At 43.3% G+C, this 144,179-nt stretch overlaps 2 protein-coding genes across 5 annotated transcripts in view; one reads left to right on the top strand and one right to left on the bottom strand.

Annotated features, from left to right (window-relative positions):
- The window catches only part of GNE (glucosamine (UDP-N-acetyl)-2-epimerase/N-acetylmannosamine kinase), a 92,121-nt gene extending 39,954 nt beyond the window's left edge, over positions 1 to 52,167 (top strand). Inside the window, exons 1-12 of one of the 2 annotated variants that reach the window (XM_073591851.1) lie at positions 9,082 to 9,289; positions 25,133 to 25,335; positions 27,726 to 28,177; positions 28,718 to 28,867; positions 29,023 to 29,235; positions 29,423 to 29,510; positions 32,769 to 32,979; positions 38,286 to 38,415; positions 39,396 to 39,617; positions 42,141 to 42,323; positions 45,807 to 45,923; positions 49,133 to 52,167. In XM_073591851.1, coding sequence (XP_073447952.1) covers positions 25,172 to 25,335; positions 27,726 to 28,177; positions 28,718 to 28,867; positions 29,023 to 29,235; positions 29,423 to 29,510; positions 32,769 to 32,979; positions 38,286 to 38,415; positions 39,396 to 39,617; positions 42,141 to 42,323; positions 45,807 to 45,923; positions 49,133 to 49,368 — 2,166 coding nt within the window. In that variant the 5' untranslated portion in view covers positions 9,082 to 9,289; positions 25,133 to 25,171 and the 3' untranslated portion in view covers positions 49,369 to 52,167. Of the gene's footprint in view, positions 1 to 9,081; positions 9,290 to 25,132; positions 25,336 to 27,725; positions 28,178 to 28,717; positions 28,868 to 29,022; positions 29,236 to 29,422; positions 29,511 to 32,768; positions 32,980 to 38,285; positions 38,416 to 39,395; positions 39,618 to 42,140; positions 42,324 to 45,806; positions 45,924 to 49,132 lie in introns of those variants that run through there. The other variant, XM_073591857.1, reaches the window with a different exon arrangement.
- Positions 52,168 to 79,428: 27,261 nt separating this feature from the next.
- Positions 79,429 to 139,723, bottom strand: CLTA (clathrin light chain A). Of its 3 annotated transcripts, XM_073591827.1 has the most exons (7): positions 139,379 to 139,723; positions 114,399 to 114,427; positions 102,656 to 102,773; positions 99,589 to 99,700; positions 97,612 to 97,665; positions 84,070 to 84,105; positions 79,429 to 79,887 (listed from the first exon to the last, which is right to left on the bottom strand). In XM_073591827.1, exons 1-7 carry the CDS (start codon positions 139,542 to 139,544, stop codon positions 79,716 to 79,718), a joined length of 687 nt encoding a protein of 228 aa, XP_073447928.1. In that variant the 5' UTR covers positions 139,545 to 139,723; the 3' UTR covers positions 79,429 to 79,715. The 3 variants fall into 3 exon arrangements, with proteins under 3 accessions (XP_073447928.1, XP_073447936.1, XP_073447942.1); XM_073591835.1 differs by lacking the exon at positions 84,070 to 84,105 and having other exon boundaries at positions 139,379 to 139,722; XM_073591841.1 differs by lacking the exons at positions 84,070 to 84,105; positions 97,612 to 97,665 and having other exon boundaries at positions 139,379 to 139,718.
- Between the last annotated feature and the right edge of the window lie 4,456 nt (positions 139,724 to 144,179).

The following is a 144,179-nucleotide window of genomic DNA, read 5'->3' as shown; positions in this document are numbered from 1 at the left end:
ATTGCAAGGGCACATAAGGATATAAATCACATATGATGACTGACATGTGTAGAAGCCATTTACTGTTATCTTGTTGTTTGTTCTAGGGTGGAGGAAATGATTACCCTTAATCATTAGGTTACATTGGATACAGTTAAGACAAGGGTAACAACCCTTCCTTTTACTACCGAGAAAAGTCGTTCTTTTCTCCTCCTGAATACCAGGTTTGAATTCAGATCGCACCAAAAGATCGCGCAAGGTTTTATTGCGCCGGTATGCTTTCATAGGAGTTTGTTGAAACTCCTATCTGGGGGTATGATCGTTTCAGTATTGTCCAATGTTTCCTTAATATATTGAAGATCTTATCACTGTAGCTGTTAAATTGAAAGACAAATGTAATCCTAGGTCTATCAGGTAAATATTTTTTCTTCTCACAACTACCAATGGGCTTCAAAATTTTATTTAGTTCCTGTCTAATCAAACCTTCCGGATAGCCCCTCTCCTTAAATTTACAGCACATTTCATCCAATCTTTGATCCCTTATTGCAGTGTCACTCACAATCCGCATCACTCTGAGAAGTTGGCTTCTAATAATAGAACTAAAAACGTGGGGGGGATGGTAACTGTCATACCTTAACAACTGATTCCTATCTGTGGGCTTGGTGTATATATCAGTTTCAATCCGTCCTGGTGTATAAACCTCTACAATCAGACCCTACATGGAGTATTAGAAAGACTTTAGAGAGTATTGTAAAACCAGCGTTTAAGGAAGGGTCAATTTCACATGACCTATATGATTTTTTGTTACCAACGCACACCCGTATCCCGGTCTTGTACATACTCCCTAAAATCCATAAGGATAAACATTCTCCACCAGGACGCCCGATTGTATCGGGGAGAGACTCGATTTTTGTACCCACGGCCAAACTATTGGACAGAGTGTTATCACCTTTGGTGAGAAATACCCCGTCCTATATTAAGGACTCCGGTGACTTTTTGTCTAAAATTAGGGACCTACCACAAATTCATGACGAATTCATCCTTGTCACTTGGGATGTAACAAGCCTATACACATCAATTCCACATAGAGCCGGAGTTGAAGCAGCGATGAGCCTAATCAAGGACTGTCATGAGTACTCGGAAGCTCAGATCTCCTTTTTTGAAAAGTTATTTAATTTGGTTTTACATAATAACTATTTTCTTTTCAGGGATCAGTACTATGTACAATTGACGGGGGTTGCTATGGGCTCCAATGTTGCCCCGCCATATGCATGTTCATTTATGCACGATTTTGAACAGAAATATATTTTTGTCAATGAAATTTTTCGGGAACATTGCGCCACCTGGTGGCGCTATATAGATGACATTTTTGCCATATGGTGGGGCAACATTGAATCACTTAAAGCCTTTGACGAGATGATCAATAGTTTTTCACCGAATATCCAGTTTAAAATACACATTGGTGGGGTTCCCTTTTTGGATATACGGGCATACACAAAACAAGGACGGATTGAAACTGATATATACACCAAGCCCACAGATAGGAATCAGTTGTTAAGGTATGACAGTTACCATCCCCCCCCACGTTTTTAGTTCTATTATTAGAAGCCAACTTCTCAGAGTGATGCAGATTGTGAGTGACACTGCAATAAGGGATCAAAGATTGGATGAAATGTGCTGTAAATTTAAGGAGAGGGGCTATCCGGAAGGTTTGATTAGACAGGAACTAAATAAAATTTTGAAGCCCATTGGTAGTTGTGAGAAGAAAAAATATTTACCTGATAGACCTAGGATTCCATTTGTCTTTCAACTTAACAGCTACAGTGATAAGATCTTCAATATATTAAGGAAACATTGGACAATACTGAAACGATCATACCCCCAGATAGGAGTTTCAACAAACTCCTATGAAAGCATACCGGCGCAATAAAACCTTGCGCGATCTTTTGGTGCGATCTGAATTCAAACCTGGTATTCAGGAGGAGAAAAGAACGACTTTTCTCGGTAGTAAAAGGAAGGGTTGTTACCCTTGTCTTAACTGTATCCAATGTAACCTAATGATTAAGAGTAATCATTTCCTCCACCCTAGAACAAACAACAAGATAACAGTAAATGGCTTCTACACATGTCAGTCATCATATGTGATTTATATCCTTATGTGCCCTTGCAATCTCCTTTACGTGGGTGAGACGACACAAAACATCAAAGATCGCATTCACAGCATCGCAGTACGATGCGACATCCCCAGTCAGGTCTCCCTGTATCGCGTCACTTTTCTGAGATGGGACATAGAGACACCGACCTACGATTTATGGTATTAGAAGAAATCCCTCGTGATAAAAGAGGGGGGGATAGGATTTTGAAACTGAAAAAACGTGAGGTTTGGTGGATCAACAAATTACAGTCCTTGCATCCTGATGGTATGAACAAGGATTATGACTTATACTTATTTGTATAGAAATTGGATACTAGGTACAGAGTGACTATAATCATGGTTTGCGTGCATTGTATTCTTTTTAGATCCTTGGGAATATTAAATAGAATATCAGCTGGAATCTGTGATGAGATCTGAGACACGATCAAGAATGTCATTATATTTATGATATCTATTGAATAAGATCGATATTTAAATATGTGAGAGAGTTTATTTACTCCATAATAACATGTTGATGGAAGATGATATACAATAGGATGAAATTGATGTAAATAATTTCTATATTAGGGAATATAAGATAGTTCACCATGTTGGGTTTATTTAATAGGGGTTAACTATTTGAATGTATACAAGTAGTTTGTCTATAGTAATTAGTTAAGTGAACACATGTGTGAACTAGGCTGGGTGCTGATAAGAGAACATGATGTGGTTTGGCTTTTCACACACAGCCAGAAAAGCCTGACGAAGAGCGACTTGCGCTCGGAACTGTGGCTTGCATTTAAGACTATGTAATGAAAGATTTCCAGTAAAAGGACACTTTTTGCATCAAAGCATCGATCCACGTCTTTTATATATATATATATATATTATATATATATATTCTGCATTCAGTGTAGCCCATATATACACTTCAGGCGGTGGTGTATAGTTTCTAATACACTTCAGGCGGTGTACACAGTATATAATACAGTGTAGTGTGGTGTTGCAAAACAAAAACTACATCATGTCCGGAAGGCCACCAAGGAGAGGCAGACGCTCACAGGACACTAAAAGAGGGCAAGCAGCCTGTGTCTACAGTCAACAGTTGTGGTTGTGGACATGGTGCATCCTCTGCAGGTGGCTGCGGGGCACGCTTGTCCTTTTTTTTCTGCTGCTCGCCATGTTATTGAGCTGCAACATGCAGAAGAGTTGGTGGAGTGGATAACGAAGCCCTCCTCATCCTCCTCTGTCACCCAGGGTCAGAATAGTTTGCCTTCCAACGCAGCTGCCAAAGTGGCCTATTCCACAGTCACTACTTCCTTAGCCCCACCATCATGCACGGAGGAGTCCCCGGAATTATTCGACCACAGTGTCGGGTACATGCTGTTGGAGGATGCACAGTGATTTGAAGGTTTCGATGTTGGTTCCCAGGTTCATGAAGGGAGTAACGTGAGCCCAGAGAGGGAGTGCCACAGAAGGACAAGAAACTGGCAGTCATGTTCCCCCAGCTGCAGCATACTGCCAAGTTTTCTCCAGTGACGAGGAGGGAGGGGATGATGAGGTCACTGACTGTACTTGGGTGCCTGAGAGGAGGAAAGTGAGGAGGAGGCACAACTCCAACGAGGCAGGATGTCCTCTAGGGGGCAGCTTAAGGGAAACCACCCTATTGTATCACACCACAGAGCTCCACAGGTCCAGGGCGCTGTTGACTCCCCGCTGATTTTTAAAAGTTCCTTGGTGTGGACCTTTTTCAATATGTATGCAGCAGATCGTACCATTGCTGTTTGCAACCTATGTCTGAAGCAGATCAAGCGTGGCCAGAACAGCATCCGCTTGGGCACTACATGGTTGACCAGAGATATGACGACCTGCCATGCAGTCCGTTGGCAACAGCACTTGAAAGACCCACATCAAAGAAGTCCTTTCAAAAACCTGCACTGAGAGGAATGAAGGTATAACAATAGGTGTCCTAAGTACTTGCAGCCAATCTGCTAGCAGTACACCACCAATTGATTTTAGCAGGCAAATTTCCCTACCCCAGTTGCTGAACCATAAAAAGAAATTCGGTCCCAGCCATCCACATACTCAGCGTCCAAATGCTAGCTTGGTCAAATTGCTAGCACTACAACTGCTGCCTTTTCAGCTGGTAGACTCTGCCCCCTTTCGTGAATTTGTGGATTGTGCTGTACCTCAGTGGCAGGTTCCAAAACGCCATTTCTTTTCACGAAAGGCCATTCCGGCTCTCTACCGGCATGTGGAAGGCAATGTTTTGGCCTTGTTGGACAGGACGGTCAGCAGTAAGGTTCATATTACTGCTGACTCATGGTCCAGCAGGCATGGGCAGGGATGTTACCTTTCCTTCATGGTGCACTGGGTAACTCTGATGGCAGCTGGGAAGGATACAGGCCAGGGTTCAGTGTTGTTGGAGTTTGTTCTGCCACCACGCCTCCAGAATGCTAGTGGTGATTCTGCCACGGCTCTTTCCTCCATCCCCTCTTCTTCTTCCTCTATCCTCTTCTGCAGATTTGTCCTTTGAACCAGCGGTGCTCCGTAAGCGTTCAAGGGGCTACGCAAGCAGTGAAGCTAAAAGATGCCTTGTGGTGCTTGAGTTGGTCTGCCTAGGGGACAGGAGCCACACTGGGGCAGAGATTCTGTCAGCTCTGCAGGGGCAGGCTCAGAGGTGGTTGACGCCACGCCAGCTTCAGCCAGGAATGGTTGTATGCGACAATGGCACCAACCTTCTCTCCCCTCCGACAGGGACACTTGACCCATGTTCCATGTTTGGCACACATCTTGAATTTGGTGGTGCAGCGGTTCTTGAGCAGGTACCCAGGCTTACAAGATCTCTTGAGGCAGGCCAGAAAAGTCACGGTCATTTCTGCCGGTCATACAATGCCAGTGCTCGGCTGGCTGACATATAACGGGAATTCAACCTGCCCACCAACCGCCTCATTTGTGACATGCCCACCAGGTGGAACTCAACGTTGGCAATGCTGCAGCGGCTGCACACACAGCAGAAAGCCAGAGTACCTGTGCGAGTATGGCACCAGGACAAGGTCAGGGGAGCCTGGCTTCTTTTCGCCATGCCAGTGGCTAGTGATCAAGGATGCATGCATTGTCCTGTCACAATTTGATGAGGCCACAAGGATGGTGAGCAGCAACAATGCATGCATCAGTGACACTGTCCCTCTAATCTTCCTGCTGGAGCACACGCTTCGTGGAATCATGGACAGGGCACTTGAGGCAGATCAGCGGGAGGAAGAGGACTTCCTTTCTTCTTCAAGGCCCCCTTTATCCAGATAGTATTCCTGCGAGCCCACCAAACACACAGGATAAAGAGGAGGAGAATTGTGTCAGCATGGATGTAGAGGATAACACTCAGCAGCAGTCTTCAAAGGATGGTTTTCATTCCCCAGAAACCCAAGGAGTTGTAAGTGGCTGGGAGGAGTTAGCTACGGATAATGTAATCCTTAGTGACTGAGGATTCATAAACGAATGCCTCTGCAAACTAATGCTGCATGGCCTCCCTGATTCTGCAAAGCCTGCAAAAGGACCCTAGGATTTGAGGGATCGTTTCTGGCTGGCAACCCTTCTTGAACCACGTTACAAGGGTAAGGTTGCAGAACTCATCCTACCTTTGCAGAGGGAGCAGAGGATGAAACATCTTCAGGAGGACTTGAAGAAAGATTTGTGCAACGCATTTCCAGACCCTGGGAGGAGGTTACCATTTCCTGGTGCTGGACTGTGTTTTGCTGAGGCTTCATTCAGCCAGAGGAAGAGCGGTGGAGAAGGTTGCCAGCTGACCGTTGCCTTTAATCAATTTTTCAGTCCTCAGTGCCAAGGTCTGATCAGTTCAAGCAACCATCGCCAGCGTCTGCATTATATTGTGCAGAAATATCTAGGGGCAAGAGCAGACTTGGAGACCTTTCCAACAGAGCATCCACTGGGTTACTGGATCTTGAGGATGGACCACTGGCCAGAACTTGCTTAATATGCAATCGAGCAATTGGCCTGTCCTGCATCCAGCGTGCTTTCTGAACACACATTCAGTGCTGCTGGAGGATTTGTAACGGAGGAAAGAGTGCGTCTGTCCACAGACTTCGTTAATAGGCTCACATTCATAAAAACTAATCCGTCTTGGATCAGCAGCTGTCAAGCACCTGATGCTGATGTAACTGGTTGAACTTGCTATGGATGTGGGATCCCTTGAAGACTGCCTATGCTGACTATCCTATTCCTCCTCAATCTTGATAAAGCTAGCTTCCAACAATATTTTTGGTTTTGGAAACCACCACCCAAGGTAATTACAATTTTTTGATATAATATTTCACAACAGGGCCCATTCCTGCACCCAAAAAGAGTATCTGTGAGGGGTTACAGACAGTTTTGTGGCACCACCACCCAAGGCCCAATTTTTCTGCCCCTGTTTAACAGGGGCATGTAATTACAATCTTTGATAACAATATTTCACAGTAGGGCCCGTTCCTGCGCCCAACAAGACTAACTGTAACGGCTTACAGTGTTCTGGCACCACCAAAACCAAAGGCCCAATTTTTCTGCTACTGTTTAACAGGGGTATGTAATTACTATTTTTGAAATAATAGTTAAGCAGGGCCCGTTCCTGCACCCAACAAGAGTAACTGTGAGGGGTTACAGTGTTCTGGTACCACCAACACCTAAGGCCCAGTTTTTCTGCAGAGTATATAGGGCAGGCCATATAGTATATATATTACTGTTCAAAGTATATAGTGCCTGGGGGACCCCCATGCCATTTTTTTTTTTACATTTTGGTGCGGGGTTCCCCTTAATAACCATACCAGTCCTGAAGGGCCTGGTATGGATTTTGGGAGGGACATCCACACCAATTTTTTTTTTTTTTTTGGTGCGGGGTTCCCCTTAATATTCATACCAGACCCAAAGGGCCTGGTAATGGACTGGGGGGCCACCCTAATTTTTTTCAGTGCATTACAGCCGTGAACAGTTTTAGAAGACATTTTTTCCTTTTATAACAGTACCACAGCAAAATTACATTTCTAAACATAGGAAAGATGCACTGCTTTGACATACTCAGGACACCCCCCCCCCCCCCCAGGCACGATATATAAAGGAATATTTCATTTTTATTGTTTCACTTTAGGCATTATTAAAATCACTGCTCCCGAAAAAACTGACATTTTGAAAAACTTTTTTTTGCATTGATACATGTCCCTTGGGACAGGACTCGGGTCCCCAAACACTTTTTATGGCAATAACTTGCATATAAGCCTTAAAAATTAGCACTTTTCGCACAAATTTTTTGCCTGTTAGCATGTTCTGCTGTGAATCGAACCAAGGGGTGTTCGGCTCATCCCTAGTTCTAAGTAATTTTCTAGTAAAAAATACTGATTGTTACATGTAAACAAAAAGTGCCAGAAAAGGCCTAGTCTGGAGGTGGATACAGACAGTCCATGGTTTAGTCATCACATGCAGAAAGCAACTGCTGTCTTACTTGTAAGAAAATATACAAAGAAAAAAAGAAAGTAATTTGATCGACATAAAAATGTAATTTTATTTTCATGGTTGATTACAAACCACTGAAAAGGACATTGTAATTTCTGGCGCTTGAGGCAAAACTTATTTAGGCACATGATCCCAAGTAGCTGATACTTCAAAGGCAATGTTAAATCCTTCCTAAGTAAACGGGTTCAGAAAGGTCCTGTGACCATTTTCAGACAAGCTCACTTAAATGGTGGATTTTCTGAGAGACTTTCTTGATAACATCATTATGAATTGGGTCTGTGACTTTAAAATGTATTGATAGAAAGTCCATTTCATAGCTGTGTCATAATCTGATGACCAACAGCACTTACAAGCTTTGAACAAAGACTCCAAAGAAAAGTAAAAGTTACACCAAAAATGAGCCCCCCCATGCTCCAAAGCACCCCCTCTATGTTGAAGGCATGTGGCTTGGTATGGTTCTGATGGGGGGAGTGGATCACTCGTTCCTCCCCCTTTCCTGACCTGCCAAGCTGCATGCTCTGATAAGAGTCTGGTATGGATTTTGGGGGGAACCCCATGGCGTTTAAAGAAAAAAACTTTGTGGGGTTCCCCTTAAAATCCATACCAGACCCGAAGGGCCTAATATATGGATTGGAGGGGGACTCCACGCTGTTTTTGTTTTGTTTTTCTCTGTTTTTTTATTGGCATCAATGGCGCTCGCTCCCCCACCTTTTCTGACCTGCCGGGCTGCATTCTTGGATAAGGGTCTGGTATGTGACCACTCCCACCCCCCCCCTTTTACTTACCTGAGCCTTGGAACTTCACCCGGCGGGGACGCACTGTCTCTCTGCCCGGGGTTCTCTGCTCTTGATTGGATAGATTGATAGCAGTGCAGCCATTGGCTCCTGCTGCTGTCAATCAAATCCAATGACGCGGGCGCCGGGAAGCAGGGCCATGTCCGGCATCCGTGTCTATGGACGCCGAATGCTGAACTCGGGAGCGTGCCTGCGAGGAAACCCCCCGGGAGAGCGCTTCTCCTAGGGGGTTATCTGATGTGGGGAGGAGCCGCAAGAGGGACCCCAGAAGAGCAGGTTCGGGGCCACTCTGCAAAACGAGCTGCACAGTTGAGGTAAGTATGACATGTTTGTTATTTATTTTATTTTTTTAATAATCGAAGCTTTACAATCACTTTAAGAAAGGTGAGCTTTTTTTTAATGTTGGCACCAGGGAGTCTCGGTGCAGAAGCCTGTACGCAGGTTATTTAGACACACAAAAGAGGGGGAGTGGTGGCAGAGATAAGCGTTTGTTCTGTGCAGGGTTCATTGCACTGAGAGCTGACATCAAATATTTGACTACACATCCATCTATCAGCCGCACGCAGTTCTTATAAACACATCTCTTCACAAGCCAGCTATTCCCGGCAGCAACGCCCACACGAAGCCCCGCCTAAGTGCGATGCTATTGGGGGACGAAGCCCCACTCTGCTCGTGCTCGTTGCATTGGGTATGTGGGTTGTGGCCACGCCCCGTTTCTCTGGCCCAACACTGCAGAAGCGCGAGCTTGCCGCAACCCTCCCTCGTGCCCGCGCTTAGCCTGGCATCTCCAGCGTGGCAAAGGCCCCGAGCTCTCCCTCCCTGCGCTGTGTGTGTGAAGCGGCCAGGAACCCGGAAGAGGGGACGGCGCCGTGTGTGTTATAAGGTGACCGTATGTTTCTTCTTACTGGGCCCCCTCCTCGCCTGCTCCTCTCCGCCGCCTCTTTCCAGTGCTCCTCTCTGCTCGCTCATTCTGTACTCTAGGTTTGCAGTGACCTAGATATGAATTAATACTAGGTATCCTGCAGTGTGAGATCATACAGCCATAGCTCCCAACTGTCCCTGATTTGGAGCAATGTCCCACTTTCCTCCTCATTTTAGTCTGATCTATATAGTTGTATATAAAATGCACTTTTTATCTTTCAAAAAGTGTTTCCCAGTGCTAAACCTTTCATCCAATTTATAAAATGCTGCATTTGTACATTTTAAAAGCCAATATAAAGGAATAGTAGTGATTAAAAAAAAAAGCCTTTGTGGATTTAATTAACCTTCCCTTTTTTTTTTTTTTTTTTGTTAATTCTCCTTTAACCACCTCATGCCCACCGGCCGTCAAATGACGGTTGGGTGGCGCAGCTCTCGTTCTGGGAGGCTGTCCTCCCAGGACAACCGCTCTCACGCTCATCGCGGCCATCGTTGTACACATCCTTGTAAAGAGTCTCTGACGGAGGCTCTTTACCACGTGATCAGCCGTGTCCAATCACGGCTGATCACGATGTCAATAGGAAGAGCTGTTGATCGGCTTTTCCTCACTCGCGTCCGACAGACGCAAGTAGAGGAGAGCTGATCGGCGGCTCTCCTGACGGGGGGGGGGGGGGGGTGCTGTTTATCAGCGCAGCCCCCCCTTGGATGCCTGCACTAGATCACCAGGGATTGGCAGCACCCTGGACCACCAGGGAATTACCAATCAGTGCCCATCCCCAATGCCTGCCAGTGCCATCAGTGATGCCTATCAGTGCCACCAATAAGTACCCATCAGTGCCACCCATGAATGCCCATAAGTGAAGCAGAAAACATACTTATTTACAAAATTTTATAACGGAAACAAAAGAAAACCATTTTTTTTTTTTTTTGAAAATTTTTAGGTCTTTTTATTTGTTTAGCAAGAAATAAAATCCGCAGAGGTGATCAAATACCACCAAAAGAAAGCTCTTTGTGAGAACAAAATGATAAAAATTCTGTTTGAGTACAGTGTAGCATGACCGCACGATTGTGATTTAAACTGCGACAGCACTGAAAATTGGCTTGGGCAGGAAGGGGATGTAAGTGTCCGGTATTGAGAGGCATGTCCTATGCTTACATACGTTTGCTAGTAGGTGTCCCTTATTCCCATCTCAAAATTTTGGGAGGTATGCTCACAGCTGTGGTATGGGATCCAATAAAATGCCCTCTGTGTTTGTGTGGGATAGGGTTGCCACATCATCCCTTTAATCCAGAACACACAATAATTACACAGGTTCTGTGTCGGTTTAAGGTGGTAATTTAAGTCAGTGCCTCATCTGCATTAAATCAGCCACAGAACTAAGGATGAGCTCCGGCTTGTTCGCACAGCCCACGTGAAGAGCTGCCAGGAAGTCGGCACTGCGGAGCGCTAATCACAAGCAGTGAGACATTGTCCCAATGTGCGGCTACAAAGGTCGGGAAATGTCTCACTGCTTGCGATTAGCGCTGTGCAGTGCCGACTTCCTGGCGGGCTCTGCACACGCTGTTTGCGTACACGCCTGAGCTCATCCTTACTCAGAACCTGTGTAATTAATGTGTCCTGGATTAAAGGGGTGATGTGGCAACCCTATTGTGGGAGCATTTGATAAATTAAACTTGTATGGAGCCGCACTTTCCCTGGGAGAAAACTTGTGACAGGGCTGGCTTCACACATTTTTCCTCTGCGCTCATTTTGAATGGTACCGCAGTGCATTTAGGCAGCATCCGCACATACAGTGCAACGCACCACAATCAGCACTGGTGTTTCCCAGCTCTGTAAAAGGTTTCAGATGCCGGGAGGCGGGCATTCGAGTCATGTGACCACTGTGATTGGCATTGGGAGATTACCGATCCCTAGGAATGGCGCTCGGGGGTGTTAAGGATCCCACATGCCCGATCCTGCCAGGAAGCCCACACTGCTAATCATAGGCAATGAGGCATTTCCTGATCCGCGGCTGCACAGATCGGGAAATGTCCCGCTTCCTGTGATTAGCCGTGTGCAGTGTCGGCTTCCTAGCGGGATCCCGAACACACCCGAGCCCATGTCTACTGCCTGCTAAGGATGGGCTCAGGCGTGTTCGCAACTTCACGCGCCCACCAGGTAGCTGACACTGCGCAGCGCTAATCACAGGTAGTGAGACATTTCCCGATCTGTGCAGGCATCATCCCGGTATAACCACTGTAAATCAAGGACAACCTACGGTCGGCAAGTGGTTAAAGCGTGACATGTTAGGTAAGTATTTACTTGGCGTAACATCATATTTTATATTTTGCCCAAAAATTGGGTTTTATATTGTGCTTGTGTGCCCTAGAATTCATCAAAGTGCATGTTTACCTTAAAATTTACATTTCATAAACCACCGCACAAATATCATGTGACAAAATTGCAGCAACAACCATTTTATTCTCTATAGGGTCTCTGCCAATGTTTGGGAGTTCTAAGTAATTTTGTAACAAAATCCTGATGTTTACATTGCGTTGCACGCATGTTTAAATCACTTTCATTTATCCTGACGTCCAAGGCATACTGATTTTGTACACTGGCAAAAAAGCTTTTTTTGGACAAGATACATTGCTCTTTGCAGTAATGCCCCGTTTATACAGGGGCAGTAAAAACAGGCGGTTGAGCCATGGCTTTACCATCTTCTAGGGATGGGCTCAGGCATGTTTGGATCGTAGTCCCAACCCACCTGAGCAATCCCACCAGGAAGCCATCAATGCACACCGCCAATCATAGGCAGTGTGTGTATGTGCAGCTGCAGGCCGGGAAATGCCTCACTGCCGATGATGAGGGCTTCCTGGTGGGATTGCTATAAAAGCCCCTTATAGGTCATCAGTTTAGCGTTACAAAGAAAGTATGGTGCTAGAATTATTGCTCTCATTCTGGCGTGTGCCGTGATATGTAACATGTATCACAATCAACTTTTTCACTTTCAGTGGGGATATCTGAATGATGCCTGTAGCTGCAGGCATCATTCAGATATCCCCACTGAAAGTCAAGGACGTCATATGACGTCCTTGGGCTTGAAGTGGTTAAGCATTAAGATCCCCCTTACATATACCTTAGCCCTTATTTGATCCAGCACTGTGCCCGTCTGCAGCCTTTCTCTCCTCTCACTTCCTGGTCTCTTGGGATTTGGTGAGGCAGCAGGATGGCTGTCAATCAAAGCCAGTTACGGGGACAGGGCAGAGTCCCACTGTCTGTATTTATAGACTCAGACAGCTCAGGTAGTGAGCCTGCATGAGTGCCTCCATAGAAAGTGGCTTCCTATGGGGACACTCTGCGGAGGGGAGGAACCAGAAGTGCTGGCGGCGGACCTGAGGAGAGGAGGTTTGTGGCTGCTCTGTGCAATTCCATTTTGCAGTAAACTTATTTGTTGTGTTATTTATTTTCTTTTAAAAAAGGAGTATTTACAACCACTTTAATGCGCATGCGCTGTAATACAACACAACATTGTGAACCCAGCCTTACTTGTAGCCTGTTGCTTTACTCTGCTTAACCAAAGGATGGGTTGACTTTAAAGCCTAACTCCAGGCAATTTTTTTTTTTTTTCTCATGCAGTGGGGCTGTACCCGCACTGCATGGGTTAACTGCTCATTTTGTCTACGGGTGAACACAGTCTATACCAGGGGTCTTAAACTGGTGGCCCTCCAGCTGTTGTGAAACTACAAGTCCCATCATGCCTCTGTCTGTGGGAGTCAAGTTTGTAACTGTCAGCCTTGCAATGCCTCATGGGACTTGTAGTTTGGCAACAGCTGGAGGGCCGCCAGTTTGAGACCCCTGGTCTATACCCACCCGATCCTTCGATCCTCTGGAAAACAGTACTCCCCCACATCCAGTGGACTGTTCCTGACATTTTCATGTCCAGAGTCGGTCTATGGGCGTGATGATGTCAGGAATAGTCCACCACTGCAGGGTGTTTGCTGTGCAGCCCTCTTCACTTGAATGGGTCTTTTTCAGCTGGCAGTACTACCCACAGCAGGTATTTTTTTGGCATCCATGGCATGTGCATAGCAGCTTATGACACTCTTTGCAGCTGGGGGGGGGACCGGGACCAATAAAAACACCCGTTTTTACCACCCCCCCAACCGCAAGTGTAAACTGGGCCTAACAGTGAGCACAGTGTGAGACTTGTATGGTATAAACTGTGACTCTGCTGTTCAATTCACAGATTGTGCAGCTGCATGTCAGAAGGGAGAGGAGAAGCTTGACTAGGGGGAGGATGAGACTGGAAGAGGAACTGCTGTCGGATGGCCAAAAGAGGGGCATCAGTTTAATTGCAAATATGGAATAACTTACTGTAGCATTATATTTAGCTTTACTTTATTTACTTCAATCGAAACTTTAGTCAGAAAATTATAGATCACATCAGGCTGGCCCCTTTTGCAGGTATAGATCGCTATGTAAAAATAAGTGCCTGCCTATACTGTTTAAAATCCAGTAATACACCCTGCTCTGCATGCCCTTTTGCTCTTCGTTCTCAGCACTGTGCTGAAAATCAGAGCCACTATAGGCTGATCAGCTGACAGCTTTAAGATTTACTGTTACTGAAGGAAAAAGAAAGCAACAGGAATGGCAGACTGTGTCAAGGGAACACAGATTTGAGAGGGAGAAAATAAAAGCAGCAGAGGTGACCAGACAGACTCTGCTGCCAGGAAGACACAAAAGAGTTAAACTTGAAAGAATAGTATCTTATCTTTTCTCCCTGATTCTCTCTTATCAGCAGCCAGTGAACTTCAGCACTGTGAGGCTCAGTTCACACTGCCAAGACCTGAAAGTGTGGGACTTTGCCAGGCAACTTTAAAGCAACTTCAAGGAATGCCTGTGTAATCTTCCTGTAATGTTGGATCCAAATCACATCAATTGGGTTGAGGATCCGACTTGGAGGCAACTCCCATTAAAGTCTATGGGCACAAGTTGGATAGAAGTCGCCTTGAAGTAGTACAGAAACCTTTTCTAAAGTCGGAGCGACTTCAGTAGTGCTAATTACATTTCTCATGGACTAAAATGGGATTTCACATATCGCATGTCTTGGGGTCTCACAAGTCAGATCCCAAGTTACGGCAGTGTGAACCAAGCCTGAGGCAGGCCATAGATAATTCAATTTTCTTTCCTTCCGCCAAGGGTGGAAGGAAAGAAAATTGCTCAATTCCTCCATCAACTTAGTCCGTGTTGATGGGTGAATACCTCCTGCAGTGCTTCAGCTGTCCTTGCTGAACTGGCCGAGTTTCGATCTGTGTATGGCCAGCCTAAAGTATCTGTCAGCCTACCCCTCTACCAAATCAAGACATATAATCAAATGTACATATGTGATTAAAGAAAGTGATCTGTAATTTTTAAGACAGAGGAGAGGAGAATTTCCAATAAGGAAGTGACTGCAGTAGGTGTCAACAAAATGGCAGCCTCCAGCAAGAAGAGACAGGAGCAGTACTGGAGGCAGTTATTAATGTAAAATGCATGTTCTTTTGTTAAAGAACAATAATTATCAAACTGTTATGGGTAAAGCTCTGCTTTAATTGTTCACCTTTATAATTAATTTGCACTACATTAGGAAGTGCACAACAGCACTACTAACATTTGCGACTGAATAGCTAATATTTCAGTTACACAGAAGAGCTCTACGACTGCAGTTATTATGCTAATTTAATGCTCTGTTCACAATTCCATCGCATATGTCACACACTGAGAGAAAGATGCATCGCAGGAGAAAATGGAGCAACACAAGTGAGATTTGTCCATTCAGCAGAGCTGCGCAAAGTTTGGAAATGCAACATCTTTTGAGCAGTTTACATATGCATTCATAAATTCCCTGCAATGCTGCCTTCCCTTGTGTAATGTGATGCTTTCATGTAACTGCTGCCACTGGAAACAAATGACAGTATTTCTGTATATTTTCACAGTAGGTTAATGGTAAAGTTATACCGTGACAAGTTATTGTTTGCCCACTGCTTCAAAGTAAACACAATCCGTCATTCTCTTTTAGAGCTATTATGTTTGTCACTTATTGCTAAAATTCATATAATTTGTGCTTTAAGGCATAGCAATGTTATATACTCTGTGGTTGGTAGGTATACTGCTGTAGGAGTTAAAGGAGATGTAGGGCCAAAGCTCTTTGGCCCTACTTCTGGGGATCACAGGAGTGCACTTTGTTCTATCCCTCCTGTGACCCACCGATGGGGTGCTATACAAGTCCAGAGTAGTGATACCCAGTTAGGGAGTCTAGTCCTTGAAGACCCTTGTGGCAATGTCTGCTTTAAAGGGTGAAGGCTGGACCCCCAGGAAGGTCCTGCAGTATGGAATGGTGAAACACAAAAGAGAGTGCAAACCTAGTGTAACTCGGCTTTAATATGGTAAAGTTTTTAAAAACACTACAATGGTCAAACTCCCATTGTGTGAAGATAGATACAGCATAAGAATTCCACTGTGGCTGCACTCTTATAATCTCAAGATCTCGACAGGGAAGGGGGAGCCGTGGACGTTCAACCTAGCTGCCCAGATCCTGGCAGCACATCTGAGGCTATCCATCACCACACTCGACATGCACGTCCTATTGCGCTTGCATCCGGTCCAGCCGGTGCTGCTCTTCGAGGACATACGAACCCACACGAGCAGGTTACAGGGAGAAAGAGAGTGAGGACGTTGCACAGTTGCCATGACAACGCATTTCAGAGACATGGCCTCCTTCATTAGGTCATCCGAGTGCCCTAGTTTGGTCTCTGCTGGTACCCTTATCTCTCTATATTGAGCGACTGCCTATATGGGACTACAAACAATAACAAAGTAATATGCTGTTGTGGGCCTGCAGGTCACAGTCGTACGATTCCTCATAGGACTCCAGGTTGTAGCAAGTATTAAAATAGCCACACAACTAGAGAAGAGAGTTTTTTTCCCCCACTCGGTCGGACTTTAGAGGCAGATTGGAACAGCAGTATCATATAAAATATTTTGTTGAATATAAACATGCAAAAATATAAAATCATATAAAAAGGTATGTGTCCACTAACAGCCAGTAGAATGGCCAGAGAGGACATTACATATACCCAAGTAGAACAATGACGTTCAACAGAATGGCATTAAAGAATGCGTGAGCCCCTGTGCATCTACGCATTTTGCTTGATCGATTCTTCAGGACACAATTTGGGGGGGGGGGGATAGAAAAGGTCTCGCTGATCCGGACAAGCACTGACACCTGCACAGAGATCTTAAGTGGATAAAACAATGCTGTTCTCTTCTCTAAATGATTTATACGGATGCGGCATATGAGTGACTTAACCTTAAGAATATTCAGTAACCACACAACGTTTTCCTGTGGGGACAGGGGGAAAGGCGGGATTAGAAGAGGTCAAATATCCTGGGGTATGCAGCACGCTGGTGCTTGGTGGCACAGTGCCCTCTTGGCTGACTCGAACCACTGTTCCCAGCAAGGGTCCTCGTGTATTTGTCAGCAGGCCATGTCTCATTAACAGCAGAGAGGAGGGGTTGCAGGGGATGAGGGGTCCCAAATACCTTCTTTAGGTAGGGAGGAACCTGCCCCCTGTGCAGTGTATTCCTTGGGGTTGTGTGTGTGCTCCTGGCAGCGCCGATTCCTTCTACCGATATGGTATTTCGGGGCATCTTCATCCAGTTCATTTTGTGTCTGGTTCACAGTACCAGCTTTCTGGAATACTTGCCAGCTTGGACCGCTTGGTCATAAGCAGAAGCTTTCTCCCTCTTCTCCCCCCCACCCTATTAACAGAGGAGGAACCAATGGAGGATGAGGTTGAGAAAAAACAGAATGTTCCAGGAAAAGACACAAAAGCATCCTTTAAAGGGGTTGTAAACCCTCGTGTTCTTTTCACCTTAATGCATCCTATGCATTAGGATGAAAAAACACCTGGCAGTCATCAGCCCCCCCGTTTTACTTACCTGAGCCCTTTCATCTCCTCGGCGAGGACACGCTGTCCCTCTCTCCACGAGGTCCCGGCTCTTGATTGGATAGATTGATAGCAGCGCAGCCATTGGCTCTTGCTCCTGTCAATCAAATCCAATGACGGGGCGGGGCCAAGTCCGGCATTCATGTCTGTGGACAAAAAAAATTTTAAAAACGATCCTTTAGGGCACTTTCACACTGCCAGCACCTGGGCATCAGTGGTAAAGCGCCGCTATGTTTACCATCGTTTTAGCGCCACTTTGCCAGCGGTTCAGCTGCGCTGCCCATTGATTTCAATGGGCAGCGGCGCTTTAGGAGCGGTGTATTCACCACTCCTACAGCACTGCAAAGAAGCTGCTTGCAGGACTTTTTGTGACACCCTGCCAGCTCAGCGCCCCAGTGTGAAAGCACTCGGGCTTTCACACTGGAATTACAGCTGAGGCTATTTTCAGGCACTTTACAGGCACAAGCATCTGAAAAACACCTCCCAGTGTGAAAGGGGTCTTAAAATCACTTCAACTGAGGACTATATTATATTCCTGAAGAACCTTAGGGACAGGATTTATTGCATACACAAAAAGCCTTTGTGGGGTCTCTTATGGTGCATACTCTGGAGCAGTTTGGATGGGTTCTGAACTTGCGGAAGTTGAACTTAGTCCCACCCCAAAGGTTGGAATATTTAGGTCAAACCCCAGGCAAGACTGACCCTCCCTCCACGAAAATGTATTTATCTGGGGACTCAGTTGAACCTGCTCAAGACTCTGACAAACCCATTATTTTGCATTTGCATGAGGGTTCTTGGGTTGATGGTAGTTCCCATTGCCCAGTTTCATTCCAGGCCTCTCTCTTGGAGACATAGGACAAGAAGACGATTGCTGGATTCCCCAATGTGGTTACAAATGACACCCTGAAACTACATGATTTGGTGGGGAGGGGCTGCATAAAGATCATGCAAAATAAAAACGAAAATTACATACCTGTGTATTTTAGCTTCGGTATTCCCCACCAAAATCTTAAGGAAAAAAAAAAAAATGGCAAACAGAAGGGTTTTTTAGTGCAAAATAAACGTACTGAGGGGAATTTACTAAGACTGAAACAGACAGAATCTGAAGCACTCGTGTATGGCAATCCATTAGCTTCCAGATTTCAATTTCAAAGATTACTTGACCAAGCTGAGGTTGCAAGCTCATTGGGTTGCACAGCTGCTCCAGAACTGATACATCAGTGTGACAAGTATAGTTAAATGCTGTGCCTATTTAGACTTGCTTTGTGTACATGATGGGCCTGCACTTTGATGTTTACTTTTTACTCTTTGATCAGTTAGACAGCCTTTTATGTGGGAAGTGGACATTCCGCTTTTAGTTATGTTAAATATTTAACTGGAAATTATTGTAAACTGCTGCTTTTAGTATTGTAACCTGATCATGCAAGGTGTTTAATAGGCTGGATAGTTTTTCCATGACAGGCAATGGAATGTCAGAATACCAATGATTACTCATCTGTCAATAATGGGTGTATGCATCGGAAACATGCAAGGTTAATCAGTAAGCAGTGCAAAAAGTAATTGTAATGGGCAAAGTGCAGTTATTTGGAAATTCATATGTTATGTCTTATTTTAGTAGCTTAAATCTAGTTGCAGTGGGTTAGTACAGTTTGCTCATTGTTACTGCTTTACTTATTGTCTTTATTAATTTATGGCAGGATGTTTGAGGAGTGCCTTCTTTTTGTGGTCTGTATTGCCAGTCCCATCAGCAGCCAGTGGCAGTGCATTTGTTTGAAAAAAAAATTAGCATAAAATAATTTTTGTAAGGATTTAGTTCTACAATACATCCATGCTTTCTGCTGGAATGCAGTTACCATTTAATCATGAATCTCACCTAAAGTAGAGTACATGATCTTTCTAATTACAGTATATTGTCATAATTCCATTTTTTTAAGTGTACAGTTGTAATAAGCTTGTAAACCCTAGGGCTTCTTTTACATGTGCAATTTTTTAATGGCTACTGAATCACTCAAATAATTTTTGTTGCTAGGATCACTAGTGTCAGTCAGTCAGTCTGTCTGTCTTGTTGCTCAGGGGTTTGTTTGTTTTTTGGCATTTTACAGCCTTTTAGCTAGCTTTTAGTAATTATGCCTGTTATCATGTGCCATTGCTAGTGATCGTGGCACAGAAGTGATTTTTAGCTACAGAGTCAAGCATTTTAGCCAGCTACAAATCTTCTGAGAAATTGAGCAGAGAGATTTGTGACAACTGCTAATCTTCTCTTCTACAGAGTTGTTAGTTTGATATAGCCCTTTATGAAGTGTATGGTCCCTAAATAAATGACTGCTAACAGGTTATCCTGTATTTTTATTTTTCATCAGGCCAAGTTGTATGGCCTGATTTTAGTCATCCTATCTAATAGGCCATCCTTCTAGAGTAGGTGTCCTCTGACTTTCTAAACAAAAGGCCAGTTCCTTCAGAATTTAGAGGGGGCCAAACTGTGGCCATTAAAAGTAGAAAATGTCTTGGCAACTGTGGTCAGTGGGAGTAAAAAAATGCCCCAGACTTGGTGGTCACAGGGACTAGTGTCTGGCCAGCGGGAGGAGTAATAATGCCCATTGTTGGTAAAAATAATAATGACCCATCATTGGTGTCAGTGGAAGTAATGGTGCCACAACAGTGGTGTCAGAGAAAGGAATTGTGCCCAATTTTTGGTGTCGGTAAGAAAAGCGCCCCATTGTTGGTGTCAGTGGGGGAAATGGCGTCCCCATAATTGAATTTGGTGAAAGGGATGGTGCCCCATCATTGATGTCCGTGAAAGGAACAGTGCCACCGGAAGGCCAAGAACCCCTTCGCTGGTGTCCAGAAGGGAGGATTTGTGCTTTATCAGTGGTGTCAATGAGAGAATACAAAGCTTTTTACTTATCAATGAACACAAAGCTTCCTCTGGCTGAGTTGGAGATTGTGACATCATCAGCCAATCAGAGGAAGCTTTGTATTCTATATTGTAAGCTCTAACGAGCAGGGCCCTCTGATCCCTCCTGTATTGATTTGTATTGTAAGTGTATTGTCTGCCCTCATGTTGTAAAGTGCTGCGCAAACTGTTGGCGCTATATAAATCCTGTATAATAATAATATTCAGTAATAGAATACAAAGCTTTCTATGAATGGCTGAGCACTGCTCAGGCCAATGCTATTTTGTTCTAGGTATGAGACAGGAAGGTCTCCTCTCGAACCTGAAACACAGTGCTGTATTTTGTATGGTGCCTCAGCTACATACAGTACAGTTTATACAGGACATCCAGCAGCCATGTGTTATTGAGAGAAATAGTTTATTTGGGCCATCTTGGCCTGAACGATTTATTTAAAGTGAAACTAAAGCTGGAGATCAGCTTTTAGTGCATGCAAATAAATTACGTGTGACCCCTAACCTTTCTTTGCCTTTTTGAAGTGGACGTCTGCCCACCGCTGCAAAAATTAAAAGCCAGCAGCTACACATACTGCAGCTGCTTTTTTTTAATAGGACACTTACCTGTACTGCAGTGTTTCCATCAGCTGTCGGGAGCTGCCGCCGCCATAGCCAGTAAGGGAACCCGGTAGTGAAGCTTCATGCCGGGTCCCTACTGCGCATGCGCAAAGCACTCGCTGCACTCTCCTACTGGCCCAGCGGCGGGGGGAAGGAGGAGGGTGCTGAGCAGTGATGTCAGCGGCCGAGACTCCTGGAAGTGGGGACAGGATACCTGTCAAAGTCAGGCATCCTCCCCTCCCCCCGAAAGGTGCCAAATGTGGCACCGGAGGGGGGAAGGAGACAAATTAGCGGAAATTCCACTTTTGGCTAGAACTCCGCTTTAACATTTGCTGAAATCCCTTTATCCCTGGTTTTAGGCCTCTTTCACGCTAAAGTTTAGTTTACGTGCGGGTTATCGATGCTTCACCATAGACTTTCTAATAAATGGCACATTTTTTTGTGCATTATCTGAAAACGCACCAAAAATGCAGCATTCAGGATTTTGGTGCGCTTTCAGAAAAGTGCCATCTGATAGAAGCCCAAAACCACGGGTACACTAGACTGCAACAAAACCGCTGCAAGGAAGTGTGAAAGGGGCCTTAGACTGTCTCTCCTAAATGTTTTCTTTTTTTCTAACCCTTAAAGTGGATGTAAACCCAAAAAAAAAAAAAATTATATCATACTGTAGAGTATAAGATTTCCTATCATTTGAGCCCAGTCTTGCCACAAAGAGTTAATCCATCTCTGAGCAATCCTCTTTTATTGTTCAGTGAGATAATTCTTGACAAACTGAGAAAAACTTTGTCAAATCCTCCTCCTTGCTGTGAGTGACAGGTGATTTACATCTCGTGCACTAGCCTAAGACATATGCAGTGTTTTTTAATTCCCTCCCCCACTCCTTTCTTCAGCAGCTCTGCAAGGATTGGCTGTTCCACACCTCAGCATGATTTGGCATGCTGAAGTCATGTGGTTACTTTCCTGTCTTTTCACTGGATGTTAGAGATCATAGCAGAAGATCAGTGTTAGAAATAAACAGGGGAGTGTAGAGGTGGGTGGGGAGACTACTGACATCACGACTCCAGACAACAGACCCACCCACAGAATATGCAGTTTTTCGGGTCTAATAACAGACAGAGGGGAGACATTTGACAGGTAAAGATACATGCAGGAGGCATGTATATCCTTATAGATAACCCCTATGGCAGTAGTTTAGAAAGGATGACATTGGGTTTACATCCACTTTAACATAGAAGCAATAACTACAAACAATCTGGCTCCTAATGACTGCTGTATTCAATTAAAAAGCTGTGTTTAAACGTTATATTCCTCCTACGTATATAGCCAAACGTAATCCTTTATAAACATATAATCTTGGGTGTGGACCTTGCCTGTGTGTAATTCTTGGCTGTCGCTAATTTTTTTCACATGAGTCAGAGTTCCATTACGGAATAGTTATATGTGGACGTATTTTTTTATGTAAACTTCCTTATGAAGAAGACAGATGTCAACATTTTGATTTGGATTATTTTGGTCACAAATCTGGTGGTTCTAATTAAAAGCGCTGCACATTAACCACTTAAGGACTGAGCTGCTTTCTGAGATGTGTTGTTTACAAGTTAAAAACAGTTTTTTTTTTTGCTAGAAAATTACTTAGAACCCCCAAACATTATACTTTTTTTTTTTTTTCTTCCTAACACCCTAGAGAATAAAATTGGTGGTCGTTGCAATACTTTGTCACACCGTATTTGTGCAACAGTCTTACAAGCGCACTTTTTTTTTGGAAAAAATACACTTTTTTGAATTAAAAAATAAGACAGTAAAGTTAGCCCATTTTTTTTTTTATATTGTGAAAGATAATGTTGTGCCAAGTAAATTGATACCCAACATGTCACGCTTCAAAATTGCTCCCCCTTGTGGAATGGTGACAAACTTTTACCCTTAAAAATCTCCATAGGTGACGTTTAAAAAAATTCTACAGGTGGCATAGAATTATTGCGCTCGCGGCGCTACCTCACATGCATGGTTTGAACACGGTTTTCATATGTGGGTGTTACTCACGTATGCATTCACTTCTACACACTAGCTCGGTGGGATGGGGCGTGTTAAAAAAAATTTTTTTTTTCTTATTTTACCTTTTTTATTTTTACACTGTTTTAAAAAAAAAAAAAAAATGCGAACATCCCTTGTAATAGAAAAAAGAGCATGACAGGACCTCTTAAATATGAGATCTGGGGTCAAAAAGACCTCAGATCTCATATTTACACTTAAATGCAATAATAATAAAAAACAAAAAAAATTGCCATTTAAAAAAATAATTTAAAAAAAAATGGCCCTTTAAGGGTTGTGGGCGGAAGTGAAGTTTTGACGTCACTTCCGCCCTGCTTTGTTATGGAGACGAGTGGGGGGCATCTTCCCCTCACTCGTCTCCATGCCCAGCCAGGGTAAAGATCCGATCGCCTCCGCCGCTGCCGACGGCTCGGGTAAGTGGCAGAGGGGGGGCCCTCTCCCACTGCCAATAAAAGTGATCTCGTGGCGAATCCGCCACAGAGACCACTCTTATCGGAAATCGGACCGCCGGCCAAAGAAGAGGATACCGGGGTTATGGCAGCTAAATGCTGCCATAACAACGATATCCCCCTTCAAAGTAAGGACGTATATCGGCGTGTGGTGGTCCGGAAGTGGTTAAACAAAAATTATCTTTAGGAGCCTATATATTTTACATAGCTATTGAATGGCATGACAGACTTGATTTGTGTTACTCCATCCATATTCATTCCATCCATCCATATTCATTATGTCATTGGTTTGAGTGGCCTTTTTTTGTGTGGCCATTGTTCACATAGACAGCTATAGCTATGGCAACTGTAAAATGCTTGTAAACACAGTGAGTGGACACAGCGGGAGCCAATCAGCGGGTCTTGCGGCTGGGACCCGCCGATCGTTCCGAGGAGAAGCAGAACTGCTATCTGCCTATGTAAACAAGGCAGTTTGCCATTCTGCCAGAGTGGAAAATGGAGATTGTGTTTTTGCTAAGAAACACGGATCTCTGTTTTTCTCCAGTGTCAGCACTCCCCCCTACAGTTAGAAATCACTCCCTTGTAGCACACTCAACCCTTTGATCGCCCCTGGTGTTACCCTCTTCCCTGCCAGTGTCATTTATATAGTGACAGTGCTTTTTTTTTTTTTTTTTTTTTTTTAGCACTGATCACTGTATTGGTGTCAGATTTGTCTGCCACAATCCTGCAAAAAATCGCTGATTGCCGCCATTACTAGTAAAAACAATTAAAAAAAAAAATATCTGTGCACAACAAAGAGTAGGTAAGTAGGACATGTTTGGTATTTAAAAAAAAAACAAAAACTTTAATATCACTTTAAAGTGGATGTAAACCCCATTCATGAAATTTGAGCTGGGCACAAATATCTGCAGTGTTTTCTTATCACTTTTCAAAGAGCTAAGTCTCCTGGCTTTCTCCTGCTCCATTCTTCTGTTATCAGCATGATGACTTCTGACAAGTTCTCCATCAACTGTGATAAAACCAGCCTGAAATTTGTGTCAGGGTGGGTGCTATATATAGATTTTTCCTATTTCTGCCTACTTGGAGAGGGGGTGTGTGCCTTTTCTTCCAGTCAGCTGTTTCACACTGGGTATAGGAGAGGGTTTACATCCACTTTAAGTCATGCCGTTAGGTCTTCTCCCTACATAAGCCTGTGAATGGACAGTAAAGGGGAAGCAGCACACACATTGTCAGTTTGGGGGGGTTGTGTTAAATCTATTAGCAGATTTAAATGCACTAACAAATTGAAGCCAAACTACAGCTCACACTTTAAAATCGGTTACATCAAACCGTTTTTTTTTCCTTTTGGAATAAGGTTTTGCACGAATAAATAAAAGCTGGTCATTTTTATTTACCCCTGCCAGTGTTAATGGGTTTGTTTCATGATCACCCATGTAAACTGATACATTCTGCTGAAGAGCTTGTGAAAATCAACAGATGTACCGGGTAGATCACTAAATTTAAATAGAAATAAAGCCTAAAAAAGAAAACTAATGCAGCCATCATATCTATGGAATGGTAAACTGCAATATGATCAATGTTTGCTTTTGGGTTTAACACTGCTTTAAACTGCGTACAATAAAAAAATAAATGTCATTCAATTTAAAATGCATTTAATGATGTATTATTAGTATTTACCCATAGTATTTATCCATCTGGAGTTCAGCTTTAACTCATTATTTGCCTAAGTTAGAATGAATTCCATAACTAAATTATCTGACATTTGAAATGTATATCTAGAGCTGTGTATTAGACTAAACCTCATTTTTTGCTGCTGGTTTTTTTTTTCTTCCAGGAACAGTATTTTGAAAACCTGTCAAGGAGAAAAGTAGTCATGGAGAAGCATGCAAACCAAAGAAAACTTCGTGTATGTGTGGCCACCTGCAACAGGGCCGATTATTCCAAGCTGGCTCCTATTATGTTTGGTATTAAAGCAGAACCTGAACACTTTGAGCTGAGTGTAGTGGTTATAGGTTCTCACCTGATTGACGACTATGGGTAAGTCTTATTTTAGAAGTATGTTTATGAAATCCTAATATATTTTCACTCTGAGACAGTGAGGACTGCTGGAAGTCTAAGCCAAAAACACTTGCCATTGTATTTTAGAATGGTGAACAGGGCAAGTTTGTTAAATATCATGTTGGTGCTGACTAGCCTGGCCTCCTCCCTTTCTACTCCAATACCTTACTGTGAAGCCTTAAAGTGATTGTAAAGACTTGTTTTAAAATAAATAACAAACATGTTGTTATACTTACCACCTTTGTGTAGTTGGTTTTGCACAGAGCAGCCCAGATCCTCCTCTTCTCTAGTCCCTCTTTGCTGCTCCTGGCCCCTCCCTCCTATCGAGTGCTCCTACATTCAGCAGCTTCCTATGGGGGCACTGGAGCCGAGTCAGCTTTCAGAGTTTGTAAAAAAAAAACCCAAACCATATATTTTCTGAAAGCATATGACCTCTGGAATTTTAGGCCCTGCGGTATTTGCGCAAATGCTTATCAGAACAATATTTTTGCTAAAAAATACACTAAAACCATTATTGGCAGATAGAAACACAGCTAATTTTACAAAATTCCTGCTAAATTCCAACTAAATATAAAAGTTTAACCTGTATTGAGTTAATACGTAACAAATATTTGTAATTTTTACATTGCGCCTTTTTGCAAAATGGTTAAAATTGAACGTACGCAAAAATGTCCACCCATTGCTCTCTATGGAGAGGCTGATGTAAATGGACATGTGTCCGTTTTACACCCGCCTGCATCCGATCCAGTCCACTAAAAACAGAGGGATTGGGGTCCCTTTCCCCATCCATCTAGCAGATCGGATCGGATGGTATTCAATGGAACTGGACAGGCGGTCCGTTTCCATCCGACCGCCCCATAGAGAACAGCGGGCTGTGTCTGTGTCTCTCTGCATCAGTGGAGCGGACACAGACCTGTCATCTGCCTGCTCAGCGGGGATCAGCAGATGGATACCCCGCTATTCATTTGGATCTGCTTGACAGATCCATGTGAAAGGGGTCTTGCCAGGAGGGGCGGGTCCATTTGGGGCGCTGTGACGCCGCCCCCTGCAGGGCGCCAGACTTATACGTTTGTGTCAAGGTGTTTTTTTTTTTTTTTTTTATTTTTTTTTTCTTTTTCAAGCCACATGATTAGAACCTGAGGCTCTTATTGGCTTGAAAAAGATTGGGCTTGGGGCACAGAGCATTGCACCCTGAGCCCGCCCACTTGTGACAATAGCGAATTAATATTCGCTATTGTCTTCTGGCTTCTGCCCCTGGCCAATCAGGATGAATCGGGTTGGCCGAGAGGAGAAGCTGAGGGAGCTGTGGATCGGTGAGTGCAGGGGGCTCTGTCACCGCGGAGAGGCTGAATGCGTGCGGGGGGCGGGACGTCACCATGGAGAGGCTGATTGCGGGCGAACCTGGGGGGGTCTTACTAGGTTTGTGTCTTTTTTTTTTTTTAAACTTATTTTTTTTATTGTTTTTGGGGGGGGGTGGGGGTGGTCTGTATAGAGATTTTGCATTCATTTATAAAATGAGTCTGATACATAGTAAACCGAACCGTGAGAGTTACTATGTATCAGCTGTCAGTGGATATAGGAGCGATGGCTGCCTATATTCACTGTACTACAGGGGGGAGCTTGGTAAACGCATGTATACCAAGCCCCCCCATGCCACAACTTCACCCGCACAGCTCGCCTCCCCATGCCACGCTCCCCAGCCGGACAGATCACCGAGAACAACGCAGGGAGAAACTGCAGGCGGCGGGAGGGAAGAAGAGATGCTGCCGGAGCGGCGATGGATTGGGGGGTGCGGGGGGGGGGGGGGCACATCTGGATCCCCCCAAGCCCCATGCAGCACCTGAAGCCGGCGGGCGTGGAAGAGGAGGGATGCCGGCTAATGATGGTAGCTGCGGGGGAGGGGGTGTCGGATCAAATGGAGTGGGGGGTAATCAGTGCTGGGGGGAAGAAGGGGGAGAAGGGGAAAGGAAAGGAGAGTGGGGGGGGGGGGGGAGGGTTAGGTGGAAGAGTGCGGCAGGAGGTGGAAAGGCTGGGGACAGGGAAGCGGCGCATTGGGTGAGGGGGGTCACATTAGGGGTTAATAACTCTGATCAGCGGGTTGTAATCCGCTGATCAGAGTTATAGTATTGTTCAGAGTCTGCTGAACAATTCTGTTTATAAGCTTATGGTCATTGAAGTGACCATAAACTTATAGGAGAGGGAGAAATTAGGTCTGTATGACCTTGGCCACCTGCGGGCACTTCTGTAGGTCCGTATGGCGTACGGACCTGGCAGTGAAAGGGTTAAGTAGAGATTGAGTGACAGGCTCTGCAGATAAACTTTGACTTTTGTAAATGCAATATCATTGTCCATTTGTCTCCACTATCTAGGAATACCTACCGTATGATTGAGCAGGATGATTTTGATATACAAGCAAGACTTCATACAATTGTGAGGGGAGAGGATGAAGCTGCCATGGTGGAATCTGTAGGACTTGCTTTGGTGAAACTTCCAGATGTTTTAAACCGCCTTAAACCAGACATAATAGTTGTCCATGGAGATCGATTTGATGCCTTGGCATTGGCAACAACTGCAGCACTGATGAACATACGAATCCTTCACATAGAGGGAGGTGAAGTCAGTGGAACCATAGATGACTCGATCAGACATTCCATCACTAAATTAGCCCATTATCACGCGTGCTGCACACGGAGTGCAGAACAGCATCTCATCGCCATGTGTGAGGACCATGACCGCATCCTTCTGGCAGGTTGCCCCTCTTATGATAAGCTTCTTAATGTGAAAAACAAGGACTACATGAGTGTCATCAAGATGTGGCTAGGTATGTGTGTTTCCACAAAAAAGCCTTCACTGTAGTGATCTTCTTCCCTTTTTTTTTTTTCTTTTAGTGGTAATATAGCTTGCTACCTAATTTACATGAATTATATTCTTTACTAATATTATAATATTAATATAATATTATTATAATACTAATATAATATTTACTAAGGTTTTATTAATTAGTGGATAGCTATTCAGTAGTGTCTTTTAGCAAATAGAAAACGGCTTTTGTTGATTTTAAATTGTATTTAAACCTAAAACAAAATGTAATAAATTGCAGCTTACTAGTCTTTAGATGTGTTGGCTGTATTGGAGCTACTGGAAGCACTGTGCGACCTGGGAGTTGTAGTAGAAAGTTGAGTTTCAGAGACATAAATGTACAAAGTAGTTGGCACACTGCATTGATCTCTTCTAGTTCCCTAAATTGCACTTTATGATGTTTCCTTTTTAAATATCTCCCTCCAATCTCATGGCGGTATTTTTTTTCCCTGTTCATTGTTTAACATCTTACATGCCAACAATTTACATCCTTTCTCAACAGGTGATGTGAAACCTGGTGATTACATTGTAGCACTTCAGCATCCAGTGACCACAGACATCAAGCATTCAGTTAAAATGTTTGAGTTTACCCTAGATGCACTTATCTCATTCAACAAGCGAACCTTGGTGCTGTTCCCAAATATTGATGCAGGTAATTTGGTGTGGAGGCATAGATGACCTTTTACTTTTTACACTTCAGATTTGCAGACTGTTTGTTCTGCGTTATGGGCCTAGTTTGCTGCAGGAAAAAAAAAAATTCATTGTGTTGCAGTGGATTAATAATTTTTTTTTTTTATGCCTTTACAGGAAGTAAAGAAATGGTGCGAGTGATGAGGAAGAAGGGTGTGGAGCACCATCCCAACTTCAGAGCAGTGAAGCATGTCCCTTTTGAGCAGTTTATACAGTTGGTTGCTCACGCAGGATGCATGATTGGGAACAGCAGTTGTGGTGTGCGAGAGGCTGGAGCCTTTGGAACACCAGTCATCAATTTAGGCACTCGTCAAACAGGCAGAGAAACAGGTAAAAGTCTTACCAGTACACACAAATTCTGCTATTGTTAAGAGGCTGTATATTAAAGATGTATGTATATAATCACTGTACAAAGTACAAATATACTGTACATTGCACTTGTCTCACATGAAATATTGAGATATTTGTACTCTGTCTTGAAACCATTGATCATTTTGCAATTTTTTTAACTCATCAGGTGAGAATGTTCTTCATGTTCGAGATGCAGACACTGAGAATAAAATAATTCATGCACTTCAACTTCAGTTTGGAAAACGTTATCCCTGGTAGGTTTTATGTCTCTTAGGCAGTGTTATGCTTGTTGTAAAAGTCAGTCCCCTGAAAACCTATATATTGATTGTGGGTGAACTCTAGTGTTCTAGCTTTGTGTATCTTTTGGCGACTTAAAATGACACTAGATTATATCCTTATTCTCCAAAAATAATCTGTACACATCCACTACTTAATGGCCTCGTAATCCATTTTTCATCAAAATTGTTCCTTACTGTGTTTTTACTCATCTTTGCAACATCCTCAGTGAGCTCCAGGACTTCTCTTTTATTTTTTCCCCCTTCTGTATGGCGCTAGTAGTGCACATTGGGTGTGGTGATGTGCACTGCTCTATGCAGGCTACAAATCTCATAGTCCCTCTTGGGAGTGATCAGGAGGGGGTGGCTACATTCCTGCAAAAAAGAAAGTGAAGAAACATATAAAGTTGGAATTTGGAGAAGGCTGGGAGCAAAAGAAGATATATTTTTGAGTTAGGAAAGTTTGTGTGTATGAATGAATATATACAATTCGGTCCATATATATTTGGACACGGGCACAATTTTCATACTTTTGGCTCTGTATGCCACCAGAATAAAACAAAAATGAAACAATCCAAATGAATTTGAAGCGCAGACTTTCAGCTTCAATTCAAGGTGTTGAACATAAATATCAAGTACAATTTTTAGGAACTGCAACCATTTTTATACACAGTCCCCCCCATTTTCAGGGGCTCAAATGTAATTGGACAAATTAATATAATCATAAATAAAATGTTATGTTCATTTTTAATATTTTGTTAATCCTTTACTGGCAATGACTGCCTGAAGTCTGGAACCCATGGACATTACCAAAGACTGGGTTTACTCCTTTCTGGTGCTTTGCCAGGCTCTAATTGCAGCTGTCTTCAGTTGTTCTTTGTTTGTGGGTCTTTCTGCCTTTAGCTTTGCCTTAAAGTGGATGTAAACCCGAATTTTTTTATTGTAGAGTATTGTAGAGTATAAGATTTCCTATCATTTTGAGCCCAGTCTTGCCACACAGAGTTAATCCATCTCTGAGCAATCCTCTTTTATTGTTCAGTGAGAAAATTCTTGACAAAATGAGAAAAACTTTGTCAAATACGCCCCCTTGCTGTGAGTGACAGGTGATTTACGTATCTCGTGCACCAGCCTAAGTAAGACACAGGCAGTATTTTTTAATTCCCTCCCACTCCATTCTTCAGCTGCTCTGCCAGGATTGGCTGTTCTACATAATCTCAGCCCTGGCTGCAGACACTCCACTGGTCTGATGGGGGGGGTTTGCTGCTGGGCACAGATGTATGTGTATGTTTATGTGTATATATATATATATATGTATGTATGTGTGTATATATATATATATATATATATATATATATATAGTATAAAGCTGTGTCCAGCAGCACTCCAACCCCCCCACCTCCGTAAATGACATGTATAGTGTTTCCGTCCTTTCCTCCGCTCTCCATCCTGACAGAGCCCGCTGGAATGGAGGGGAGTCGGCTGCAGGGGATGAGGGGGGTGGAGGAGGAAGACACAGCGGGCGGATAAGGACAGGAGGGGGGCCAGAGAAGAAGGGGAGGTGGTGGTGGTGGAGAGAACAGGTCAGGCGCTGGAGGAGGAGGAGGACACAAGGGACAGTCGGGGGTGATCGGTGCAGCGGAGGGACAGCCGTGAGAACCGATCTCCCTGCATGGCGTTTGATCAGCTGCTTCTCCTTCTCTGCCTCCTCAGGGGGATCTGTGCTCACAGCTGTCCCTGCCGCACCAATCATCCCCGACTGTCACTGGATAGTGACACATGAACTGACAGGATCCATTAAAGCGCTCCTCTTCTCCTGTGCGCGCACTTTTCACTCCGGCCAGGCGCGAGTGTAGAGGCGGGCGGGGACTCTGGTGATGTCATGACTCCGCCCACCGAGCGCCGTACAACTGACCCGCCCACTGAATCCGGTGTTTTTGGGGGCTCCAAACTGACAGAGGGGAGACATTTGAAAGGTAAGGATACATGCAGGAGGCGTGTATATCCTTATAGATCACCCCTATGGCAGTACTTTAAAAAAGATGGGAGTGGGTTTACATCCACTTTAAGCAAGTGAAATGTATGCTCAATTGGGTTGAGATCAGGTGATTGATTCGGGCCATTGCAGAATATTCCACTTATTTTCCTTCAAAAGCTCTTGGGTTGCTTTTGCAGTGTGTTTTTGATCATTGCCTTTCTGTACTGTGAAGTGCGGTGCATTCAACTTTGCTGCATTTGGCTGAATCTGGGCTGACAGTATATCTCTAAACACTTCAGAATTCATCCGGCTGCTTCTGTCTTCTGTCACATCATCAGTAAACACCAGTCCCTGATGGGGATGGCTATTCTTAAGAGCTTTAATTCCTAAACCCTTCCCCTGATTTGGATGTACATACCCTCAAATTAAACCTGAGAGTGTACTTTCAGGCCATATCCATTGTATAACTATAGCTTGAATATGTTTTGGTAAATACCTGAAAAAAACTAAAATTGTGCCAGTGTCCAAATATATATGGACCTAACTGTGTGTGTGTGCGCATATGTAAAGTGCCCCCGCCCCCTGTGCTAGCGCACAAAGGCGAACACATGCGTCAGTCATGCACGCAAACACCAATCGTCCCACACGTGAGGTATTGCCACAAACATCAGATCATGGGCAGTAATTCTAGCACTAGGCCACCTCTGTAAATCTAAAGTGGTAACCTGCAAAGGTTTTTAAAACGTCGCCTATGTAAAATTCATGTTTGTTGCCGTTGCACGGGCATGCACAATTTTAAAGCATGACGTGTTTGTTATCTATTTACTCAGCGTAACATCATCTTTTTCAAACATGTGTTATGTTTTGTGTTTTTTGCATTAAAATTCAATAAAGTGTATTTTTTCCCAAAAATTGCGTTTGAAAAAACGCTGCGCAAATACTGTGTGACATAAAAAATTGCACCCCCCCCCATTTATTCTCTAGGGCCTCTGCATATAATGTTTGGGGGTTCTAAGTAATTTTCTAGCAAAAAAAACTGATTGTTACATGCTAACAAAAAGTGCCAGAAAAGGCCTAGTTTTCAAGTGGTTAAAATACACAAAATTGCTTGTGGTAAATATAATGCCCTTATAGCCATGGAAGAGATTTTGGCACTTCAGTTCCCAAGAGCTACAGGAAGCCAATTGAGCATTTAGTCCTCCAACATCTTTACCTATGTGATAACACTAAACACTGAGAACTTTATTTTTTGCTTTGTACAGTTCCAAAATTTATGGTGATGGCAGTTCTGTACCGAGAATTGTGAAGTTTCTCAAATCAATAAGTTTATCAGAACCTCTGCAGAAGAAGTTCTGCTTTCCTCCAGTTAAGGAGAGCATCTCTCAAGATATAGATCACATCCTGGAAACACTAAGTGCCTTGGCTGTTGACTTGGGAGGAACAAATCTCAGGATAGCGATTGTCAGTATGAAGGTATGTTGTCAAAATGTTGCTCGTAGCTGCAGTTATTTTTTTTGTGTACGTTTGGCATTATCCTTTTGGTAAATAGGTTTTTTTGTGTTTTATTACCTCGTTATGTTTCAGTATGTGACTTTCTAAATATTTCATTTGGAAGAGCATTAAAGTGGATGTAAACCCAATTTTTTTTTATATCATACTGTAGAGTATAAGATTTCCTATCATTTGAGCCCAGTCTTGCCACACCGAGTTAATTCATCTCTGAGCAATCCTCTTTTATTGTTCAGTGAGAGAAATCTTGACAAACTGAGAAAAACTTTGTTAAACACTCCCCCTTGCTGTGAGTGACAGCCTAAGACACAGACATTATTTTTTAATTCCCATCCCCACTCCTTTCTTCAGCAACTCTGCAAGGGTTGGCTGCTCCACACCTCAGCATGATTTGGCATGCTGAAGTCATGTGGTTACTGTCCTGTCTTTTCACTGGATGTTAGCGATCATAGCAGAAGTTCAGTTAGAAATACACAGAAGAAAATGCATATTGGCAAGGGGAGTGTAGAGGTGGGCGGGGAGTCTACTGACATCACGACTCCACCCACCGAGCTCCAGACACTTGTCACGGAACCACCATATTCCAACCTCTCTGAGCACAAAACAAGGCGACACTTGCTTGTTGCTAACATGAACTCACTTTATTCAGAACCAGAATACAGTCTTATATACAGGGGAAGATGAGGTTCTCCCCTCCTGCTCATATTACTCTAACAATACAAATGTAACCTAATTAACTAATCCTTTATACAGCCTAGGTGACTGAGACATGACCTTTTGCCCAGACTGAGTTAATTATCACAGGACATTTTCTCACAATAGCAGCAGCTCCAATAGGAGTCGTCCCGTCTCCTACATTGTATAGAGGACAATGTGATCAGCTCATTCAATTAACATAAACACAGGTAGTTGGAGTTGATGACACCAGCATCTCCTCACAGGATGTGTGCCAACAGTATGAATCAGTCTTATCAGCAGAGGGCTGCTGGAGGAATCCCCCCTCCCTCTTCAGGGACACAAATCCCAAATGACCACAGCAAGGAGTCCCCAACAGAATCAAACAACATACAATATATACATATATACATGACTGAGTCCGATTAGTACAGTTCAGACTGGATTTCTAATTCACCTCACAAAGAGTATTGTTCCATTGAAAATCCAGGGCCCATAATCAAAAGGCAAGAGGCTTGCATTCAGTCCTCTCCAACAGCCTCTGTCCCAGCTAGGTCTGTCACATTTCTTCCCTTTCGGCAGGAGACTAACACAAGAGGAGACCCCAGACGGTTTGACTCCGAAGTTAGTCCATAGTTCCAGTCCTCTACTGCCTGTACCCACACAGTACCCCAAACAAATTGTTCCAAACAGAGTATTACTCACCCAGCCATCCTCTGCCTCTCTCAGAGAACATGCCCACCGCTGCGGAGAGGCCTGGACTGGCCCTTCTCCCTGGAGTCCTTTCTGCCGCTGGAGAGAAGACAGGGGGACTGGGCTCACTCCATCCTGCTGTTGGGGATCTGGGCCGACTGCCCAGCATCCCTGGGGTATACAGGTGGGGACTGAAGCCCCATCTACCGACACCAGATCAAGCTGCAGTTATGAGGTGTTGACTGCATTCTCTCCTTGGATCCTGATCTGCAGCTCGCGATAGACTGCCACCTCCTCAACTTGGGCCTCCACAATTGCTGCAGGTGTGGGGCAGAGTTCTTGGACCCTCTGTTCGGTTGCCAGCACTTCTGCTGGGGATTTGCTAGGTGGTTCCTCCTCTACAGAAACCTCTATCAAATCCTCAGTCTCTGGAATTGCTAAAAGTGTGGGACAAAGGTCTTGGACCCTCTGTTCAGATACCTGATCTTCAGCTGGAGAAGTTTGTTGTAACTCCATAGATGCTGCTGGCAGAAAATCACATGTCCCTGTCAGTGTTGTGTGAGAAAGGCCGACTACCTCTTCTCTCAAGATGGCCGAAGCCACTGTTGGTGCTGGGCAGAGCACAGTGAACTTTGGCCCTGATAGCAGCTCTTCTGCTGGAGGCTCATCAGGTTGTTCTTCCTTAGCAGAAAAGTCTATCAAATCCCATGTCTCTGCAACTGATGTCTGGGGATAGAGGTTCACCATCTCCTGTCCATGGAACCCAGAAGATGCTATCATTGCTGGGCAGAGGTTAGCAGAGCTCTGCCCTGTTGTCAGCACTTCAGGTTTGGGGACGGCAATTTCCGGATTTTCCACTGCCATTTCTCTGGCATGCTGCTGAACGTGTTCTAGCAGTTTCCTGTATGCCCTTTCCAGAAGCTGTTCCTTCCTTAGCAAATGGTGCAGATCAGGTTTGAGCTCTGAGACCCCTGCAAGACCGAGCATAGCCTCTCTATATTCTCGCAGGTCCTCAAGGTCAGGTTCCCCTTCATCGCCAAACATAAAATGATCTGTAAGGCTCTCCCACAGCAATCCAGGGCCTCCAAAGTCATATCCCTCCGGGGAGCATTCTGTTGTCTCCCCTAAATATCCCTGCTCTGCGTGTCATTGCAGAGCCCGATAACGATTGTCCAGCTCTATCTCCTGCTGGACCAGCCTGTCCAACTCAGTCACCCATTGCTGCTGGGGCCGCTCTCCCAGGAATGCCATCCACAATGCCCGTTGGTCACTGGCCCGTTGCTCTTGGGTTGGAAAGCACTTGCCCTGTTTTATACCAGCGAGCTGGAGGGCTCCAATCCAGAGCTCCACCCGAATCTGCTGCCTGAGCTCCAGGTATTCATCCTTAGACACAGTCCTGGTGTATGTTGAAAGGATGATCCGCAGCAGCCCCGGGAACTCTGATGCCAGGTCCATATCTCCGCTGGGGTGACTGAAGTCTGCTATGCTGATCTTGGATACAGTTGGAGATTTGGATGTCCCAGACTGCAGAAAGCTTTCCCGCTGCTTGCCACCAATGTCACGGAACGTCCCACACTCCGCTTGAGTGCTTCCGTCATATACCACTTCCTCCCAGTCTGTATACAGATATCAGATATTCCAACCTCTCTGAGCACAAAACAAGGCGACACTTGCTTGTTGCTAACATGAACTCACTTTATTCAGAACCAGAATACAGTCTTATATACAAGAGAAGATGAGGTTCTCCCCTCCTGCTCATATTACTCTAACAATACAAATGTAACCTAATTAACCTAATTAACATGAGCTAATTAACTAATCCTTTATACAGCCTAGGTGACTGAGACATGACCTTTTGCCCAGACTGAGTTAATTATCACAGGACATTTTCTCACAATAGCAGCAGCTCCAATAGGAGTCGTCCCGTCTCCTACATTGTATAGAGGACAATGTGATCAGCTCATTCAAATAACATAAACACAGGTAGTTGGAGTTGATGACACCAGCATCTCCTCACAGGATGTGTCCTAACAGTATGAATCAGTCTTATCAGCAGGGGGCTGCTGGAGGAATCCCCCCTCCCTCTTCAGGGACACAAATCCCAAATGACCACAGCAAGGAGTCCCCAACAGAATCAAACAACATACAATATATACATATATACATGACTGAGTCCGATTAGTACAGTTCAGACTGGATTTCTAATTCACCTCACAAAGAGTATTGTTCCATTGAAAATCCAGGGCCCATAATCAAAAGGCAAGAGGCTTGCATTCAGTCCTCTCCAACAGCCTCTGTCCCAGCTAGGTCTGCCACAGCATGTATATCCTTATAGATAACCTCTATGGCAGTAGTTTAGAAAGGATGACATTGGGTTTACATCCACTTTAAAGGATAAGTCCGCTTTAAAAAATAAATACATAATGCACATTTTTTTTGCAGAGAAAAAAAATGTGCCCCCCCCTTTTTTTTTTAACAGCCTGGAAAGCATTGCACCCGCGATCAGCAGATCACCGATGCCATGCAGGTCTCCTGCAGACTGTCAGTGTGAGCTATCGGGCCATACAACGTACGGCCAGGCAGTTTCACACTGACAGGAAGACTCAATGAACTACCACAGCGCTCAACAGCACCATGGTAGGTCATTGAAAACTACAAGCCATCAGCCGCAAAGAATGTCGGAACTTGTAGTTCATTCATACACAGAACTCTGTGTAAGAATGACGTGGTCGTGTGGGTGGAGCTCCGCATGGCTGCGCTGTTTTTAAAAAGTGCTGCTGTCACGGACAAAAGGGAATGGCTGCAGCAGTGGGTGGAACAGGTAACCTGTTCCCAAATGTGAACTTATCCTTTAACCTGTTTCTTCCTTTTTTTTTTTTTTTTTTTTTTTTTTATTCATTTAAAGTGATAAGTTTTTTCATTAAAAAAAAAAAAAAATAACAAACATGTTATACTTGCCTGCTTTTGTACAGTGGTTTTGCACAGAGCAGCCTGGATCTTCCTCTTCTCGGGTACCTCGCCGGCACTCCTGGTGACAACCCCCCGCCGAGTGCTCCCAAAGCAAGCAGCTGGCTATGGGGGCACCCCTCCCTCTCCTCATTGGCTCACTGACTTTGACAGCAGTGGGAGCCAATGATGCCACACTGCTGTCTCAGCCAATGAGGAGGGAGTGTCCCAGCCAGCTGAAACTCGCCTGCAACATCGCTTGATCGAGATGGGCTCAAGTAAGTATTAGGGGGTTGCTACACACAGAAGATTTTTTTTATCCTAATGTATAGAATGCATTAAGATGAAAACCGTCTGACTTTACAACCTCTTTAATTTCAGAGGCCGCAGCATACAATACTTGGTGGCTGACACTTTGACTTAAACTGGCCTCATGCTGGTGGTATTTTCAGTTCAGAGGCCCAGTGCATTGAAACAATGAAATTGCAAAGACCTCCTGAGAACCCAAGCTGACACCCTAATACATATTAAAGTAGGGGAAATTTCAGGAAAGGGTTATATATTCATTAGGCGTTCCAGCCACAAGACAAACCATCACAAGCCAAAGGCATAACCACAGCAAAACCACAGTGCCTCCCAGTGGCTAGAGTGCAAAAAAACGGCATATTCACTATCAAATAGAAGGTTAATGTTAAGCAGATTCCATAGAATAGAACCTACAAAAAAGAAAACTAATGCAACCACTACATGTAATGATTGGTAAGCTGCAATTTATTACATTTTTGGTTTGGGTTTAATACTGCTTTAAATTTCACGTGGATAAAAACACAAGTTATCCAAATGCTTTCAGAGAAATTCTGCGTCTGTTTTGCTTTGTTGTGTATATGACAAATATACCCACCTTTTGAAAGCTGAATAGGCAACCAATTAAATTTTTTAATTTTTTTTTTTTCCAGGGTGAGATAATTAAGAAATATGTACAGCCCAATCCTAAAACATATGAGGATAGAATTGATTTAATTATAAAGATGTGTGTTGAAGCAGCTTCAGAAGCCATCACACTGAACTGCAGAATACTTGGAGTGGGTACGTACTTATGCCATTTTCTTTCTTTTCATGTTACAATTATTTTACAAACGCGGCCTACAAAACCAGAATAATTATGCTCTGGAAAAGAGAATGCAATTTCTTACTGCTGAAATACAGACTATAGAACAATTTATCCTATTTAAGGTCACTGCAAACACAAATGATTTTTGTGGTAATGGCTCAAATTAGTTGCAAGTAAGCATGAAGTGTTAATAAATAAATGAAATATCTATACTTGGCAGTACATGATGAGCAAGTCTGGGCTTGGCGGTGTTCATTTTGTGTGGTTTGTTTGCAAAGTGAAGCTTTTCATGGTTATGGCTCAGATAATTAGTGTTATTAAAAAGAAAAAAAAACTTCTGGGTACTTGGCAGTAAATGATTGGTTTACAATCTCAAGCAAGGCTGGGCTGGGTGGTGTTTGAGTGTGCTTTATTTGCAGATTGAACTGTGACTGTGGGACATCTGGACTTATATGACTTCATTTTATTTTTATTACTTCTATTAGGTGCAATAAAAATATAAACCTGCTTCAAAGGTTGTTTGCTGTGACAGAAAATATTGGCCTTGCAATATTTTAATAATGTCATATATTTACAGACAAGTGATAAGAGCCTTTTGTTATGAGCAATGTTGCCATTCGAGGGATTTACTTAAAGAACGAATTTAGGCTTGCTGCTAGTGCTTTTTATAATTTCCTTGCTATGTTTTTACTGTAAGATGGTTATTTTGTGTGTTTTTCAGACGATGAAATAGACTATATTAAGGTGATGTGCAGGCTTTTCTTTTTATCCATTGCGAGCAGGGCCCTCTGATTCCTCCTGTATTGAATTGTATTGTAACTGTATTGTCTGCCCTAACGTCAAATGCTGTGCAAACTGTTGGCACTATATAAACCCTGTATAATAATAATAATAATAATTTAATAATTGTTACAGTTATAAGATTATAGACATGTACATCATTGTTTTTGTACAGGTATTTCAACAGGCGGACGTGTAAACCCTCATGAGGGAGTTGTACTTCATTCCACTAAACTGATTCAAGAATGGAGCTCTGTTGATCTGCGAACCCCTTTGTCAGATACACTGCATCTTCCAGTGTGGGTAGATAATGATGGCAACTGCGCTGCACTGGCAGAAAGAAAGTTTGGCCAAGGCAAAGGAGTGGAAGATTTTGTGTCCATCATTACCGGAACAGGTATGCGTTTAGCAATATCAGAAAATTCTTGTCCATCATTACAGTGGTTGTTAAGCCACTCTATGCAATTTATACAATACTCTCGTGTTTATTAATCCTGTGTGCCCCTCTGTCTGTGTTTTTTAAAAATAAGTTCTCCTTTACCTGTTTTCAGAGCGGCGCTCACGTGACCCATCGTCTCTTTGCTCTCCCTGTCTGACAGCTATCTTTATGTGAAGTGAACAAAGTCACTCTTCATTCATGTCACCACAGAGCAGACATGCTGCATAATATTGCACCTCACTGCAACACACCTGTGAGCCGCGTTACAGTGAGAACAAGATACATAGACGACAATTGTTTTTGTGCCCTGGCTGGGACTGGCATTCTTTCAGTGCTGAAAAACACTGGTCGCTGCTCTGGTGTGGACAGGCCCTTAACCCCTTCCCGCCTGATCTGTAGCCATTTTTCAGCTAAAGTTCTCCAGTTCTGGGAGGGTGTCCATAGGTGTCCGCCCAGAACCGCACTTCCTATAACCGCTATGTCCTTTGGACACAGCTGATCACAGATCACGGTACAGTGCCAATCACAGCAGCCCTTTACCATGTGATCAGCTGTGTCCAACCACAGCTGGTCACACGTAAACGGACTTTGCCAGTTATCGGCATTCCTTTCCACACACACTGCCTTTTTGTGAGGAAAAGTGTTCCGGTAACTGGCAAGGCTGAAAATACACGGTTTACACTGATAATCAGGGCACTGATTATCAGTGCTCATTATTGCAGCTTTATCAGTGCCCATCAGTAAAGAATACATATTATATATATTTAATACATTTTATAAATGAAACTAAGAAAAACATTTTATTTTATTTTTTTTTTAATTTGGTCTTTTTTTCGTTTTGTTTAGCAAAGAATAAAAACCCCAGTGGTGATTAGCACCAAAAGAAAACTCTATTTGTGTGAAAAAAAAATTATGAAAATTTCATATGGGTACAGTATTGCATGACTGTGCAATTGTCACTCAAAATGCGACAGCGCCAAAAGCTGGGCAGGAAGGGGGTGAAAGTGGCCCATATTGAAATCTTGTAGAAACCAGCTACAGTTGACCTCTAGATTAATCATTCAGAAATGCTAGATTTAAGTTTGTCATATCCCTGACTTATTTTTGAAGATGGCTTTTGCTGAGACTATGCATATTCTCTTACTTGTATAATACTTTAACCACTTTCTGACCGCCATATAGCAAAATGACGGCCAGAAAGTGGTTTTGTTATCCTGACTTGGCATCATATGATGTCCAGCAGGATAAGCCGCAAGTGCGCAACAGTCTGACACATCACATCTCCGATCTAGGTAAAGAGCCCATGACACGTGTCCAATCACAGCTGATCACGGTGCAAACAGGAAAAGCCATGTATCGGCTTTTCCTCTACTCGCACTGACAGGCGAGTAGGCTGCTCTCCTGACAGGGGAGGTCTGCACTGATAATCAGCGCATTGATTATCATTGCAGACCCATCGAGGATGGCCACCAGGGATGCCCACCAATGACCACCAGGGGTGCCAATCAGTGCCCATTAGGGATGGCACTCTGTGCCCATCAGTGATGACTGTCGGTGCCTCCTGATCAGTGCTGCCTACCAGTGCCGCCCATCAGTTCCCACCAGTGCCACATATCAGTGCCGCTTATGTGTGCCTATCAGTGCTGCATATAAGTGCCTCATCAGTGCTCATCAGTGAAGGAAAAATACTTCTTTACAAAGTTTTGTAACGGAAACGAAGAAAAACTTTTTCATTTCAAAATGTTTTGGTCTTTTTTTATTTGTAGCGCAAAAAATAAAAACCCCAGTGGTGATCAAATACCTCCAAAAGAAAGCTCTATTTGTGGGGAAAAAAATGATAAAAATTTTGCTTGGGTACAGCGTCACATGACCGCGCAATTGTCATTCAAAAATGTGAGAGCTCTGAAAATTGGCCTGGGCAGGAAAGGGGGGAAATACCCAGTGTTGAAGTGGTTAAAGTGGTTGTAAACCCTTACAGACCACTTTGACCTACAGATAAGCCTAGATTAAGGTTTAGGAGATATTTGTAAAAAGACATAGACAGCGGCGCGCGGGCGCACTGATCATGCTGCTGCTAACGGCGATATGCAGTTAGAGGCAGCTCCTGTGCGCATGCGTGGGGGTGACATCATCGCGGCTCCGGCCAGTCACAGCGCCGGAGCCACGATACCCGGAAAGAAGATGGACGCTCCATAGCAGAGGGGACAGCGGTGACATCGCAGGCTCCTGTGTAAGGTAAGTGACACGTAATAGGCTACTATGCGATGCATGGTAGCCCATTATGCTTTACCTTTGCAGGGAAGCAAAGAGCAAGTAAACCCATTAGGGTTTGCTTCCTCTTTAAAGCCCTCTCTTGCGAAATATAATGCAGTCTAGTTCTGTTGTGCTTTGTAACATGTCTGCTACTATTTATTCTGACAGTTTATTTTCAAATTATTTTATTTTTTTATACTATTGTGCTATGTTTTATGATTGTTTCAGGTATTGGAGGAGGAGTGATTCATCACAATGAACTTGTACATGGAAGTTCATACTGTGCTGGTGAGCTGGGTCACATCATGGTGTCATTTGATGGACCAGAGTGTATGTGTGGGAGCCATGGCTGCATAGAAGCATATGCTTCAGGAATTTCCCTGCAGAGAGAAGCAAAGAAGCTTCATGACGGTACATCCCCTTCAATAGTAACTCTTTTAAAGTATCTTGTACATTTTTAAACTTGTAAAAATTCCAATTTAAAATGAACCTGCACCACATTGTAAAATCCTGTCTAAGACTAAATGCCATCTCTGATTAGGTGTCACTTTGTTGCTGGGGCCTGGCTTTCCTTGATGTAATGGCTACCACCTGCCAGCTGTCATTCTGCTGAGTTCATTAAGACTCATTTTACTGTCCATTTGCACTGGGCAGTGGAATGCCAGTTGGACTTGTAGCCTGAGAAGTCTTTACACTGGGGCGCTTTTCAGGTGTTTTAGCTCTAAAAATATTGCCCGAAAAGCACCTCTATAATGCCACCCAAGTGCTTTCACACTGGGGCGGTGCGCTTGCAGGACGGGAAAAAGCAGCATCTTTGGAGCGGTGTATACATCGCTCCTAAACCGCCCCTGCCATTGAAATCAATAGGCAGCGCTGCAGAAGCGTCTGCAAAGTGCTTCGGCAGCGTCGCTTTTTGGGCACTTCAACCCTTTCCTTGGCCGCTAGCGGGGGTTAAAAGTGCCCTGCTAGCGACCGAAAAGCACTGCTATAACAGCAGTAAAGCGCTGCTAAAACTAGCGGCGCTTTACTTCTGGCACCCCCCACCGCCCCAGTGTGAAAGTAGCCTTAATCAAAAGAGGGGCACTGAAGAGCCTTCTCTGTCTAAAGGTTAGGACGTGGCACAAAGATTCCCAGAGATCTATGCAATGAGGCTACAGTATCAGCCTGCTTTTGGACACTGCTTTCTCTGATGGAAACGTTTGATTAACTCATCAGATGAGGGACGGGTTCTTGAATTGTGTGTACATAAGGTGCAAAAACTACCTGCTAGCTAAAAATAAATAAAATTCACCTGGCATTTTAACATTTTGGATCCTTTTTTTTTTTTTTTCCCCTGACCACAATACAAAAATGTAGTAAAGTTTCACTTCAAATTGGAATTGTAAGGTTTTTATGTTTATTATTCTTTTTTCTTTTATGGCAGTTTGTATATATGAACTGACATTAAAGTGGATATAAACCCCCAAATTTTTTTTTTTTTTTATCATACTGTAGAGTATAAGATTTCCTATCATTTGAGCCCAGTCTTGCCACACAGAGTTAATCCATCTCTGAGCAATCCTCTTTTATTGTTCAGTGAGAAAAATTTTGACAAACTGAGAAAAATGTGGTCAAATCCTCCCCCTTGCTGTGAGTGACAGATGATTTACATCTTGTGCACTAGCCTAAGACATGCATTATTTTTTAATTCCCCCCCCCCCCACTCATTTCTTCAGCAGCTCTGCGGCTGTTCCACACCTCAGCATGATTTGGCATGCTGAAGTCATGTGGTTACTTTCCTGTCTTTTCACTGGATGTTAGAGATCATAGCAGAAGTTCAGTATTAGAAATAAACAGGAGAAAATGCATATTGACAAGGGGAGTGTAGAGGTGGGCGGGGAGTCTACTGACATCACAACTCCACCCACCGAGCTCCAGACAACAGACCCACACACAGAATCTGCAGTTTTTCGGGTCTAATAACAGACAGAGGGGAGACATTTGACAGGTAAATATACATGCAGGAGACATGTATATCCTTATAGATAACCCCTATGGCAGTAGTTTAGAAAGGAGGACATTGGGTTTACATCCACTTTAAAGTTGTGATGCTGGGGGGATGGATGTTTTGGTTTACATAAATCCAATGGTTGTAAGAACACGGTATATAGCCTGAAAGCTCCCTCATGTTAATGTAAATCTGCAGTATTTGATAGATGTCGGTGGTGCTAGTGTTTTGCTTTCTGCCATTAAACAGTTCACTGTATACTATATATCAAATATTGCATCCTATTCGATGCTGTATAGCAAGTTCATCTTGTGATGAAATGGAGCCACTAGCAAGCAGAACAATTTTTTTCCATATAGTTTGAACACGTGTAATTTTTAGTGTTTGTTTGAAATGTTTTGCAAATGGGTTGATGGCCAACAAATAAAGAAACTGCTTTCCAGCACAACATAAACCACTTGACGCAGGCTTAAAATGACGGGAGGGCGTCCATGGATGTGCTCACACTGCCCACGTTGCCATGTGATTGCTGAGTTCTCGGGACTCAGCTGATCACAGATCAAGGTAAAGTGCCAATCACAGCGGGCCTTTACTACATGATAAGCTGTCAGCCAAGACAGCTTATCATGGAAGTAAACAGAAGCCTTTTTATTCCTCACACTGAAAAAAGAAAGCAGTTAACCAGCTTCTGTTACAGGAACATCTATCTCCTCAGTGCCCACCAGTCCTTCTAATTGGTGCCCATCAATACTGCCAATCAGTGCCTTATCATCAGTGTCACTTATCAGTGAAGCCTCATCAGTGCCCCCCTGATCAGTACTACTTCATCAGTGCAGCCGATCAGCACCCATCAGTGAAGGAGAAAAATTACCTGTTTGCAAAATTTTATAACAAACTATAAAAAAAAGGTTTTTTTTTTTTTTTTGTTTAGCAAAAAATAAAAAACCTAGTGGTGATTAAGTACCGCCAAAAAAAACCTCTATTTGTGTGAAAAGAATTATAAAAATTTCATATGGGTACAGTGTTGCATGACTACACAGTTGTCATTCAAAATGCGACAGGGCTGAAAGCTGAAAATTGGACCGGTTAGGAAGAGGGTGAAAGTGCCCTGTAAGCAAGTGCCTATTCATATTTGTCCATTTTCATGCTGAAAACCTATCAATTTTGGTTCATGAAAATGCATGTCACGTAGAAATCACATTTTTATTATGCGACTGGTTCACACCTCTGCACTGCAGTTTAGTGTTAAAAGAAAGGGAAAAAATGTGGCCTTATTCACATCTATGCATGTGGGTTACCTTGCTTGCTGCAGCGCAACAGAACAGTATGATTACAGCCTAAATCTCCCAATGCAGTTTAGCCCTGATGTTAAAAACCAACTACAAGCTCTTTTCCAACAAAATTGGGACACTGTAAAATCTACATAAATACAGAATGAAAAGATTTGCAAATCCCATAAACCTTTTATTCACAAAAGAAAATATATCAAATGTTTGGACTGAGAAAATGTACCATTTTAGCCTTTTGCACACTAGGCATAAAAAATGCTTCTTATTCATGTATTTGGTGTTTTTTCTTTCATCCTGTAGAAGCAACACTGTAAGCCTTTGTGTCCATGCACATCTGGGCATTTACAGGCATATTTGTAGAGGACTGTTTAAAGGCTGGGAAAAAACAAACTCAAAAGTGTGTTTTTGAGAGAAGCTTTAGCAACCTCTGGAGGAACCATAGGGTTCCATAGAATCCTGGTTAGGAAAGGCTGACCAACCTTAATCAGTTCTGTTAGGTCTAATTATATCAGCAACATCCTAATTTGTTTTAATTCAATACTAGTTTGTACTGTATTTTGCTATGCTTCACTACATATCATTGCACTCAAAATAAATACATTTTTGTTTTCTACACAGAGGATTCTCTTGTAGTAGAAGGCATGTTCTTGAAGAATGATGAATCTGTTACAGCCATTCATCTTATCCAAGCAGCGAAGCTTGGCAACAATAAAGCCAGCGATATTCTCAAAACGGGTACTAATATTTTACTCTTTCTTATTTTCGGTGTTAATATTTAATTAGCTTTCCTGTGTGTAATACGCAAGAGTTGTGTTAAAAAATTTGAATCTGGGTAAAAATGTGGCTAGATCACCAAGCTACTGGCCAGCACACATTTTTGCTGAATTGTAACCAAAACGAATCCAGCTTGAAACAATGTAACTATGCATATGCCATACCTTGCCGATCCCCATGGAGCCTGGAAATCGCTGTAGTAGCTGCTACTACTACAGTAATCCCCACAGGCTTCCGAGTCCCATGCCAAGCAGCAGCCCTGTTCCTTACTTTAACACAGGAGGTCGCCCGATCGGAATGCAAAGCATTCTCTAAATCCGGGGTTGGAAACCCGTTAATTGTGATCTACTGGTCGATCGCAGCCAGGTGACTGGTAGATTGCATGCAGGGCTTGACGATCCGCTATTTTCAGAATAGTGAAGAGCGGGACCTGCACCTCTGGAGTGAGCAGACAGCTGCACGCTGCCTCTCTGTATCTGGCCTAGGACCAAACAACGCAAGGAAGGAGAGGTGCTCTGGGAGCAGATCTCACATGTGAGGAATGAGCACAACGGGCTGCAAATTGAGTGCCCCATTGTCACAGCAACCTGTGCATACTTCCTATCCTCCCACCGAGGCCAACTGTCTCTCGGTTGTTAGAGAGCGGGTCTGATCTATTGTGGGGACGGGCACATGTGAAGTAGGTCCCACACACTCTGCTTGTCAGTGGCTGCGGGATGAAGCTTAACCTGCTGATCTGGAGGCTGTCACAAGCCACATACCCTATTATACAGTGCGATTACCTGTTCATCTGATTTGGTTTGGAGTCCTGGAGTGAGATTGAGAGGATATGGTTGACGTGCCTGCATTTAAGGGAATCATGAGTTATTTTATGCTTCTCGTTTTATAAAGATTTCACACTAGGCAATTGCACCCTCTCTTGTTTTTTACATATTGTATTGTTCCTGCCACCTGGTTGAAATCTGGAGAGCTGCAGCTACCCAAGGGTTTCTGTGAATCACCTTACCACTTATGAACTGTTCTCTATGGGTTGGACACCAGCTAGTGGAAGGGTGTTTGGATCAGCACAAAGACTAATGTTTTCCTATTGCTGTATGCTGCAGGAAGACGGTACACAATTGTGCTGATGGATGTGTGGTCAGCAGTGTCACTCTCTCCTCTCGGGGGGCACACTGCTCGGTTCAGCTTGTGAGTGAGACCAGGTGATTAGGGCTGCTCTACAAGCACCCTGCAACCTTGTGCAGTACAGTGATCAAGGGGTTAAAGCAGGTGATGAAGAGGCATTGGATCACCTCCTCAACATCTGCTTTAACCCCTTGGACCCTGCACTAGCATGCTGCAGCCACGTGCAAAGAACGTGGTAGTGGGACATTTGCAGAGTGGACACATTAATTTGAATGGGTCGCAATCGACGACAAATAGTATAACTCCTGATGTGGCATGTGTATATCCTTGGCTGCTGCCTCTGTGACTAAAGGGGGTAGGGCACCGTGTTCCTGTGTGATTAAGTGTGGTGCAATTTTGCAGCCCATTCATTTAAATGGAATGCATATCACGCCTGACCGCACAAAAAGTAATGCATGCAATACTTTTCAAAAACACACTGCATCAAATCACATGATACTGCAGTACCATGTGACCTAGTGTAGGCAAACGCACTGTGTTTGCAATCTGTGTTTGGGGGTGCCATTAACAATGTATTGACACCCACAACAGATCGCAAAGGCAGTGTGCTTTGCAGTGCAGAAAATGCGCACTGAACACGCCTTTCCTGAACTACGTTCTGCTGAGAACTGGCCCTAACAGGATACTGTGCCAGGAGATCTTTGACCTTGTTGTTCAGGTAGATCTCCACCTCCTATCATATGACGTCCAGCAGGATAAGCCGCGATCGTGTGGCACGTGGCGATCAGTGGTGTGTCAGTCTGACACACCACATCTCCGATCTTAACAAAGAGCCTGACATAGGCTCTTTACCATGTGATCATCTGTGTTCAATCAGTGTAAAGAAGCACCGATAGATGCGAGTAGAGGAAAGCCGATCAGCTGCTCTCCTGACAAGCGGGTCTGCGTTGATAATCAGCGCATTGATCATCGGTGCAGACCCATCGAGGATGCCCACTGGAGACCACCAGGTGAGTCCACCAGGGATGCCAATCGGTGCCAACCAGTGCCCATTAGGATGGCACTCTGTGCCTATCAGTGATTGCCTGTCGGTGCTGCCTATCAGCGTATATTAGTGCCAATAAGTACTGCCTCACCAGTGAAGGAGAAAACTTATTTACAAAGTTTTGTAACTGACGCTAAAACTTACTTTTTTCAAAATTTTCGGTCTTTTTTTATTTGGAGCGCAAAAAATAAAAACCCCAGTGATCAAATACCACCAAAAGCTCTATTTGTGGGAAAAAATTATAAAAGTTTTGTTTTGGTACAGCGTTGCATGACCGCGTAATTGTCATTCAAATTGCGACAGCTGAAAATTGGACTGGGTAGGAAGTGCCCTGTATTAAAGTGGTTAAAGAGACTGTCACTTTGCTAATTCGGGTCATAATGCCAAGTTGTTTTGAAAGAACGCCTTCAAAATGCTTCCCCACTGCATTGATTCTGACAGAGCTGTTAGCAAATACCCCGTGCTTTCGAGCATGGAGGAGCATGTGACCTCCTCCTAGGATGCAATGTTAAGCCTTAGCAGCCAGTTGCTGTGCACAAACGTAAAGGGGGTAAAGTCATCAACCCCATGTAAGTTTCACCATAAGGTTTGCAGCAACTTAAGACTCCAGTGAAGGAGCAGTGTGGCAAATGTGAGTATCAGCAGGTGGGAGGTTGTTCTTTCCTGAATGAGCAAAGTGATCTTATCTTTTTAATTTTTTACTAGACAATGAACTGGCACCATTATCTGTTCAGTTAGCAGGAAGGTGAGCGAGGAAATAGTAGAATGGTCTTCTTATATGCTCTGCAGTAGATTAGTATTCTAATCACAATGATGACTGAACAATAGCCATTTCAGTGTTAAAATAGTGATTTTTAAACTGTGTGTTCTGTTTTTATTTATTTTTAAATTCAGTTTTTCCATTATATTTTACCTGTGACTAGACTACTAGATGGCAAATATCTAGAATTTATGGTTTCCTCCTGACAATTTGTTTTTTTTTTCTTTCACTTTAATGCAGCTGGTACAGCTCTTGGCATTGGAATTGTGAACATCCTGCATACCATAAACCCTTCACTAATCATACTTTCCGGGGTTCTGGCCAACCAGTACATCAATGTGGTGAAAGAAGTGATACGCCAGAGAGGCCTGGCATCAGTCCAAAACGTAGATGTGGTTGTGTCTAATTTATCAGACCCTGCCCTTCTGGGGGCAGCAAGTATGGTGCTGGATTATACCACACGAAGGACATACTAATATCTCAAATCACAATGTGATTGTAACACTTTCCCTGACCATTTTAAACCTTTGTAGGGAAGCTTCTATTTTTACTCGGAATGAAGGAGGTCATAGAGTTTGGACTTTTTTCTTTTATAATTTTACCTTTTATTTTTTAAACTATTTTATATTTATTTTTTGACCTGTTGTACAGGACTTGAACCCTTTGCAAACTTAAAATGTGTTATCAGAAGAGACCAAATCACTTGGATATGGATAATGTATACATGTTTTGAGAAACAGAGGAATGAGATGTTTTTGTTCTTGTAAAGAGGTAAAACAGTGGTGTCCTTTAGTGTATTTCTAGGCAAAACTTTTTTGTGTTTTGTTCATTGGAGTATACAGCTTCCTCTTTAGATCACCTACTGATTTTTAGTGCCACCTGCAGGAGTACGACACTTGCTAGCAACTCGGCTATTAGTTTTGCACCTGGGAGTTAAGACATAGACATTTTCTCCTGGAAATCCTTGTTCTTTTTGGTTTTACTTTAAGCAATTTTGCTAGCGGGTGAAACCTGGATAATATAGATCCTGGTTGTTTCCCCAGTTGTTTTATGTGTTTTTCTTTTTTACGTTTTGGATAGTGGGGAAGAGTTAGACCCTCAGTCAAAATTGTATTGCTGTCTGTGTTCCCATTCACCTATTTGTAATGGTGATTATTGTTGCTAAGAAACAAAGTGAGGAGAAATCAAAAAAGGAGTTGAGGGGAAGTCATCTAATGGGTAACCTGTTCTGGGTACAATAATTTTAAAGTGGTTGTAAACCTCAGACATGAAAAGCGAACAAAGCACATAACTAACCTGAATCCAAAGCACTGAGTTGGGTTCCTCTCTCCTGTCCCTGCATGACTCCCTCCTAATAAATTAAGTGTACACTTCTGCCCCCCAACACACAGCAAATGACTCATAGACTCAGCTCTGTTTCTCTAAGCCTATGAAGCAGGGGTGTATCACATTCTTCCAATCTGTTCTGTGCTCTAAGGCTGGCCATACACGATTTGAATCTCAGCCGGTTCAACAGAAACCAGCCAAGATTCAAATCGTTAATGGACACCCGCTGGGAGAAGACAATGGCCCGGCAGGAGGGATTCCTGCATCAATACTGTCTCTGTTGATGGGGGAATTGAGCGAAATTTGCTCCGTGTATGGCCAGCCTAAATCTGCAGTGTGTTTGAGGTCAGATCTCTGACCCCTGCTTTTGGCTGCTGAGAATTTTGTTTTCCATTTGTGTGTTGTAGAAGGCTGTACAGGACAGGTGGCTGCACATAAACAGGTATAACTTCTATAGGATGATTTGTCTCATCTGTGTATCACTGGAGGTTAGTCACTTCACTGGGTATATGTAAGCATTTACAACCACTTTAAAGGCTCATTCACACATGTGGCAAATACTGTGCACATGGCTTTTCAGAGGAGTTTGACAGGCAGTGAGGAGGTGATATGTCACCTTCTCACTGCCTGCTTTAACCTCCTGAATGCCACACTACCATGGGCAGTTGCAGCATTATCCCATTGACTTGACTTGACTTGGTTGTGTTTAATGGGCAGTAGTGTCCACCATATGCAACATGTATACACCCCTGGCCACTGCCTTTGCAGCTTAAAGGAGAGCAGTTGGAGGGGGGAGTAAAAACGTAGCTCAACCGTGTGTTTTTACTGCACCTCCCAAAGAGAACACAAATGTAAGAGGGGAGTTATTCACATTGGGAGATTTCCTTTTACCTTCCAGTTACATCTCTGCATCGGAAAGGGAAAGGACATTTAAGCAAAGATGAAGACAGCAACAATTCACCTGGCAGGGGTTTTAACCCTTCCCTACTCTTAAGAAAAGCTAAAAAAATGTTTTTTTCGATTTATACATAAAGTTGAAAAAGAAGTATTGCTTAACAACAATGATAATAAATTCTTGCTTGAGTTTTCGAGCATTCAAACGTGGCCATTACAGATCAAAAGGAGGTGGCACTTGGACTTTAATTGAAATAAAATGCAGTAGGATCCAGCAATAAGAGCAATACCCTAGTAATAGAGCCCATAACCAATAAATTAAGGAATCACCACTGGCTTTTACCTACTGTTTAAATTATCCTATGTAGCTGGACTTTTGCATTATCTAACAGTTATATTTAATGTATAAATATAAATGTATTTATATTTTGTATGTTTAATGATAAATATAAGAAAGCTGTTGAGCAAGATTGTGCAATAATTAGGTTAGACCTTGGTGGTGGTGTGTGTGTATATACACAATGTAGATGTAAATTATTTAGCACTTTTTATTGTAAAAGACATAATGACACAATAGAATGGTTTTATAATGTTTAAAATCACATTTTACAAATGATAATCCTGATGTTAAAAGATTTTTGATTAGTACTGACGATGTTAGCAAATGCAGTTGATGTGAATTTTTGTGTGGTACACACAAAAGAACCCCGGAAAATGAATAGCTGCTTGTCCCAAGATCCCAGTTGGTTGCATCTCACTAAGACCAAGGGGAACTTGTGTGCGCTCGGTCCCATACATGTCATACACTTGAATCATGATCGTTCACACTTGAAAATCTTCAACTAAAATATGTTTAATACCTCCTCTGTAAACATATAAAAAATGTATGGTACACATAGAAAGCAGTAAAATGTAATACATTTTTACATCATGTGTAATAGTTAATGAGCATAATTTAATTTAAGTGTATATTATTTTGTTTTTAGGAAGTGCACCCATAGCTGGAGTTCTAGCCTAATTTTAGTTTTTCAGAAAAATTATATAGATCAAATCGTGGTGTTCTGCTGTTTTTCATTTTGTAATCAACCCCTAGCAGAAAACTATCTTCCACAGCATGTTGTAAAAAGACCATTGCATTTTTGTAAGAGCAGTGCTCTCTCTGTAGTAGTCTGACAATACCCCCCCCCCCCCCCCCCCCGCTGAGTCAGAGTAAGTATTTTAACCACTTCAGCCCCGGAAGATTTTACCCCCTTCCTGACCAGAGCACTTTTACAATTTGGCACTGCGTCGCTTTAACTGACAATTTCGCGGTCATGCGACGCTGTACCCAAACAAAATTTGCATCTTTTTTTTGATCACCTCTGCGGTGCTTATTTTTTGCGCTATAAACAAAAAGAGCAACAATTTTGAAAAAAAAAACATTTTTTTACTTTTTGCTATAATATATATCCCCAAATTGAAAAAAAAATTCTTTATCAGTTTAGGTCGATATGTATTCTTCTACTTATTTGTGGTAAAAAAAATTGCAATAAGCCTATATTGATTGGTTGGCGCAAATGTTATAGTATCTACAAACTATGGGAAAGATTTATGGCAATTTTATTTATTTTTTTTACTAGTAATGACGGTGATCTTCGATTTTTAGCGATATTGCGACGGACAAATCGGACACTTTTGACACATTTTTGGGACCATTGACATTTATACAGCAATCAGTGCTATAAATATGCACTGATTACTGTATAAATGTCACTGGCAGGGAAGGGGTAAACACTAGGGGCGATTAAGGGGTTAAATGTGTGTTCTAACTGTATGAGGATAGAACTGACTAGGTGAGGAGACATATCGCTGTTCCTACTTGTAAAAACAACATGTCTCCTCTGCCCTGACAGCACAGGTTTTTGTGTGTTTACACGCACAAATCCTCATGCATGCGATCATCGGGTCTCCTGCTGTGCAGCAGTGCGTGGCCTCTAGCGGCTATTACACCCCATATGGGGTTTCGCGCAGGAGAGCCATTCTGCCCCTGTAAAAAGATGTGAGCCGTTCGGGAACCGGTTAAATTAAAAAATCTCATGCTCCTTGCTGATTGCAGTGCTATAGCTGTGACTTTGTCAGATTGCGGTAGAGAGACCTACTCCGGTCTCTTTACAGTGGTCTAGGAGCAATTCTTTTTTACTTTGCATGTTCCAGAAGATGACAGTAAGCACTTAACACACACTATTTTGAAACCTTTGATTTAATTTGCTGAAAAATTACAATTGGTCTTATAAAACGTATCCAGAAAAGTTATAGTTAAAACGTTTTGAAAGTTTGTATTGTTTCTAGCATCTCCCGAGCCATGGTAGCTCCCACAACTGTTTGCAGGCACCTGCATATTTTTATCTGTAAGCTACTATATTTGTTATGCCTTTTCAGCATATATATTTCATTAGTGTTTTCTTTTGACAGATTCCCTGACATTTCTCTATCCAAAGCTAAAGGTTTAGATTTGGGGCCTTAAAAGGGAATCTGAGTAAACAAAAACAAGGAAACTGCCTTGTTTGTGAATTGGCATGCCGCAGGGCTCTGATGCTTATAATTGCTTAACTACTTACTGAGTCACTGACCCAAATGAACACTCGATATGCATTTGCATCCAGTTCATTGGTTCACAAAGTAGTGAAAGTTAAAATGATAGCCCTTGAACATACAAAGTCAGCAATAACACCCATGCTTCTACATGGTCAGGTTTCGTGAAGATTGTCTACATTCCATTTGCATACTGGAACAACTTTAATTTTGCATATTTTCATGTCAGGTTACAAATGTTGGTTATTTGCAGAAAAAATTGCTCATAAACCTGTGAGAATGGTTTATACTTCTGAGGTTACGTAAATAAAACTGAAAGAAATCTGTCATATGTTTACTTATTCTTGTATCCTAAAAACTATAAATTTAGTGAAGCTAATATTCAAATGACATTAGTAAAATGTGTTTCAATGAGGGATTGCTAGAACATAAGGGTGGCTGCAGATGACAGTCAAACGACATGATCTGTTGACAGAGCCCTTTAGGAGGGGTGTTGTGTATAAAATATAAGGTAAGCCGTTACCTTACCTTATACAGTCATGGCCAAAAGTATTGGCACCCCAGCATTTCTGTCAGATAATGCACTACTTCGCCAAGAAAATTGTTGCTATTACAAATGTTTAGGCATTCTCATGTTTATGTCTTTTGTTTGTATAAGTATGACACAAAAAAGTGGAGAAACAAAAAGCCAAATCTGACACATTCAACGCAAACTCCAAAAATGGACTGGACAAAAGGATTAGCACCTTCTCAAAATTGTAAGAAATAATTGCATTCCAAGTTTGTGATGCTCTTGTAATTTGTAATTAAACTCGCCTATATCAATTAACAGGTGCTGACAATTATAGACATCACACTGGCAGCCAGTTAAAATGGTGAAAAATTGACTCTGACCTTTCTGTTGTGTCTGTGTGCCACACACACCACGCAGAAGAGAAAGAGCAGCAAAGAATTGTCTGAGTATTGAAAAAAAAATGTGGAGAAGCATGGACAATCTCAAGGTCACAAGTTCATCTCCAGAGATCTTAATGTTCCTGTGTTCACTGTGCACAACATTGTCAAAAAGTTTACAGCCAATGGCACTGTAGCTAATCTCCCTGAATGTGGAGGAAAGAGAAAAATTTATCAGAGTTTGCTCAAACCTACCTGAGGAAGCCAAAATCAATCCTTATGGGAGAATGTGCTGTAGACAGATGAAAATTACAGCTTTTTGGTAAAGCCCATTATTCTACGGTTTTCAGAAAAAGAAATGAGGCCTTTTAAAGAAAAAAAAAAGTGTTTTTGGGTTAATTTGATGCTTCAGGCACTGAATGTCTTGACTGTGTGCATGGCATGAAATCTTAAGACTTCCAAAGAATTCTGGGGTGCAATGTAGGGCCCAGTGTCAGAAAGTTGGGTTTCCGTCAAAGGTCATGGGTTTTACAGCAGAACAATGATCCAAAGCCCCCAGAAATGGTTTAAGACAAGCGCTGGAAAATACTGAACTGGCCAGCACTGAGCACTTAAATCCCATAGAGTATCTGTGGAGAGATCTCAAAACAGCAGTTGGGAAAAGGAACCCTTCCAATCTGAAAGACCAAAAAGTCCAAGATTCTAGTAGAGATGTGTAAGAAACTCATTCATTACAGGAAGCGCATTTGATTTCAGTTATTTTTTTCCAAGAAGTGTGCTAGCAAATATTGAGGGTGCCAATAATTTTGTCCAGTCCATTTTTGGAGTTTTGTGTGGAATGTGCCAGATTTGGCTTTTTGTTTCTTGCCTAAAAATTTGTAATTGCAACAATTTTGTGGGCGAAGTGGTAGTGGTGCATTATCCGACAGAAATGCAGGGGTTCCAATATGTTTGGCCATGACTGTAAGTACAGGATCTATAAAACAAGATTCTGCAGTTTTCCTGGAGGGGTGTCTGCTAGTGCCATGGATATAAGATGGGAGACCAATCTAGCTGAAAATTCCCACACCAGGCAACACACATTACATATCTGACCCTTAAAAGCGATAAACTTTTCTTAGCTTCGAGCCTCCCAATCTGCTTTTAAATTCCAGGACACAGGCACCTATTTGAAAAAATATTACATTAAAAATCAAGTTTTCTTTTCCTTCTTGTCTGTTGAAAATGACTTTGCGCTGGTTATTACCTTTGCCACCATTTTTGTTGGTGGACATTGCTATATACTTTAACTGGTTCCCGACCGCCTCACGTCTTTTTACGGGGGGGCAGAATTCCCTTTAAGAGCCGTCAGAGAGTGCGTGGCCCACGATCGCATGCACTGGGATTTGTGTGTGTGTGTAAACACACAAATCCCTGTTCTGTCAGTGGAGAGGAGACATGTCATTTGTTCCTACAAAGTAGGAACAAGGATATGTCTCTTCCCCTAGTCAGTCCTATCCCCATACAGTTAGAACACACTGAGGGAACACATGTTTAACCCCTTGATTACCCCCTAGTGTTAACCCCTTCCCTGCCAGCGACATTTATACAGTAATCAGTGCATATTTATAGCACTGATCGCTTTATAAATATCAGTGGTCCCAAAAATGTGTCAAGTGTCCGATTTGTCCATCGCAATACCGCTAAAAATCGCAGATCGCCACCATTACTAGTAAAAAAAAAAATAATAATAATAATTAAAATGCCATAAATCTTTACCATAGTTTGGTTTGCACAAAAGTTATAGCATCTACAATCAATATACGCCTATTGCGATTTTACATTTTTTTGGTAAAAGAATACATATCGGCCTAAACTGATGAAGACTTTTTTTAATTTGGGGATATTTATTATAGCAAAATGTAAAAAATATTGTTTTTTTTTTTTTTTTTTTTTTTTCTTCAAAATTGTCGCTCTTTTTTTTTTTTTTGTTTATAGCGCAAAAAATTAAAACCGCAGAGGTGATCAAATGCCACCAAAAGAAAGCTCTATTTGTAGGAAAAAAGGGATGCAAATTTAGTTTGGGTACAGCATCACTTGACCGCGCAAATGTCAGTTAAAGGGACGCAGTGGCAAATTGTAAAAAGTGCTCTGGTCAGGAAGGGGGTAAAATCTTCCGGGCTGAAGTGGTTAAGCAAACCTGTCCTGGGAGAAACATGCAGACTGATATTACGGATTTCTCTTTGAGCAAGAGCTAGTTGCACTAATGTTATATGAAGGCTCCCATTGCCGACCTCTTTTTGTAAATATTAGTTGCCTTGCTGTCCCTGAGGTCAACATGTTTTGGGTCACTCTTCCGAAACAAGCATGGAGATCAGGAAAGCGAGACTGAAGTCAAAACTCAGTTAATCGGCATTCTTGGTTAGGGACTCAAAATACTATAGAGAATGTGACGCACCCTTGTCCTCAACAGGTCTATGTCCGCCGTAAATGCTTCCTCTGTCCAGAACCAGCACTATCCAAGACCTCTTAGCTCACCCAGTCACCAGCCGTAACACAGTGTAGGGTGAACAACAACATCAAACTCCTTTATTCAAGCACATGTTATCACAGATATACAACTCAGAGACACCCCCCCCCCCCCACCCTTGGATTCAGGGTGGAGTAACTGTCCAATCACAATAGACACACAGGTCAGGTGTATTCAATTTTCTCATCAAGAAACAGTCTTATCAGCAGGGAGAGCTGTTGGAGGAATTATTTGCCCCCACCAATTCCACAGCTAATCTACATACACATCCCATAATATCCAAGGCAGACAGACACAATAGAACATTGGAATACAACCCCACCCCAAACGATCACAGCAAAGAGTCCACAACAGCATGGGACAACACACAATATATACATAATTCCAGTGTGGCTGTACAGTGTGTCTAAATAGCACAGATCATAGTGGGGTTCTCAGTCACCCTGTGCCCCTAATGGACGCAGGGTGAATTTCACATAAGAGGGGCCAGGGGAGCTGGACATGGAGTCTCCAAAGTAAGCTGAGTTCCACAAACCCCCCCACCCAAAGTGACTCCTGTCACACGTCTCCCCTTTTGGCAGGAGACTAACACAGGAGGAGACCCCAGACGGGTTGGCTCCGAAGTTAGGCAGTAGTTCCAGTCCCCCAATGCTGGTATCCACACAGTATCCCAAATAAATTGTCCCAAACATAGCATTTACTCACCCAGCCAACCTCTGCCTCTCTCAGAGAACATGCCTGCCGCTGGGGAGAGGCATGGACTGGCCCTTCTCCCTGGAGTCCTTTCAGCTGCTGGAGAGAAGATAGGGTGACTGGGCTCACTCCATCATGCTGTTGGGGATCTGGGCAGACTGCCCAGCATCCCCGGGGTATACAAGTGGAGACTGAAGTCCCATCCACTTTTGGTAGGTGAAAATCCCCCGTGCTTGCAAAGCATGGCTGACATCCTCCTGTCTCAGTGGTGCACCATTATCTGGGGTTGTGTCAGTGGAGACTGAAGTCCCCTCCACTTTCACAGGAACTCCCTCTTCTGTTAGTTGAGGGTTGAGGCCAGCAGCACTCTGCCGTGTTGCCAGCCCTTCTGCTGGGTTGCTGTTAGTGGAGACCACAGTCCCATCCACCGATATCAGCTCAAGCTGCAGTTGTGTGTAGAGGGCAGCAGCATTCTTCCCTGTTAGCATTTCAGCTGAGGACCCCATGTCATCCACTCTGGCTAACCGCTGGGGCGGGAGGCCAGCTTCCTCCGCTCCCAGACTGTGGACTTTCTGCTGGGGTGGAAGGATGACCTCCGTCTCTCCCAAACTGCAGCTGCCATTGGGGAGGTGAGCTGGCTGCTTCCTCAGCCGTTCCCTCACCTGGCTGCTGGGATGACATTTCTCTGTCACTGTCTCCCAGGTGCACGAATCCTTGTTGGGGAGTGACCATCTCCTTCTCCCCTTGGGCCTCCAGAACTCCTGCAGGTGTGAGGCAGAGGTCTTGGATCCTCTGTTCAGGTGCCAGCGCTTCAGCTGGAGAAGTTTGTTGTAACTCCACAGATGGTACTGGCAGAAAATCCCATGTCCATGTCAGTGTTGTGGGAGAAAGGCCCACTACCTCTTCTCTCAAGAAGGCTGAAGCCACTGTAGGTGCTAGGCAGAGGCCAGCGGCACTCTGCCCTGTTGCCAGCGATTTAGCTGGGAGTAGAAGCTTCACTACATCCGCTTGTCGCTGGGGAGAGGGGCCGACTGTCCCGTCTCCCTGGAACTCTGTAGTTGTTGCCGGTGCTGGGCAGAGGTTGGTAGCACTCTGCCCTGTTCCCAGCATTACAGCTGGGGATTCCACATCATCCACTCCGCCTAACTGTTGGGGAGTGACCGTCACCTTTTCACCCTGGGCCTCCGGAACCGCCACAGGTGTGGCGCAGAGGTCTTGGACCCTCTATCCAGTTCTTAGCGCTTCAGCTTTGGAGATGGCAATCTGAGTTTCCACTGCCGATTCTCTGGCATGCTGCTGAACGTGTTCTAGCAGTTTTCTGTATGGCCTTTCCAGATACCGTTCCTTCCTCAGCAAATAGTCCAGGTCAGGTTTAAGCTCTGAGACCCCTGCAAGACCGAGCATAGCCTCTCTGTATTTTTGCAGGCCTTCAAGGGTAGGTTTCCCTTGATCGCCAAACTCAAAACAATCTGAAAAGCTCTCCCACAGCAATCCAGGGCCACCAAAGTCATATCCCTCCGGAGAGCATTCTGTTGTCTCCTCTAAATATTCCTCCTCTGCGTGCCATTCCAGAGCCCGATACCGATTGTCCAGCTCTATCTCCTGCTAGACCAGCCTGTCCAACTCAGTCACCCATTGCTCCTGGGGCCGCTCTCCCAGGAATTGCATCCGTAACTCCTGTTGGTCATTGGCCTGTTGCTCTGGGGTTGGAAAGCACTTGCCCGGTTGCCTACCAGCAACCTAGAAGGCTCCAATCCAGAGTCCTACCCGAATCTGCTGCCTGACCTCCAGGTATTCATCTGCAGACACAGACCTGGTGTATGCTGAAAGGACAATCCGCAGCAGCCCGGAAACTCTGATGCCAGATCCATATCTCCGCTGGGTTGACTGAAGTCTGCTATCCTGATCTTGGATTCAGGTGGAGGTTTGGACGTGTTCACAGCCAGGAAGCGCAATCCCACTGCTGCCACCAGTTGTGACGAACCCTTGTCCTGAACAGGTCTATGTCTGCCGTAAATGCTTCCTCTGTCCAGAACCAGTACTATCCAAGACCCCTTAGCTCACCCAGTCACCAGCCGTAACACAGTGAAAGGTGAACAACATCAAACTCCTTTATTCAAGCACGTTACCACAGATACACAATTCAGAGACACTCCCCCCCACCCTTGGATTGAGGGCGGGGTAACTGTCCAATCACAATAGACACACAGATCAGGTGTATTCGAATTTCTCATCAGTAAACAGTCTTATCAGCAGGGAGAGCTGTTGGAGGAATTTGCCCCCACCAATCTCACAGCTAATCTACAAACACATCCCATAATATCAAGGCAGACAGACACAATAGAACATTGAAATACAACCCCACCCCAAACGATCACAGCAAAGAGTCAACAACAGCATGAGATAACAAACAATATATACAACATTCCAGTTTGGCTGTACAGTGTGTCTAAATAGCACAGATCATAGTGGGGTTCTCAGTCCCCCTGTGCCCCTAATGGACGCAGGGTGATTTACACATAAGAGGGGCCAGAGGAGCTGGGCACGGAGTCTCCAGAGCTCTCCAAGGTAAGCTGAGTTCCACAAACCCCCCACCCAAAGTGACTCCTGTCACAGAGGAAGTGCAAAATACCCATGATTTTTCCGCAGGGAGAGGTTAGCAGTGGCAGCCTCAATACTTCCATGGTACAGGTTTCCAATATTTGCTTTATGGCTTTTTAACACATGGTTTGTATACCAGGTATGTTTCAGCTAATAATAGTGTTTTAGCCAATAAAACACACTCACCGGCCACTTTAGTAGGTGCACCTTGCTAGTACTGTTGGACCCCCTTTTGCCTTCAGAACTGTGTTAATTCTTCATGGTATAGATTCAACAAGGTGTTGGAAACATTACTCAGAGATTTTAGTCCATATTGACATAATGGTATCACGCAGTTGCTGCAGATTTGTTGGCTGCACATTCATGATATGAATCTCTCGTTCCACCACATCCCTAAGATGCTCTATTGAATTGAGATCTGGTGACTGTGGTGGCCATTGGAGTACAGTGACCTCATAGTCATGTTTAAGAAACCAGTTTGAGATAATTTGAGCTTTGTGACATGGTGCATTATCCTGCTGGAAGAAGCCACTAGAAGATGGGTACACTGTAGTCATAAAGGGATGGACATGGTCAGCACCCCTGATCCGTGTAAAGAGCCAATAAAAAAAGTCTCTTTACCACGTGACCGGCTATGTCCAATCACAGCTGGTCACGTACTGTGCACGGCGCTTGTAGGCGCCCCTAGGCGATTGGGGACGAGGCTTGTACCCTGGACGCAGCCCACCCCCGATCGCAGAAAAGAGCAAATGAAATTGTCTCTTTACCATGTGACTGGCTGTGTCCAATCACAGCTGGTCACAGAATGTCAACAAACGGCTGTAATGAGATGTTACTGGGTTCTCCTCACACACCGATCGTGTATGAGAAGGAGATTTCGGTAACATCTCGTTATCGCTTACAGTGTACACCAATCACACTGATTGCCCCCCCTAATAAAGAGTACCTGTCACCACCCATCAAAGTACCTGTCATAGTCCATATGAGTACCTGAGTACCTATCACAGAGTATCCGAGTACCTGGTACCTGTCACAGTCCATCCGAATACCTGTCACAGTCCATCCGAGTACCTGTCGCAGTCCATCTGAGTACCTGTCACAGTCCATCTGAGTAACTGTCACAGTTCATCTGAGTACCCGAGTACCTGTCACAGTCCATCTGAGCACCTGTCACAGCCCATCTGAGTTTCTGTCACAGTTCACATGTGTACCTGTCACAGTCCATCTGAGCACCTGTCACAGCCCATCTGAGTACCTGTCACAGTTCATCTGAGTACCTGAGCACCTGTCACAGCCCATCTGAGTATCTATCACAGTTCATCTGAGTACCTGAACACCTGTCACAGCCCATTTGTCACAGTTCATCTGAGTACCTGTCACCGCATTTCAGAGTACCTGTCACCGCCCATCAGAGTACCCGAGTACCAGTCACCAGCCCATCAGAGTACCCGAGTACCTATCTGCAGCTCATCAAGTTACCCGAGTACCTATCTCCAGTCTATCAGAGTACCTGAGTACCTATCTGCAGCCCATGCCTCATAGAATATACGTTGGGGTGTTTGCTTTCCAAAATGGGGTCATTTTGTGGCTAATTCCACTGTCCTGTGCTCAAGGACCTTCAAAAGTGTGATAGGTAGGAATGAAATGAGATGTATAATTTATGCTCCTAGCATGCCTGAAGGTACTACTTCAATGTTGGGCCTCTGTATGTGGACTGCTCCCTGCATGTCTAACCTCTGTATGTGGCCAGGCTGTGTAAAAGTCTCACATGTGGTATCGCCATACTCAGGAGGAGTAGCAGAATGTATTTTGGGGTATAATTTTTGCTGTATACATGCTTTTGAGTTAGAAATATCTTATCTTATCTTATACTGACCACTTTGTGTAAAAAAAAAAAATATGTTTTAATTTTCTTTCCACGTTTTCTGTCTGAAGGCTTGTGGAAAAAATGAACCGTTCAAAAGACTCATTATGCCTCATAGAATAGACGTTGGGGTGTTTGCGTTCCAAAATTGGGTCATTTTGTGGGTAATTCCATTGTCTTGGTGCTCCAGGGCCTTCAAAAATGTAATAGGTCGTTAGGAAATTAATGTGTAATTTATGCTTCTAGAACCCCTGATGGTGCTCCCTGCATGTTGGACCTCTCTGTTGTGGCCAGGCTATGTAGAAGTCTCACACATGTGGTATCGCCATACTCTGGAGGAGTAGCAGAATGTATTTTGGGGTGTAATTGGAAGTATGCATATGCTGTGTGTGAGAAATAACTTGTTACTATGACAATTTTGTGAAAAAAAATCTTCATTTTCCCAAGAATTGTGGGAAAAAAATACAACTTCAAAAAACTCACCATGCCTCTTACTTAATACCTTTGACTGTCTACTTTTCAAAAAGGGGTCATTTGGGGGGTATTTGTACCTTCCTGACATTTCAGGTCGTCAAGAAATGAGATAGGCTGTCAGTGCATCAGTTTGTGATCAATTTTCAATGATTTGCACCATAGCTTGTAGACTCTATAACTTTCACAGAGACTAAATAATATCCACTAATTTGGGTTATTTTTTACCATAGAGATGTAGCAGTATAAATTTTGGCCCAAATTTATGAACAAAAATGACTTATTTGCAAAATTTTATCATAGAAACTAAAAAAAAAAAAAAAAGTGTTTTTTTTTTCAAAATTTTCACTCTTCTTCCACTTATTTTGCAAAAAATAAAAAACCCAGTGGTGATTAAATAGCACCAAAAGAAAGCTCTATTTGTATGAAAAAAATGATAAAAATTTTGTTTGGGTACAGTGTTGCATGACTGGCATTCAAAGTGTGAGAGCGCTGAAAGCTAAAAATTGGTCTGGGCAGGAAGGGTGTGTAAGTGCCCTGTATTGAAGTGGTTAATTGGTACTAAGGGGCCCAAAGTGGACCAATAAAATATCCCCCACATCATTACACCACCAGCCTGAACCATTGATAATAGGCAGGATGGATCCATGCTTTCATGTTGTTTACGCCAAATTCTGACCCTACCATCTGAATGTCACAGATGGGGGGAGTAGAGAGCACAGGGGGGGGGGAGTAGAGGGCACAAGGGGGGAGCAGAGAGCACAGGGTGGGGATGGAGAGCACTTGGGGGGGTTGGAGAGCAGTGGGGGGGTGGCAGAGAGAAGCTGGATAGGGGGAGAAGCTGCATATAGAATAAACCTCTCCATTTCCTCCTGCAGCCTCTGAAAGCCTGCTTCTCCTCTCCCTCCTGGAGGCTGCAGGATGAAATGGAGAGATTGATTCTTCTAAATGCAGCCGTTCCTCCTATCCAGGCGCACGGGGGGGGGGGGTTCACTCACGTTCTCTCTAGTCCGTGTCTGCGGTAGGTGTCTCCTGTAGTTCCCCCCACTTCGTGGTCACGGGTCACCTGTTTCCGCCCGACGGCTGAACTGAACTGGCGGTCGCGGAGTGCCCGGGTGAGCAGCAACAGCTCAAGGAGCAGCCCAGCTGTCTTGGGCCCCACATGGACATGTGGCCCCAGCCCACCACCAAGTGTGCTGTGCCATATGGCCAGTCCGGGCCTGTCACTAAGGCATTTTCGTCCATTAATGAGTTTCGGTGGCCTACAGTTTGTTGCCATTTTACAGGCACACGCAAATTTAAGGTTAGACATGTTTGGTATCTATTTACTCAGTGCAACCTCGGCTTGTATGTTTTATCACAAAATTGGGCCATTTATTGCGTTTTTGTGCCCCCCCCTAAAATTTACTTTAGTGCATTTCCCAGACCTTTGCGGTAATATTGCATGACATAAAAAAATTGGAACTACCACTAGTTTATTCTCTAGGTTGTCTGCTTTCACAAAATATATGTTTTGGGAGTTTTATGTGTAATCTTCAGGCCTCAAATTATTTTTTAAACGTGTGCAAAAAACAGCTCTGGCAACTACCGACAGCCTTTGCGGCTGACAGCTTGTAGTTCTCGATGAACTACCAGGGCATTGTTGAGCGCTCTGGTAGTTCATTGATTCTTCCTGTACGAGGTACGAGCAGACATCTTACGCTGACAGCCTACAGGAAACCTGCATTACATCAGCGATCTGCTGATCACTGGTGCAATGCTTTCCAGGCTCCTGCAAAAAAAAAAATTGTAAATGAAAATGTTGTTACCTGCACAAAAATATGCATGTATTTTTATTTTTTTTTTAAAAGGTGAACTTATCCTTTAACATCTTGCCTACTGGGCACTTTTACCTCCTTCCTGCCCAGGCCAATTTTCAGCTTTCAGTGCTGTCACACTTGACAATTGCGTGGTCATGCAACACTGTACCCATATGACATTTTTATCATTTTTTTTCACATAAATAGAGCTTTCTTCTTTTGGTGGTATTCAATCACCACTAGGTTTTTTATTTTTTGCTAAATAAATGAAAAAAGACCGAAAATTTTGAAAAAAAAAAAAAAAACTTTCATAGTTTATTATAAAATTTTGCAAACGTAATTTTTCTCCTTCACTGATGTGCGCTGATGGGCACTGACAGACTGCAATGATTAGGGACTGGTTGGCACTTTTAGGATTGCACTGATAATCAGTGCCCTAATTATCAATGTACTTGTCCTTTTAACACAAGCTGGTTATCGGCTCTCCTCTCCTCACACTGTCAGCGCGAGAAAAGGAATGCCGACATTGTGTCCATGATTGGACACAGCTGATCACATGGTAAAGAGCCGCTCATTAGCTTTTTACTTCAATCTGTGATCAGCAGTGTCCGGAGGACACTGGAGGATGTCATATCACGCCCTCCTAGAACTGGCCGGCCACACTGTAGCCATCATTCGGCTATATTGCAGTCGGCAAATGGTTAATGGAGCGAACACCGGACATTGATTTGGCTGCTCAGCATGCACTTGTACTGAGCACCCACATTCTTCCATGTGCGAGACTAACCTGAATAAGGATTTTTTTTTCTCATTGGGGCTGGCGCCTCATTTACTTGCGCAGTAGATATGCTTCTGAGCGTTAAGAGTCTGATACTCCCCTTTCCTGATGAGCACCCAATCGGTGTTCCTCTTGCTGCAAGGTCTCTCCCCTCCCTGCTAGTCCTGGGTGCGGTGCTGGAGACAGGCAAATAGGTGAGTAGGAGATAAACAGCGCAATATTAAAAACAATAAAAAATTAGGTCACCATACAGCCCCCGACATTCCTAAAAGCACCTCAGATTTAAACATGGTTTTGGTTAAAAAAAAAAATTTTCAGGACAAGTAAATTGAGACCCTGATTTAGTCCCTTGGACAAGTATTTTTTTTTTTTTTTAATTTCCACACCCCTGAACTAACATCAAAACAGAATGGCAAAAAGATAACCTTTTAAATTAGCCCATCGTAAACCCAATTAACAGGACAATACATATCCCAGCCTGGCTCTCATGTCTATTATAAAAACTTCAAGTTTTAGGCTTATGCAATTATGACATTAGATATCCATCCTAGTTAATAGTATCAGACTAATCACCAGTCGTAAATAGTTTAGCTGGAGTAGTTAGCGAATACAGATTTCTGTTGATCTCTTCCTGGAGAATCAAAACTTCTGTGTATTTCATAACACCTGAGCTGGTAATAGCACAACCAGAATACATACATAATTTACATGTATCAATTAATTAGCAGCACTTTGAGCCCAAAACACCACTATCCTAGGAGGTACTAGAGGCACATTAGGCTCATTACATCTAGGTGAAATAGCCATCAGCCATTGTATTTGTATTCATTCAAATAGTAATTTCATGCTGGACAACAATATACAGTGCCTTGCAAAAGTATTCACCCCGCTTGGCATTTTTCGTGTTTTGTTGCCTCACAACCTGGAGTTAACCTGGATTGTTTGAGGATTTGCATCATTTAACCACATACGGACCAGCTGCCGCAGTTGTACTGTGGCAGAATGGCATGGCTGGGTGAAACAACGTTATGTAACGTCGCTTTGCCCTGTGGCAACTAGGGGGCGCACGTGTGCCCCCCGCTCTGCCCCCCGCTCTGCCCCCGAGCCGATGCGAGTGCCCAGTAGTTTCGATCACCGCCGGGCTCCAGCGACAACCGCTAAGACATGCAGTTCTCTGAGGGGAGAACAGACAGATCGATCTTCACTGCCCCCTAGTGTTAACCCCTTCACTGCCAGTGACATTTACATTACAGTAATCAATGCATTTTTAATCGCACTGATCTCTGTATTAATGCTAATGGTCCCAAAAATGCGTCAAAAGTGTCCGCCATAATGTCGCAGTCATGATAAAAATTGCAGATCGCCGCCATTACTAGTAAAAAAAAAAAATGATAATAAAAATGCTATACACCCTGTTCCAAATTATTATGCAAATTCTATTTCAGTGTCACAAAGATTAAATATTTTGTTTTTCAGTTTAACTCATGGATGGCATTGCGTCTCAGGGCTCTTTTGATCACTGAAAACAATCTCGGACACCTGTGATAATTAGATTGCCAGGTGAGCCCAATTAAAGGAAAAACTACTAAAGGAGGGTGTTCCACATTATTAAGCAGAGCACCATTTTCAAGCAATATGGGGGAGAAAAAGGATCTCTCTGCTGCCGAAAAGAGTGAAATAGTTCAGTGCCTTGGACGAGGTATGAAAACATTAGATATTTCACAAAAACTTAAGCGTGATCATCGCACTGTTAAGAGGTTTGTGGCTGATTCAGAGCACAGACGGGTTTCGTGCAGGTAAAGGCACATTGAGGAAGATTTCTGCCAGATCCATTCATCGGATCAAGAGAGCAGCTGCTAAAACACCATTACATTGCAGCAAACAGATATTTGAAGCTGCTGGTGCCTCTGGAGTCCCACGGACATCAAGGTGTAGAGTCCTCCAAAATCTTTCAACTGTGCATAAACCTTCCATTTGGCCACCACTAACCAATGCTCACAAGCAGAAATGGCTGCATTGGGCAGAAATATACATGAAGACTAATTTTCAAACAGTCCTGTTCACGGATGAGTCCCGTGCAACTCTGGATGGTCCAGATGGATGGAGTAGTTGATGGTTGGTGGACGGCCACCCTGTTCCAACAAGGCTACGACGTCAGCAAGGCAGTGGTAGAGTCATTTTTTGGGCCGGAATCATGGGAAGAGAGCTGGTTGGCCCGCCCCTTTAGGGTCCCAGAAGGTGTAAAGATGACCTCTGCAAAGTATGTGGAGTTCCTGACTGACCACTTTCTTCCCTGGTACAGAAGGAAGAACAATGCTTTCCGTAATAAAATCATCTTCATGCATGACAATGCACCATCTCATGTTGCAAAGAATACCTCTGCATCAATGGCTGCTATGGGGATAAAAGGAGAGAAAGTCATGGTGTGGCCTCCATCCTCCCCTGACCTCAATCCTATTGAGAACCTTTGGAGCATCCTCCAGCAAAAGATCTACAAGGGTGGGAGGCAGTTTACATCCAAACAGCAGCTCTGGGAGGCTATTCTGACACCTTGCAAAGAAATTCAGGCAGAAACTGTCCAAAAACTCACAAGTTCAATGGATGCAAGACTTGTGAATCTGCTATCAAATAAGGGGTCCTATGTTAAAATGTAATGTGACCTAAAATGTTTAAAAAGTTAAAATGTTGTTCAAAGTTTGATTGAAATAGCTTTTGATTTCAGTAAATATGCTTCAAACACAACAAATTACAATTTTCAGTTCTTTACAACCTATAAAGTGTTTTGAAACTTACTGTGTGTAATAATTTGGAACAGTGCATTGTAAGTTTTTTATTTTGAAAAAAAAAACTTATCATTAGGAGGTTTGTTCAATAAAATTTGAATTGTATTCTTAATAGTTGATAACATGAGAATTATGCTGACTGTTTACATCAATTATTTAGGTAAATGAGGAAAATATAATTGGCATAATAATTTGGACAGGGTGTAAATCTATCCCCTATTTTGTAGACGCTATAACTTTTGCGCAAACCAATCAACATAAGCTTATTGCGATTTTTTTACCAAAAATATGTAGAATACATATCGGCCTAAACTGAGGAAAAAAATTGTTTTGTTATATATTTTTGGGGGATATTTATTATAGTAAAAAATAATGCAATTGTAATAATACAATTTTTTCAAAATTGTCACTCTTTTTCTGTTTATAGCGAAAAAAATAAAAACCGCAGAGGTGATCAAATACCACCAAAAGAAAGCCCTATTTGTGGGGGAAAAAAAGGACGTCAATTTTGTTTGGGTGCAACGTTGTTAATTTACAGAACATGCCCACAACTTTGAAGATGTTTTTTTTTTTTTTATTGTGAAGCAAACAAATAGAACAAAATAACAGAAAAAGTCAAGGTGCATAACTATTCACCACCCTAAAGTCAATACTTTGTAGAGCCACCTTTTGCAGCTATCACAGTTGCAAGTCGCTTTGGATAAGTCTCTATGAGCTTGCCACGATTTACCACTGGGATTTTTGCCCATTCCTCCTTGCTTCTCCAGCTCCTTCAAGTTGGATGGTTTGCGGGAACAGTAATCTTTAAGTCTTACCACAGATTTTCTATCTTTGACTGGGCTTTGACTAGGCCATTCCAACACATTTACATGTTTCCCCTTAAGCCACTCAGGTGTTGCTTTAGCAGTGTGTTTGGGGTCGTTGTCCTGCTGGAAGGCGAACCTCCGTCCTAGCCTCAAATCACACACAGAGCAGTACAAGTTTTGCTCAAGAACATCCCTGTATTTAGCACCATCCATCTTTCCCTCAACTCTGACCAGTTTCCCAGTCCTGACTGCTGAAAAACCATCTCCACAGCATGATGCTGCCACCACCATGTTTCACTATGGGGATGGTGTTCTTTGGGTAATGTGATGTGTTGAGTTTGCGTCAAAGCGTTTTCTTTGATGGCAAAAAAGTAAAATTTTAGTCTCATCAGACCAGAGCACCTTACTCCATACGTTTTGGGAGTCTCCCACATGCCTTTTCGCAAACTCAAAACGTGCCATTTTGTTTTTTGCTGAAAGAAATGGCTTTCTTCTGGCCACTCGGCCATAAAGCCCAACTCTATGGAGTGTATGGCTTATTGTCGTCCTATGTACAGATACTCCAGTCTCTGCTGTGGAACCCTGCAGCTCCTCCAGGGTTACCTTAGGTCTCTGTGCTGCCTCTCTGATTAATGCCCTCCTTGCCCAGTCCATGAGTTTGGGTGTGCGGCCGTCTCTTGGCAGGTTTGCTGTTGTGACATGTTCTTTCCATTTGGTTTCGATAGATTTGATGGTGCTCCTAGGAATCAAAGATTTGGATATTTTTTTTATAACCTAACCCTGACTTGTACGTCTCAACAACATTGTCCCTTACTTGTTTGGAGAGTTCCTTGGTTTTCATGGCAGTGTTTGGTTAGTGGTGCCTCTCACTTAGGTTTTGCAGCCTCTAGGGCCTTTCAAAAAGGTGCGTATATGTAATGATAGATCATGTGATACTTATATTGCACACAGGTGGACACCATTTCACTAATTATGTGACTTCTGAAGGTAATTCGTTGCACCAGAGCTTTTTATGAGCTTCATAACAAAGGGGGTGAATACATACGCACATGCCAATTATCAGTTTTTTATTTCTGAAAAATTGTTTTTTTATGTATATATTTTTCTAATTTTACTTCACCAACTTAGACTATTGTGTTCTGATCCATCACATAATTCAGATTTAAAAAAGCATTGAACTGAAGGCTGTAATGTAACAAAATAGGTAAAAAGCCAAGGGGGGGGGGGGGTGAATACTTTTGCAAGGCACTGTACAAATTACCAGAATGCAACCTGTAGGTATTCCAAGATATTAATATACTGTATGTATAAAACTGTATTTGAGGCAGTGGCAGCACGTGGTCATAAATGCTGTGACATCCCATTAGCCACTCCTCAGACCTTATGAGTTGTCAGATCATTTCTGTCCACACCCTGCTTAAGGGACCAGAAAAGAGACTGCGTCAGTAGTCCAGAGCTGTACTTTTTACCACCAAGCAAGGAACATCAGCAAAGATTTATGAGAGCCACTGATCCATCTTGCTCATTGACTGGACTTTGTTAAAGTAGAAGTTGGGCCTGAAACTAACTAACCCTAAATCTACTCTCTGACACATTCTAAAACATATCTATCTGACCCTGTAAAGCGAAAACCACTATACATACCTTTTCTGCAGCCGAAGTGCAGAATCACAGACCTGTACGTGATTTTGCGCAGAGGAGCTGCCACACTTGAGTAAATTTACGTGGGTCGGTCGGCAAGAGGTTAAGGATATGATTTGTTTTTTATACAAACTATTGAAGACCTGTGGATTTCGTAGGGAGCCATTTCAGTGACTATAGATGTGGATGTGGATAGTTTCATTCCCCAATCCAGGGGCATTCATGTGATCAAACATTTTTTTTCAAAGCAATTAATACATATTTGTTTTTGTTTTAGAGGTATTAGACTTCATTCTTTATCAAAGTATGTTTATTTTTTGGGAGCACCCACTACCTCCACGTACAGGGCGTAGTGACGGGCACATGTGCCTCATCCTATGCTAATCTGTACCAGGAGGAGCGGGAGCAGTCCTTTTTCTTTTTCTGATGAGGCCTCTAAGTTTACAAATCACATTTTGACCTGGTCACACTATATTGATGATATTTTTACAATATGGGACAGCTCAGTTGATTTGTTACATGATTGTCTGGCTTATTAGTTTAAACAATTTTAATTTAAAGTTTGTCTTTTGATCCATATAGTCACTTTTTTTGATGTGAAAGTTGAGTGTACGTCTACTGGCATGATTTCCAGCAATCTCTTTAAGAAACCCATAGTGGGTAATACTAATCTAAGAGCACTTTCCATCTTGTTTTTAAGAAATCCATTACATATAGTCAAAATTTACATTTAAGACGGAACTACCAAAGTGAGGCTAAATTTCTGAAGGAGCATACAGTATATTTTGGAAAGGGGCTACGGTAAGTCCTGCCTGTGTAAGGCTTACAAGAGGGTTTTGAGCCAATCACAATCACAATTATTATTTAAAACAAAGCACACAGCAAAGAAAGATACTTCTACAGGTATCATTACTAGATTCACTGATCGGCACCAACTTGTTAGATGTTCGATTAGCAAATATTGACACCTCCTTGTTACATTTGTGTCAGAAAAACCTCTAAAAAACGTTCAGGCATGCTCCGTCCCTTTGTGACAAACTAGGTGTCCTTATTGCCAACTCATTTGGACAGAAAAAAAAAATCTAGTTTTAGCTAATTACGCACATCAGTCTAAGCATTTCATTAATTGTAATACAAAGGGATTCATCTACTCCTCATAGTATGCCCTTGTAGAGCATACTACGTTGGGAAAACTAAGAAAGAATCCTGGAAACGCATATACAACCACACTCAGGTGGGCATCTATCTATTCCCCTATATGCAGGCATGTGGCAAACCACCATGATTATGTGTTTCCCAGGCTGATTCCTGGCAGTTTGGAATAAAACCCTTCTCCAAAATGAATCTGGATATATACACTGCTCAAAAAAATTAAAGGAACACGTTGAAAACACATCAGATCTCAATGAGTAAAATATCATGCTGGATAGCTATACTGATATGGACTGGGTAATGTGTTAGGAACGTAGGGATGCCACATTGTTTGATGGAAATTAAAATGATCAACCTACAGAGGGCTGAATTCAAAGACACCCCAAAAATCGAAGTGAAAAAATGATGCAGCAGGCTAATCCATTTTGCTGAAATTTCATTGCAGCAACTCAAAATGGTACTTTTTTTTTTTTTGATTGGCCCCCACGTGCTTGTATGCATGCCTGACAACATCAGGGCATGCTACTAATGAGACGACAGATGGTGTCCTGGGGTATTTCCTCCCACATCTGAACCAGGGCATCACTGAGTTCCTGAGCAGACTGAGGTGCAACCTGGCGGTGTCGGATGGACTAAAACATAATGTCCCAGAGGTGTTCTAGTGGATTTAGATCAGGCAAGCGTGGGGGGCATTCAGTGGTATCAATTCCTTCATGCTCCAGGAACTGGCTGCATATTCTCTCCACATGAGGCCAGGCATTGTCTAAGTGTGGGGTATAACAATGGGTCCAAGGATTTCATCCCGATACCTAATGGCAGTCAGGGTGCCATTGTTTAGCCTGTAGAGGTCTGTGCATCCCTCCATGGATATGCTTCCCCAGACCATCACTGACCCACCACCAAACTGGTCATGATGAACGATGTTCCAGGCAGTATAACATTCTCCATGGCTTCTCCAGACCCTTTCACATGTGCTTAGGGTGAACCTGCTCTTATCTGTGAAAAGCACAGGACACCAGTGGATGGACCTGCCAATTCTGTTGTTCAATGGCAAATGCCAATCGAGCTACACGGTGGCAGGCAGGGAGCACAGGGCCCACTAGAGGACATCAGGCCCTCAGGCCACCCTCATGAAGTCGATTTCTGATTGGTCAGAGACATTCACACCAGTGGCCTGCTGGGGAGCATTTTGTAGGGCTCTGGCAGTACTCATCCTGTTCCTCCTTGCCCAAAGGAAGAGATAGCTGTCCTGCTGATGGGTTAAGGACCTTCTACAACCCTGTCCAGCTCTCCTAGAATCTCCTCCATGCTTGAGACTGTGCTGGGAGACACAGCAAACTTTCTGGCAATGGCATGTATTGATGTTGGACTGTCTGTGCAACCTCTATAGCAGGGGTCTCAAACTGGTGGCCCTCCAGCTGTTGCAGAACTACAAGTCCCATCATGCCTCAGAGTCATGCTTGTAATTGTCAGCCTTGCAATGCCGAATGGGAATTGTAGTTCTGCAACAGCTGGAGGGCCACCAGTTTGAGACCCCTGAGGGTCCAGGTATCCCCTCATGCTACCAGTAGTGACACTGACCCTAGCCAAATGCAAAACTAATGAAAAATAGTCAGAAAAGAGGAGTAGGGAAAAAAAAGGTCAGTGGCCTCCACCTGTAAAACAATTCCTGTTTGGAGGTCATCTCATTGTTGCCCATCTAGTGCACCTGTTGTTAATTTCATTAACACCAAAGCAGTTAAAACTGATTAACAAACTCCTCTGCTATTTAACTAACCAGATCAATATCCCAGGAGTTGAATTGACTTGATGCTATACTCTGATTAAAAAGTGTTCCTTTAATTTTTTTGAACAGTGTATATACTCTTAGAGCGGCAAAGCCTCCAGGCCTCGATGAGATGGTCAGCTACAGATCCTTTTTGAAGGAGTTTGTATCTGGCAAAGCTTATATCCTTTGTGTCTTTAATCATTGTGTATGTTTATTGTCTACAGTTTTTTTTATACTACATACACACACATACACATATATATATATATGTATGTATGTATTACAGTATCTCACAAAAGTGAGTACACCCTCACATTTTTGTAAATATTTTATTATATCTTTTCATGTGACAACACTGAAGAAATGACACTTTGCTACAATGTAAAGTAGTGAGTGTACAGCTTGTATAACAGTGTCAATTTGCTGTCCCCTCAAAATAACTCAACACACAGCCATTAATGTCTAAACCGTTGGCAATAAAAGTGAGTACGCCTCTAAGTGAAAATGTCCAAATTGGGCCCAAAGTGTCAATATTTTGTGTGGCCACCATTATTTTGCAGGACTGCCTTAACCCTCCTGGGCATGGAGTTCACCAGCGCTTCACAGGTTGCCACTAGAGTCCTCTTCCACTCCTCCATGACGACATCACAGAGCTGGTGGATCTTACAGACCTTGCACTCCTCCACCTTCCATTTGAGGATGCCCCACAGATGCTCAATAGGGTTTAGGTCTGGAGACATGCTTGGCCAGTCCATCACCTTTACCCTCAGCTTCTTTAGTAAGGCAGTGGTCGACTTGGAGGTGTGTTTGGGGTTATGTTGGAATATTGCCCTGTGGCCCAGTCTCTGAAGCGAGGGGATCATGCGCTGCTTCAGTATGTCACAATACATGTTGGCATTCAAGGTTCCCTCAATGAACTGTAGCTCCCCAGTACCGGCAGCACTCATGCAGCCCCAGACCATGACACTCCCACCACCATGCTTGACTGTAGGCAAGACACACTTGTCTTTGTACTCCTTACCTGGTTGTCACCACACACGCTTGACACCAGCTGAACCAAATACATTTATCTTGGTCTCATCAGACCACAGGACATGGTTCCAGTAATCCATATCCTTAGTCTGCTTGTCTTCAGCAAACTGTTTGCAGGCTTTCTTGTGCATCATCTTTAGAAGAAGCTTTTTTCTGGGACGACAGCCATGCAGACCAATTTCATGCAGTGTGCGGCGTATGGTCTGAGCACTGACAGGCTGACCACCCCACCCCTTCAGCAATGCTGGCAGCACTCATACGTCTATTTCCCAAAGATAACCTATGGGTATGGCGCTGAGCACATGCACTCTTTGGTCGACCATGGTGAGGCCTGTTCTGAGTGGAACCTGTCCTGTTAAACCGTTGTATGGTCTTGGCCACCGTACTGCAGCTCAGTTTCAGGGTCTTGGCAATTTTCTTATAGCCTAGGCCATCTTTATGTAGACCAACAATTCTTTTTTTCAGATCCTCAGTTATTTGCCATGAGGTGCCATGTTGAACTTCCAGTGACCAGTGTGAGAGAGTAAGAGCGATAACACCAAATTTAGCACACCTGCTCCCTATTCACACCTGAGACCTTGTAACACTAACGAGTCACATGACACCGAGGAGGGAAAATGGCCAATTGGGCCCAATTTGGACATTTTCACTTAGGGGTGTATTCACTTTTGTTGCCAGCGGTTTAGACATTAATGGCTGTGTGTTAAGTTATTTTGAGGGGACAGCAAATTGACACTGTTATACAAGTTGTACACTCACTACTTTACATTGTAGCAAAGTGTCATTTCTTCAGTGTTGCCATATGAAAAGATATAATAAAATATTTACAAAAATGTGAGGGGTGTACTCACTTTTGTGAGATACTGTATATACACACACACACACACACACACCACTGTATACATACATATTACACACATGCAGTGCTCAGCTTAAATTAGTACATCCCTTTTGAAAAGTAAGTGATATTTCAATGAACACAAGAACAATTTCCAAAATGTTGACAAAACTGAGTTTTATAGAACATTTGATTAGCTCATTACATTAAAGAAAGGTTAATAATATAACATAGATCACAAAATCTTCAGTTTTACTCAAAATTAGTTGATGCAAAAATGAATACCAAATCTAGTATTTTGTTTGACCTCCATGATTTGTAAAGGAGAGCGCCAAGTCTTTTAGGCATAGAACGAACAAGTTGGCATCATATTGCAACATCTATTTTTTTTCCATTCTTCAAGAACGGCCTCTTAAAACCTGGATGCTGATTGGAAAGTGATGCTCACGTTGTCTCTTCAAAATTCCCCATGGGTGTTCGATTGGGTTCAGATCAGGGGACATACTTGGTCACTAAATCACTTTCACCCTGTTCTTCAGAAAGGCAACAGTGGCCTTAGATGTGTGTTTTTGATCATTGTCATGTTGAAAAACTGCACGACGACCAAGGGCATGGAGTGATGGTAGCACCTTCGGTTTCAAGACAGAGCAGTACATCTGTGAATTCATGATACCATCAAGGAAATGCAGCTCCTCGACACCAGCAGCACTCATGCAGCTTCACAGGAAACTGCCACCACCATGGTTCACTGTAGGCACCAAGCATGTTTCTTTGTACTCTACACCATTGCGATGCCATAGGGTTTTGAAGCCATCGGTTCCAAAAACATTTATCTTGGTCTCATCACTCCAAAGTACAGAGTCCCAACAGTAGTCTTCTTTTTCAGCATGGGCCCTGGCAAATTCTAGGAGAGGCTTCCTTTGTGGACTTCACCCATACATAGCCTTCCTCTGCAGTGTACACCATATTGTGCCATGGGAAACAATCACCTCAGTTTAGATCTCTACTTCTTTAGCTAACTGCAGTGAACTTGCATGGCGATTTTCTTCAACCCTTCTCATCAGAAGACACTCCTGTCGAGGTGTTAACGTCCGTGGACGGCCTGGACATTTCTGTGAAATGTTTGCAGTTCCATCTTTGTATCACTTTTGCTACAGTATTTTAAGTAAAGCTTTGCTGATCTTCTTGTTGCCTTCACCTTTGTGTAAAGAAATTATTTTCTTTCTTAGGCCTTGTGACATTTCTCTTCCATGTGGTGCCATTGTTGACAGCATGAAATGGGAAGGGGTTTTCTTTAAGCAACGCCCTTTTATAATCAACTTCTGCTGGACACCTGTTTAATGAATAGACTCACCTGTAGTTGAATTCTTGTTAATTAGAATTTTGTCTAAAATTTAGCTTTGCTCCTTAAGCCTTGTACACACGGTACGATTGTTGGACAACCAAGCGTCTGATTTTTGTCAAAAGGGCGTGCTCCAGGATATTGTCTTGCATACTAACATTACACAAATTGTCGTGCCACAAACACGAATGTAGTGATGTACTACGAGAAATTTCTGCTCTTGAGCGCCACCCTTTGTGCCCCTTCTGCTAATTTCCTGTTTGGCGAGAATTGATTCCGAGCATGCGTGTTTGTACTTTAAACTTTTGTGTGATGGATTTGTGTACTGACCATCCGAAAACCTGACGTGGAGCTGTCGTTTGACAAAAAATTACTAGCCTGTCATCCAACATTTGTTGGCCGAAAATTGGAAAACAATTGTTGAAAGGAGCGTACAACAGCCTGTCAAACGACAATCCCCTTCTGATTTTCGCACCATGTGTACAAGGCTTAAGACTTTCATTGTGGTGTAATTATTTATGCAACATGGTCTTGAATGAATTTGTTAGGAAAAACACTTATTTGTATGTGCAAATTAAAAAATCTTGGTTGCAATCAATGGCCCACATTTGTGAGAGTATTTTGTGGTATAAAATGTTGATTCTGAAAGGAAAGGTTTTCTGACAAATCTGTTGAGGTGTACTCATTTATGCACAACACTTTATAGGATTGCAATATTTTGATTTGTTTGTTATTGCTTGCTCTGTTTCTGTTATCTATCCCCTATTCTATATAGACTTTTACGTAGTTTATAAAGGTTTTTTTAGTGGTTATACATCCTTGGGTTGTTGGTGTCCCATGTGGTGCAGGCTTCATTTGATGCCTAGCACATAAGCGGTCTCCCATCCGGATTTTGGGGATGGGGGCACCCTTGTTTGGTCCTTTTGCTGCCCTGGGCTTGGGGAAGTGGCTGGTGGGCGGAGCTGTCTGCCTCAGCCATACTGGGACTGTGTAGGGCAGACCTTTTTTCCACCCTGGAAGTTTTCTCATCTGGGTGGGTTGGACAGATGCTGTGCTGGCATCCTCCAGGGCATGGGGACATCATTACGGGCCCCTTTTGTGCACTGGAAGTGATGTAATGGCACACAAACAGTGGGAAGTACCCATGACATATAGGAAGCAAATGTGCTTCCTCCCCATGTGGATGTTCCTGTGTCCCTATCTACTTTCCTTTACATTTGTCTGGTATCATTAGTGAGCCATTCTTACCCCTTTGACTTTACGTGCTAGACGCACACAGTTATTTGATCCTGGGAGGCTACATTGGTTATGGGAGCACCATTTAACACCATTGTATCTGTGGCTACTTACTTGTACCTATGCATTTGGAATTTTTTTTTTTTCTTTATGGCCCAAATCTTTTTATTATATTTTTAATGTTTTGCAGAACATAAATGGTCACTGTGACTCCACCCATTAGTGTACTGATTGTTTTGGAATTATCCTGTTGGGGGTACTCTCCCCTTAGGATGTTATAGAGTTCCAGATTGACACAATAACTGAATACAAAAGAGTTCACTTTTGTTATATACATCCACCTCTGGTATTTTAGCCACACTAGCTCATTTTGTATTGCTCCTTGTATCATACCCTGCTGTGCACTTCTATGGGACCTCTGACAAGCTGTGGATCATCTTATTGATGGCTTATGGTGAGACCATTTAACTGCAATTTGAAAGTTGTAATGTGTTCTCATGTTTTTCAATATAAATGTTTTTCTTTTGATGTTTATTATTGGGTATTGAGGGCATAGCTTGTTTATTTTTGTCCATTGTTTTTATTAAGCTGTCAAGGCATCAGGGAGCTACCACTGATATCACCTGACATATGTGACAGGTGTGGGTGGGACTATTTAAGGAGGGTAAGTTGGGGGTATCTCTGGGTTATGATTAAGGACAACATGTGTGAGATGCGTCAACCATTAGCAGTCTGTCAGTGTCCCGTTTGTGTCACATTTTGGAGAGATTTCATAAAAGGGCTCAGGACCAGCCATTTCTTCTTGTACTGCATACTTTACAGAGGCGACCTAGGACGGGCACCCACATGTGGAGGCAAATCCATCTCACCTGCAGTGGCGTACCTTCCGCTTTCTATAACTCCTGTGCACAGAGGAGGCAGAGAGCTGAGCCCGCACCTCCCCGCTCCTCTTTGTACTCTTGCCGGCAAGTCCTATGGAACCGATGATGTCATCAATTGGCAGGACAGTCAGCTTTCTCTTTTGCCAGCAAAACCCTCATGGGTTTTACTTCCTCTTTGTTCCCCTGCAATGTAAAAGCATCGCATACTAGCCCATTATGTGGCACTTACTTGCAAATGAAGCCTGCACTGTTTAACCCGGGGGTGGGCCGCATCCATCTTTGTCCCTCTACCTCCTGAAGGCGCGGACTCCGGCTCTGTGACTGGAGCCAGAACGTTATTGGCGCACTACAAGGTAGATATCTCCTAAACGGCACACATTTAGGAGATATTTCCACTATCTATAGGTAAGCCTTATTCTAGGCTTACCTATAGGTAAAGGTTAAAATGGGGCGTTTACAACCACTTTAACCCATGTGCTCTCCCCTCTTGTAGCACAAGGGCTAACATAGGAACGCTCAGACCGGGCTGTTGCACCCCTAAGGACTCCTCAAGGCACCCGGATGAGAAACACTGGTCTAAAGAAGTGTACTTTTAACAATACTATCAAGTTGTGGTTATTCTGGAGTGGCTGTGCAAGGTAAGTAAGTGATGCAATAATATTTCATATACAGACCTTTAATATCACTATTACAATCCTTCACAAAATCACATTGCAATGACACAGAAGCACACTGTGAGACTATGATCATACTGGGCTTCCTCCAAATATCTATTTTCTAAGTAAGGGGAAGTAGAGCAAGGAGTGGACTGGCTATTACATACAATGATCAATATCAAATACATGTGTATTTTGGTCCCGAAAACAGTAAAATATAACCAAATTCTGCAAACATAGCTTCTCTGAGATTAAAATATTGGAAGTGTCATGTTTTTCTATGGTTTCCTTTCAGTGAACTAGTGGAGACTGCTTGAGAGATATCAGGACTGAACGCATACGGGAGACATCTTTTGTCTGCTTGCTAGATTTGGGGTTAAAGTCACAAAGACGAGCCACTCGTTCCCATTCTGTCCCTGGGGTTGATTCTTCAACGTCACTTACAAATGCCTCCTCAGCAGCCCTGGAATCAGCAAGGGATTTATTAGAAAAATGTGAGCAAATAGATTCTGAACATTTAAACAGATTTACTCACTGGATAATAGAACGGTCAACTTCAAAAACATATTATACCTGTAATACATTCATCTAACTTCTGAAACTCCAGATCTGGGCGGTTTGCCCCAAAACAATGTGCTAATTTCTAACATATTAAACATAACAATGGTATTCATGAGGAATTTGACTCATCTATACACATAGGAAATTTGGATAGAAAAAAAGAAAAGAAAAAAAAAAAAAAAGAAGAAAAACTACCCCGTCTGATATGCGGTCTACCCCGCAATTGTCAGTTAAAACGACGCAGTGCCATATCGCAAAAAATGGCCTGGTCAGAAAGTGGGTAAATGCTTTCCGGGGCTGAAGTGGTTAAGATGACATTACATGACAAAGGGTGCATGCACACTTACGAATGCACCCTGTCTGCAAGCAGGTGTGAGAACCCCTGCAGGGTACCAGTGATCAGCTGCGAGTAGGCAGCCTCATTAAAAGCGATTGTCAGATGATGGCTCTCGCAGCCACATTTGGCACCTTCCGGGGGGGGGAGTGGGATAGGATGCCTGTCTTTCACAGGTATCCTGCCCCCACTTCCGGGAGCCTCAGTCGCTGGTATTTGCATTGTCGCTGGGACCTCCTACCCCGGCCGTTGGGCCAGTAGGAGAGAGGAGCGGAGCCTCGCGCATGCCGGCAGTGAAGCCGTAAGGCTACACTGCCGGGTTCCCTTACTCGCAATGGAGGCGGCATGCACCCAACAGCGGATGGAAACATCAGCTGCGGTGCTGACATCGCTGGACTCCAGGACAGGCGAGTGTTCGATCACTAAAAGTCAGCAGCTGCAGTATGTGCAGCTGCTGACTTAATTTTTGCAGCGGTGGGCGGACCTCCACTTTAAACAGCAATCATATGCGAGTGATCGGCCCTAGACGCAGGCCATTCACCCACGTGAACCCCTGCTGGGGTTCTCAGAGCTCATCACAGACAGGATGTATTTGTAGGTGTGAATGCACCCCAAAGCCCCATACTATCCTATTATGCTCAACTATAATGATACTTGCTGAAATTGGATAGAATATCTATGTTTGCAAATTGTACCTTTCTGATTGTTATCTGTATATCATGACCACGTTGAATTTAATTTATGTATATGTTTAGAAATATAACATTTTCTTGAAGATGGACTCTGTGCTCTAAATACTTCCTTCTGAATATTATATATACTGTCACAAAATACTTGAAAATAAAGAATGGGGAAAAAAAAAAAAAAAAAAAATGGAAGAGCAACAAAGATACTTATAATTTAGGGAACACTAGACGTTGCATTTACCTTAAAGGGTTAGTTCATCTTTACCAAAAAACTGCCTACGCAGATGAGGAGTCTGTAGATGAAAATAAACTATGCAGCTTTGACTAAAGCATCTTTCACACTGAGGTGCTTTACAGGCGCTACAGTGCTAAAAATAGCACCTGCATAGTGCCTGTAAAGAGCCTCTCCTATCTCTCCAGTGTGAAATCCCGAGTGCTTTCACACTGGAGTGGTGCATTTGCCGGACGGTAAAAAAAGTCCTGCAAGCTGCATCATTGCAGCGCAGTGTATACACCACTACTAAAGCGCTGAAAACAATTGAAAACAATAAGGGCAGCGCTGCCCAACCGCTGGCAAACCCTAAAACTACGGTAAAGCGGCGCTACTGCCGACGCCCTCCCCAGTCTGAAAGTAGCCCAAGGCCCCTTTCACACTGAGGCGCTTGTAAACTGCCAGTAAAACACTGAGCACTTTTGAAGAGCTTTTCAGGCGCTTTTGAAGTGCTTTCCATTCATTTCAATGGAGAGGGGTGTTTTTTCACCACCCTGCCAGCGCACTGCCCCAGTGTGAAAGCAGCATTCATTGATTTTAATGAAAATTTTCAGGCGCTTTTTTTAGCGTGAAAGTGCCTCAGCGTGAAATGGGTCTTAGGTTGAATAATGCTCTTGCTATAGGTGTACTGTAGGCCATTTACATACCTCATGAAGCCTTGAAGCCTGACTGGAAATCTCCCATGATGTTGCTAATAGAGAAAAAGCTTTTAGTATTCACCTTCACCATCATAGGAGTGAGCTCTCAAATTCTAAGCTCAGAGCTACTACATCAGGGCAGAGAAAGGGTGTGTGAGGTGATGTGAATCAAAGAAAAAGCTCACTCCTGTGATAGTAAGGCCCCTTTCACACTGAGGCGCTTGTAAACTGCCAGTAAAACACTGAGCACTTTTGAAGAGCTTTTCAGGTGCTTCTGAAGCACTTTCCATTCATTTCAATGGAGAGGGGCGTTTTTTTCACCACCCTGCCAGCGCACTGCCCCAGTGTGAAAGCATTTGTTGATTTTAAGGGAAATAGGTTTTTCGTGAGCTTTTCAGGTGCTTTTTTTAGCGTGAAAGGGGTCCAAGACCCCATACACACTATACAACTTTTGTTGTCAGATTTCCTTTAGATTTACCAAAACCATGTAGTGCAAAGGCCTGCCTGATTGCATATAAATTGAAACTCTTAAGGTATGACCTCATATTATATGGTTTTGGCAAATCTAAAAGGAAAAAAAAATAAAGAAAATTGTATAGTGTCTATCCAAGCTTAAGGGTGAACAGTAATAACTGGTCCTACCTTACCAATGCCCTAGCAACATCCTGGGAGTTTTCTAGTCAGGCATCATGAGGTATGTAAATGATCTACACTTATAGCAAGGGCATTATTTCAACTTTAGTCAAAGCTACACAATTTCTTTATATCTACAAACATCCCTTTTCTTCATATGCAGTTTTTTTTTCACCTTTTTAAAGGTGAACCTTTAGGCCCCTTTCACACTGGGGTGTCGGCAGTAAAGCGCTGCTATTTTTACAGGGGTTTTCGGCCACTAGCGGGGCGCTTTTAACCCCCGCTAGCAGCCATAAAAGGGTTACAAGGACCCGCAAAGCGCCAGTTTGGCAGCGGTGCCCATTCATTTCAATATATATACACCGCTCGCTCCTTCACCGCTCTATAGATGCTGCTTGCAGGAGTTTTTTTTTAATCCTGCCAGCGCATCGCCTCAATGTGAAAGCACTCTGGCTCTCACATCGACACTGCAGGGGAGCCGCTTTACAGGCGCTATTTTTAGCCCAAAAGCACCTGAAAAACGCCTCAGTGTGAAAGGGGTCTTAGAGCTCTAAACAATTCTTTAGTGTCTTACCCAATTATAACTATGCGAGGTTAAAGTGGGTGGGAAGGTAAAGCCTATGGGGAGGAACTTTTAATGTCAAATCCACAACAGGCAAGTCATATACTCAATGTATCTGACACATTCTTCATGATAAATGCAATTCTGATGTGGACAAATCCATGTAATTGGTAAAGCCCAGCACACTATGTTGCTATATATTTAAAAGAAAAAAAAATGAATTCTGTAAATGCAAATTTTCTTTGAAGCATATGTCATAATACAAACACCAAAATAAATAGAGCACAACTGAATCTAAATGTGAAGCTCCTTTTAGAACACACAAAGCATCTGTATCACATTATCAGAGGATGACATAGGTTCAGGAGTTGCACAGCCATTTTCAAAGCTGCACTACAATGATAGCAAAAATCGAACTGGCTACTAAGACTTATCCCTTTCATTTTGCTTCTTTTTTTCCCCACTTTCACAGCCAGAAATAAAAAGTCTACTAAAGAAACTATTTTCACAAAGATAAGCAGACATGTATAGCAGACAAGCAGGACTTGTAGCAACGAACCTAAAACTGGTTGCAATCAACTAATCTAAAAAGCCAATTTACAGCCTTGTTGCAGTTTACCTCATCATTAAGCTTTTGGGAAATTCTAAAAGCTTCTAGTATTCTAATCTACAAAACCTAGCAGCACCACACAAAATGCCCTCATTTTACAAAAGCATCCAAACCATTTTTATTTAATGTTAAAACAAGCACAAATAGATAAAAAGAAATGCAACATGTAGAGATAATCCAGGAAAGCAAACTGAAGAGCTACAATGAAGATGGGCATTTCATGGTGAGGCATGGACAGTGACACATCTAGACTCAGGATGGGCAACATCACTGCAGACAGGTCACTACGACACTAGCACTAACCATGGGACAGACGGGTTAAGGGGGGCAGTGAGAAGAGTTTACTTAACTGTTCTAGGCTGTAGCAAGGATGGTTTATGTTTGTGCTTAAAAAGGTGAAGAGAAGAAATAAAAAACAAGAAGAAAAAAGTTTAAGTCAGATATAGAAAATGAAGTTAATGTTGATGGCAAGCGGGACATGCATAATGGTATTTATTCAGCTGGCATGCTATCGGGAAACTTTCCTTAAAGTACCAGTTCCGCTCACACATATGCCTAAAAGGAGACTCTAGTCTTTGGGGTCAACTGGGTCTAAAGAGATTTTTTTTTTTACTTTTAAGATTTTCTTTCAAGAACACAAGACAGTCTGAAAGACAAATAAATGTACGATGTTTCTAATTATACACATAGCACACCAAAAAAAAAAAAAAAAAAAAAAAAAAAAAAAGCAAACTTAGATTCACAAGCCTGTTCTTTCCAGTGCTCAAAGCTACATGCCAAGTCCTTTGAAAGCAGTTGTATACTGTATATTTTCTGCGAGCAACTAGTTTAGTTTTTATTGCAGTGCTTAACAGCTTTTTAGTATAACCTTCACATTTTTACCTGCTTGTTCTTCCATATGTTTGTTATTAAAAGGATTGTACAGCTTTTTTTTTCCCTCTATACAGTATTACACAGAGCGGGCCCTTACCTCATCTTCTGGAGTCCCCCGCCGGTGCTGTCAAATGCTAATCTCCAGCATGTGGTCCCATAGCAAGTCATGTACTATGGGGGCACACGTGTGGGGATGCTCCTGAGCTGTGTGCGTTCCTAGATCTGACTGATAGAAGCAGGAGCCAATGACTCCAGCTGCTGCCCAAGTCTCCTGAGAGACTAGAAAGAGGGGAGAGAAAACCCCTAACCAAGACAGCACTGGATCAAGAGAGGACTCAAGGAATGCATTAAAGTGGTTGTAAATTTACATAGATGAATTGTACACATTAGGTAAGTTGGGGCATGATGGGGCGGTGATGTCACAAGGGGGTGGGGCCTCTGGGTCACATCACCAGGCGGCCCCGCCCCACGGCTATATAAGTAATGACACACGGCGGCCCTAGCATTACATCGGGAGCAGCGTTAAAAAACAGAGGGAGAAGAGAGGGGAGAATAGGCAGAGGGAGAAGAACCGGAGGATAAAGACATCGCCGGAGGGAGAAGAAATCGGAAGAGACGATGGAGATCCTTTAATAAAATTACTTTATTTTTGACACTTTTTTGGGGGTGAATGGGTAGGGGTACAATGTACCCCATACTCATTCACATAGGGTGGGGGGCCAGGATCTGGGCACCCCTGGGCTGCATGCTCGGAAAAGGGTCTGGTATGGATCTTTGGGGGGGGTTGAGGACTCCACACCATTTTTTTTTGGCATGGGGGTTCCCCTTAAAATCCATATCAGACCAAAGGGTCTAGTATGGTCTTGAGGGAGGAACCCCACGGCAGTTTTTTGTTTTTTTTTCCATTTTAGTGAGGGTTCCTCTTCAAGTTCCTCAGCGCACAAGCCGCACCACAGCAAGTCGGATCATCATGATCCGACTTCAAATCAATGGGCTCTCATAGGGAACAAGTGATTTTGAATAGAGGCAGAGAAACGCTGCTAAAAGTGCATTAACGCCAAAGCAAAAAGCTACTAAAAGCACCTTTTCACTGACACTTTTTCCTGGCGTTCCCAACGCCCTGTGTGCATGACGCCTAAAGGTAAAAAAAAAAAAAATTCTTTTAGAATTAAAGTTAAAGCTCTCTCTCTGTTAACAACTGTCGAGGCAACATATCTGCCATGCAGGGGGGGTTCATTGGTTCATTATTTATTTATTATAAGTACTTATATAGTGCTATCAATTTAGGCAGTGCTTTACATATGTTGCACATTCACATCAGTTCCTGTCCTCAAGGAGCTTATAATGTAATGTAACCTAAAATGCATACATAGGCCAAGTTATACAGCAGGCCATGTCTTTGGGGTGTGGGAGGAAACTTGAGTACCCAGAGAAAACCCACACAGGGAAACAGGGAGAGCATGCAAACTCTGTGCAGGTAGTGCCGTGGTTGGGATTCAAACAGACAACCCCAGTGCTGGCAGGCTGAAGTGCTAACCATTTAGCCACTAAATGGTGGCGCGCAGGCGCACCGAGTATGCTGCTGTTGACGGCGATATGCCGTTAGTGCAGCTCCCATGCACATGCGCAGGAGTGACGTCATTGTGGCTCCAGCCAATCACAGCGCCAGAGCCACGATACCCGGAAAGAAGATGGCCGCTTCGTAGCAGAGGGGACAGCGGTGACATTGCAGGCTCCTGTGTCAGGTAAGTGACACATAATGGGCTACTATGCGATGCATAGTAGCCCATTATGCTTTACCTTTGCAGGGAAACAAAGAGGAAGTAAACCCATCAGGGTTTACTTCCTCTTTAAAAGTCACACTTTAGCAAAACCCACATGATAAATTGCAAGTGGTTTAGGCAACTGGACAGATGGTGAAATAGACTACAGTTATTGCAGAAGGTAGTTAATATAGGCTAGGGTTATTATTCTCTACATCTGCTTTAGTGAAGATTGCCTAGCACAAAGTGTTAATCATACACGACAACCTAAACCTGATCCTTAACAAAATGATGAGTAGATCTTTAAAGGGACTCCAACATCTGACGTTATTAGGACAATATGAATACACGTAGACAAGCACATATTTTCCAATGAAGATAATTCAGTACGTGCTTGTTCTAGTACCATGGAAAGAGGGAACAACTAACTTACAACTTGACGCTGACTTTGAAAGCTTGTGTACACTGTGACAGGTCACTGATCTGGTTTAAAGGATAGGTACCGTATATCATAAATGAAAGAGTAACCAGCAAAACTGTACTCCCAGTTCCCCAGATTCTGCGTCAGCATTTGGTACTAGATACCATGGTGCTCACAGGTTGGCAAGCACGGGGCCCAATGTAGCTTTAACTTCCCAGATGCTGAATTTTCCACACAAACACAAGCCATGGTATATGGTTGGCTCAGGAAGAGATGGCAATAAAGAATGTCAGTTTGCTTGATGCATTTCTCAAGATGAGGACAGATTCTACTATTACTCTCCAAGCCTCCTCTATGTACTTATATATGGCATTTAGCAACGAGGGAGAAATTGCTCTTTAGCATGATTTATAAGGGATGTATCGTATTTTGAGAACTCATCTTGGAAGGGGGTCAGTGGTGGGGAACGTTGGACCTATCCTTTAAACCAGTGGTTCTCAACTCCGGTCCTCAGGGCCCACTAACAGGCCAGGTTTGCAAGATAACTGAAATACATCACAGGTGACATCATTTGCTGCTCAGTGATTGCCGTATTCTAGTCTGCATCTCCCCAAGGTAATACTTAAAATCTGGTCTGTTGGTGGGTCCTGAGGACTGGAGTTGAGAACCACTGCTTTAAACTTACTAGCAATAATGGTCACATTCTGGCCATGCTGTGATGCATATTTATTCTTAATCTTAAAGCTGTACTCCAGGCAAATGGCTAAATACAGATTAAATACATAACATTGAGCAGCTTTACCTTAATGTATTTGTATTTCTGTCCATCCAAGTCTAGGATATACACAGTACAGCCAGGCAGATAACACTATTTTCTGTATTATAGGATATAGACTGTAGAAAGAATAAAGCAGTGTCCTCTTCAACCCTAGCCTAAGGACCGAACAGTAAACAAAAGCAGCAGGCAATGAGTGCATTCCTCTGCTCTCTCCTCCTATCAATCAGCGTGTTCCTTGTAACATGCATTCTGTTTCGTTTGTTTTTATTTACAATTCTCACCCCCATTTCTATCCTGTGACAATACAGAAAATAGGGGTAGGAGAAGCGGTCATCCTGCTTTATCCTCATATCAGCATATTCCTCGCACAACACACCTCATTGCCTACAACACAGGAAAAAGACCCTATAAACCTGATGGCATATACAAGCAAACTGACTATAAGATAAAGTCCTCAGTCATATCAGTTAATGTAAGCATGTTTTGAGGCTGCATCAAGCTGAAAACACATTGCCATGGAGGTGGCAGGACACTTGTCTAACCTGTAAGCCCTTATAGTGTTGTCTGTTTCCCTTCTGGCACATGTCAGTATTTAATCTCACCTTTCATTCTATATCATTTATAAATTTATATCCTTTTACGGTTTGTTTGCATATGCCATCAGGTTTATCTGCACTTGTTTCTCTTTTTTGTTCCCATTATCCTTTTTTGTCTTTAACGCTTTATTCTGGTGACGTGGTTAAACCCAATTAGCTCCTTGTGCTGTTTCTCACTCTCTACACCCCCCTATTTCAGACCTCTGCTGATACCAAATCGCATTTAGGCACTAAAAAAAAACAAAAATAAAAAAAAAAAAAAACACACACACACACTTTGAACCATGTAATTCTATGTTACAAGGATCATGATCACATCATACCTTCCGGTTACAATCTGGCATCACTTACATAACACAAGTGATTCTTGCTCTGTTGTTTATTCACAAATACAGTTCCTAAGCCATACGTTTGGCCAACTGCATGCCTAAGACTACTTTCCTATATGCATATATACCGCCCAAGGGACATTGGGCAGCTTTTTTCAGTTCTCTGATTTAATGTTATAAGGTAACACATTGGCCTTATTGTTCAGTTCACCAATACCACTTTTGAGTTTTACGGTATAGCACTTTCTGTAATAATTCTCTGCAAGAGTTTTTATTTCAGCATCACCCTAAAACTTTAAATACTTTTTTCCTTTATTTTCACCTGGTGATCCAGCCAGTAACACACTTCCAGTCTAAGGGTGTCTCCTCTATTTATGGAGTCACCCATGGATAGACGCACTGTATAGAGAGGGTAGTGTTAGATGGAATAGTTACATGGGTGCTCAACCTTCGTCCCCCCAGCTGTTGCAGAACTACAAGTCCCATGAAGCATTGCAAGCCACTGACAGTTACCAGCATGACTCCCAAAGGCAGAGGCATGATGGGACTTGTAGTTCCACAACAACTGGAGGGGCACAGGTTCAGCACCCATGGTAGTAGTAGATTTAAATGGATTTACCTAAGCGACTAACAATTTAAAACTGAACTCAAGCTAACACCTAAGTAGCTACAGCGAACTTTTTTTTTTATTTTTGGGATAAAGGTTTTACATAAATAACAGCAGATCATTGTAAGCACCCCTCTTAGTGTTAAATGGTTTGTCTCAACCCTCTATTACTTTCTGGACAGCTTGATTTGTAAAGGAAGGTTAAAAAAAAAAAAAAAAAAAAAAAAAAAAAAAAAAAGAAGAAGGAGAGATCAGACTTACTGGACAGATTACAGGTCAAAGTAGGGGGGGGGGGGGGGCGAATGCAGCCATCAAAAGGAATTGGTAAGCTGCAATATATCACATTTCTCTGGGTTTGGTACCACTTTAAGTTTTTATTTAAATTGCTATTACCAGAAACATATTTCCTGGCTATGTAAAAAAATGCCCAGAGGCATGTCCAAGATGGTGCTGAGAGAGGTTGCATAATACAGAGGCTCCTCTATCCAGCTAAAGTCATCTGGCAATAATAGGTGCAAGAACAACTGCCACCCACCTATACACTGTTCCTGCCTCACTAGATGTTTGGATATCTACATTCTCCTCCTACCAATCTATTCTTGCGGTCAGGAATAATAAGCAGGGAAGGATCACGTGACCACAACACAACAGATTACAAATTAAAAAAGGTTGCTGCTTTATTTTTACAATTAAGAAGCAGAATGATTACACATATTTAGAAAACGTAATGCTTGTGAGTTTAATGTCACTTTCACTGTGCTTTAAGCCATACTCTGAAAAATTACCCTCTTGTCTTTAATTTTCCTGAATATTAGCAGTATGCTTCATACTATTCACGCGTTCTCCCGTGCCTACTGCCTCATAGTTGAATATCTGCATGTGAGCTCTAAGGCACTGCTGCCTCTGACGGTTTTATGGGAGTTAAAGTGAGATTCAGTGATGTCACCATTGTACTGCTCTCTGTTCTTGCTGGCTTTGACATGAGCAAGCAAAGCCCTACTTCTACCAAGATGGCTGCCACCATACAAAAGGTACAGTGCAGAGCAAGGCATGGCAAGTCAGTAATGGGGAAAGATCAGTTACAAAAAGACCACAGGCAGAACATTGGACTAGCCTTGTTTGCCCCCCCCCCCCCATTTTTCTGCACAACTTCCAGAATTCACATGCTCTTTAAACATCAGGTTCACAATATTCACCAAACGGCCCTACTCCTGTTCCATTTCCTTTAGGCAAATAAACATGGCTGACCAGCTCTACACAAGTAGAAGGCTTAGACCTAACTAGGAAGGATACCTACCCATCCTCTACTAATCTGTAAGATACATATTAATATAAAAAATGTATCTGATTTTCTGTCCCTGGGTGCCAAACGTGCTACTTTCCATACTATTATCAAGTGTTATCAACTTAAGACAAGAAATTTGTAAGGGCTACCTGCAGTACTCCTCTCCAAGCCACAGGGAAAAGCTTTTCTGCAGTTCACATGGAGGTCTGGGCAGAGACGGTGACACTGCTTGAAACTTCAGTGCAGCAGATGTATATCTGGGAGCATCAAGGAGGTGTTTTTTTTTTTTTTTTTTTTTTACACACACTTGTATAGGAGTTCTACCAAATGATCACAATGGTATGTTTAAACAGACCAAAATATCAATTAAGAAGTTCATTGTTAGACTCTGGTGTGCCTGGGGAGACCCAGAGCTAAACCCAACCATTTAACTGTTTCCCAGGACAAATTACATTCAAGGGGTGCTGTGAATGATAACTGTCACATTGGTTGTGCTCTCTACCAAAACGGTCAAGCCATCAAATGTCTACTGTCATAACTGCAGTACATATTCCAATCCCACACATTCCTGGAATAAGCTCTTTAGGCTATTGGGTGCTGTAGCGACCGCCAGCTGGATACTAGAACCGATGCGATATGTAGATATTCGCCAGCACACCAAGGATCATTAATTTCAGCCAAACGTTTTTTTTATTAAAAAACATATCACATCACAAAACTGTGTAGTGCAATGTTTTGGAGCCATGCAGGACCCCTTCGTCAGGCATGTCATCACATGCCTGATGAAGGGGTCCTGCGTGGCTCCAAAACGTTGAACTACACCATTTTGTGACGTGATCTTTCTTTAATATAAAAACGTTTGGACGAAATTGATGATATCTACATTTGGTGTCATAACTGATACTATGTGCAGCATCAGGGCAGTTGCAGATCAAACAGAGGCTAAGATGGCAGCTTTGTAAAGGAAAAGGGGGGTTTAGTTCCACTTTAACCTGGCTATAAAAAGGCCAGCAAACAGACTCAGATCCGTGGCCTGCCAACTGGCATTCTTATGGCAATGTGAATAAAAAAAAGTGCCAAGAGGTAATTGGTGTGGACAGGCCACAGCTGGACTTTTGTCATAAATGGCCTTGTGTTGGGCAGAGAGGCACGGAGAGGATTATGGGGAGAGATGGGTTAATACTAGTAAAAACAAAAGCGCAGCAGTTTCTGCACATCTTGTCTGACTGCATGTATTACTCATGCCTGCTGCTGTGGAATTGCTCACTTAGTCTTTACCGGTGTCGGGTTCGACTGAGCCTTTGGTGCATTGTTTGCCAAGTGATGTAGAGAGGTTATAGTTCCAACACGGTTTCTCGGTTCATGTTAACAAGGTTATCCTATTCTGTCTATTTTTTAATTTTGTTCTTTGAGCTTGATTTTGCCTTTTGATTAGCCAGTTAGCGATCCGGCCTCCAGCCTCAGACATGGGTCCACCCTAATCCATTACCAGATCTAAGCTTATTCAGAGACAGGTGTTAAAGCGGTGTTCTGCCTGGGGGAGAAAAAAATAAAAAAAATAAAAAATGAAAAGTCAGCAGCTACAAATACTGTAACTGCTGACTTTTAATATAAGGACACGTATCTGTCCAGGGAGCCCGTAACATAGCCGGTTCCCTACTGCACATGTGCGAAGCGTGCTGCGCTAATTGGCCCGGCGGTGGAGGAAGGAGGGCGAAATTCTGAGGGACTGTGCCACGGCCCAGTCTCTCGAAAATGGAGAAGGGTACCTGTCAAAAAACAGGTACTCGTTGCCCCCTGAAAGGTGTCAAATGTGGCACCGGAGGGGGAGGGGGGGGGGGCAGATAAGCTGAAGTACCACTTTTGGGTGGAACTCCACTTTAACTTTAGTATTACACATGTACATGCTTTACCTGTTCCTGTACCACTCCTGCTTGTGTTTATACTAAGAGGTTCTATTTATTTACAGATGGTTTTGGGACAGTGGGATTTTGTGGACATTATGACTGCGTTACTGGAAATGTTTCAATATGACATACTTGCCTGTACTGATGTGTTTACCCTTACCACCTGTCTGGATGCCTGGTTTTTCTGCTTGTGTAGACCGCCATTTTGTATTTTTAATCTACTTTGCAAAAAACTCAGTAAACAACTATACAAAAAATAAAATAAAAATGGCCTCACGTTGGAACTAGGCATATTTTGTGGTGTGACAGGTTTACTGTAAGCAAAACCTGCTAATTAAAGTGACACTAAACTGGTTAAAAAAAAGATTTTTAAAACAGCTTACCTGTAAAATCCTTTTCTTTGAAGTACATCACGGGACACAGAGCCATAGTAGTTGCTATGTGGGTTATAGGCCACCTTCAGGTGATGGACACTGGCACACCCTAAGACAAGAAGTCCACTCCCTATATAACCCCTCCCACTACTGGGAGTACCTCAGTTTTTTGTAGCAAAACAATACATGTGTATACCACAAAGAAGGGAGGAACCTCTGTGTCCCGTGATGTAGTTCAAAGAAAAGGATTTTACAGGTAAGCGGTTTTAAAAATCCTATTTTATTATCGTACATAATGGGACACACAGCCATAGTAGTTACTATGTGGGATGTCCCATAGCAATGCCAAGTGAAGGGAGGGAGACAACAAAAAGTAGGGCACCAAGAGACTAGAGGACTTATACTGCTGCCTGCAGTACACTGCATCCAAAGGCGATATCCTCATGACCTTTTACATCTACTTGATAGAATCTGGTAAATGTATGGACTGAAGACCAAGTTGCGGCCTTACAGATTTGAGCCATGGAGGCTTGGTGATGCACTGCCCAGGAAATACTAACAGCCCTGGTGGAGTGCGCTTTAATATGAAAAGGAGGAATTTTCCTCTTTAAGCCATAAGCATGAACAATCACTTGACGAATCCACTTAGAAATAGTAGATTTCAATGCTGCCTGTCCTCTCTTAGGACCTTCTGGCAACACAAACAAAACATCTGTTTTACGAATCTGAGCAGTCGCCTTCAAGTAGACCTTGACCGCTCTCACCACATCAAGAGAATGTAGTGACCTTTCTTCTGCAGAACGAGGTTCTGGAAAAAATGAAGGCAGAACAATATCCTGGTTTAAATGAAAACCTGACACTACCTTCGGTAGGAAATTAGGATGAGGGCGTAATACAACCTTATCCTTGTGAATAATCAAAATATGGCTCTTTACAAGCAAGAGCAGCCAACTCTGATACCCTTCTTGCAGAAGATATGGCAACCAGAAAGACTAATTTCCTTGTCAAAAGGACCAAGGGAATATGTCGTAGTGGCTCAAAAGGCTGTTTCTGTAACACCGACAGGACTAAATTCAAGTCCCAAGGGTTCAGGGGTGACCTAACTGGAGGATTAATCTACGTTACCCCTGAATAAAGCTACGAACCAGAGAGTGCGAAGCAAGTGGTCATTGAAAAAATACAGATAAGGCCGACACCTGGCCTTTGATTGTACTCAAGGCCAGCATCATTTCTAATCCCATCTGCAGAAATTCAAGGATCCTACCTAGGACATATTTCCTGGGGTGCCAACCCCTGGATTCGCACCAGGAGACACATGCCTTCCAGACTCTAATATATGGACTCTGGAGGCCGGCTTCCTAGCATTAACCAAAGTAGATACTACTGAACCTGACAGCCCACGCTCCTTCAGAATGTGGGTCTCAATAGCCAAACTGTCAAAATTAGCGTTTGCAAGGTAGGATGGGATACCGGACCTTACGAGAGAAGGTCTGGTCGTAGTGGTAGGGTCCATGGGTCCCCTACCATCATCTTTACAATCTCTGCATACCAAGATCTCCTGGGCCACAAGAATCATCGGCTTCCCTTCCTGCTTGATCCTGCGAAGAAGTCACGGAAGCAGCAGAACAGGAGGGAATGCATAAATCAGTGAAAACTGATCACACGGGAAAACCAAGGCATCTCTTCCGCATGCCAGCAGATCCTTTGTCCTTGACACAAAGTTGTTGATCTGTTGTTGATCTTTTTGTTGAACCTGGATGCAAACAAATCCACGTCCGGAATTCCCCATCTTTGACATATTGATAGAAAGATGTCGGGGTGAAGAGACCATTCTCCCGGGAACAACTGCTGGTGATTCAAGTAGTCCGCCTGCCAATTCTCTATTCCTGGAATGAAGACTGCCGATAGGCAAGGTATGTTTTCTGCCCAGGCCAGGATATGATTCACCTCTCTCTGGGCCGCACAACTTCTCGTGCCCCCTTGGTGATTGATATAGGCCACTGCTGTGGCACTGTTGGATTGGATCCAGACAGGACAATTCCATAATCTGAGCATCCAGGCCTTCAGGGCCAGGCGTGCTGCCCGAATCTCTAGAATATTGATGGACAAGGTCATTTCTGATTTGGACCATCTTCCTTGGACAGACTCTTCTTCTAGGACTGCTCCCCAGCCCAGAAGGCTGGCATCCGTGACCACTTTCCAGGTAACTGGTAGAAAGGATTTTCCTTTTTGGAGATTCTTGGTTATCAACCACCAACTGAGGCTTTGACGCACCTGCCAGAGAAATATTGTTTTTAAATAGGAATTCCAACTTCTTATCCATTGGATCCTTAAGCATTTGAGCACTGTCTACCGGACAAGTCAAGTTTTTATGCACAGAGGATATAGCAGCGTCAGTTGCTGGAATCCCCCATTTCTTATTAAACTCTTCCTCCATCGGATAAAGTGTTGAAAACTTTTTTTGAGGAAAAAAAATGTTTTTCTGGGTGTTCCCACTCAGAATACATAAGCTTTTTTAGCAACGAATGGATAGGAAAAGCATGAATAGCTTGTGGAGGCTTCAGTGAAGCCAAAGAAAAAGTGGGCTCATCGACTGACTCTGCTACTGGCAGCAAAAATGTTGAGCGGACCCATTCAGTGAGAGATTATACCATGAATCTTTCAGATGGTGAACCTGATCCTTCAGTATTAGAGTCTTCAGAAGAGGAGTCATCAGCTTCTTTCTGGTCCCCTGAGAGAAATTCATCATCTCTCGCCCCTTGTTCCTCAGTTTGAGGGTCCTTGGTAATGGAAGGGGACCGGTCGCGCTTAGTCCCACTCTGGGATGCGATTAATGCATCAATCTTTTGTTCCAAGCCTAAAATGGTTGAGGAAAAAAACTCTTCAGTAATATATACAGGGGCTGCAGTGTTAAGAGTAGCTGCAACACCCGACAGCCCTGATGGCTCATTCTGACCAGCCATTTCACTCTCAGGGGAGGATGCCATCTTTTTTGAGATGGTTCTAGGCTTTTTTGTGGCTGTAGAAGTCTTTCTATAGCTCTTTTTTGAGGTGTTTTTACCCCGCTTCCGACCACAGCCCAGTGCACAAAGCAGAGGTACTACCAGAACACATCCACTGCTTGAGCAATAGTCCAGCTCTGCCACTGCGATTAATGCTCAGCCTGATGCAATAGTAAATGTGTCAATAGGAAAATGCCTGTGTCACCAAACCTCTTTCATGCCCCTCTTTGCTCTTGTGTCCCCCCATCAGCTTGCAGCAGCAAAAAGGGAGCTTTTAAAAAAAGCACATTCCCGTGCTGGATGTTGGAGGACACCAATGCCGCACTAAGCCCGGCTCCCCTCCGTCGCATTAGGCCCCCTCCTCTTTTTTTTTTAAAAGAAAGAGTTTTCCCGCATGAGCGCGGGCCTCTGAACCTATGGGATCGTTCTGTGAGGGAGGAATGGCGAGGAGGGGACCTGGAAGCCGCTGAGTCTGATCGTTTTTTTTTTTTTTCCTCTCGCCTAACGCTCACCTCGTGAAGAGGGTGAGAGTACAGCCCAGGTGGGGAGTGTCTGGTGAAGAGGAAAACCCCCCAGACTTACTGGAGGTCTGCCTGCTAGTTGGAGAAAAAGAAGCCTGCTGCTCCGGACACCGCGTGATCTCTTGAGGAAGCTACGTGCTCCATACAACCCCCAGTGGTGACACTTAGGCATGACATTTACCAACTAAAGGAGACATTTCATAAGAAAATTAAAACATTTCTTAGAAAACTCCACTTACCCATCCTTCCGCAGGGTTCTCTGTGGTAAAGACCAACAGACCCAATCTTCTCTCTTCACGGTGGGTTCCGTTAAACTTTCAGGAACCGGGGACCCTCTGGGAACCCACAATCCTGGACCTGTAATAGCACCCCGCCAGTAAAAACTTTATGGCCTTAATACCAAAAGTACTGGATCCCGGGGTCAAGCTCTCTAAAAAGAGAAGCGTTACAGGAAATACCTTGTTTCTTCGGACAGGAGGCCCAGGTACCATTCAATTCGGCCTAAAAGACACTTTGAATGGATCCGGCTGCATAGCTAGCCCCAGCAAGGATCAGCACAGCACATCTTCACTTGTGACCAACACCTTAGACACAGGCGAAAAATCTGAGGTACTCCCAGTAGTGGGAGGGGTTATATAGGGAGTGGACTTCTTGTCTTAGGGTGTGCCGGTGTCCATCACCTGAAGGTGGCCTATAACCCACATAGTAACTACTGTGGCTCTGTGTCCTGTGACGTACGATAAGAAAAGAGGATTATATAATAAAAATATACCCCCCCCCAAAGTGTGTATTCTTAACTGCAAAACGTAGCTTTTTTGCTTTCTGCCTTCTTCCAATTTCCAAATCCCTGCTCCAATCCAAATTTCATGTCAAAGGGTAGCCATATTCATTCTCCACAAACTCACTGTATGTAGGAATGTAGCCACCCTCTCCTGTTTGCTCCTGAGATGGACCATGGAATGTGTAGTGTGCATAGAACAATGACCACAATTAACATGCACTACTCATTCCAAAACAAAAGAAAGTGTGGGTGAGGGGGTTCAGGAACTCATGGGAGAACATTACAAAACAGGCAGAAGAACACAGTAAATACATTTTTTGAAAAATAAATTACAAGGTCATTAAGCTGTATGAATTTTTTGGAGAATAAGGATATTGTTTAGGGTCATTTTAAGCAAATTATGATAAATGTTTTCTCCTTTAGAAGAATCTGGATTACCAATTTTGTTTATGCAGGGCATGCAGCTAAGAAAACGTAAATAAGGGTTCCTAAGAATCCTGTACTACAAAAAAAATAAATAAATGAACAAATATACCTTTTCTATTGGTCTGATTATTGAAAGCATCCCAGTGACAAAACACAAGGCTTCAAAGCTTTACAACAAAAGCATCAGTGTACATGAACTGTCAGTAGAATTAGTAATTAAGCAACATACACATAACCAATCATGTCAGCGAAGGGTTGTTTGTAGAAAGCTTCATCTGCCACCCTACAGACAGCAAGAAGTCCAAAAAGAAGGCAAGCAGGCAAGAAAAGAAAGGAGAGAGCATTGAAAAGAAGAAAATATAAAAGACAGCCTTAAACTTGGCAAGAAAGATTAGTGAAAACAGGCGTGAAACAATAACAATACCAGCACAATTAAGATAAAGACAGAGACAGATGTAGGTTATTAAAGTAGAACTCCAGTCAAATTACAAAATTTAAAATCATATGCATAAAACGTAAACCATTTTACCCTGCTACAAAATATCTGTAATCTTGTTTAGCCTCAATTTGAATTGGACCTGTCTCACTAAAGCTGGCCATACATGGATCGAAATGCCTCCAAATTTCGATTAAGGTGTGGCAACTGCGGTTGAACAAAGGTTAATCTGCGCTGTCGGATAAAAGCTGCTCGATTAGCTCTGATCTGTGATCTGATATTCTGAATAGCGGGCAGTCTCCCTGCTGTCAGAATACAATAGCTCAGCAGGGATAATTCACCCATCCACCTTGAATGTGCAAATGAAGGAATATGTTCAGTTTTTAAATTTGTCCCGCTGGCTAAAAAAAAAAAAAAAAAAAAAAAAAAAAAAAAAGTATGGCCAGCTTAACAAGCCAGGTGTGTACACGGCTATTCATTAGGGTAGTTTTGCAGTCTGCCTGGCCAACTGCCTGCTAACTGGAGTACAAATGAGAGTCATCATATATTACAGTAATAGCAATCTGCAAAGCCAGTAATTGTATTAGTAGAATTTTAAGATATAATCATTTAAGAAATACATAGCTTGATTAAAAGCTTCATTTGTCTGGAGTCCTTCTCTGAAATACGGTTAAAATTTAGATGGAATGAAATGTGAACAGAAACATCAAGTGCATTTAGAAAATAAAGGGGAAAAAAACATCACATTTAAATATTACTTTAGTAAAGATTTTCAAGTAAGGTTAGTACAATTTAGTAATGTCCTACTCAGTACGATTTATAAATGTAAAAAATAATAAAGTCCTTAAAACTACTGTCTTTGGAGGCATTATATTAAGCCAGCTCAGGTATTTAGGACTACTGCATATTACAACATGAATCCTACCATTATCAAGACTTTGATTAAATGCTCAGCATGTCCATAGGTGAGCACACACAATCCATACATTTGGCATTCTGATTGTTTCAACCACATCTACTTAAAAGGATACGTTCACCTTTGGAACATGTTCCACACCTTTGCATCATTTATTCAGAGTTCTGGTACCGTTGGCCTCCTGGGCCAATGGCTTGTAGTTCTCAATGAACTTCGAGAGTGCTGGTGCGTTCTCTCGTAGTCGATTGATTCTTCCTGCCATTCGGTAACTGCCTGCTCGTATCAGGAGGTACGGACAGACAGTGTACTGAGAGCCCTCAAAATCTTGGCATTGCCCCTGCAATCTGCTGATCATGGCTGCAATGCCTTATAAGCTGCAGATTTTTAAAAAATGCAAATTTTCTTTTTTACCTGCAAAAAAGATGTGCATTTCTTTATTTTTTATAAAAGGTTAACTTAGCCCTGAATCTTATTCTGCGAGTGCATTTTTTCCATTTTTCAAATTTTAATACATTTTTTTAAGTTTACAGGAAGATAAAACGATTAGACAGTTGTAAAATTTTCATTAGTATTCAATTCAGTTTCACCATGTATGGTGTAACTGAACTTTAATGTTTTCTCTAAAACAAAAAATGTGGTAATTCGATTTGTAGCTTGGATTAAACCACACAAAACAAGTAAGGTATGTGCACCATAGAAAAAAAATATAAAATGGTTCAAAGGTTATAGGGAAAAGATAAAAGGTTATAAAATATAACTGAACCTTGAAGATCTAAAAAGCATAATTCCACTTTGTGAAGAAGTTTTACAGCAGGCTTTAATAACAAATAAGATTTTATAAAAACTATGATTACCGATTATTTGCTTTTGTCTTCTGTAATAACTCATCTTGTCTTATGTACCACTCTTCTAGCTCCTTAGCAGCTTTCTCCTTCCACTCTCCTTCTTGCTTTCGAGAGTTGGCATCTGGACCAGAGAAAATTAGATTCCGTGTTCATATTGTGGTCAGATAAAATGGTAAATTCACAAATGGTTGGTTTGGGTGGATAACAATGAGTGGGTTTTTTAAAACACTCAGGACTGGTTCACACCAGAACGCAGTGTGGAAAAGGCACGCTGCTCCATGCAAGTTTCCCCACACCATGCTCAAACGCACTTTTTTTGCGATCTGCTGCGGATGCCAATGTACTGTTAAATAGCACCCCAAATGCAGATTACAAAACACAAGTGCATTTGGGGGCACCAGATTGCATGGTACCACAATACCATGAGATTAGGTGCAGCACATTTTTAAAAGTAGTGCATGCACTAATTTTTCTGCATTCCAGTCCGATTTGCAGCCCATTGAAATGAAGGGGCTGCAAAACTGCACCGCACGGGAATTGCATAGGAACACATGCCGCAATCCTGGTGTGAATCAGCCCTTAGGGAAAGGTCACCCCAGAGACCACAGCCCAACTCTGCCACCACTAGGGTCACACAATGACTGGTTTGATCCAATGCTAAATGGAACCACCGGTCTACCCACAACTTTAAGGTTAGACCACCAATGCATAAAAAGAGAATCCGATATAAAAATAACTGTACGAACACTCTCAGACTGAGGCTTTTCTTGAACTCCCATACCTCCAACTTAGTCTCATTGCAGGGTTGTTAACCCACTTCGCATCGTTGTTCTAAAACTGCCATGCAGCCCAAAAAAGACAGAATTTTCTTTTTTTTATTTATTTTAAAAAGCAAAGGCTTTCCACACAGACAATTTCTTTAAAATTATGCTTTGCATTTTTGATCTTTTATTGAAAGCTGAAATTAAAGAATGTTGACTATTATAAAGTACAGAGAAGCCATAAAAAAAGAAAAAAAAAAAAAAAAAAAAAAAGTTTCTAAATGCTTCCTGTTTAGATCCCTTTCAAACTGAGGCGCTTTACAGGTGCTACAGCAGTGCGCGCTTACAGGAAGTTAAAAAAACTCCTGCAAGCAGCATCTTTGGAGCGGTGTATACACCGCTCCTGCCCATTGAAATCAAAGGGGCAGCGCGGCTATTTCGCAGGCATAGCGCTGCTGCAGCAGCGCTTTGTGGTGGTTTTAACCCTTTCTCGGCCGCTAGCGGGGGGCTAAAAGCGCCCCCGCTAGCGGACGAATAGTGCCGCAAAATTGATGGTAAAGCGCCGCTAAAAATAGCGGCGCTTTACCGCCGATGCACCCACCGCCCCAGTGTGAAAGAGGCCTGATTTATGATGCTGTTCTCTAGTACAGCTGAAACTCCTCACAAAAAGTGACTTGGCTAAGAAATTTCTACACCTTGACTGGAGTCCACCTGTGGTAAATTAAATTGATTGGACAGGATTTGGAAAGGTACACATCTCTCTATAAAAAGGCCTCACAGCTGACAATGCATACTGTATAACAGCAAATGCCCTGAGGTCAAAGGAACTGCCTGTAGAGCTCAGACAGCATTATTGCATAGCACAGATCTTGGAAAGGCTACAAGAAAAAAAAAAATGGTTTCCAAGAGCACAGTGGCCTCCATAATATGGAAGAAGTTTGGCACACCCAAGACTCATCCAAAAGCTGGCCAACCGGTCAAACTGAGCAATTGGGGGAGAAGGGCCTTAGTAAGAAAGGTGACCAAGAACCCAATGCTCACTCCGATCAAGATCCATAGATCCTCTGTGGCTATGGGACAAGGTTCCAGAAGAACAGCCATCACTGCAACCCTCCACGGATCTGGGCTCTATGGCAGAGTGGCTAGATGGAAGCCTCAAGAACACATGAAAGCCTGCTTGGAGTTTGCAAAACACCTGAATGACCCTCAGACTGAGGAACAAGATTCTCTGGTCTGGTGAAATCACGATTGAACTGTTTGGCCTCAATTCTAAAAACATTATGTCTGGAGGAAACCAGGCACCGCTCATCACCTGCCCAATACCATTCTGACAGTGAAGCATTGTCATGCTGTGAGGGTGCTTTGCAGCAGCAGGGACTGAGAGATTGGTCAGAGTTAAAGCGGTGTGCCACCCAAAAAAAAGCAGCAGCTACACATACTGCAGCTGCTGGCTTTTAACAACAGGACACTTACCTGTCCTGGAGTCCAGCGATGTTGGCACCACAGCTGATGTTTCCATTAGTTGTCGGGTGCTGCCGCCGCCATTGTGGGTAAGGGTACCCAGCAGTGTAGCTGTATGGCTTCACACTGGGAACCCTAAAGCGCATGCGCGAGGCCCCGCTCCTCTCTCCTACTGGCCCGGAGACAGGGAGAGGAGAAAGAGGGAACCCCGCGGTGATGTCACAGTATCCTGTCGTCGCCCCCCCCCCCCTCCCTCCCTGAAAGGTGCCAATTGTGGCACCGGGGGAGAGAGGAGACAAATGAGCGGAAGTTCCACATTTGGGTGGAACTCTGCTTTAAGGCAATGCTGAATGGTGCAAAGTACAGAGATATCCTCAATGAAAACCTGTTCCACAGCTCTCAGGACCTCAGACAGGGCCGAAGGTTCACTTTCCAACATAACACAGAAGTGGCTTAGTGACAACTCTGAATGTCCCAGAGTGGCCTAGCCAGAACCCTGACCTAAACCCTATTGAACATCTCTGGAGAGACCTGAAAATGGCTGTCCAACAGTACCCATTTAACCTGACTGAGCTTGAGAGGATGCAAAGAAAAATGGCAGAAAATCCCTCAATCCAGGTGTATAAAGTTTGCCACGTCATACCCAAAAAGACTTTGGGGGAAAAAAAAAAATTAAAAAAAATACGCATCTAAACAAGTATAGTATTGGGCTACAAAAATTGAAAAGCGAAGGGGGTCTGCAGACCTTATGAATGCACTGTATTTGTTACAACTGTCCATGGTGCAGTGCATCCTCCTGAAGTACCATGAGAAATGGAAGAAACAATATTTCAGGCTATAAACAATATGCTCACCAAGTACTTCTAAACGGCTCCTTTGCTCTTCTCTCCATTTCCGGATGCTTTCTGGTTCTGCTTGCAAACGGTCAGCGTGGGAAATGGCTGAATAACTATCTGTTGGTCCATTACTTTCCTGTTCCAGAGAAAACAAAAATTTCAGCAATAACATTGTGTTGTCTCCAATCACAAATCAGTTTTAGCAGCTCCGATAACAACTAAGATGTCACGGGTTACTGCACACCACAATTTCCTAAAGAATTTCCATGAGTGGGTGGAATAAGGGAAATGGCAGTGCTAATGAGCAACCTCACTGAACAGGATGGTGGCTCTGCTAGAGTTCAACATTAGTAATGCCCACAAATCGGGCTTCTATCTAAGGAGGAGCAGAGAAACTGAAAAGCAAGGAATGCAAAAGGGATTTTCTTCACATTGCAAGAGTGGTTCATTGGAGAAGCTAATTCAGGTATTTAGACACAAATCTATGGACCTGCATTTAAAGTGGATGTAAACCCCCATTCATGAAATCTGACCTGGGCACATATATCTGTAGCGTTTACTTGTCTCTCTCCAAAGCCCTAAGTTGTGTCTTTCTGCTGCTCCAGTCCCCTGTTATCAGCATGAGAACTTTTGACAAGCTCTCCGACACAAGAGATAAAAGCAGCTGGAAATCTGTGTCAGGAAGGGTGCTTAGATAGGTAAACAGAGAGCTTGTCTATTCACAGTACAGCTCTGCAAGTTTCTTTGTTCCTCTGCCTATATGGAGGGGGTGTGCCTTTCCTCAAATCAGCTCTCACACAGTGTATGCCCAGACTCCACATCCACTGCCGAAACAGGAAGAAAAATGTGCACTTTCTAAAGAGTCTAGAAAGCTGAAGACAGCAGTTTTACATGTAAAACTTACGTAGGGAGATTTATTTCAGCTCTGTGTATCATCTGAGGCGGTTCACTTTACTGGGTATAAGAGAGGGTTAACATCCACTTTAATATCTTAATATTTATGAGAGTTCTTTAAGCGGAACTTCGCCCAATAGGGGACGTTCCACTTTTGCTCCAGGTTTTGACAGGTACCCGCTCCCCCACTTGCACTCATATATTCCTCTATCCTTGGGCCAGATTTTTATTTTTGATTTACACAATTTTTGATTTGGAAACTATTCAATTTACTATTTTTTATACAACCATTTAATAATAATAAAATTTATATCTATCTCTATCGATATCTATAGAGATAGAGATAGCGATATCTATAGAGATAGAGATAGCGATATCTATAGAGATAGAGATAGCGATATCTATAGAGATAGAGATAGCGATATCTATAGAGATAGAGATAGCGATATCTATAGAGATAGCGATATCTATAGAGATAGAGATATCGATAGAGATATCTATAGAGATAGAGATATCTATAGAGATAGAGATATCTATAGAGATAGAGATATCTATAGAGATAGAGATATCTATAGAGATAGAGATAGATATTTATATTTTATTGTTTACAGTGTTGATGCCATTTTATGTTTCACACCCTCTGCATATTTTAGCTGTTCCTTTGCATGGCTGTTGATATAGAGTATGCTACAAAGCCTTTTTCTGCATGCACGTGTAGCTAGAAGGGTTAACTTGCCCAGGGTAGAATTAGTGCCATTACATCCAATCACAATAAAACCAAAGTCAGCGCCGACCCCACAACCAACTCTCAAAATGTTCACAGTCTATATAGAAAAAAGTTCTCTTGCTTTAGGTGCTATAGCTCTCTCAAAGATCCACTGGGTGGCGGACTTGATCTGAAATATACAAGGAAAAGAGAGCGCACAGCTGCCCTAGTGTAATTTCATTTTAATGATACAAATGCAAAATCAAACAATTGAGGATTGCACACACAAACATGGGACTTAGATCACATGTACAGCAGGATGTATGTCTCCCTTCCTGGCCTGTATAACTGGGTTGGCTCCCAAGAACGAGTGGTGATGGTATGAGAAGTCACTGCAGACTCTGTTTCCTTGTCTCATTAGGCTGTGTCTGCTGTAGGGCATGCACACGGTACAGCCCCTGGGACAGCCAATACCGTTTGACAGACCAGGAGCGCGGAGTTCACAACAGGAAACACAAGAGGGGAAGGCCTGATATTTAGCAACAACACCCTAAGAAAAGTTTTGAACAGGTGTATTTGCATTATGTTTAATTTAATCAAAACTAGAAATAGTGTTTACCTATACTATTTAAAATATAAAATGTGTAAATTACGTTGTTGCTAAATATCAGGCCCTCCCCTCTTGAATGTGTTTCCTGTTGTGAACTCTGGGCTCCTGGTCTGTCGAACGGTATTGGCTGTCCCGGAGGAGGGGCTGGAGGGTTCATATAAAGACAGGCTAGAGGTGGCAAGGGCATGACCTGAAGGAGGCCACGCCTCCAAAACATGTAGTCTTGGCAACCGTTTTAGTTGCTAAAGAGGAGACATCTCACTCACCTTGTCCTTCCTCTCCAGCCGCGAGTAACGCCATGCAGCACCGGCTGGACCGTGCGCGTGCCCTACAGCAGATACAGTCTGACGAGATGAGTCCACAGTGACTTCTCATACCATCACCACTCGTTCTTGGGAGCCAACCCAGTTATACAGGCCAAGAAGGGAGACATACATCCTTCTGTACATGCGATCTAAGTCCCATGTTTGTGAGTGCAATCCTCTATTGTTTGATTTTGCATTTGTATCATTAAAATGGAATTACACCAGGGCAGCCGTGCGCTCTCTCTTCATCCAATCACATCGGCTTGACAAAGGAAAAGGGCGGCTCCAGAATGTGCACTCCAAGGCGGTTTCACTGCCTGGTTTCAGTCACTTCCTTGTTTCTTACCATTACTTGGCTAGCGCTGGTGATAACAGACCCGTGGAGCACATCTGACAGCTTGAAAATAATTATAAGCGCTGACTTTCATCCTTTTCAGTGAGTTGCCAATTTTCTATTTTATTTTACTAAGGTTTTCAATTGCTACATTTTGTTTGGTGCCCTCTTGTGTTCCCTTTATCCCTATGCAGATACTCACACTGGAATTAACCTTTGATGGCTTATAAAAGGACTGCGTTATCCCTTTCCATAGTTGTACAAGTGGTCCCACGATTGCTATACCTCTGCCTCTATTTATTGCACCATAATCCATTTTAGTTAAAGTTAGAGGGGGTTCAGGTTTATATGCATGGGGTTGCTGCTTCAGGTGCACATCAAAGCTGCTTTGTCCTTTTAAAAACACAGAGTGCTGCCTTTCAATCAAGCAGTGTTTCCTCCAACAGGCAAGGTGAAAACACCAACTACACTGAAAAGTTGCATAGAAGCCTGTCACCTTCCAATATGTGTCAAATACCCTTCACAATAGTTGCCCATTTACCACTTGAGTCCCAGCGCTGTTTTAAAACAACGCTGGGATTAAGGGATTTAGAATACACTTAAGTGATCATCACTCCAAGGAATGAATCGGGAAAAGACATATTATAATATTAAATCACTTCCTGATCTGGATCAGGAAATTCCCCAGGAGCGCTGGCAGGGGAAGCAGCTAATGGAGCACAGGAGAGACATCTAATAGAACCCTGAGGCCTCCTCAAAGAGAACCTGTCATAATCTATATTGTCAAATAAGGGGCTATTAAGTCCCCTATGGAATGGCAAGTTTTTTTTTTTTTTTTTTTTTAAACATTTATGACAAAAAAAGCCCCCCCAAACCCCCAGCTACATAGAAGAATGGCGATTGTCCTACACGTTATATACAACCCTGCATGCCAGAGTGAGAGCAAAAATTCCAGGCCAATTATTCCTGGTTAAGACCCCTTTCACACTGGGGCGTATTTCAGGCGCTTTTGGGCTAAAAATAGCACCTGAAAGTGGTTGTAAACCTTCAGGGACAACTTTCACCTACAGGTAAGCCTAGATTAAGGCTTACCTGTAGGTGCTTGCAATATCTCCTCAACCTACACGGTTTAGGAGATATTTGCAAAAAAGACTGTACCGATGTCTGCGGCGCATGCGCGCTGTAGACAACGGCGCAGGCGCACTGTCCGAGGGCGATCGTGCCATCACTGGCGGCTTGCGCGGGAGTGACGTCATCGCGGCTCCGGCCAGTCACACAGCTGGAGTCCGCGAACACGGAAGTCACTCCAGGAGACATGGCGGCAACGGAGGAGGGGAACGAGGACCGCTGCGGGGGCTTCGATATCAGGTAATTTATAATGAGCTAGTATGCTATGCATACTAGCTCATTATGCCTTTGTCTTTCCTTTTTTCAGAGGGCTTACTTCCTCTTGAAAAACGCCTCCCCCGCAACACCAGTGTGACAGCCCGAGTCCTTTCACACGGGAGCGGTACACTTGCAGGACATTAGAAAAAGTCCTGCAGGCAGCATCTTTCGGGTGGTGCGGGAGCAGTGAAAGAGTTACCTATGGACAATATTTGGTAGTGAAGTTTGTCGCCATTTCACTGGCGCGCACAATTATAGGGCTTGACATATTGAGTATCTGTTTCCTCTGTGCAACCTTATCTTTTATATCTACCAAAAATGAAAAATCTACTTTAGTGTATTTTAAGAAAAATATATGTAATGCGACATAAAAAATTGCAACTACCACCATTTTATTCTCTGGGATCTCTGCTTTCAGAAAACATATTTGAGGGTTTTAAGCATTAGATGACCAGCTGCCGCAGTTATACTGCGGCAGGTTGGCTCGCCTGGGCAAGTCGTCGTAGGTATACGTCAGCCGCTTTAAGACTAAGGGGCCCGCAGCGAGACAATGAAGCCGATGCACATGTCTGGCGGCCGCGATGTTCTCTGGGCGCCCCCGATCGCTCCTGAGAGACACAGACCGGAGGTCTGTCAATGTAAACAGACAGATCCCCGTTCTGTCAGGGGGTGAGGGGACACATCTGTTGTTCAGACCAAGTATGGACAGCGATCAGTCTCCTTCAGAGACTGTACTGTATTCAGCTCAGTACTAATCCATGAAGCTGGGTTAAATATCAAGAGATCAAAAAAAAAAAAAATATATATAATATATATATATATATATATATATATATATATATATATATATATATATATATATATATATATATATATAATGAGATGTGAAGATAACTAAGTTAAGAATGAGACCTACTTAGCAAGGTCTAAACAGATAGGTTTGCTGGTAATTTCAAAGATCACATAAGGGCATTAGGGTGGACAAATATCAGAAGTCGCATGCTAGACACGGAAGCAAACACCATAACATCTATTCAGGGGAAATAGGGCTTCTGGTGGCAAGTACCCTTGCTTTTGGATGGATTTGTCAACAATGAATTCCCGTCACAGTTATTCTTGTATTTGATTGATGTTTTTTTGATTTATGTTTTGTATAGCTGCCTTTTCTGCTTATGGTTGACGCATACATCCCCAGAAGCGAAACATGTTGGGATAATGTATGAATACTCAACCCGCAGCAAACTTTTAATGCAACCACTACCTGGAATTTTTATATCCTGAATGATCTTTAGTGTTTAATCACTCTCTTTCTTAATCAATTCTGGATAATTATAAATAAACTTTTTGTAACTTTTTATTTATTGAGTTTTCCATTGCTATGGTATTATATGATTAAGCACCGCTATAGTCCCATTTTTCTTCTTCCTTTCCAATTATCTACATTCTCTCACCAAAATACTACAGCTGCCACAGGCAAACATATACGATGCTTACAACGTTGCTGGTCTAAAAGGTCTGTTTTTCTTAGCTTTCTAGCCAAGTGGTCACCTTAAGAAGACTAAAAACTAGTTCTATTTTAAACTCTAGGAACAAGCTGTCTGCACTAGGAGTAATAGATGTAATCTACTTATCTCACTAAATGCATCCCTTTGCATCCCCACACCAAAATTACCAGTTACACTTACCAGTAACTACTTTTATAGGAAATCTTCCAGAACGGCACACCTGGTAGGATGATTGTTCCACCTGACAGGAAACACAATCAACACATGAGGGTAAAAGGTCCCTCCCTTCCCCCTGCACCTCAGTTCTGCCAAAGTAATAGGTTATCTTGGTGCTAGGAGGGAAACTTTTCCCGTAGTAATTACATCAACCCAGGGGTGGGAAGTAGGCCTGCCATCCTGGAAGATTTCCTAGAAAAGCAGTTACCGGTAAGTGTAACTGATACATTTTCTCTAGTCATGTTCCAGGACGGCACACCCGAGAAGATGGACAAGAAGTTCAAGGCCTACCTTTGGGCGGGGCTACCGCTTGTAAGCCCTTTCCTTAGGCGATAGCGGTTCCACTCTATGTTTTAGAAAGGTGTCCTGCTTTGCCCATGTGACTGCCTGACAAGTCTGTTCTATTGAGGCTCCAGCTCTTTCTGTCCAAGAGGCCGCAAGAGATCTTGTGGAATGGGCTTTGAGGTCTGCTCATATTAGGAACCCTCCTTGCTCATAAGCTATTCCTATAGTCTGATATACCTAGCCACTGTAGTTCTAGATGCTTGCCCTCCCTTTCTAGGGCTGCTAAATAAAAATCAAAAGGTGACTCGACGTCCTAAAGTCTTATGCCGCGTACACACGGTCGGACTTTCCGACAGGAAATGTTCGACGTGAGCTTGTTGTCGGAAAGTCCGATTGTGTGTATGCTCCATCGAACATTTGCTGTCGGAATTTCTGGCTACAAAATGTTTGAGAGCAGGTTCTCAAATTTTCCGCCAACTTCACTTGTTGTCGGAAAGTCCAATCGTGTGTACACAAGTCCATCGCACAAAAGCGCACGCATGCTCGGAATCAAACAAAGGGAGCACTGGCTACTGAACTTCCTTTTTCTTGGCTCGTCAAACGTGTTGTACGTCACCGCTTTCTCACAATCGGAATTTCCGACAACATTTGTGTGACCGTGTCTATGCAAGACAAGTTTGAGCCAACATCCTTTGGAAAAAAATCCACGGTTTTGTGTTTGGAATGTCCGATCGTGTGTACGCGGCATTACACCCTATCTACGCAAGTCAGTAAACACCTTCTGACATATAGCAAATTAAATTTTTCCTCTCTCGTTTTTCGAGTTTTCACAAAAAGAGGGCAAAATAATCTCGAGATCTATGAAACTGGTAGGCGACCTTGGGAAGATACAGTGGGTCTTGTCTCAGAACCACTCTATTCTCCAGTACCAACAAACAGGGCTCTTTAATTGACCGCGCCTGCAGGTCGCTTACTCTTTTGACTGTAGTGATGACCAGTAAAAAGGCTAATTTAAGCGTCAGAAATGTAACCGAAATTTCTAGTGTTGGTTCGAAAGGTGCTTTCGCCAGCGCCTCCAGGACCAGTGTCAGATTCCACGGCAGGATACTTTTTTTTTTTTTTTTTTACGAGGTCAACCTCTCCCTTGCTAAAAGAAACCTTTTAATCAGAGCCTTTAGCGTGAGCCTCTGGTCCAAAAACAGACAGGGCTGCTATTTGTATTTTTAGGGTGTTCAGGGCAATCCCCTGGACCACCCCGGCCTGCAAAAACTAAAGTACCACTGGTACCGAAGGCCCAGAGATTTTTCTGTCCTGGCACCAGTGTGAAAAAAACATCCAGATCTTTGAGTAGATCTTTCTAGTGACCGGCTCCCTAAGAGGCCTGGGAAAGGACCGGCCCCCTTGCAGAAGGAGATCCTGCCTGGGAGGAAGACGTTGTGGAGGGGGAAGAGACCATTTCCTCAGAGTAGGAAACCATGTCCTTTTTGGCCATCATGGGGCTATCAGGATCAGATTACACTCAATGGGCCAGCTTTTGTAGGACTTAATGCTAATTGTGGGGGGAAAAGGCGTACGCTAGGTAGCAATCCCAGTCCTGTGCTAGAGCATCCACTCCCTCTGATCCCCCCTCTCTGGTGAGAGAAAAAAAAAATTACTCCTTCCTGTTCCCTCTGTGGGCAAAAAGGTCCATCTTTGGAACTCTGAACTGCCAACTTATCTTAAGGAACACGTTTTGGCTTAACCCTCATTCCCCCTGATGGATGGGCCGTCAGCTTAGGAAGTCTGCCACCACATTGGTGGTCCCTTTTATGTGGACTGCCGCTATGGACTGAGGGGTTCCTTCGGCCCAACCTAGAACTTCTAAAACCAGATTTTAGGAGTTTCCTGGACCTTGTCCCAACCTGACAGTTCAGGGAAGAGACATCTGTTATGTTGTCTGAAAGGACTTGAACTTCTAGTCCCCGAATCCTGCCTTTGAATGCCTTCAATGCCTGACCCAACGCCAGGAGCTCCCTCCTGTGGATGGAGGAGGCCCTTGCTTGGGTCGGGGTCCAGGATCCCTGTGCTCAGAGGTCCTCCAAGTGAGCACCCCAACTCCAGGCACTCACGTCGTTCGTAATCTTCACTGGGCCCAGGGACAACCGGATGTGAGCCTGTCTTGACCCAACCACCAATTTAGGGGGGCCTTTACTCTTGCCGGGAAAGAAACCCTCCAGTCCAGTGACTCCGTCTTGATGTCCTAGGAGGATAGCAGGAAAAACTGCAGTTCTGGAATGCAGCTGTGCCCAGGGAACTGTTGGAATGCAAGAGGTCATTAATCCTAGGACTCTCATAACCTGTCTGCGAGAGCAGTCCCTAGGTTCCATTAGTGAGGAAACCGCCATTACCACTTTTGCCCTTTATTCCTCTGGGAGAAAAAGCTGTTGAGTCCTTGTATCCACTAAGTTTTCCAGGAAAGTTTTTATCTGGGATGGTTCTAGAGATGACTTCTCCCGATTCACTATCTAACCTAAGGTCTGAGAATCACTGTCTACATCTGCTCTTACTTGCTCTAGAGACGGACCGTAAATCAGGAGGTCATCTAGATAGGGTTATAAGGGAGACCCCCTGAAGATGCGAGTAAGTCACTGCCTCTGCCAGGACCTTTGTGAATACCCTTGGGCTTGCAGTTAAACCAAAAGGGGAGTGCTCGGAACTGCCAATGCTGTATCTCTTTGCTCGTGAGGACTGCAAATCTTACCAGGGACTGATGTTCCAGGGCAAAAATCGGGACATGGAGGTAAGCGTCCCTTAAATCTATTGGAGCCATGAAGGTATCCTTCAACAGATGTTTGCACACACTGCACATGCTTTCCATCCTGAAGCTCTTTGGTCGCAGAAATTTGTTCAGTTTCCTGGAGGTTTATTATCAGGCAAAATTTCCCTGATGGCTTCTGGACGACAAAGACATGGGAGTAAAATCTCTGGTAGAGCTGTTCCGGTGGTATGGGGACGATTACCTCCTGATCCTCCAGATCCTGCAAGTTGCCTAGCAAGCCTGCTACTCCTAAAGGATCCTTGGGTGGATGGGTCAGTATACTTTTCTGTGGGAGGGGAGAGAAGTTCCAATCAATTGCCTTCTATTAGAATCTGCAAGATACAGGGGCTCTCAGAGATCTTCCTCCACTGTGGAACAAAGTTAGAAAGTCTACCCCCTACCCTGACACTGGCATCACTTGGACTGCTTGTTGGTGTATTTGGGTCCGGAAAAGAGCAGACCACCCTTCTGTCTGTTCTTTGCCTTCTCCCCACCTTCTGTTCGAGTCATTTTTGGCCTTGAATTGGCCCTGGTTAAGGGGGGCCCACGAAAAAACTTCCTGCTTTTCTCTTTCCTGGTCCTTACCGGGAAATTTTTCCCTTTTTCCACAGATTGTGAAAGGACCTGATCCAGGCCAGGCCCAAAGAGCAGGGAGCCCTCAAAAGGGCAACCCGCAGAGCCGTGACCTGGACATATGATCCCCTACCCACGACTTAACCCAGATGGCCCACCCTGCAGAGTTAAGGAGGGGTGCCATGGTCCAAACAGTTTCTACTGCCGCATCTGCTAAGTATGCCAGAGGCTTACTCACTAATTCTAGAGAGCCTGTGACTTCCTTTGAATTATTCCCCCTAGTAACATGGCTGGAGAATCTGTGTAGCCAAGCATCCACCTTCCTTGCTACGCAGGCTGACGCCAAAGCAGGAGCCATGGCTGCCGCATTGGCATCCCATGCTCTTTGCAGTAGTGTTTTGGCCCTTCTGTCCATTTGGTCCTTTATGTTACCCAAGTCCTCGAAGGACAAATCAGATTTCTTCGAAAACTGTGAAAGGGCTGCATCCAATTTGGTGGTCTTGAAGAATTACTTCTCTTCTTCCCCAAATGGAAACCTCCTTTTCCAGGTCTTGAGTTTAAGGACTTTTCTCTCTGGGTCCTTCCACTCTCTCAAAATAACCTGAGGGCCCGGTGGACCAGGAATACTTTGGACTGAGGTTTCCCTAATCTCCTGTACATCTTATTCCGGGCTGGCACCTGAGTTGGAGGCTCTGGGATGTCCTCAGAGGCATAAATTGCCCTGAGTAGCTCCTCCATGTCTTCCACGGGAAAGAGGCGTTTATTGTGCCTGCGAAACTCACTGTCCTGGCTTTCTGACTCTGAATTTTCTCCCTCAAAGGAGCTTTGGTCTAACTCCCCAAGGTCCTAAAACGCCTCTACCCCAGATGTGAGAGGGGAGGGAGGTCTCTGCGGGGTTCTCAGTCTTCTGTCGGATGTACCCCCTTAGGAGGAGGTACCGTCCTTAGAAGACAGAGTCTCTCTGCCACTAGCGCTAGGCCCTTCTTTAGATGCGATCAATGCCTTCAGAGCAAGCATCTCTGACTGTACTGAGAGGAAGTCCCTCATTACTGCTGAGGTTTCCTTGCCTGGCAGTTTATGGATGCATCTATAGCAAAAAGGTTTCACATGATCCTGTGGGATCATTTCATTACGATACCCACACCTTTTTGCTCAAGAGGGACCTGTGGGCCCCTTGAGCAAATCCACTGGGTACTAGGGAGATAAAAGAAAAAACAGTACCCCATAGATCTAACAGGCTGTACATCAATCTCCTGCCCCCCACCAGGGGTGTGGGTAAGACCACCCTTACCCCACCACTTGCCAAGCAGAGGAAGACTCACAACCCGTGGCCTCCTCCTGGGCTGTAACCACCGCTGTACCCTCTTCTCTCTCCAATTTCGGTCACAACCGACTCTGCTGTGGGTGGTCTGGAACATGAGAGGGACTCGTGGGACCTCCGCCTTGCTCCTCCGGATTTATATGGGTCTCACTGCACTGTCTGGTGCCATTTTGCTGGAGCCCCGCCACCGGAAATTAATTCGACCTCTAGCGTGAGGCCTTGGGTCGGGCGGGGCAGATGGGAAAGACGTCGGCTCCACCATTTTGGCGTGGACGGGCTCCGGAAGTGATGCCGCCCAGAAAGGGAACCGACGCAATCTTGCTCCACCCGGCCAGAACGCTCTCTTTCTCCCTCCAGGAGTGTTTCCACCATCCTTCCGGGGACCCACGCTGGCTGGGGGGGGGGGGGGGGGTTAGGGGTAGCTGCCATCCGCCCCTCCCTCCCGCCCTGGACTCCAGCCGACCCTCCGGTTCCTTCAGCCCCCAACAATACCTGACCTGGATGGTTAACCCACAGGAGCTCCGGGACACCCCTCTGTTCCTGGGAAGCTCCTCGGGGCCCCCTGAGATGAACTCGCAGCCTTCCCTGGCATTGGTGTGCTTTCCTGTCAGGTGGACCAGTCATCTCTCAGGTGTGCTTCCTGGAAGATGACTTCTTTGTTCACAGAATATCTTATTGCACTTATGAAAAGGACATCAGCCGCACAAAGATGTATATGTACAATATTGCAGTGATTGCAATGTAAAGGGCACTGTAGATAATGCTGACTAATGAATGCCTATGATAGGTCACCATCAATAAAAAGGCATAGTACAGAAATGTATTTTACCTGATAAAAGTCACCATTCATAACAGCATCTGCAAAACAGCAAACAAGAGGATTTAAAAGATAGATATGTTGACCAACATATTACAGAATCGCATTTATTGAATTTAGTGAATTTAGTGAAATGCATTGGGTTGCCATTCACAGTGTGGCTGGGCCATAATAAATAAAACTATAGCTAAAAAGACAACATTTTTTTTTTTTAAATTGGTTTGAGCTGGGCTTTAAAATGTATTCAAATTTCAAAGAATACTGCTATACACACCATGTCCAGTTTATTGTAATCTGAAGTGGAACTAAAGTAGATAAGTAGGTGTGTGTAAATAAATATATATATATATATATATATATATATGTATGGTCGACCGATATTTGGCTTTTTTTACTTAATCGGCATTAGCCAATTGTGCTGATAAAAAAAGCAGATTAGAACTTGGGACTTGCAAATGACTTCTGTAATAGAAGTCAATGCAAGTTTCCTGGAGTTATCTGTGGAGGGGATTCTCTCCTCCCTGGGCAGCCTGCCAAGTCTGATAAGAAGATACATTGTATCTTTTCAGGTTCTTTTATCAATAGACTGAACTCTGTGTGTAGAAGTTCTCAGTTTAACCATAAAGACTCAATCTTTTCTGATACTTGTTGCTTACAAGTAAAAATCCTGTATTTTCTGCTAGAAAATCACTTAGAACCCCCAAACATACATATACACACACATATATATATATATATATATATATATATATATATATATATATATATATATATATATATATATATATATACACATATACATACACACACATACATATATACATATACATATATATATTTTTAGCAGAGACCCTAGGGAATAAAATAGCGGTTGTTGCAATATTTTATGTCACACGGTATTTGCGCAGCGGTCTTTCAAAACGCAATTTTTTAAAAAAAAATTAATGAAATAAAAAAAAAATAAGCAGTAAAGTAAGCTCGTTTTTTTTCGTCCAAAAGTTTTGATTACCTGTTTTTGTGTATTTAATATTTAAGATTAAAAAAAAAAATTACTATATCTAAATTATACATACAAGTGAACTGATTGGAGGTTTGTTTTGTTTAATAAATGTTTAAATGTAAAAAATTTTCTGTATCACTTATTACTTAAGGTTGCTTTCACACTGGAGCGGGCATGTGTTGACGGTAAAACGCTGTTAGTTTTAGCGGCGTTTTACCGTAATTTTAGCGGCGCTATTCGGCTGCTAGCGGGGCACTTATAACCCAGCTAGCGGCCAAGGAAGGGGTTAAATGCGCCCATGAAGCGCTGCTGCCGAAACGCTTTGCAGGCGCTTCGGCAGCGGTGCACATTCATTTCAATGGGCAGGAGTGATGGAGCAGCGGTATACACCGGTCCAAAGATGCTGCCCTGCAGGACTTTTTTTTTAACATCCTGCCAGCGCATCGCCTCAGTGTGAAAGCACTCGGGCTTTCACACTGAGACTGCAGGGGAGCCGTTTTGCAGGCACTTTACAGGCGCAATTTTTAGCCCAAAAAACGCCCCAGTGTGAAAGGGGTCTAACTGTTAGATTTTATGAGATGAAGGGGGAAAAAAGAAAAAAAAAAAAAAAAAAAAAAAAAAATCGGCCTAATATATCGGCCCAAAAAAAAAAAAAAAAAAAAAATCAGCATCATATATCAGCCACCGCGATTTCTAAATATCGGCATCGGCCAGAGAAAAACCCATATCTGTCGACCTGAGAGAGAGAGAGAGAGAGAGAGAGAGAGAGAGAGAGAGAGAGAGAGAGAGAGAGAGAGAGAGAGAGAGAGAGAGAGAGAGAGAGAGAGAGAGAGAGAGAGAGAGAGAGAGAGAGAGAGAGAGAGAGAGAGAGAGAGAGAGAGAGAGAGAGAGAGAGAGAGAGAGAGAGAGAGAGAGAGAGAGAGAGATACACACATACACAGTATTTTACAAAAGTGAGTACACCCCTCATGTTTTTGTAAATTTTATTATCTTTTCATGCAACACCGAAGAAATTACATTTTGCTACAATGTAAAGTAGTGAGCGTACAGCTTGTATAACAGTGTAAATTTGCTGTCCCCTCAAAATAACTCGACACACAGCCATTAATGTCTAAACCACTTGCAACAAAAGTAAGTACACCCTAAGTGAAAATGTCCAAATTTGGCCCGATTAGCCATTTTTCCTCCCCAGTGTCATGTGACTCGTTAGTTTTACAAGGTCTCAGGTGTGTTAAATTAGGTGTTATCGCTCTCACTCTCACTCTCTCATACTGGTCACTGGAAGTTCAACATGGCGCCTCATGGCAAAGAACTCTGAGGATCTGAAAAAAAGAAGTGTTGCTCTACATAAAGATGGCCTAGGCTACAAGAAGATTGCCAAGACCCTGAAACTGAGCTGCCGCACGGTGGCCAAGACCATACAGTGGTTTAACAGGACAGGTTCCACTCAGAACAGGACTTACCATGGTCGACCAAAGAAGTTGAGTGCATGTGCTCAGTGTCAAATCCAGAGGTTGTCTTTGGGAAATAAACATATGAGTGCTGCCAGCATAGCTGCAGAGGTTGAAGGGGTGGGGGTCAGCCTGTCAGTGCTCAGACCATAGGCCGCACGCTGCATCAAATTGGTCTGCATGGCTGTTGTCCCAGAAGGAAGCCTCTTCTAAAGATGATGCACAAGAAAGCCGGCAAAACAGTTTGCTAAAGACAAGCAGACTAAGAACATGGATTACTGGAACCATGTCCTGTGGTCTGATGAGAGCAAGATAAACTTATTTGGTTCAGATGGTGTCAAGCATGTGTGGCGGCAACCACAAGTGTGTCTTGCCTACAGTTAAGCATAGTGGTGGGAGCGTCATGGTCTGGGGCTGCATGAGTGCTGCCAGCACTGGGGAGCTACAGTTCATTGAGGAAACCATGAATACCAACATGTACTGTGATGTGACATACTGAAGCAGAGCATGATCAACTCCCTTCGGAGACTGGGCGCAGGGCAGTATTCCAACATAACGACCACTGCCTTGCTAAAGAAACTGAGGGTAAAGGTGATGGAGTGGCCAATCATGTCTCCAGACCTAAACCCTATTGAGCATCTATGGGGCATACTCAAAACGGAAGGTGGATGCGCGCAAGGTCTCCAACAACAACCAGCTCAGTGATGTCGTCATGGAAGAGGACTCCAGTGGCAACCTGTGAAGCTCTGGTGAACTCCATGCCCAAGTGGGTTAAGGCAGTGCTGGAAAGAATGGTGGCCACACAAAATATTGACACTTTGGGCACAAGCTGGACATTTTTAATTAGGGGTGTACTCACTCTTGTTACCAGCGGTTTAGACATTAATGGTTGTGTGTCGAGTTATTTTGAGGGGACAGCAAATTTACACTGTTCTACAAGCTGTATACTCACTACTTTACATTGTAGCAAAGTGTCATTTTCAGTGTTGTCACATGAAAAAAAAAATATATAATAAAATATTGTGAGGGGTGTACTCACTTTTGTGAGATACTGCGTATGAGATAATTAAAACATGCTATAATATATATATATATATATATATATATATATATATATATATATATATATATATATATATATATGTTTGGGGGTTCTAAGTGATTTTCTAGCAGAAAATACAGGATTTTTACTTGTAAGCAACAAGTATCAGAAAAGATTGAGTCTTTAAATGGTTAAACTGAGAACTTCTACACACAGAGTTCAGTCTATTGATAAAAGAACCTGAAAAGATACAATGTATCTTCTTATCAGACTTGGCAGGCTGCCCAGGGAGGAGAGAATCCCCTCCACAGATAACTCCAGGAAACTTGCATTGACTTCTATTACAGAAGTCATTTGCAAGTCCCAAGTTCTAATCTGCTTTTTTTATCAGCACAATTGGCTAATGCCGATTAAGTAAAAAAAGCCAAATATCGGTCGACCACATACATACATATATATATATATATATATATATATATATATATATATATATATATATATATATATATATATATATATATATATATACACACACACACACACACCTACTTAACACATACACACACACACTATACAGTCCCTGACAAAAGTCTTGTCGCTTCTCTATTTTGTAGAAACTCCTGCCATTAACCTGACTTTTAATTAATCAATTGGTGTTAGAAATAGCTCATATGAAAAGCTAAAGCCCTCCCAAATGATGTTTAATGCACTGAAATAAATTAGTTTCACTGAAAAAAGATCATTTAATCAAGACAGGTCAAATTTTGGCAAGACAAAAGTTTTGTCGCCTATACAGAAATTGAACAACTTTACTGAAAATCCAAAAATATGTCAGCAAATTAAGTAGTGGTGCTGTGAGATCAAAATGTAATATCTTGTATGACTTCCATGAGCTTGAAGGACAGCATCCATGCGGCTTGGCAAGGATTCATACAATTTATTAATGAAGTCATCAGGAATAGCAAAGAAAACAGTCTTGCATGCCTCCCAGAGTTCATCAATATTCTTTGGTTTCGTCTTCCACGCTTTATCTTTCATCCTACACCACATGTGCTCAATGATGTTCATGTCTGGTGACTGGGCTGGCCAATCCTGGAGCATCTTGATCTTCTTTGGCTTAAGGAACTTTGATGTGGAGATGGAAGCATGCGATGGAGCACCATCCTGCTGCAAAATTTGGCCTTTTTTATGGTTGGGAATATAAGAGGTAGCCAAGATTTCTTGGTATTTTAGACTATTGATGTTGCCTTCCACCCTGCAGATCCCTCGCACAGCCCCATACTGGATGTAACCCCAGACCATGATTTTGCCTCCACCAAACTTCACTGTTTTCTGGGTAAATCTTGGCTCCATGCGGGTTCCAGTAGGTCTCCTGCAATATTTGCGGCGACTGTGGTGTAATTCAACAGAAGATTCATCTGAAAAATCCACCTTCTGCCACTTTTCCAGAGTGCATCCTTTTAGCAGGCTGTAACCCTTGGCAAATGCCACACGGTTTTTCAACTGTCTTTTGTTTAGCACTGGCTTATGGGCACTGATTCGACCATCGAGGCCATTTCGAGACAGAATCCGACAAACTGTTCTGGTTGACACAGGGACTTCAGGTGACCAGGTCTCGTGGAGCTCAGCTGCAGTGGAAAATGGGCTGGCCTTGGATTTTCGAGTCACAAAACGGTCCTCTCGAGCAGTTGTCTTGCAGGGTCAGCCTGACCTGGCCTTGTCCAAAACGTCTCCAGTCTCTTCAAATCTTTTTTTTATCCTCTGAACTTGACGCTGAGACACATTGATGGTGTCTGCCACATCAGCAGTGGATCTGGTCTTCAGCCTCTTGATAATCAACACTTTAGTCTCCAGGTGAATCTTAGGCATGTTTGCAGAGGTCTAGTTGCAGTTGAGAAGGTCTAGTGTACTGGTGTTCTTTTTATACACACCTGAGACCTAATTGATCCATTATTAGTCACAGGTGAAGCTCATATAACAAGGCGACAACACTTAAGTCTTGGCAAAAATTGACTCAATGGGCTTTACCAAGCTGTGAATATTAGAATACTTTTTGTCAGTTTCGTTTTGCACTGAAACATTATTACAAAAGCTGTTGGGATTAAAATGACCCATTTTTTGTAACAAAATCTTGATTAGAAATTTCAATTTGTACACAAGCGACAAGACTTTTGTCAGTGACTGTAATATATATATATATATATATATATATATATATATATATATATATATATATATATATATATATATATATATATATATATACACACACACACACATATACATATATATATATATATATACACACACACACAGTCTCTTTATTGCAGAAAAGACCTGCACTCCCTACACTATAAAAAAAAGAGCAAGTGCATTGACCTTGCACATTAAATAGTAAGAGCAATAAAACAAAAGTAATGCACTGACATTTGGGTAGAAGTAAGCACGCATCAAGAAATCAATAAACAGCCGGGAAAGAATCCTTTACCACTCCTGCAATGGCAGCTAGCTGGGTAGAATATCAGCACGGTCAGTTCAGCCTCAGAAGCCTATTTTCAAGACAGAAGCACTCCCGCACCTGTCTGTATGGGTTGGGATCTATGCCTCAATGCAGAGCAGCTGAGCCAGCTAACAATAGAAGCAGCTTAGGGATGGTCTATTTTATAAGACACTTAAAATAGGTTACAGCAAAAAATTGTGGCACAGCCGCCTGCAGCGCGGACCGTGCTCTCCGACGTTACTCTGAAGGAGCCAGTTGTAACGTCGGACAGCACGGTCCACACTGCAGGCGGTCGTGCCACAATTTTTTGCTGTGACATTTTTTAAGTGCCTTATAAAATAAATAGATTTTTTATCAAAAGATAACGCACTATTAGTCTTCCTCTAATTTTGTGTCAACCATCATAAACTGTTAACCAGGGAACCACTTGAGCCCTTTGAGGAAGGTAAAGAGGAATGCATTTCATCAGCCGCAGATACGAGTGTCCATGCTTACTCATCCATTCGGGTCTGCTGGGAGCTGTTGTCCACCATGAATCTCTGAGATTTGGTAGATGGAGGAATGCATCCCTAAGCTGTGGATCAGCACACACGCACACACACACACGCTTGTGACCTATGTGGGTCTGGTAAGCAGCCAAATGTATTACTTTTAAGCAGTGTGGTGTCTTCATACTAAAGGGACCACACACCTTGGGATCGGCATCTGTTCAATTTGGGACTCACTAGATAATTGGATGTGTTCTCAATTCAGCTCATTCACTCTGCTGAATTTGGATTTGCTTTCACATAGACTTTTTGGAACCTGAGAGAGACTGCTGATATATATTTACTCTCGTCAGTTTTTTTTTTTTTTCCCCATTTTTAGATTATATACACGTTATGTTTGAATTGCATTGTTTATATTTTTTGATTATGCACATACAGTCTTAAGATATTTTGCTTATCCACATGTGTTAAAGGTCAATCTAGACCACACACCTGTTTCCAATTTACCCATTGTGTTCACATTGGGCAACATTATTGTGCATTATATTTTATACCACTGTGGGTTTTCCCACCCTTTAGACCTCTTTCACACTGGGGCTTTTTTCTGGCGCTTTAGCGTTAAAAAAAAGCGCCTGAAAGAAGCCCCATCTGCAATCCCAACGTGAAAGCCCGAGCCCTTTCACACTGCCAGCACCCGAAAAACGCTGGTAAAGCGCCGCTTAAGACCCCTTTCACACTGGGGCATTTTTCGGGCGCTGGCAGTATGAAAGGGCTCAGGATAGAATCACCTTACAATATCAATCACTTTTCATTCCTGGTATTCAGGTGCAGCAGACTTGCATTGTATAGGGTCTAGAGAGCCTTCAGGTCCACCAATTATTTGGATCTATCAAATCTATATCACCCTCTACCAAAGATGTGTTAGAACTCTTGGTGTTGTGGATACCATAGAAACATTTGACAGTTAAGTCTCAAATGAGATTATGGAGATCCAGTGGTTATATAATGCAGACGGTTCCGGTAGTAGTCCACACGGACACTCCGGCCTCAGTGCAACTTGTGCTTCCTCCCTGCTGCTGTACCTATCACACAGACGACACAATGATGGGGAGTTTTGTATTTGAAGGGAGACTGAGCCTGGCATGGATTCACAGACACTAGTTTCTCATCCGGTCCACCCCCTTGTGACTGATAGCACAAGGGTGGGTCCTTAGCTAATAGTCAGCTTGCTATTGTCTATAGAATCTGCGCACTGCCAACTACAAGACAAAAGCAGAGCTGATGGGGAATGTCTCAGCTTCCCTATCAGGTTCCAACCACTAGACCGTCACTTGCTGCTAGGAGTCCTAAACAGCCAGTGACAGGTAGAGGGCAGTGGCAGCAAATATGCCACTCTGCCTGTCTCTGTACACAGACTTAAAGCGGAGCTCCACCTTAAAAAAAAAAAAAAAAAATTAAAAGCCAGCATCTACAAAATATTGCAGTTGCTGACTTTTAATAAATGGACACTTACCTGTCCCAGGGTCCAGCGATGTCAGCAGCCGAAGCCGACTGATCATCTCTCGACTGCCCCCGCCGCCATCCTCAGTCAGGGAATCAGGAAGTGAAGCGATGCAGCTTCACTGCCCGGTTCCCTACTGCGCATGCGCAAGACACGCTGCGCTTCTTCACTGGTCCCCATTGTGTTCCCAGTTCCCAGAACACAACGGGGGGGGATAGTCGCTATCTGCGACTATTCTGCAGCTATCTATGCCCGGAAGTGGGTGTAGATACCTGTATTAGACAGGTATCTGACCCCCCCCCCCCCTGTAAGGTGCCAATTGTGGCACGGGAGGGGGAGGAATCCGATGAGCGGAAGTTCCACTTTAGGGTGGAACTCCGCTTTAAAGTGGATGTAAACCAGATTCGTGAAAATTTGAGCTGGGCACATATCTGTAGTGTTTTCTTATATCTCTTCAAAGCACTATGTCCCGTAGTGGTCTCCTGCTCCGTTCTTCTGTTATCAGCCTGATAACTCCTGACAAGTTCTCTGTCACATATGATAAAAGGCAGCCTGAGTTTTTGTTGGCTAGGATGCAATAAAATAGATTAGCATAGCCCTGATCTATTCAAGATCAGCTCTGAAAGTCTCTACCTATGGAGGAGAGGGTGTGTGCGCCTTTCCTCCAATCAGCTGTCTTGGCTGTATTCCCAGACTTCACTGCAGTGTTGAACAGGAAGAGAAAATTTCCTAACATGATCTGAACTTTCTGAACAGTATATAAAAGATGAAGACAGCAGATATACTGTGGGGACGTAAAGTATTCAGACACCCTTAAATTTTTCACTCTGTTATATTGCAGCCATTTGCTAAAATCATTTAAGTTATTTTTTTTCCTCATTAATGTACACACAGCACCCCATATTGACAGAAAAACACAGAATTGTTGACATTTTTGCAGATTTATTAAAAAAGAAAAACTGAAATACCACAAGGTCCTAAGTATTCAGACCCTTTGCTCAGTATTTAGTAGAAGCACCCTTTTGATCTAATACAGCCATGAGTCTTTTTGGGAAAGATGCAACAAGTCTTTCACACCTGGATTTGGGGATCCTCTGTAAACGTTGGTGGACAGCAATTTTTAGGTCTCTCCAGAGATGCTCAATTGGGTTAAAGTCAGGGCTCTGGCTGGGCCATTCACAAACAGTCACAGAGTTGCTGTGAAGCCACTCCTTCGTTATTTTAGCTGTGTGCTTAGGGTCATTGTCTTGTTGGAAGGTAAATCTTCGGCCCAGTCTGAGGTTCTGAGCACTCTGCAGAAGGGGATATCCCTGTACTTGGCCGCATTCCTCCTTCCCTCGATTGCAACCAGTCGTCCTGTCCCTGCAGCTGTAAAACACCCCCACAGCATGATGCTGCCACCACCATGCTTCACTGTTGGGACCGTATTGGACAGGTGATGAGCAGTGCCTGGTTTTCTCCACACATACCGCTTAGAATTAAGCCCAAAAAGTTCTATTTTGGTCTCATTAGACCAGAGAATCTTATTTCCCACCATCTTGGAGTTCTTCAGGTGTTTTTTTTTAGCAAACTCCATGCGGGCTTTCATGTGTCTTGCACTGAGGAGAGGCTTCCGTCGGGCCACTCTGCCATAAAGCCCCGACTGGTGGAGGGCTGCAGTGATGGTTGACTTTCTATAACTTTCTCCCGACTGCATCTCTGGAGCTCAGCCACAGTGATCTTTGGGTTCTTCTTTACTTCTCACCAAGGCTCTTCTCCCCTGATTGCTCAGTTTGGCCGGATGGCCAACTCTAGGAAGGGTTCTGGTTGTCCCAAACGTCTTCCATTTAAGGATTATGGAGGCCACTGTGCTCTTAGGGACCTTAAGTGCAGCAGAAATTTTTTTGTAACCTTGGCCAGATCTGTGCCTTGCCACAATTCTGTCTCTGAGCTCTTCAGGCAGTTCCTTTGACCTCATGATTCTCATTTGCTCTGACATGCACTGTGAGCTGTAAGGTCTTATATAGACAGGTGTGTGGCTTTCCTAATCAAGTCCAATCAGTATAATCAAACACAGCTGGACTCAAATGAAGGTGTAGAACCATCTCAAGGATGATCAGAAGAAATGGACAGCACCTGAATTAAATATATGAGTGTCACAGCAAACGGTCTGAATACTTAGGACCAAGTGATATTTCAGTTTTTCTTTTTTTAAAAATTTGCAAAAATGTCAACAATTCTGTGTTTTTCTGTCAATATGGGGTGCTGTGTGTACATTAATGAGGAAAAAAAATTACCTTAAATGATTTTAGCAAATGGCTGCAATATAAAAAAAGAGTGAAAAATTTAAGGGGGTCTGAATACTTTCCGTCCCCACTGTACATGTAAAAAAAAAAACTTATGTAGGGAGGGCTTTCACACTGGTGCGGTGCATTGGCAGGACGGTAAAAAAAAAAAAAAAAAGTCCTGCTAGCAGCATCTTTGGAGCGGTACACACCGCTCCTGCCCATTGAAATCAATGGGGCAGCGCGGCTATACCACCAGCATAGCGCTGCTGCAGTGGTTTTAACGAAAACCGCCGCTAAAACGACGGTAAAGCTAAAAATAGCGCCATTTTACCGCCGGTGCCCGCACCGCCCCAGTGTGAAAGGGCTCTAATAGCGCCACTTAAGAACTACTTGACTTTACCTCACGAGTCAGTATCGTTACTGAAATGGGCAGTAGGGATTTTTTAATCTAGCGCAGACTATTTGAAAGGGTCATTGTGCCAGAAAACTTAGTAGTGCTTTAATGAATTCCACAAAATGATTCAGAAAGTACTGAAAACCAGGGGATCAGTAACAGAAATGCAGCTAGCTTTTTCAGGAGAGAAGGAGGCCAGGAACTGCAGGTTATACATTTCTCCTGCTACAGGTACAAAAAAAACACTTTATTCTGTCTGATTTGGAACACCAGCTAATCTGAAATTTAGCAGCAGTCCTAAACTCACAAATAGACTATACATCAGTGGCTCTCAACTCCAGTCCTCAGGACCCACCAACAGGCCAGATTTTAAGTATTATCTTGGGGAGATGCAGACTAGAATACTGTAATCACTGAGCAGCAAATGATATCACCTGTGATGTATTTCAGTTATCTTGCAAACCTGGACTGTTAGTGGGTCCTGAGGACAGGAGTTGAGAACCACTGCTATACATGATGAGGCTAAGGCCTCATGCATACTAGGCTCTTCTAAGCGCTTTTCTCCTGACAGGAGAAAAGCAATGTTAAAAAGGCACCTAAAGCCACGAATTCTAAATGAGTTTACAAGAGTTTAAGAGTGTCAAGTGTTTGGGCGTTGATTTAATTGGCAAGAGTATTCCTTTATTCTGGCCGTCAAAATGAATGAGCGCTTGCGTTTAGGTGCGTCAGGCATTTGTTTCTGCCCAAATGTTCCCCTACTGAAAGTTTATTTGGCTGCATTCAGATTTCTGCTCCTAAACGCCTATGTGTGCATGGACGTATAACAGGGGTAGGCAACCTCGGTCCTCCAGCTGTTTTGAAACTACAAGTCCCATGAGACATTGCAGGACCCTGAAAATCACAGGCATGACGGGATTTGTAGTGTCACCACAGCTGGAGTGCCAAGGTTGCCTACCCCTAACATATAGGCTAACACGGAGGGGCGTTTAGGGGCAGAAAAGGAAAACGTCAGACGCCTGTAAAACAAGCGCTTAACAGCTGTAGCGTGCACAAGTCCTAACGGTTTATAACCTTTTAACAATTTTGTCTATTTGTTGCAGGCTGGAAACCGGATAAAAAAAATAAAGTATAGTTTACACATATTTATAAAAATTGTCTATGCAGCAGTAAGTTGTAATGCTTTTGTGTCCAATCTCTAAATATTACTACAGTTAGTACTGGAACTACTAAGCTTTATCACATCTGTCCCACTTAATTTATGCAGCTGAGACATTGATCTCCATGTTACTGCAGTATCAGAAACCCCTACCGCTTAAATAATACATTTAGCCTCGGTTCACACAGGGGCGGCACAACTTGCAGGTCGCCTCACACGACATCCACGGCGACTTGCAAAACGACTTCTGTATAGAAGTCTATGCAAGTCGCCCCAAAAGAAGTACAGGAACCTTTTTCTAAGTCAGAGCGACTTGCGTCGCTCCTATTAGAATGGTTCCATTGTACAGAACGGGAGGCGACTTGTCAGGCGACTAGGTCGCCTGACAAGTCGCCCCTGTGTGAACCGGCACTTAGGAGGAAAGACAAGATTTTCTTGGACCAACTTCAAGAAGATGCGGCAATGCAACAACCGAAGCCTAGGGACTGACCATCTGCAAATAGATTTTCCCTTTTAAAAAAAACAGACCTAAACAAGCGTACGAAAGGGCCACAGATTATATATTTTTTCCATCATTTTTGCATGCTTCAGTGTTATTCCTCCTTAAACAGCTTTTGCTTCAGTATTTCTAATACTTTAAAGTGTATATTACCCTAAATATTTTTTTGCATGAGTGTTTACTGTATGTGTATTTTATAAAATCAGTCTATCATTTTCATGCACTTCTTCTGAAATACCTGGTTGATCCTGCCAATCACCTTTCTTCTTCATGCTAAACAGTCTACACAAAGCTCAGATTCTGATTGGTGTGCAGTCAATATTCATCCTTTAACTTGCCATTCAGACGTACAGGACACTGTGCAGACAAACAGCATACCTGTTTTGGGAAGTTTGTTAAGTCACCACATCCTCTGACCAGTCACAGGCTGTCTATGGCACATACCCCTCCCAATTACAGCCTACCTCTTGAACATGCCCCCTGCTCAAGCAAAGCCTGCATATTACCTCAGGTTAAACAGACTATAGAAAACAGGCACACAGAATATCTAAATCTGGTTATAAAATTTCCTGCTGAACAGATGCGGTCACTCTTTGGATATTCTGACAGCTGTGGGAGCAACATGGATGGGGAAATCTATTGATTTCCATTGTTCAGCCCATAGAGTTGACCAAGAGAAATTTTAACATGGATGGTCAGTCTTTAATAAATGAACCACTTCCCGTCCGCCATTTATGTGGTTAAGTTATCCAGACTGGGAGTCATATGACGTGCAGCAGGATAAGCCACAAGGATGTGCAGTGTGTCACTCTGACACACCGCATCTCTGATCCTGGTAAAGAGCCTATGATGTAGGCCCTTTACCATGTGATGAGCTGTGTCCATACACAGCTCATCACATGGTAACCAGGAAGTGCCGATCAGTGGCTCTCCTGACATGGGGGGGGGGGTCTGCATTGATTAGTGCAGACCCACCAGGGATGCCTACTAGAGCCCACCAGGCATGCCAATCAGTGCCCATTAGGGATGCCTGTCAGTGCCTCATCATTGGATATAAAAAAGATAGGGGGGGGGGGGACAAGTAAAAATAAAAAAATTAAATAATGTGGTTGCACAAGTGTGCACACCCTCTTATAAAACTGGGGATGTAGCTGTGTTCAGAATTAAGCAATCGCATGCAAACTCATGTTAAATAGGAGTCAGTACACACCTGCTATCATTTAAAGTGCCCCAATTAAGCCACAAATAAAGTTCAGCTCTGTTCTAGTAGGTCTCTCCTCACATTTTCTTAGTCGCATCATACAGCAAAAGCCATGGTCCGCAGAGAACTTCCAAAGCAACAGAGGGATCTCATTGTTAAAAGGTATCAGTCAGGAGAAAGGTACAAAAGAATTTCCAAGGCATTAGATATACCATGGAACACAGTGAAGACAGTCATCAAGTGGAGAAAAAACAGTGACATTACCAAGAACTGAACGTCCCTCCAAAATTGATGGAAAGACGAGAAGAAAACTGATCAGGGAGGCTGCCAAGAGGGCTACAGCAACATTAAAGGAACTGCAGGAATATCTGGCAAGTACTGGCTGTGTGGTACATGTGACAACAATCTCCCGTATTCTTCATATGACTGGGTTATGTGGTAGCGTGGCAAGACAGAAGCCTTTTCTTACAAAGAAAAACATCCAAGCCCGGCACAGAGTCGAGCTGAGCGTTGTTCAGCCATACTTAGACAGCTCTGTATTCTACGAATACAAAGCTTCCTCTGGCTGAGGTGGAAAGGCAGATGGAAGACCCCCATGATCTCTGACTCTGAAGATCCAATTTTGCTCAGAAGGGGATCTGTCTGCTGAGCGCCCGGATGATAGTTCCGTGTTCGCACAGCTTATGCGGAGCGAACGCTGACACAGCCCGCTCTGCTCTATGGGCAGGCGGACATAAACTGATCAGCTGTTCGTTTACACCAGACTGCCATCCAATCCAGTCAGGACGGAGGGGACTAGATCCCCTTTTGTTTTTTGCCAGATCAGATTACACCTGGCTACCTCTGGGTCCAGACACACGTTCATTTACATCCAACCAGAGGGTCCAATCGGGTCCAGCTGTCAGTTTTTTAGCTGGACCCCATTGGATCCTCTATTCTACAGGTGTCAAACTGGGGGCCCTCCAGCTGTTGCGGAACTACATCATTGCCCTGCCTGTGGGAGGCATGTTTGTAACTGTCAGCCTTGCAATGCCTCATGGGACTTGTAGTTCTGCAACAGCGGGAGGGCCGACTGTTTAACATCTGTGCTCTATTCGATTGAATGTAAACAGACGTGTGTCTGTTACACCTACCACTGGGTCCAGATCAGGTGATTGACTCGGCCATTTCAGAGTATTCCACTTTTCCTTCAAAAGCTCCTGGGTTGCTTTTGCAGTGTGTTTTGGATCATTGTCCATCTGTACTGTGAAGCGCCGTCAAATAAACTTTACTGCATTTGGCTGAAAGTATATCTCTAAACACTGCTGCTTCTGTCACCTCATCAATAAACAAAGACCAAATTCCCACTGGAAGCCAGGCATGCCCATGCTATCATACTGCAAGCTCCACCATGTTTTACAGATGGCGTTGTGTGCTTTGGATCATGAGCTGTTCCAAGCCTTTTCCACACTTTCTCTTCCCGACATTCTGGTACAGATTATTCTTAGTTTCATCAGTCCAAAGAATGCTTTTCCAGAACTGGTCTGGCTTTTTTTTTTTTTTTTTTTTTTTTTTTAGATGCTATTTGGCAAAGCCTAATCTGGCTTTTCTATTCTTCGGGCTTATGAATGGTTTGCACCTTGTGATGAACCCTCTGTATTTGCTCTCATGAACTCCTCCTCCTTGATTGTAGACTTTGACAAAGATATGTCCACCTCCTGGAGAGTGTCCCTCACTTGTCTGGATGTTGTGAATGGGCTTTTCTTTACCACAGAAAGGATCCTGCGATCATCCACCACTGTTGTCTTCTGTGGATGTCCAGGCCTTTTTATGTTGCTGAGCTCACAGATGCGTTGTTCTTTCCTCAAAATGTACCAAACTGTTTGGCCACTCCTAATTTTGCTGCTATCTGATAGATTTGTTTCATTTATGAAGCCTTACAAAGGCCTGTTTCACTTGCACGGGGAGCTTCTTTGAACACATGATGTAGGTTCACAGCAATAGATTCCAAAGCAAATACCACACTTAAGCTGGCCATACACCATACAATTTTCCTGTTCAATTTTCTTTAGATTTACCTTCAACTATGTAGTACAAGGGCCTGCCTGATTGCATCCAAATTGAAAGTGTTTAGGTTTGACCTCCTATTATATGGTTTTGGTAAATCTAAAGGAAAGTTGAACAGGAAAATTGAATAGTGTATGGCCAGCCTTAGAATCAACTCCAGACCTTTTACCTGCTTAATTGTTTAAGAAATAATGAAGGAGTAGCCCACACCAGGCCATGGAACAGCTTTTGATTCAATTGTCCAATTGCTTTTGATCCCTTGAAAAAAGGCGAGGGGGGGGGGGGGGGGTGACTATTCTTAAGAGCTGTAATTCCTAAACCCTTTCTCCGATTTGGATATACATACCCTCAAATTAAACCTGAGTGTGTGCACTTCAAGTTATAGTTACTGTATTTATTGGCGTATAACACTCACGCATTTGCACCCAATTTTCATGGTGAAAAAGTGTTATACGCCAATACTTCAATTTTAGCTGCCTTGTAGGGGACCAGGAGGGGGGGGGGGTGGAACGAGCGCCATCAGATTATATACAGTGAGAATCTCCTGTTTACTTGGCGGCCTCTGTAATGGGAAGTCCCGTCTCCTGGGCCGCCATTGGACCACTGTTCTGTCTATCATAGAAGATTCTCACTGTATGTACTCTGTCGGGGCTCCTCCCGCCCCCCTCCCTGTCCCCTCTAGGCTGCAGATGGGCATCGATCAGGCTGCACTGATGGCAATGGGGAGGCTGCTGCACTGATGTGGACTGATAAGGCTGCATTGATGGCACTTGTGAGGCTGCAGATGGGCATTGATCAGGCTGCATTGATGGGCAACGGTGAGGCTGTAAATGGACACTGACCCTTATTTTACTTCAAAGCTCCTTATTTAAAATTTAATTTTTTTTCCCTGAAACTTCCCTCTTAAAATTAATGTGCATGTTATACACCTGTGCGTGTTATACGCTGATAAATACGGTATATAATGGATACGGGCTGAAATATGTTTTGGCAAATACCTGAAAAAAAGCTAAAAGTGTGCCTGTGTCAAAATATATATGGACCCAACTGTATGCGCATAGGTCAAATTTCATGAATCGGTTTACATCCACTTTAAATAGCATGCAATGCCAAGCTGCAGTTTCCAAAGTGAGCAAAGTCCTTTCTTGTATTAAGAGAGGTATGGACTCCAGAGAGATAGATATTATTTTGCCCCTGTACAAATCATTAGTAAGAACTCATCTAGAATATGCAGTTCAGTTTTGGGTACCAGTTCTCAAAAAGGATTTCGGGGAACTGGAGAAAGTGCAGAGAAGGGCAACCAAACTGATAAGAAGAGGAGCTCAGCTATAAGGAAAGATTAGAGGAACTGAATTTATTCTCTTGAGAAGATGAGATTGAGGGGGGATATGATCAACATGTACAAATACATAAGGGGTCCATATAGCAAACTTGGTGTTGAGTTATTCACTTTAAAGGACATCACAGAGGACAAGGGGGCACTCTTTATGCTTGGAGGAAAATAGATTTCATCTCCAAATACGGAAAGGTTTCCTTACAGTAATAGCTGTGAAAATGTGGAATAGACTCCCTCCAGAGGTGGTTCTGGCCAGATCAGTAGATTGCTTTAAAAAAGGCCTGGGTTCTTTCCTAAATCTACATAATATAACTGGATACTAACATTTATTTATAGGTAAAGTTGATCCAGGGAATATCCGATTGCCTCTCAGGGAATCAGGAAGGAATGTTTTCCCCTGCTATAGCAAATTGGATCATGCTTTGCTGGGGTTTCCCGCCTTCCACTGGATCAACTGTGGGTATAGGATTGTGTATATGGAATTGTATGTTTTTTTTTTTTTTTATTGGTTGAACTAGTGTCTTTTTTCAACCTATGTACTGTAACTATGGTTTCTTGAAAATGACAATGAGTTCAATGTACTCCAATGGCCTCCACAGTCACCAGATCTCAATCCAATAGAGCACCTTTGGGATATGGTGGAACCTAAAGATCAGGTTTCAAACAAAGCTTTGTCATTAGCATAAGTTCACACAACCTATTATGGTTAGACTTTTTGCAAGTCTCTGGTATTTGCTGCATTAGCTTTCTATTGTCATCCACCAGAATTTCCTCTGTTAACAATATCAGAGATAGACAGTTAAGCTGCAGTTTGCAAAAAAATTCCACCACCTTACAAAAATTATTAACCCAGTCCCTACCAACACATTCTTTACAGTGAACTGTCACTACTTCTGGTAGCTGGTGATGTTCCAATAATAACTTTATTTTAAAGCATCTAACTCTTCTTTGTAGTCAGCTAAATGATGGCAAATGAAGGGACTGAATGTCCCCAATAAGCAGGAACAGTAGGAGCAAAAAATACAAACACACCATCTATAAGGTCCCATTCACACATGAATAAAGCCTGGTTGTGCCCCCTCTGTCAGTCACTCGTTTTATATCAAATATAAAAGAATAATATAAATCCTGCAAAAACAATGAAAAATAAAATACATGGCCAGGGGCTGTGGTCTTCTTTCCAATGGCCCTGGACAAAATAAAAAGGGTCCACAGCTAGCGTTGTTGGTGCTCAGTGCTAGGTGGTTAAATGAATAATAAGACCAATTCCTTGTAAAGTCAGTCATTAACAAGGAACTCAAACGGTCACCAAACATGAGTCATTGAAATATCAGTGACTTTTTAAAGAACCATAGTGTTGTATCAGCTTCCTCAATTCATGCCGTCTCCCCCATGCATACCTATCCTCATTTGGCTGTTTGTGTCAGCACATTTCCAGAAGATTTCCTTCCTAAGCAAAAACTGCTTGAAGCACAAACAGGATATAAGATTGAGCATTGTTTTTTTAACCATTTTATTTGAATGAACTACAGAGAACTGTAAAGGCCGCTAACAGGATAGGAATAATCAACTTTTCTAATTGTACCAGACTAGACTAAATTTCATTCTCCGTGTGTCAAACTGAAAATAAACTGCACAGAGGGTGGAGAAAAAGCTGCAGTTATTTCATACATAATCTATTTCTTGACTATCTTTTTATTATTAGGCCCCCCTTTCGCTGCCAAAATACCCCAGACCCATTCAGGCATTGACTCCACTGGACTTTTGAAGGTATGCTGTTGTACCTGGCACCAAACTGTCAGTAGCAGATCCTTTAAAGCGTTTGTAAAGGTGTTTTTTTTTTTTTTTTTTTTAAAATAACAAACATGTTATACTTACCTTCACTGTGCAGCTCGTTCTGCACAGAGTGGCCCCGAACCTCGTCTTCTGGGGTCCCTCGGCGGCTGTTTCAGCTCCTCCCCGCAAGCATTCACCACCTTAATGCGAGCTCCCTCGCACGGTGGTGAGTGCTTGCGGGCGCGCTCCCGTGATACAGCCGGCGGCTATAGCCGCTCGCTGTATCACTCGGCCCCGCCCCCCGGCGCGCCGCGTCATTGGATGTGATTGACAGCAGCGCGAGCCAATGGCTGCGCTGCTTTCAATCCATCCACTGCAGCCAATCAGTGGCCAGGGTGAGCGGAGGAACAGATGTCGGGAACGCGAAGCTGACTTTCGAGGCGTCAGGTAAGTAAAACGGGGGGGCTGGGGGCGGCGGTTCTGTCAGAAGTTTTTTCACCTTAATGCATAGAATGCATTAAGGTGAAAAAATTTTTACCTTTACAACCCCTTTAAGTCCGGGTTCACATATGTGCGAATTGGATGTGGGTTTCCCCGCATTATTTTCACGACATGCGAGTGTGACTGGCTCTTAATGAAGCTTGTTTACACAGGTCCAGAGGGGGCGGCCATGGAGCAAATTGCAAAAGACTCTTGTGCATGTTTGGGTCCCGTTCATGTGTGAATTCAGGCAAAAATTCGGACCTGAACCAGTGAACAGACACGCACTGGACCTCAGGCACGAACCTGTGGCCGCACATATGTGAACCTGGCCTTAGTCCTGCAAGTCAGATGGGGGCCCCAAATGGATCAGACATTTTATCCCAGCATGTCTAGTTCTGATGCTCATGTAACCAGTGTAAGCACTTTTGTCTATGGACACAGGTCAGCATGGGCACCCTGACCGGCTTGTAGCTACACAGTCCCATATGCGGCAAACTTCAATAGAAAGGTGTTAGAAAACACACAGTGTATCAGGACCAGCATTAGCTTTTTCAGCAATTTGAGCTACACTAGTTCCTCTATTGGAACAGAATACACAGGCCAGACTTCGCCCTCACTTGCACCAATGAGTCTTGGCTGTTCATGACCCTGTGACTGTTTTTCCACCTTTGGACCACTTTTGGTAAGTCCTGACCACTGCAGTACTGGAACATCCCCACAAGAGCTGCATTTTTGGAGATGCTCTGACCTAGCTGTAGCCATTACAATTTGGCCCTTGTCAAATCCTTACACTTGCCTATTTTATTTTCTGCTTTCAACACCTCAACTTCAGGGACAACATATTCACTTGCTGCCTAATTTATCCCACCCATTTTCAAGTGCTATTGTAACAATATAATCAATTTTATTCACTTTACCTGTCAGTGATTATAATGTTATGGCTGATTGGTGTATATCTCAAATTCTTTTTCTACCTCATTTTTTTTTCGGATTTAAGTCCCTTTCACACGATCGGACCGTTCAGGTCCGCCTGTCAGTTTTTACGGCGGACCTGAACGGGCGCTCCATGTTAGCCTATGGAGCAACGGATGTCAGCTGAGACATGTCCGCTGACATCCGACCCCGTCCGATCCGCTAAAAGCAGACGGATGGCCCTACCTCCAGGTCCATCGCTGGCGGATCGGGTGAGATCTGATGAAAACTGACATGCTGTCCGTTTTCATCTGATCCCTCCATAGGCGGCAGCGGCGCCTGACAAACCCCTCCCCGCTCAGTGAGCAGAGAGGGACCTGTCATCCACCGGCTCAGCGGAGATCAACGGAGAGATCTCCCGCTGAGCCGGCAGACCGAGGTGGACTCCGTGGAAGCGGAGTCCGCCTCGTGTGAAAGGGGCCTTAGAGTTGCCTTGCATTTAGAAAAATGGAGGTGATATACCAGTTCCACTTCATACACTCTAGTTATAAAGTGCACCCTATTCAAATATAGCTGTTAATGTATGAAGGATGGTCAAAATGTTTTATTTTGGTAGTACCTAAACATGTAAATTTAGGTGAAGAAATGTTAGTTTTACTGCAATAAGTTGAATTATGCTTTGTGTTATGAAACTGGTCATTAATAAATAGCTTAATTAACCTAGCCGAAAACCAGACAGATGAATACTTTCAATAAATTACATATTAAAAAGGACCAGGATTATCATGCTGTGCATTCCAAATGCCTGGGTGTGACAAGGCCTAAGACAAGTTAGCCTTAGGCCTAACCTAAACAAGGTATCTTCTAGTTTCTAATAGTAGGGAAATGTAGATCCTACATTAAACCAGACCTATTGTCAGCATAAGAATATTTAATTCCTTGCACAATGCTCATATGCACCTTAAAGCGGTTGTATACCCGCACAAATAAATAAGTAAAAAAAAGTTTTAAAAATTGTTTATTTTTTTAAAAAAACCCTGTAAAGCAAAAGGCATAATGAGCTAGTATGAAATAAATACTTACCTTAGAACGAGGCGTCGGCATCTGATCCCGGTCACCTCCGAGGGAGTTCGGGTTACCCTCGGCGTCTCTTCCGTGTTCGCGGCTCTGGCATGTGAGTAGCTGGAGCCGCAATGACATCACTCCCGCGCCCAGGAGTTTCTTTCTGGCAAGGTCCAGCAGCATCTGCCAGGCCTTCAGCCAGACCTTCACAGAGCATGCGCCACTGATATCAGCAGGTGCATGCAAAGTGAATATCTCCTAAAACGTACAGGTTTAGGAGATATTCATCTTAGCTACAGGTAAGCCTTATTATAGGCTTAACTGTAGGTTAAAAAAAAAAAAAAAAAAAAAAGGGGTATACAACCACTTTAAAGCGATTATAAGGCCTTATGCACACTGGACGTTATAAAAACGTCAGTAGCTTTGCAGTGAGTTTTTCAACTTTTTTGCAATAACATGTTTTAGCGTTTTCCACGTTAGCGTTTTTTTTTTTTTTTTTTTTTTAAATGTTTTATTTTTTTCAATAGATCAAAAATGTTAAACGCTGGTGAGCGACGTTTTTGAGTGTTTATCGACGTTTATCAGCTTTAGAGCGTTTTTACAGCTGAAAAACGTCTCTCAGAGCCCACTAGTTTTGGGGGTTTTTTTCTGCTCAAAAACGCCACTGCCCAAAACTGCTGATAACAGCCTATGTGTGCATGGACACATAGAATAACATGATGGAGAGTTTAATGACTGTAGAAAAAAACCGTCTACAGCCAAAAACAGCTGCTGTAAAAACGTCAAAAAATGTCCAGTGTGCATGAGGCCTAAAGGTTTGGGTTTTTTTTTTTTTTTTAAATAACATACATGTTATACTTACCTGGACTGTGCAAGGATTTTGCATAGAGGCCCTAATCCTCCTTTTCTGGGGTCCCCCAGTGGTGCTCCTGGCTCCTTCTCTTCGGCGAATGCCCCCGCGGAGAGCCGACTTCCATGGGGGCACCCATGTGAGCACGCTCCTGAGTCCTGCTGCTGCGTCCATTGACACAGACAGCAAGACTCAGCCCCGCCCACGTGTCACTGGATTTGATTGACAGCAGCAGAAGCCAATGGCTCCTGCTGCTATCAATCTATCGAACGAGGACCCAAGACAGCGGCTGGACCTGCTGGGCTCATGTTCGTCGCTGGAACGATCGGGTTCAGGTAACAAAAAAAGGGGGAGAAAAAAAATAATGCATTAATATGAAAAACCCTGAAATTTTACAACTGCATTAAGAACGTCACAGCCTCAGATTTGGTCAGATTGCTGTGGGGGCACTTGGCAGGAGTGCCGAAGAGGGACCTGGAAAGAGGAGGATTTGAGCTGCTCTGTGCAAAACCACTGCACAGAGCAGGCAAGTATAATGTGTTTATTTTTAAACACAAAAAATAAACTTTAGTATCACTTTAAGGATTTACAACCACTTTAAATCCTAGAACAACAGCGTCCATTAGGCTTCATTCACATAGATGTGCCTATCTGTACAACCGTGCAAAGGGTTGCCTTTGGCCACACATGTGTTCTATGCATCTTCACGCCTCATGGGGTTAAGTGCCCATATGAATGAGCCCTAACACAACTCAATGTAGAGTGAACAAGCCCCTTATACTACAAATGCATCACTTTAGTTGCAGCCAACTCTATGAGAAGATGACAGCTGCTGGATGGTGCACCTAGTACTTAAATTTAGTTCAGTATGCACCAGGGGTGAATGCCTGGATTGCAGACTTCCTTTCCCTGGGCAGATACTGCCCTAAACATTAGTAGCACTCTGTGCCCCATCAAGCTGCAGCAGCCATCAAGCAGTCTGCGTCCAGGGCCAATCACTCGCAGGTGATCACTGCATGAGCGATTACAGGCACGTGGCTGCAATTAAAGTGATACTAAAGCTAAAAACAGTTTACCACCTTAATGTGTACCTTGCATTAAGGTAAAAAAAAAAAAAAAAAAAAAAAAAAAAAAGTTTTATCTTTCTCTGTCCTCACACTTCCCTGTGTGAGGGGGAAGAGAAGGGAAGAAAAAAAAAAAAAAAGATCCAGCATTGTGGTCTCCCCTCTCTCCCTCTTTACACGTGGACTTGAACTGTCAATGAAACGCAGTAAGGAGAAAGGGGACACAATAAGCTCTGCTGTGTGTGTGTGTGTCTCTATGGAGTGCAGCTCCACAGACACACAGCTCAGGAGCAAGCAGACACCATGTGCCACCATAGCAAATGGCTTGCTATGTAAACACAAAGAAGTGAAGAAGCCAAGATCAACAGCGGGGGACCTGAGATGGTTTGGGGATGCTCTGTCCAATGACCTTTAGTAACACTAACTTTGGGAACTGGTAGCCTCTCATTGGTTTCAATGGGGCTCTCTCTCTCATGGCTAATTTCTGGAAACCATTGCTGAGGTTCTCACATGTAAATCAGTGCTGGGCAAATTTGTTAAAGCGGTTGTAAACTCTCATAGATGAATTGTACCTATAGGTAAGCCTATAATAAGGCTTACCTTTAGGTAACTGTAAATATCTCCTAAACGTGCACCGTTTAGGTGATATCTGCTGTATATGCAGCCGATGACATCATCCGCCCTGAAGGAACGGCCACCTGTGCTGTTTCTTCAGAGCCTGGTGCCATAACGGGCGGCGCCTCCGGCCAGTCACACTGCCGGAGTCCACGGACCTGAAAGGAAGATGGGTGAAGATGAATGCGGCCTCCAGCAGTGACAATGCATCAGTGGAGGGCTTCGGTTGCAGGTAAGTTTCATATTATGTGCTAGTATGTGATGCATATTAGCACATTATATCTTTTTTTTTTCTCCTGACCTGTTAAGTAAAATTTAAACCCGCAGTTTACTTCTTCTTTAAGTGTGAATGCAACCTTAACTGTTTTAAGATTCATACTCACCTAGGTGAATGCAGCATTGGTCCGTCACCAGCTCTCTACTCTGCCCTTCCTCATTCAGTAAAGCGCTGGGCTGTGGAGGGGGTGGGATTGGCCGGCTCAGGCTCTCATCGGCCTGTTGAGAGGTGGAGCTGGATGCCGGTCCAGGGATCTAGGTGGATCATGACTCCATGGTTGTGATGCTGCCCAAGCCCAGACCGACTCTGTTACGTCACCAGAGGGCGGCCTTTAGCCCACTGTCTGCTGAAAGCGGGTCACAGGAGTGCTAAACGAACTGCACACCTGTGATTCACAGGAGAAGTACAGCCGCACAAGCTTTGGCTGTACTTCTCCTTTAACATGTTATTAAACCTTGACTACAAATTCCATGTAGATCCAACGCTTTTCCCACATTGAAATTAAAAATAGATATTACATAGCAAAATAAATGCCCCAACTTTTATCACAGTCACGTGACATCTGCAGATCCCTCCCCACTATACTGTGAAAGCTGCATGAGGAGCAAGCAATCCCTACTAGATGACAAAATGAGATTGGCAGAGAACATACCAATCTAAGTGCTCTAGCAGCCCCTATAGATATTAAAGGGCCATATGGGGCATGGAGGGTGGCAAATCTCAGCTGGGGAATCAGCTGTTAAAAGATTGCCACCAACAATTAGGCAGTGAAGAGAAATGGCAAGATCAACCAGCTATTTACAAATGGAAAAAAAGTGAACATCTGCTAGCTTCTTCCTACTTTTATAAAGACATAACTAGAATTAATGACAAACCATTCATATAGACTGATGATTCTAATGTCAGGTCATCTTATCTGGAATCACACACTGTCAGGCCAATGGATGGGTTAGCATCAATAAAGTGATATCTGAGCATCCCAGTGCCCCCCAATGTCAGACAAGGTGTGGGGGAGACGCTCCTATCTACCATAGTGACACCACCTGTCATCCCCATCCCCCCCCACACTCACCTACAGCCCCGTCGTGCAGGGACATTGGCACCTCCCCGCTATCCAGAATACTGAAGCCGTCGTCATTCTCGATGCCGGCGATCTCACTCTCCTGCTGGGCCAGGAAGGCGGCAGCTGGGTCCTCCTCGGCGGACACTCCGTTCCCGAACACATCGAACTCAGACATGATGGTAGACAGTAGGAGGCGAGGGCTGATCGATGTTCTAGACAGATATCACCCGAAGAGCCGCCCGATCACACTCCTACCAAAGGCGATGAGCACCCAGAAGACACCGGAAATGATGCTGACCAGGAAGACAAGACAGACCCCCAACGTCAAACGTGTGGCAGGAAGTGGCGTCACGCCAGCTGACTCTTGGTCACGTGATGACTGGAGGGAGGGTGGGGTGCAGCATGGAATGGAGAGAGGGGGATGATTTTTCTGAGATCTCTTTATAAAAAGCTCTTTAGCTGACTCCTACTCTTACCCTGGTCTTATGACTTCACCACACATCACAGGGAGAGGGACACTTTAAAAAAGTGTAAAGGGAAAAGACTCACTCTTGTCACTTCCCATCAGTTATAAAGACCATAAAGAATGAATACACAAAAATGATTGTTTAAAGCGGTAGTAAACTGCATACAAAAAAAAAAAAAAAAAATAGGCACGAGGCTAATAGTTTATAATTCGCTGTCCTTCTGGTACAAAATTACTTCTTATTCTCTGACGAATGTACCAATAGGAGTATGGATGGAAGAGTGGAAGCTGAATGGATATGCCCCCACCCGTTCACAGATTTTGCCCAATGGAGGTGTTCGGGTGGACTGGCGGCATGTCTGGCATCTCCAACAGACTGCCACAGAGCTCCACCTACCCATTGTTCCATTCTTTTCCTGGCCTGGCTCTAATTGTTCTTTAACCACTTCAGCCCTGGAAGATTTGGCTGCTCAATGACCATAATTTTTTTTGCGATTCGGCACTGCGTCACTTTAACAATTGCACAGTCGTGCAATGTTGTACCCAAACAAAATTGACGTCCTTTTTTCCCCCACAAATAGAGCTTTCTTTTGGTGGTATTTGATCATCTCTGCGGTTTTATTTTTTATGCTATAAACAAAAAAAAGAGCGCCAATTTTGAAAAAAAACACAATATTTTGTACTTTTTGTTACAATAAATATCCCCAAGTTTTTTTTTAAAAAAGCTATTTTTTTTCCTCAGTTTAGGCCGATATGTATTCTTCTACATATTTTTGGTAAAAAAAATCGCAATAAGCGTATATTGATTGGTTTGCGCAAAAGTTATAGCGTCTACAAAATAGGGGATAGATTTATGGCATTTTTATTATTTTTTTTTTTTTTTTACTAGTAATGGCGGCGATCTGCAATTTTTATCAGGACTGCAACATTATGGTGGACACATCAGACACTTTTGACACATTTTTGGGACATTGACAATTATACAGCGATCAGTGCTATAAAAATGCACTGATTACTTTATAAATGTCACTGACAGGGAAGGGGTTAACACTAGGGGGCGATCAAGGGGTTAACTGTGTTCCCTGACTGTGTGTTCTAACTGAAGGGGGAGGGGAATGACTAGAGGGGATGACAGATCGTGGTTCCTAGTTATTAGAAACTCATGATCTGTCTCTCCTCACAGAACAAGGATTTGTGTGTTTACACGCACACGTCCGTGTTCTGCCTCTCGTGCCCACGATCACTCGTGGCCGGCAGTCATCACGACCGTCAGCCACGAGCATCGGCAGCGTGCGCGACTGCTATCCCACTTAAAGGAGCCGACGTACAGCTACGACGGCTCGCAGGAATGTGCCAACCTGCCGCAGTATAATGACGGCGGCTGATCAGCAAGTGGTTAAAGCGGAATTCCACCCATTTAAAAGTCAGCAGCTACACTGTTTAGCTTCTGACTTTTAAAAAAAATGACATGCCAAAGGTGGCATGTCAGGGGGTCACCTTCACTTAAAGCTGAAGTTCTATTTTTGGGTGGAACTCCGCTTTAACGATTACACTGATCAAGTTCAACATGAGTGGGTAGCACAGTGGTGTAGTGGGTAGCACTCTCGCCTAGCAGTAAAAAAGGGTCGCTGGTTTGAATCCCAACCACGACACTACCTGCCTGGTGTTTGCATGTTCTCCCTGTGCCTGCGTGGGTCTCCTCCAGGTTCTCCGGTTTTCTCCCACACTCCAAAGACATGCTGATAGGTTAATTGGCTTCTGTCCAAAAATTGGTCCTAGTATATGAATGTGAGTTGGGAGCCTTGGATTGTGGGCTCCTTGAGGATAGGGACTGATGTGAGCGTGCGATGTATGAGCTGCGTAAATTGACAGCGCTATATGGATACCCTAAATAAATAATAATAGATGAGCATCTTAATGAGACACAATGTACAGGGATAGGGACAATTGTAGACACACACTTACTCAGGATGGACTGGTGTCTTTATTCAACCTTACTAACTATGTAACATTGTACCTACAGTATGTTCTTACAATCACATGTATAAGCAATGGGATATATGCTATATGAAAAATAACTTTCTATAACTATCAGAAAGCCTGGCACTACAGTTCCCACAGTTCTTCTTCACCGGTTTGGCCTTGGGGGCAGTATGGGAACCGAATGCTGCCGCTGGTTCAATACGAGCGGATGCTCCATCCTCAGACCTGTCCTCAAGCTCCATGAAACAAGCGGAGATCGGCCGTAGAGAAGACTGCTGCTGTACCACAAAACTGCACTTAGAATGGCGTTTTTAGCAGACTATTCCCCTGCAGCATGTCCTCAGTGTCTCCACGCCATGCTTCTTTAGAGAAAAATCGGCGTCCGGAAGTGCGTCACATGACTTCCGGTTCCAGCGCCATCTTGCCGCGTCACCGGAAGTCCTCCTGCCGCCATCTTGGTACACCGAAATTAAGCATTTAGGAGGACACAGTTCCACACAGCAGAGCTGGGGAAAAATGGAAGGGAGTTGCCACTACTCACATAGGCAAGTAACCCTTATGCCGCGTACACACGGTCGGACTTTTCGTCTACAAAAGTCCAACGGACGCTGACGGACTAAAGCTGGCTGGTAATCCGATCGTGTGTGGGCTTCTCCGGACTTTCAACGGACTTTTTTAGCCTCAAATCCGACGGACTTTAGATTTGAAGCATGCTTCAAATCTTTACGTCGTAACTACGACGGACCCCGAAGTCCGCTCGTCTGTATGCTAGTCCGACGGACAAAAAAACGACGCATGCTCATAAGCAAAAACTAAACGGAAGCACTCGGTCTAGTAAAACTAGTGTTCATATTGTAGGTAGCACATTCATCACGCTGCAAAATCTGTGATCGTTGAATGCAGCGCATTTTATTTCTTCTTTACGAAGGCTCTAAAGAACGAAGGTGTTTTGCTGTTCATAATCAGAGTTCTCCCAAACTGATTTCTGGATTCTTTTTCTCTTTGATCTCATGAATGATATAGTATGCATTTTAAAAACAAGGTTTCCATACTAATAATACTTTTTCCCCTTTTTTTTTTTTTTTTTTTTTTTAGGTTTGTAAAGTTACCACAAAGAACCCATTATTCTGTTTTTTTTTTATAGTGATTATTTTTTAGTTTTTAGATAAAGTTAACCCAAAGCACCGTTTTTGGTTATGTAAATTTTTTTATTTTCAAGACTTACCACTTGAACATTATTAACATTAGTAATGTATTTTTGGTGTGTTTTTTCCAAACTCAATGAGATTGTTGTCCCTTGTTAATTTAACATTGTGTGTAAAATCAATGATTTCAAAGAAAACACATAAAGTCTTTTGCTAAACTCAAAAAAGATCCATTTATTCATGGTCAAAATAAAATAAAGAGGAAGTCAACGCTGGAAAAAGTCGGTGTACCAGAAAATTGGGATCTTGCGGAGTCCATATAAGAGGGAGCACAATCTGGTCCAAGAATCCCAGAGATCAACAGCACCAGCAGATGATCTAGATGTCCCCAGACTGTGGTCCTACAACAGCCTGCGTCTTCTGTCAGACCAGACTGAACCCAGGTCATCACTTTCTTCTCTTCCCTGCAGCCTTTCCTCCACGCTGCCCTGCAGCCTTCCCTGTAGCCTTCTTTGGAGGCTGTGGCTCTGGTGTTTCAGTTGTGGCAGGAGGAGGAGGAGGAGGAGGAGGAGGGGGGGCTGCCTCATGTAGTTGGGTGTTTTGTGTTAGCGTGCCCTGCAGCCCCTTATGGATTGTTTCCCCAAATAGGCGCTCACAAATGAGGCGCTGCTCCCAATCCATCTGAAGAAGCCTGCTGGCTAAGTAGCAGCCATAGGATTCTTCCGCTTCGGGGGGGCTCCTTAAAAAACGGGTGGCCTCTTGCATGAGGCGCAGGGATGCGTCCTGTGTGACCATCCCCTTCCTGGCCCTTTTTTTGGGAAGGTGGAGGGGAGGCACTTGGGATTCGGTCAGGCTCCTACTGGGCCCAGCCACCTCACTTGGCCCAGCCACCTCACTTGGCCCAGCCACCTCACTGGGAGCAGCCACCTCACTGGGAGCAGCCACCTCCTGCCTGACACTGGGCCCAGCCTCCTCCAGGATGATGGTGAATCCGGCCTCCTCCAGGCTGTCCATGGGCCGGTCTCCTCCTGCCTGCCACTTTCCCCACATTCCTCCTGGATGGACTCATCCTGTGTATAAAAAAAGGACAATAGTTTGAGTATATTTTTTTGGGTTCATCAATGACACACAGTTTGCTTCTCATGAATAGCAAATTCAATGTGAATACATCTCTTTAATAAAAGAGTCTAATCAGACACCCTAATTATTTCAAGCA

This window comes from Aquarana catesbeiana, linkage group LG01 (assembly GCF_042186555.1).
Source record: "Aquarana catesbeiana isolate 2022-GZ linkage group LG01, ASM4218655v1, whole genome shotgun sequence".
In the NCBI taxonomy this organism is placed as follows: domain Eukaryota; kingdom Metazoa; phylum Chordata; class Amphibia; order Anura; family Ranidae; genus Aquarana; species Aquarana catesbeiana.
The sequence above is the reverse complement of the archived record's forward strand: the minus strand, read 5'-3'. Positions and strand labels throughout refer to the sequence as shown.

What these genes read in the sequence shown, in the direction of transcription:
- CLTA (XM_073591827.1), bottom strand. Translation starts at nt 139,544, where the DNA reads ATGTCTGAGTTCGATGTGTTCGGGAACGGAGTGTCCGCCGAGGAGGAC. An exon ending in CCTGCACGACGGGGCTGTAG is followed by an intron (nt 114,428 to 139,378) that starts GTGAGTGTGGGG and finishes GCTGTTTTGCAG; the next exon opens with ATGCTGTTATGAATGGTGAC. An exon ending in GAGCCGTTTAGAAGTACTTG is followed by an intron (nt 99,701 to 102,655) that starts GTGAGCATATTG and finishes TCTCTGGTCCAG; the next exon opens with ATGCCAACTCTCGAAAGCAA.